General features: G+C 36.5%; 5 protein-coding genes across 8 annotated transcripts; 3 read left to right on the top strand and 2 right to left on the bottom strand.

Annotated features, from left to right (window-relative positions):
* Window positions 1-4,958: 4,958 nt before the first annotated feature.
* On the bottom strand, window positions 4,959-12,168 carry LOC133523247 (uncharacterized). The gene is made up of 4 exons (XM_061858731.1): window positions 11,906-12,168; window positions 11,113-11,254; window positions 6,812-6,970; window positions 4,959-5,543 (listed from the first exon to the last, which is right to left on the bottom strand). Exons 1-4 carry the CDS (start codon window positions 11,964-11,966, stop codon window positions 5,423-5,425), a joined length of 483 nt encoding a protein of 160 aa, XP_061714715.1. The 5' UTR covers window positions 11,967-12,168; the 3' UTR covers window positions 4,959-5,422.
* A 3,260-nt stretch (window positions 12,169-15,428) lies between these two features.
* Window positions 15,429-89,351, bottom strand: LOC133523174 (beta-1,4-glucuronyltransferase 1). 2 transcript variants are annotated; one of them, XM_061858655.1, is made up of 7 exons: window positions 89,129-89,351; window positions 49,488-50,254; window positions 22,978-23,137; window positions 22,086-22,391; window positions 21,665-21,797; window positions 20,502-20,635; window positions 15,429-20,022 (listed from the first exon to the last, which is right to left on the bottom strand). In XM_061858655.1, the coding sequence occupies exons 2-7, from the start codon at window positions 50,066-50,068 to the stop codon at window positions 19,825-19,827; spliced, it is 1,512 nt and encodes a 503-aa protein (XP_061714639.1). In that variant the 5' UTR covers window positions 50,069-50,254; window positions 89,129-89,351; the 3' UTR covers window positions 15,429-19,824. The 2 variants fall into 2 exon arrangements, with proteins under 2 accessions (XP_061714639.1, XP_061714642.1); XM_061858658.1 differs by having other exon boundaries at window positions 49,488-50,272.
* Window positions 89,352-114,724: 25,373 nt separating this feature from the next.
* On the top strand, window positions 114,725-116,596 carry LOC133522998 (histone H1-beta, late embryonic-like). 2 transcript variants are annotated; one of them, XM_061858504.1, is made up of 3 exons: window positions 114,750-114,874; window positions 115,186-115,469; window positions 115,622-116,596. In XM_061858504.1, the coding sequence occupies exon 3, from the start codon at window positions 115,681-115,683 to the stop codon at window positions 116,164-116,166; it is 486 nt and encodes a 161-aa protein (XP_061714488.1). In that variant the 5' UTR covers window positions 114,750-114,874; window positions 115,186-115,469; window positions 115,622-115,680; the 3' UTR covers window positions 116,167-116,596. The 2 variants fall into 2 exon arrangements, with proteins under 2 accessions (XP_061714480.1, XP_061714488.1); XM_061858496.1 differs by lacking the exon at window positions 115,186-115,469 and having other exon boundaries at window positions 114,725-114,874.
* Window positions 116,597-116,924: 328 nt separating this feature from the next.
* LOC133523011 (ATP synthase subunit g, mitochondrial-like) lies at window positions 116,925-120,672 on the top strand. 2 transcript variants are annotated; one of them, XM_061858523.1, is made up of 4 exons: window positions 116,925-117,266; window positions 118,254-118,349; window positions 118,788-118,894; window positions 120,063-120,672. In XM_061858523.1, the coding sequence occupies exons 2-4, from the start codon at window positions 118,262-118,264 to the stop codon at window positions 120,237-120,239; spliced, it is 372 nt and encodes a 123-aa protein (XP_061714507.1). In that variant the 5' UTR covers window positions 116,925-117,266; window positions 118,254-118,261; the 3' UTR covers window positions 120,240-120,672. The 2 variants fall into 2 exon arrangements, with proteins under 2 accessions (XP_061714507.1, XP_061714499.1); XM_061858515.1 differs by having other exon boundaries at window positions 116,926-117,305.
* Window positions 120,673-124,631: 3,959 nt separating this feature from the next.
* On the top strand, window positions 124,632-143,321 carry LOC133523029 (carbohydrate sulfotransferase 4-like). Its single transcript, XM_061858535.1, has 4 exons — window positions 124,632-125,701; window positions 127,671-127,850; window positions 129,838-130,054; window positions 134,201-143,321. Exons 1-4 carry the CDS (start codon window positions 124,977-124,979, stop codon window positions 134,309-134,311), a joined length of 1,233 nt encoding a protein of 410 aa, XP_061714519.1. The 5' UTR covers window positions 124,632-124,976; the 3' UTR covers window positions 134,312-143,321.
* Window positions 143,322-144,179: the final 858 nt, after the last annotated feature.

Here is a 144,179-nt window from a genome sequence, read left to right on the forward strand (position 1 = left end):
TTGGCTGAATGCCGGACCTTCAATGCCTAACCTGTCAAAGAATGACAATATGGGGGACGAATTCAAAGAGCATATAATCACTACGTTCTAGACGAATTTTTGGGTAGTTGCCTTCGGAAGGTATTATTTCGCTTAAAATTTAGTTTTTTCTTCGCAAGTGTGATGAAAAACATAGCGTGGTAACTCCGGGGGTAAGAATATTGCAAACTCGAGTCTTGAGTTTTTAAAATTGGAGTTGACTTTATGAATAAATGAGTATGAGTATGAAAGCGAACGAGTTTGCTAAAAAATGTACCCACTACCATTTCCTACCACTGAAGCACTGTACCCATAGATGGTAGGATTAACTAGATGTGCTATATGCGTGCGCCCGTAAGGAACAGAACATACGCAATGCGCCAAATTAAAACATTAAACATTCCTGCAGTGGCAGCATGGTTCCATTTTTATCACTTGTCACTATGCCCGTCACTTTCGCACTTACAAACTTGTCAGAACGTAACAGACATGGTGACAAATGATAAAGAACCGACCATCTTAACCATGCTGCCACCGCTGACAACATACCAAAAACAACTTACGTAATTTGGTCGGGTTATTTGTTGTCCACTATAAGCCATATTAACATTTAGGATGGAGAAAAAAAAAATTTTTAAGAAAAAAAACCGACTTCAATGAGGGAGACCGGTGAAAGAACGATTATTGTTGATTTTAGATTTCATATGATGAAATTAAAAAGAAAGCGTCCTACGCCTAATTATGTAGAAAAGAAAAGTAACATGTTTTTTTTTGCCACTGCACCCACCTTGAAACATTTCAGATTTGCCCTATGGTTGACTGGTAAGATACCCGCAATAGGGTATTCGACTGTACCATGCATGAAATAAAGCACCAGATAATTATTAAAAAAACTAAATAGGATAGAAATATAAAAATGTGCCTTGAAAACCTAACTGCTTGGCAAAGAGAACAAATTGCAAAACGTGAACTATGCATCATCGAAGAGTTCCGTTCTGTTCATCATCAGCAGTTCCACTTCATCAAATGTCACTTCTACAAATGTAAATGCTTGCTTTGATGATGAAAATACTAATATCACTATAACATTTGAGCCTTTAACATTTGAGGAGTTCCCTCGATGCCTCATGGACCCCATCGTCAGAACTCGAACTTGACAAAAGTTTGTCTTGAAAATCTAATTTACTTAACAAACACAGCGAAGAGGAGAAATCGCTAAACGTATACTATGCGTCGTTGAAGAGTTCCATTCTGATCATCATCAGCAGTTCCACTTCATCTAATGTCACTTTTTTAAATGTCAATGCTTTATTTGTCAAAGAAAATATAAAAATCACTATATGTATGCCTTTCACATTTGAAGAGTTCCCTCGATTCCTCATGGATCCCATCATCAGAACTGAGTTTTGACAAAAACGGGACCAATCTGTATATATATATATATATATAAATTCAAACAAAAAAATAATTTTCAAAATCAGTTCAGAAATGACGGAGTTATGGAGTAACAAACATTAAAAAAAAAACACAACCGAATTGATAACCTCCTCTTTTGAAATCTTGAAGTCGGTTAAAAAGAGAAACTGTGACAAGGAAAAACAATCTGCTACTCCTACTGAAAGTTCCATAAGAGCATATCCAAGTGCCAATCACATCCACACTTTATCAGGCCTGATATCAGACCCGATTTCGGGCACGAACAAGAGTATTTTTCCGTTTCACCAAATAACAGCACATCGTTTACAATATTTGAAATGTAAAATAATGGTTCATATGCAAATATATCAAACATTGAACATTTTCGGCAATTCGATAAAAAGTAGTTTTTACGTTTCAAATATTGTTAACGATATGATGATATTCCGTGAAACGGAAAACGATTATCAGGCCCGAAATCGGGACTAATTTTGGGCCCGATATCGGGAAGTGTGGATGTAATTGGCGCTTTGTTGTACCCCTATGTATGACTGTACCCTTATTTTAGTAATTTTTTCATTGTAAATTTATAATTTTTTGACATAATTAACCTATTATCGTGTGTAATGACTAATTAGTACTTAAGTAATAAAGATAAGGCGGTGAGATTTCGTTCATGTCACTTAATAAAGTACAAAATAATTACAGTTATCGAGTATACTTAAGACCCAGTAAGTTCTTGATCTTCTCTCACTGACTGTAAGCGAGATGGATGTATGAGCCCGGGAGTGCGATTAACTTGCTTGATAATTTTAACTACGTTTAAATAAAAACAGTAATCGATACCTTCCCCCAAACATGATACTCTCGATTTTTGAAGCAATTTACTCATAAGCTTTTGTGCATAATCTGTTAAAAAAATTTAAAGTGCATTTTTGACAGATGTTCTTTTTTTCTCTAATGAGCGAAAGTCAAAAACTCAGAATTTGTACATTATTGATTGCTAATTAAAGTTATGGCAGCCATATTGTGATCCAAAAAGAGCGCTGCGACAAAATTCCTTTTTTAAAATTCAACTGCACCTTAATTACAGTACCGGCCAAAAGTATATCACCTCCATGTTTTTGCGGTAGAACTGTTTTTATATTTGTATGCACTTTCCATCCCACAACTTAAGGTAGTCTACTTCCTATGTGTGAGCGATGAGAAAAATTGTTCTCATGTTATGGTTTTTTCAAAGGTTTTTTTTTAATATATAGCCAATGTAATTTTTTTAATACAGCTTTTTAGGGTTCCGTAGTCAAATGGCAAAAAACGGAACCCTTATAGATTCGTCATGCCCGTCTGTCTGTCCGATTATTAGTACCTATTGTAATTCACAGTATTTAATTGCAATATTCATCACATATTTAAACTACGTAAAACTTGCAATCTACAAACTAAATTTTTACTCTATACATGCTCATACAAAAAAACGCAAAGGTGGTATGTTATCGGCCGTTACTGTACATATTACCTAGCAATCAAAGATTATAAGGAGAATTTACAGGGACATTAAATTAGTTTAGAGATATTCAGTTTATCTTTCTTTAATAAACATACAAAGTATATCCTAGACTAAACTTAATCACTAACCCGGTTATTCATAAAACTTTACGGGCCTGATTTAGTTAAATTATTCTTTATCCCTTTCTTACAAATACATAAGTCAAAATGATAGATAAAGACAAACGATTCACAGCTAATTCAGGCCAGTAACACGTCTATGAATAACGCCATAAACAAAACATATAGAGCAGGGGTCACCAATTAGTTTCTTCAGGGGTCCGGCTATTAAAATAAAATGACCATCGCGGTCCGTTTCTACTTGAGTTTATTAAATACGCAAATGTAATGTACATCACAAAGGAGGTCGGCGGTCCGGATCCGGACATAGAGTCAGACCAAGCTAACTCTGCAGCGATTTTCAATCGCAGACTGTGCGTTATATTGAACGTCAGAGTTCTATGAAATTACAAAGTATAAATAACACTTGCACAGTATGTGCTAAATCGCCGCAGTCTTGGCCTGACTCTATAAATAACTTAGGTACTTACCTATTTAACTCGCCCCGGGCTGCTCCCGATGCAAAGGTGCTCATCACGCTCGCTGCTCGGTTTCCTGTGGCTGGATATATTGTCTCTAAAATTCGCAGGCATTAGGCAAAATCCATGTTATGTTTTCTTTGCTAATATTCTCAACAGAAAGCTGACCAAACTGATTATGTTTTAAAAATGAAAAATAATATTTGTATGTCTGATTTTCGTTGTCATTGTCAGAATAGGCCCAACGGAGGCTATTATTAAGTATCATGTAGTATTACAAGCATAAGGGAACCTTCCCTGCGCTTTGTAGGTGTTTTTTACTTAGAAGAGTAGATTTTTTGCAATAACTGAAAAACGGTTGAACGAATCATGTTCTACCAAGCTCTTACGAAAACTACCATAAGATAACCTGGGAATTGTTATTGACAGTGGTCGGATTCGAAAACTAATTTATGTTTAAAAAAAATTAAACATGTTGCGGGCAGTTCTTTGACTAAACGTGTTTACCAGGCCCTCTGTCAGTCACTTCTCACATATTGCATATCATCTTGAGGAGGCGCGTCTTAGTCTAGTCTTATAAATCTAGAAAGGGCACAGCGAGCAGTGTTGAAAGTCATGCACTTCTTACCATTTTTGACCCCTACTGTAAATGTATACTCTTACTCTACGGCAAAAATCCTGACGGTTAGACAACTTTTTATATTACATTCAGTCCTAAAATATCATTCGACTCTGACTTATAACAATCAACACCTTTCAAGTACCCGGAGACCATATGTAGTCGGAAAAAGGACCACAAAGTTTTATACATCTTTCAGTAGAAAATTCTTTACATTCAATGGTTCATATGTGTACAATAAATTCAATAAGGAATTAAACGTTTATCATATGACTAAAAGGCAATGCAAACATGCTGTAACAGATTGGCTTTTAACAAAAAATTACGAAGAGACAGAGAATATTCTCAACATAATAACATGACACAACTCGGACACACACACACACACACACACACACACACACACACACACACACGCGCGCGCGCACGCACACGCACACGCACACACACACACGCACACGCACACGCACACCCACACGCACACGCACACCCACACGCACACGCACACTACGAAACCCTACACTGAGCATAGCCATGGCTGATTTTTTGGCTGGTTTAGCATGTGCCTACGGGGAGACTACCCAATTTTTTTGAGTTCTAATCTAAGTTTAATTCAAAATATACCTTATATACTGTGTTTGTGATATATGGACAGACAGATGGACAGACATGACGAATTTAGAAGGATTCAGTTTTGCCATTTCCTAAAAAAAGAAAAATGTTGGCGGTAAGGATTTGAAATATAAACAAAAAACTATATACATATCAATTCATTTAATGTCAGGTCCTGCTAACTAAGGATAAATAAATAAAATAAAGGGTAGGTATATGAAATTTTATTATTATATCCCTTTCCGTTACATATGTAAGTATAACTAAACAGTTGTGAGGAAAACCGTATCGTCTTTATTAGTTATTATAAGTATACACATACATACCTTTTAATAGGCAAGTAAGCTACTAAATGTGAACGCGGTCGCGGCCGACAAAACTTCCCACTTTGTTGCTTGCTGTAAGGACGAGATTTGCTTGTATATTTATACGAATAACCAGTTAAAGCGTCCTTATGGCGAGGGACAAGTGTGACGTTTTGCCGACCGCGGTCACAAATATCATTTATTGTGTCGATGTGTGTGTACCATATGGGTACAGTGAAAACATTTAATTTGTGACCCATTTCGTATCTTATTACAGTGACCATGTATGATGTCTCTAGCAACTTTCACGTTAATTATCACTGTGGAAAGGTACGAAATGGGTTACAAATTAAATCTTTTGACAATACCTAACCTTTTACATTTATTAGGTCGTAATCCTTGATATTAGGTATATATTGTAAGTTCCTCCACCACGACTCATCAGAATGAGGAATTAGACCCGAGTACGGTCGGAGGTCTACCGTCGATCTGAAATAAATTAATTTTAAGTTAATACGCCAGTCTCAGTCACCTAAAACATGGATAAAGGAAGGACATTAGGCATCACACAAACTGATTTTTTTAGACGATGCATAAGACAGTGCCAAAGATAGGTCAGTTTTTTTTGCATTTTTTATTGCATGGCTTGCTCCGTTTCTTTACGTCCTTATGCATATCATATATACCACATAGTCCATCTAACCCATTAAGGGGCATATGACATATCAGAGTTTTTTTGAATCATAAATAGATACATAAGTATAAATAATTGACCATACCATACCATACTTTTTTGAAAAAAAGAAATACAATATATTGTCAGGTGACAAGCAAAATTCACTAAATACTAAAAAATTATCACACAAAAATCAACCTTATTTGAGTACTAATATGGTGCATTACGGCTATGAACTTGTGGTGGTAATTAGTGAGTTTTTCTGTCACCTGACGATATCAACATCAGTCAGCCAAAATATATAGAGTCAATTTTTTCACAATTTAGGGTTGGTCCCATTGAGGTGTGCGTGATAGTATAAGATATAGATATAAGTTGACGATAATAAGAGTTACTCAATATGACCTATACAACGCGTACCCACTCCACTTTCAGTGGCTGGTGTAACACTTCTGTCTTCTGTATGTTATGACTTTTGATTCCATTCCATCAGCACCAATGAACGTGAGTAAAGCTTATTGGTGTTTACGGTCAAGGTTGTATATCAAAATATAGGATGAAAACCATATCAAATTGTTCTAACGGAATCGGCGTCAGTTCCACGGTATAACAATTTTGCACATCACCTATTCGGAAAAGGGCTTCTTTTTCTCGGCTAGGAGGGAGCCAAGTTGCACTTTTCTTGCCTGTCGGCCTAGTCAAGGTGACAATCGCTATCGCTACGATAACGAAACGCTTTGTGTCTCTTAACACTCGATCGCTTTCGATCGCTACGTAGCGTAATCGATTTGCATGTTGACTACGCGGCCTGCTTAGAGTAATAAAAGTAGCATTTTTCTGTTTTAAGACACAAGTAGGTATGTACGTAATCGATTATAAAGAAATTGTGTTTTTTAGCTTAAATAATATTATGATACAATAATTTCCTCAAAGGTGATGTGAAAAGCAGTATGTGTAGCATATATAACATATACGATCGGGATTCTATTATAATTATAATCCTTGATCGGGATTCAATGTACGCCTATGCCGTAAATATGTCATTTTGTCCCTTGTGACACAATCTAGTATTGTTTCTTACAGCTGTAATCTGGTCGGAGGGCAGTGGATCCAAGTTGATATGTTTAGCGTGGTGAACTGATTAGGCCCCGTGAACTCATTGCAGTGGAACCGCAAGTCCATGCATATGCTCTCGAGGGCCTGCCTGTATTGTCGGGTATATGTGCAGAAGAGTTCCGGCCTGAGAAAAAGGTAGGAGTGATTAGTATCATAAATATATACTCATATGTCGCACTTACGATACGGGACCGTTTAGCAAAGAGAATTTGAAATAAAGGTGTTTTGTCAAAGAAAACTTTGTGGCGACGTAAATTTGCTGCCATCTTTCGACACATCATTACAAATTTTAGAACGCCATTTGACTTTGATCCTTATTCTTTCACAGATATGTATTAAATTTGTTAAATATCAAAAAGTGTCTGTCTAGGCTGTCAAAATTGCTGGCAACTTATCTTGGCATGACTGCGTGCGCGGAGCTGAAGCCAACTAGTATAGGCCCTACCTTGTTCCTGTAGATACTTCAATGAAATGTAAGGGGTAGGAACACCGAGCGGATACTGCTCTTGCCCGTGTCATGGGTGGGGCACACGCAGAGGTAGCACCCACCAGGGTGTAAGGAATAGTGACTGACTGTACTTTTTTTCCACAGGCAACTAATACTCATCGAGACAATTCTAAAAACCCCAAACACAATTAGGTTGCGTCAGACCTATGGAACTCTACGCGCGGGCTCGGATTTATACCTACGAATCTCGTCCCGTTCACGGTACAAAAGCAAGCAAGTTGGTTGTCACACGCGCTCTCGTACGCACGCCGCGTCGCCGCGCGCTCGAGTATAAATGCCAAAATGTATGCGAAAGAAATATCTATAAAAAATATCGTTTACAGTACATATGGGGCTACTTTATAGCACTAGTGCGAGAAGTAGCATATTATGTTACTGTGTCGAACATTTAAAGGGCCATATGTACTGTAAAACATTGTACGATACATGTGCGAATAGGTAATTCGCAACTCGTGTCGATTTAAAACACTCCCTTCGGTCGTGTTTTAATTTATCGCTACTCGTTTTGAATTTCCTATTTTTCGCACTTGTATCGTAATGTACTATTTTGCTCTTCCGATAGATAGGAAAGTAACACCTATTGTTATTATTTTTAATGACTATATATGATGTATGTCTATTTATGTTTTATATATTTTTCTTTATTGTGTAACATAAATATCTATCAAGTTTTAAACTTTAAACGAAGTTTTACAATTATTTTTTGCTGGGTTCATGGTGCGGCTTATAAAACGGCGTAAACACTGAGGTTACTGCACGGAGATATAGCCTTTTAAAATGTTTCGCAGTGACTCGTCGGAATGAAACGCATAAACGGAATATTATAATTACTTATTGCAACTTATCTCTTGTCTTGGTAGTCTGGAAGAGATCGCTTTTTAGCGATAAGACTGCCTGTTGTTAGGTAAGACTAGGTAGGCTTAAGCTTGTAGTTCGCTTTCGGTGTATTTTTTAACTGTATGGTGCACAATAAAGAACATTTACGTACCTACTTACTTACTTATCTTGCTCATAGTTATTTTACGCTATCATTTCATACAGCTAATAATGGCAAGTTCTAATGCTAGTTCAAACTAGCATTAGAACTTGCCATTAAAACTTTTATTTGTACCTACTTTAGTAGGTAGATATCTTCTATAGAATCTATAGTGAAAGTAGGTACTTATTTAAAAAATACTTTTTAAGCGTCGACAACCCTAGCGTTCCGCTGGTGCGCGCGGTGCGGGGAGCGGCGCGTTGAAGGTCACTCCATTGTATTTTTGTGCAGGTATTAAAACGGTAGGTATTTGCGTTTTCTTTGAGAGATAGTATCTGTTCAGATTTCAGATTTCAGATTTTTATTGCAGAAAAAGGGTTAGTTACAGGTCTTAAAATACGGTTAATAATTGTTCCACCTTTATCCGCTATCTCAAGACAGCATGCAAATTTTAAAATTATTCTTAAAATAATTTACATTACGAGTAATAAACAACATTCATCTATTTACACAACACATTAATTATATACATTTATACACAATTTATTGCTATTTGTGAGCCCTGCAAGTGAAAATTATGCCAAATAATAAGAAAACAAAGAATTAATCATCATTACATTTTTCAAGCCAATGTCATCATGTTTTTATAATTCAAAAATTCTTTTATGCTGTAGAAACAATGATCTTGGAGCCAAATTCTAAGGGTACTATTGAAGTTCGTAAGAAGTATTATATAATCTGTGGTTGCGTTTTTTTATCACAGGGTTCCTATGGCTACCTCCTGTCTCCATCATCAGATCAGCTTGATGGTACTATAATATTGCATTGTCACCCGACTTATATATGTATGCAAATTTTCAGCTTCTTCGGAAACCGGGAAGTGGGTCAAATTTAACTTGCAAGATTTGTCCCATACAGGGCAATTTAAATAAAAGCTTGTAAAATGAACTAGGGCTATGGGGTGAAAGCGATGGACAAAATATTGGATATGTGCCAGGGATCGGAAACCGGTATTTTTTGTATGGGAACGAAAACGGTATTTTTTCGTTCTTTGTTAATTACTTCATTTCTAATCAGGCAATCTAATAATACGAAGTCGTTATCTGAAAACACAACTGAGTCCTACATTTAGAGTATAAAATAAACCGAAATATATGGTTATTTCTATGTTTTTGGGAAAAACCGGTTCCGATCCCTGATATGTGCAAAACTTTTTTTTTTTAAATACTACTTCGGTGGCATACAAGCAAATGGCCCGCCTGATGGTAAGCAGTCTCCGTGCCTATGTACGCCTGCAACTTCAGAGGAGTTACATGCGCGTTGCCGACCCTAAATCCCCCCCTCGTAGAGCTCTGGCAACCTTACTCACCGGCAGGAATGGTGGCTATGGGATAAAAACCGGACCGGACCGGACGCCTGTTTAATTAAACGGTTTACAATTTTATTTCCGTCAGCTGACTCGCTTCTACAAGATGCGACACTTAGGATGGCTCAAGGGCAACACCGGTGTGAGGGGTTGAAGGTAAAGAGGTCACAGGACTTTAAACATATTTTCATCATATGTAGTTAGGTATTATAATTGTATACCTATAGGTATTTACATTTAAGTATATTACACGTTGAATAAAAATTGTTTTAATAGAATCGCACGATTTTTCTAATTAAATAAAACAAAAGCACCTATAATTCTGTATAATTAAGAAGTATGTATATAGGTGTTTATTTAGTCAACTGTAATAATTTACTCGTTGAATATATAAGGTCACACTGAGCAACTTTTACTAGTGGAGCAAACCCCGACCTCGCGAAAAAAAATTATCTCTCCCATAGAAAACTTTTTTTTTTTTTTTTTTAATTTATTTAGAAAACAAACAGCCTTTTACAAATATGTCTAAAGTAAATGAACTAAAAATAGGCCTAAAGTTTCCTACATTACTAAGAAAACTATTACATGGAAATGTAAATTACGCAATTATAAATTACCGGTTTAGTTGTGTGCTACATGCAAGTAAGTTAAGAAAACATACAAAAGTATGAAAAATATGACTGGAACCAAATTGATCAATTTCTAGAAAACAAAATTTGCCGAACTTTGTTCTTGAACACGGACAAACTATGAACAAAAATATCTATATCGTTAAGAGATTCATTATACAAATAACAAGTGCGCCTAAAGAAAGAGTTTTTAGCATACTGTGTGCCACAGGAGGAAATAGAAAATGTGGGTTTAGAACGTGAGTGGAAACGAGAGATTTTGAAGGAAACGCTATCTAATAAAAGGTTAGAATCTATGTGATTTCTAATAATTTTAAATAAAAATAAAACATCTAGATATGCTCTTCTTTTCTCCAATGGAGGGAGACTATGTTTAGCTGCTGACGAAAAATAATCACAGTTATAGCGGCCGGTTCTGTAATCAAGGGACTTACAAAAAATTTTCTGAATCCTTTCAATTCGTGACTTATGAATGCCAAAATGTGGGCTCCAAACAACACTGCCAACTTCAAGGTCAGCGAGCCAAAATGTATAACAGCCAATTTATTAAACAGTCGATTTCGGGGAGAACTATAGTAAAAGTTGCTCAGTGGCTAGGTGGCTAAATAGACACCATGTATAGTTCGTGTCATTCACGATGACGTGACCTGCAGATTTGTCTAATCTAACCTTTAATGATATTACAATACAAGTCAAGCCATGCGTCTTCGTGAATGACACGATCTATAACCTGTTTGTTAGTGTTAATTTAAGGAATACATAAACGAAATAAATAAAAATGCGTTACTTCACAAGTTCCCAGCAATTCAAAAGTTGTTTCATGCAGGGTGGCATGAACAACTGACCGTTATGCCTCACGTCGTAGTCCTCGGTCATTGGTTGGTAGAAGTTGTTGGCATTGTATATGGTCTGCTCTAAAGTCCCTGTAACTGTTCACACTTAAGTTTATATACATGTTTTAAACCATTCATTGGAAAATTTAAAAAGCCGTGTGTTGGTGAATCTTTTGCACCTTTATAGAGTACATACGAGTATACTCGTACTTAAAAGCTAAAGACTGACACACAAATATGCCGCTAAACCTTCCGAACGGCTGCAAGGACCTTGGGAGTGACGTACGATTTCGTAACGGTCGTTGTAGAGATTGCGGGACCCTGGGATAGGCTCTGGAGATTTTTAGCAAGATGGGCAGGCGTTTACGGGAAAAGGGTAATGATCCCCGCTCTGGGTCTTAGCTGGTCAAATAAGTTTACATCGCCATACAGCGTGGGAATGCTGCCGGCAGGGGCGTAGCTACCGCCGTATCAATTATACGGGGCCCTCGGGGGGTTTTGTGAGAAATTTTTACCCTGCCTAAGGGCCTCCAAACAAATTTTTACACGGGATCCCGCCAAGGCACGCTACGCCTCTGGCTGCCGGCATAATGGGAACTTTCGGGCCGGCTGGTTGCAGGGTGGGGATGGGCGTTAGTTTGTAGATGTTTTGACGAAAGTTATGTAATTTATGTATTTGTCAATATCAAATGCAACTTGAACTGTAAATGATTAAAATGCAGTTAATTGGCAAAAAAATATACTTACAGTAGAGCGAAATTAAAAATACTGCGATTCTGGCCCCACGCTTCATAGTGCCAGCGCACATATTTGTGGTGTACTAAATAAAACTAGGCGATGACACTATAATCACTCGATTAAAAAAGTTCGCGCTTATTTGACGATGGATATAGGCATATCTGACTAATGACTAGATTAGGTACAAGTCAGGTAATAATAGCCAATTCACTTATACGTGATAATGTCTTTTTTATGTTTCAAGCACAAAAATGTTGTGTCTCACAGCTACATGTTATTACAATAATTAGCCCGTATAGCCCGTTAGCTTGAACATCTCATGCTCGCTTAAAAGTATTTGCTTACGGTGAAGTCGTTGATCGGGTCGCCACTTTCCCGAATGAAGGTTGAGGGAGGCGATGGTTGAGATACGCGTCATACTCGTGAACGGGTGCTGTTTGCGGAGACTGGTCTGTTTGAGCTAACACGGGCTATTATCTTCAGTAAGTTTATTTTTGAGTAGTATAACTGTGAGACGCTTCATTCATCGTATATTTCTTTATTTTAATGAATGTTTTTGACTCTTGGAGACCCTATACATCTCTAAGGATAATTTGATAGATTATATGTGACATTATCTATGAAAAGGGACCTTATTGTCGGTGACGTTTACGCCATTATCAACGATGCTCCCATATTATAAACAAGCGCCATCGACAATAAGGTCCTTTTTCATAGATAATGTCACATATAATCATTTAGTTCTGACACTTATTAGTGACCCTGCTTATTATAACAGTTTTTTTTTTGTAATTCGACATTAAGAGACTTTATACATCTCTAAGTAATAACAATAATTTAGTTTGAATTGATATTTTCAGTTAATTGTATTTTATAATTGTATGTATGTAATCTAATCTATGTCATTACCACAAGTCAGACGAATTCAACGATACCTCATATGTAAAAACATCCATCCGTTTGGGCTGTAGGGCTTGCCAAAGAAATGGACGTACATACATACATACGTACACTCGAAAAAAGATTAGCCTCCTTCTGACGCAGTTGGATAAAAACAATTTGACAATATCTATGATGCGTGCATGTACATCTTGCTGAGATCGGAAAGGGTGTAGAGTCTGTTCGGAAAGAGAAGGGTTGTGGAATGTCCCCATCCCCATACATTCCACGACTCCTAATCATCATTAGTTAATCAGTAGACAATAAGAATTAATCAAACATAATACACTTACTTTACTCTTTGGATAATACTAATAAAGTCATTTAACTTAAATAAGTCATTTATGAAGGATTGAATTCACTTTATACAAGGTAGCCAAAAAATATGTTCATTCCCGTTGCCAGGGAGGGTTTGGGGATTATACAGAGCAACTTTTACTTTTTTTTTTGTTGCTCAGTATAAGCCCAAAACCACCCTGATAACGGGAATGCACATATTTTTTGGCCACCTAGTATAAAAGTAGCTAAAACTTACAGTGCGCTAGCTGCTGTAGTTCTATAAAGCGCAGTATATCACAAGAGCACACAGTTTTTTTAAAACACATATCCCTCCTCGTACTCATGTCACGCCTTTTTTAAACAATGCGGGTATGTTAAAAATGGCCGCTCGCCAAGAACTCATGTTCGCTTGCCTGCTCTTTGATACTATTCAATCCAAGCAGCCGTCTTATCTCTATAAGAAACTTCTATGGTTTGGAAAAAGTAGCATTCATCACCAAATGAGAGCCTCGCGAGCGATAGTGTTACAGGTCCCCCAGCACCGGTCTGCCGCTTTTAGAGGGAGTTTTCGGTACCGCGCAACAAAATGTTGGAATAATATACCACCTCCAATTCGTCAATCAAATAGCAAAGCGATTTTTAAAGTAAAATATCGACTTCAACTTCTTAATCAACAGAAACAACAATGTAAGCCTTAAACTCCTTTTCGCTTCATCCTCCTATAACTAAATGCTTTGCCAACCGCGTTTTTATCTTTTTATCTTCATTACAATTTACCAAAAGTCCATAAGATAGAAAAAACACGCACACACGCATATATATGTATACACTCACTCACATAAATACTTACAAAGTACACGGCACACACACAAATTGCACAGTAGTTTTTCTTTATTTCTTGTACCAACTTAGTGAGAGTCAGAATGGCGGGTGTACTTAAATAAAATTAAATGAAAACCATACCATATTTTTGTACCTAATTTGTACTATTTAGTACCTCCTTTAAGAAAAATTGTACCTCCTATCCTATATCCTGACAGTCAGAATGGCGGGTGTACTTTATTACGCTATGTTCCCGTGGTTATTGATAAATTCTATAAAAGCCAAATTTTTGTACCTTTTTTGTACCTTCATATTCAATTATAATACGAGTCATTTTATTTTTGGTTACCAAGTTTTACTCATTTTATAATTTTGCAGGCGTTATAATTTTTCAAATTATCGATTTCATTTTTAAGAAAAAACGCTAAGGTACAATTATTTTTATTACGCCAGGATTTAGTATCTTTAATGTTTAATCTGTTAAGTTCAAATAACTCAGTAAATCATGTCTTAAAAAAGGCTAGGCGCCAATTCAAAGAAATCTTCCTTTGAAAAATCATTTTTAAGACATGATTTTCTGAGCTATTAGAACTTAACAGATTAAACATTAAAGGTACTAAATCCTGGCATAATAAAAATAATTGTACCTTAGCGTTAAAAAAGGCTAGGCGCTAATTCAAAGAAATCTTCCTAAGAAAAATCATTTTTAAGACATGATTTTCTGAGTTATTTGAACTTAACAGATTAAACATTAAAGGTACTAAATCCTGGCGTAATAAAAATAATTGTATCTTAGCGTTTTTTCTTAAAAATTAAATCGATAACTTGAAAAATTATAACACTTGCAAAATTGTAATAGCAAGCAAAATATAAAATGAGTAAAACTTGGAAAGCACAAATAAAATGACTCATATTATAATTGAATATGAAGGTACAAAAATTTGGCTTTTATAGAATTTATCAATAACCACGGGAACAGCGTAATAAAGTCCACCCGCCATTCTGACTGTCAGGATGGCGGGTGACCTGTTTTTTGATCATAACTTTACGTACCGTGAGGTACAATTTTTTTTAAACAAGGTACTAAATAGTACAAATTAGGTACAAAAATATGGTATGCTTTTCATTTGATTTTATTTAGGTACACCCGCCATTTTGACTCTCACCCAACTTAGGTGTTTAAAAAGCGTTGCCCATTTTTGTGTAAGGTACTGGCAGAATACCAGCGATGTGGCTTGCTGCATCATTATGCTGAGTCAGCGCCTTTTCTGTGCCACGACACATGGCGTATTAATTAACTAAAAAATGTTTTTATTTAATTAAGTTTGCATGTTTTTATTTTGCACTTTTCTTTTTTGTTTGTTTTGATGCTAATGCCATGTATGTTGTGGGTATGAATAAAGAATGTATCTATCTATCTATCTACATACATAAAACAATCAAAACTAAATATTCTCCCTTCTACTACATACGTATGAAAATAAAAACAACATTCACTGTCAGATTTTTTTATTAAATTTTTTACACCGATTAATTTTACATGTTGATTTCTAAGAAATGGTTTAAAACATTATAAAAGATAAGCAATAAGTTTTTTTATATATTTTGTTAAATATGTATATTCGTAAATGATCACATCGAGAGACTTTTCAATAATATTGCACTTATTATCTACGAGGCACTTCCAGCCTACACAAGTGAAAACTCACCACATGCGTATACCGAAACCAAAACCCAATACGAGTTAACTTACTACTATTAAGATCTAAACGAGAAGAATACTGACTTTACTTAAATAAGCTAGCAAGTCAAACATAAAAATACTTTAAAAATGGGATGCGGCGAACATGGCCAAATAAAAACCTAACTGTCTACCTACATGCTAAGTCCGAACGTGGTGAGCTTAAACACTTATTTTTAATTACGTTACTATTCGTAATTTAATCACCGATACAAAAAGGCCCGTCACATACTCCGAATATGCCCAGAATAACTTGCACACGAATAGTCGATCTATACATACTATTTGCTTATGTATTAAAATACGATTGTGCGCCTGCGATGTCAGGAAGTGAGCTTATGTCTGTGTGTTTTGGGACGTCGCACTAGTGTTGGAAACCAGCCTGTGTACTTGTCAATGGCTTCACCTTGGCAGTTATGGAGCAATTGGTGCCACTAAAGTTGATATTTATGCCACGACAACCGCTGTAAATGCTATTACCAACCATCACAACGCACTTTGCATAATGCTACGAGTAATAGAACAATTTTATTATGTATTATTATGCTGAATAGACGTATTTACCCGTATTTCTATTAAATTATCTCTTGAGACAACAAAATAAATTAAGGCATAAAAATGATAGTATGTAAGTAAAGATAGACTGTAAGTAGGTACCCAGAGGCGGCGCTAGGCGTGGGCGACGTAGGCCACCGCCTACAGCCTCGCGCCTCAACTAAATATAACTGGGACGCAACGTAAAAAAATATTCGTTATATCTTGCGCCACCAGAGGGCCTCGCTAAATGTATCTTGCTCCGCCACTGTAGGTACAGTCAGCGTCAAATAATTTGTAGCAACCAAAGTAGCCAAATAGTTCGGTACACCATATATTTAGTATGGTATACCGAACTATTTGGCCACTTTGACTGCTACAAAGTATTTGACGCTGACTGTACCATACAGAAACAATTGTTTTCAGCGTTATGTTGGCAACTCAACATTTTAAATACTACACGAGTAGCAGGAAGTTCTTAATTCGTTGGAATCTTTGATTTTTGTGGCTTATTTAGGTTAAGCAAGTAAGTAAGTCGTATTAAGGTGGTAATCTCTACTACCACAATACACATTACACAAACATAAGCTCTCTCCTACACTTTCGTAATAGGCCGTGGCGATTCATTTATAAAACTTAATATCTATTACCCTTTTATTCGTTTAGGCAGGTTCAAAGTTTACAAAATATTATAAGTAGTTAGTCGGTATAAAGTATACTCTAAAGATTTTGTGTGGACTCAGGTTCGTAATTTAGCCTACGCTTCGCGTCACAACTATGGCCTACATTTACAGCAATGGTTACAAAACGTGTCTACTTAAAGTAAAGTTACCTACGTATACGATTAATTATTACTAAAGCAAAATGCACTTCAGGAATTTAGCATTTTACTGAATAAATAATCTTATTAAATATATTCGCTATAAAAGAAAGATATGTAGATGACTTGTGCACATTTTCTTGAAATGTATACAATAGCTATAAAACTAATTAAATAATTCTCATAGTAAAGCCGAACATGCGGAAAAGAGAAAAAAATACCCACGAACAATTTGGTTGCTTAAAGCGATTAGCTTACGACGAAAAGGACAAAAAATCCTACGAGAATACGAGTAAAGGGCGACTATTATGAGGCTCCCAATGTCACTGTCAATTATTACCTACTAATATCTAATAAGTAGTAAAAATTGGAGATATATACATTTCCTGATATATCGGATCATTAAACAAAAAAAAAGTATTACGTACCTTTTTCTACAAACCTAACCAAACTCGTGTATGATGCCCGTATGGTTCCGAATTTACACTTGGGCCCATTTCTCGAACGTTATTAGACTAATATTAATTAATAATATTAGTCCACGAACTGTCAAGTCGTATAGGTTACCAATGTTACCATGGCAGCTCACTAGTACTAGTATAATACTCGTAATCAATTACTGAGACAGTTTACAAGGGGTTAGTGCTTCGCACTTTAGTCACGTTATCAACCTTATGTAAATTATTTCTAATCCAAGGGTCGGTAAACTTTTAAAAAGAAGAGCCAACTGTATTAGAAACCACCAGTTTTAGGAAACTCAAAGAGCCCCAAATGTTGTTTACAGTGATGTAAGAATTCTCAGGGCGATTTTTATGGGCAACTTTTACAGCCGCAATTGTACTCCAAACTTTTAATTCGGAAGTACCTACAGTGAATTTCAACTCATACAGGTTAAATATTATACTCAATTTCTACTAACACCATTATTACATACATATAAGCTAAGCTCGTTTATGTTTACCGATAACTCTTGTAAATATTACAACACAGAATAAAAAAATACCAATCAGTCAGTTTTTAGTGGGGCATCAACGATAGAAGCGATAAGGCTATTGAAATTTGTGGTTATATTTATTTCAAACATAAAAATATGGTTCTATTTTCGTATCCGTCGAAATGTTATTCGTAGCGACCTAAGCACGTGTCATATTTTTTGACCGCTTCGTAGTGGAAGATAGATAATAGGTATTGCAGGTAACTGTATCTTATTTTCTACATACAGAACACGACCTAGTTTCCATTAAAAAAATAACCCTTTGTTTATTTACAAAATTAGTTAAATATCCTACACAAGTATAAAACGTGTACAAGTTTAATAATGCACCTAAATTATATATACTCGTAGCGGTCGCAGCTGGGTTCAAATACCAACCAAGTCAATACTACAAGTAATGAAATATTCATAGATTAGTAGATAATACAAGAGCATCATATGAAATTTGATGTCTTAAATAAATACCTAATGCACTTCGGTAGACGGAGATTTCCGCTTGTTTCAGTCGGACTGATGCTGCTTTTGCTTTTTTCTTAGTTACCTACATCTCTACATAAGGACATGTACATAGTTCATGAAGATACAAAGTACAAAATTCGTTTAGAAAAATATCGAGCCTTTATAGTTTTATACCTATTCTGTATAGCTTTATAGGCCATTGAACTAGTTAACGATTCGTCAGCTGGAAATAGTTATTTGTAAAACAAGAGATCAAAGTTTATTGAATATCTCTTCGAGTGCTTATTTGGAGGCTCGGGCAAGGGAAAGACTATAATAGAGTCACGAGCGTAGGGAGTGAATGGAAATTAGGATCTTGAGCGTAGCAAAAGCGCACGAGATATAAATAACTTTGATCTCATGTAGTACCCACGACTTTTCATCATCAGTAAAAACATTAGAAGGAAAAATATATCTTAATAAAATTTAATCCTTCTTCATTACATTTTCACCCATGTTCCCTTAAGTTATTCTAACAATAAACTTTAACTATCGCAATAAAACAAAAGAAGTAAATTTCATTGAGATAAAATGGAAATAACTAACATCGATGGACTGTTTAATCGAGAATTCATTATTACGAATTCATTCTCGTAGACGTTTTGGAACGATGGGTTCTGACTTTTTTCCCGGGGACTATTACAAACCGTCAATATACGGTTAAATGACGTTTGAAAGTTTTCTGCTTCTTTCTCTTTGCTAACGATGGGAAAGGAACAGAGCGACCAGAATCCAAGTGTTTCGAGCTTGTATTAGGCCCCAAATGACATTCGAATAAAAAAGGTCACTTTAGTGTAATTTAGTCGCACTTTTTTTAACGTTAAGGACCACTTTACGCAGAGAAAGGTGGCTTTTCCGAACTTATACTTCTTTTAAATTTTAACTTACATCCTCAAGAGCAGTTGTTGATATGTAATTTCCACTTTCCCTTATGAGCAAACTAAGTTATACATTCTTTCTTTCCCGTACACAGGACGATGAATACGTTTGACAAGTTATTATGTATTAGCAATAATATCGCGGTAGCATACAATTCCAAAAATGTTGTAGTGATGTATTTATTGTACATAACATTTACTTTTAAGTTGAAATCCACCAGAGTTACCTAAGTTGCGCGCGCGTATTTTTTTGGTAGATTGTTTCCCCGCGCAGCATCCTCTCCCGCGCTTAGCTGGCTTCAAGGTTACATGTAAATGAACTAGCATCGTGTCGTTAAATAACGACTGACTGTTGTTATCAAGACACAGAAATTGCGTTTATCATTATTTTCATGTCACAGAGACGTCTTCATATTTTGTTCGTCACATCGCACAGCCATCCCTGGTGCCGAAGAGCCTCTTGAGCTCGGGCGTTATGACCTGCTTCACGAAGTGGTTCTGCCGAGCCACGATGGCGTCTCGCTTGGCGTTCTTCACGTAGTACTTGATCCCGGGCTTGTGGATGAGGAACGCGTTGTTGAGGATCATGAAATCGTAGTCTTTAACACATAAAATGTAACCCTGTAACAAATAATTTTGTACAGTTAATAGGCTTACGGGTCACGAATGAGTTGTGTTATTTTTTCATTTCTTATGCTCTGAAAGTGGGTCATTGTTTATCTATGAAGTGTGCAGAAACTGATACTCTTCTAGGGTATTTTACTATCAAAGTACGTTTATATTCACTTTTTTACGACGAACAATTAAACTTTGGTTTTAAATGGAGATGTTGTTCAGTTTCCATTTTAATATTTAACTTTCCATTCCATATTTTATTCAATAAACTTTTTTGTATTTATTTTTTATTTCTGTTCTTCAAGTTTTTAGTTCAACAAAGGCGTTGCTGAGATATACAAGATTGACATGAAATCAACAGTAGAAAGTTCAATAAAGGCCTCGCTTTACCGCAACTGTTTAGCAATGACCACAACGACTAACCGGGCAAGGTTAACTATGTTCAATTAAGTGTATTTCTATGTAAATATACATAAAATACATACCTGCGTCATTTTGTCCTTTTTGCCCTCCCAGCTCAGCCGCTCATCGTAGTAAGGATCTTGGTGAGTGCCGATGAAGATAGGCTCCCAGATAACAAACTTGCCTTTTCTTTTGCCTACGTGGAACACCTCCATTTCTGAAAATATACAAGTACAAGAGTTATTGTTAAGTCAGACATGTTAAGTGTAGTGAGTAGTGTCCAATCATATCTACCTAACTACCTTGCAGGAAACTTTAGATCTGTAAAGAATGACTCACGCCATACCGGACCGTGCCCGGGCCGAGGTGTCCGACACGTCATTTTCAATGACGGCTGATCGGTGATTACGCGGTGCTTTCCATAGAAAACGAAGCGCCGGAAGCTCCGGCGCGGCCCCGGCTCGGTGTAGCCTGAGTTATCCTTAATTGCTTTTTCCGACAAATTTTTGTTCCGGAACCCAAGCTCGCTTTCTGTGTGTAGATTGGTTGGCAACAAGCTTATACGCTCGCTACAGGTACAAGGTGTAAGAATGGTGAGGATCCGTTTAAGGGCATATTTATTTAAAAAAAACCGTCATTAACTTCGTGATTTTCATCAAAGAATATAATAAGCTAATGGCAGTTTTTATCAGTTTTACTTTACTTATAAGATGATACGGTATCGAAAAAAATCCTACTTGGTTGAATAAATTTGCAATTTTGCAAAATGGCGTAATGTGGAGCCGGCGCTAAGCGGGCAGGGTACGCGGTGGTCATTGACCTATAATACGCAATTAGAATGCTCCATACGACGGGCAAGGCGCTGCAGACACATAAATAGCTCACGGAGCCCTGATTAATTGCAACTAGCGAAGCCACTTCGCCAAATTACATGCACTTGGACTGAAAAATCAAAGGGAATAAATTGCGTAACTGTTAGCCAAGCTCGCATCAGATTCGGACTGTGTATTTTTTAATACTTCCGCTCAACTCATAATATACCTGTTTTTCTGACACTAAAAGAAGAGTTTGAGTTAAAAGTCACTCTGTCAGCATTTTCTGTGCTTGATGTGTATTAAGTCCGGTCCGCAGAGCGAGAGAGCAGATTCTGCTCAATAATTTCATTTGTATTTACTTAATACAGATACAAATGAATTTGCGTTGTAAATACTGAAATAAATTTTGATTTTTTTAATAAATTGCTTACGGGTTGTTTCACTAGCAGACATCCACTGCTGCGCTTGAGGTATGTTGTGGCAGGTCGGGCAAACAAATTTGTGGAAGGGAATGGCTTTCTTCTTCTTCAACATCTCTTGGAGCTCAGTTTTGGTTGATGGCACCTGGAAGTTACCATTCAATTGATTAAAACGTAACTAAGGGATCAAAACGCTTAGATTAGATTAGATTAGATTAGATTAGATGATTTATTTCATGAAAGACAATTACATAATAAATTTGCATTGATGTCAAAAATATAAGAATTTCTACATGATCTTAGATTATACCTAAAAATTCTATGGCACATACAAGTAAGATAAGATAATCCCCCAGTGCCGCTAAAGCTTGGCATCACTGAGCTATGCAACCCCTGTTTGGCCGTAAAATACGCAAAATATTAGTATACTCACTTTGACTTTGGCATCGACTTCAAATATACTGATTGGAAAAACCCTCGGTTTAGTTGAAGTGTTCAGAGGTTTTGCGTTTCTCGCTATCATGTTCAGGAACCGCGGGACCAGATTAGGGCTAGGGTACAACTCAATGTCCGATGGCAGTATGAAGTGTGTGAGCGCAGAGTCTCGCGCGACGTTGCGAGCTACATTCACGGGGTAGAGCAGGCTTTTCTGCTTCATGTACGTCGAGTTGGACACTACATACGGCGGGTTGCTGCTGCAATTGTATGGCGTATTTAGGAAGCTCTCGGGGTCTGGTATCTGCAATTTAATTAAGACAAAGTTGAGTTTATATATATATATATATCCAAACCGTTTCAGACGCACAGAAATAATACGGCAATACAAATCATAAATACGACAATATCTCGATTGAATGCATACGGGTAGGAATTGAATAATTTGGATTAATTTGAATTGCCTTAAGTTTTAGGTCAGGGGCTCGAATTTCATTAAGAGCATTTATTTGTGTTCCTATGACAAATATTTGGAGCTTACTGTAACTTAAGTAATTTAAGTGATTGATCATCATCGTCTTCCTAGAGTTGGCCTTTTGTCACGGTTCGTATGAGCCTGGGGTCCGCATGGCAACTAATCCCTAGAATTGACGAAGGCACAATTTTTTTTTTCTTTAGATTTAAGTGATCTTCTGAATAAATATGGATATAAAACAGTCTGTTTACTATTTATTGACTAACAACGCCCAGCCTTATTCACCGAAGCCACAATACTTGTACCTATTCTTCAAAGGAGGGGCAAAATATAAAATATTTTTTATTAACTCCTAGGTTAGTCGAAAGTTTGTAACGACTAGGTATTAGGCGGAATTTCCAATGCACTAACTCACCGTGCTCGGTATATGCTTGTGTGAGAAGAATACGTGGAAAGTGACGAAGGACCGGACGAGGTCGTTGCCGGTGCAGTCCCGGAGATACCTGATGCTGTTCACCGTGGGCGACAGGTCGGCGCCCGGGGCGTGGATGGCCAGGCTTACAGGCGCCATCCATCTGGAACAAAGAGTTTCAATATTAACTATTAGAAGTATACATAAGTAATAGTAAAATGCAGAGTGCCATACACCTATCTTTGTCAAACCATAGTAAAGAAATATTAAGTAAAACCGACGCGTAATTCTGTGCAAAATGTTGTAGCTTAAAAACTGATAGCTAAAGGTACTGGCGAAGCTGATATACGTTTTGTGGTTACTAATTTATCTAACAACCCATTTACCGAATAATGTACGAGGATGTTGAACGTCATCTATTTAGTTTAGGTATCAAAATGGTGACTTCAATAATACGAGTATAATATTACTTTATTCGTATATCGCATTCAAGTAGGTATAACCTACGTTTGGTTACTGGTTAATTTGAGCCAGTGCCTACGATTGACTGCTTCCCTTCTATTTCAGAACGTTATAAACATTTGAACAGTTAGTAGATACATATCTAGACCGTCTTTAATAATTTAAGAGACGAATGCTTTATTTTGTTTGTATGATGAATTAAAGTTAAAAATGCCACCATTATGTACTTCTGCCTATAGCTCGTTATTAGTACTTTGTGTGTTTTGTTTGTTTGTTAGTGTTTGTTTGTTGTTGTACAAAGTACAAACCACATGCCACCATTATGTACTTCTGCCTATAGCTCGTTATTAGTACTTTGTGTGTTTTGTTTGTTTGTTAGTGTTTGTTTGTTGTTGTACAAAGTACAAACCACATGCCACCATTATGTACTTCTGCCTATAGCTCGTTATTAGTACTTTGTGTGTTTTGTTTGTTTGTTAGTGTTTGTTTGTTGTTGTACAAAGTACAAACCACATGCCACCATTATGTACTTCTGCCTATAGCTCGTTATTAGTACTTTGTGTGTTTTGTTTGTTTGTTAGTGTTTGTTTGTTGTTGTACAAAGTACAAACCACATGCCACCATTATGTACTTCTGCCTATAGCTCGTTATTAGTACTTTGTGTGTTTTGTTTGTTTGTTAGTGTTTGTTTGTTGTTGTACAAAGTACAAACCACATGCCACCATTATGTACTTCTGCCTATAGCTCGTTATTAGTACTTTGTGTGTTTTGTTTGTTTGTTAGTGTTTGTTTGTTGTTGTACAAAGTACAAACCACATGCCACCATTATGTACTTCTGCCTATAGCTCGTTATTAGTACTTTGTGTGTTTTGTTTGTTTGTTAGTGTTTGTTTGTTGTTGTACAAAGTACAAACGAGCTAGGCAGAACGAACTAATAGAGCAGAGTAAATGATCAGAGAGTAACAAATTACCTACATATATACATATTAGGTATAATAACTTGGTATTACACTGACTGTAGTTGCTAGCATTAGTAATTCAGTAGGAGTTAAGCTAATTTCATTTGTTCCATGTCTACGGGGACGGGGGATTGCGTGATCAGCCAGTGTTTACTTAACTCGTCGCTTGATAGGTTGGACTACACTACAGTTTAAGTTGAACTTGTAAAGCTTTGTGATATAAAAAATATGTATTCTTGAATTTTTACAAGTAGTCGATAATATGAACAGTTTACTATCATTTTGTCATTAGTATCAAGACTGAAAACTGACGAAAAAATTTGTTATTGGTGAGAATGGGAACCTTTTAAGACAGCTTAGCCTTCATTCTCCGTTAACCAGTATCTCAGACTTAAATAATTCAAGCCTCCTAAAAAGTATTAATACTTGCAGCACCTAACAGTTGCAGCGTGTGGATTGTATTATTTCGCACAACATTAAGCGATTAAAATAGAAGCACGGCGTCAAACAATGAGCCATAAAACTGCAAAAAAAAAAAGAAATATATTCATTGTTAAACTCGTCATGGAAGGTGAATAGACGACATGGGTATTTGGGTCACGAAATTCACAGCTAGCGTAGTCATAGTCACCCTCTTTGATATTTAAGGAAATCGATAATGCCTGCATAAAAGTGAAACTACCGACACATTTATTACGGGTTGGTGAGTTTGCGTAATTGTAAAGTAAATTACCTAGTGTACAGTATGGTACGTTAGTAAATTTCGCTTCGGTTGACTGCGCTGGGTGGTATGTTATAATAATGATTATAAATATTGACCTTCGACAGACGTTGTTATGAGAGTGATATTGGATGACATTGTATACATAATAACATTACAAGTTTATGTGCTAATCATCAAGTTATAATTAGAACAAAGCAAAAATACAGTAGCAGAAAATAACGGTAACAACATCACAATTTGTTATACATATTAAAAGAAAAAAATGAAAAAATTACCCTTCCGGCAGGACTTGGCCCGCAACCTCTAGCCGCAAGCGTATTTTAATTTATTTTTTCCTTTAAGATAATAATATTTTCTATCGCTCGCAGACGTACTCGTACATATATACTTGTAAAACATTGGGTAACAACGTTATCGCAGTGCGGAAATAATACTTTTATTATTTATTTTAAATTTAGCCAGGAGCTCCAATTATATCGAGGAGTTACAAACAATAAAACATGTTAAATGAATTTAAATGACCGATGTAGAGGAAAACAGTCGGTGAAGACCAACGGTAGTTACATAATAAACTCATGGGATTCTGTAAAATGAGCCTAGTATCGAAGTACCTATAATGTATATCTAAGAACTAAATTACATAGCTAGACTGCAATGTAACCTATTTTTAGTGCTTCCTAACTTGCAAACTAATAGGTTTGATTGTTCATATATTAAAAATAACCAGTACCTGGTAACACTTTTACGAAATCTACGAAGAAGAATGTTTCACAGTCCCAAGCGAAGAGTGTTACAAAATGTGACGACAGTTATAATATCATGATGTGAAATATATGATGCATCCGGCTCTTAAATTTTTTGTAATTTTTGTAATAACTGACAAAAGCGAAAAATGGAAAGAAAGAAAATTCATTTTTCCGCAAAACAAAAAAAAGACTAACTATAAACCGGCATTATTTTGTTAAAAAAAGTACATATATTCTGGTGCCGGCACAGCGAAATGCGTTGCCCAAATATTAAAGTAAAATACCGCTACATAGATAGATCTAGTTATCATATTGATAGATCTAGGTTACTATCGAGGTATAAAAATATTGTTAAGCAATTTGGTTTTATCGGCAGCGCTCTGATCAGCAGAGTTTTGACAATGAACTCGCATTGCAATTGTGATACTCAGTACCTATTATGTGTATATTCACGTAACAATACTATATTGTAATAATACGCTGAGGATGTTGCTCAATGCAATTGCACAAATGTTAGTGGGTAAGTTGCATCTGATCCTTCAAGTCAAGAGGTAACTTTTGACATCGTAACATCTTTATAAGTGATTGTAATTTTATTGTTTTATAACCTAATGTGACATGACAACGTGAAAGTCAAACTATGTTAATTTGTATTTAGTGTAATTTTATGTCGTAAATATAACTGTACAGCATGGTTGGCGAGCAAAGCCGCGGACGGACGGACGGACGGACAGACGGACGGACTCTCAAAATGGTTGCCAAGATATAGCTACGTCTCGGCAACCATTAGTCTGTTTTTAGGGTTCCGTAGTCAAATAGGAAACCTTATAGTTTCGCCTCGTCCGTCTCTCCGTCCGTCCGTCTGTGGCTTTGCTCCGTGATCGTTAGTGCTAGAAAGCTGTAATTAGGCATGGATACATAAATCATGCATAGCGATAGCGACAGAACGGTAAAAATAAAAACTAGAATTTTTTTTTTATGTATTGGGCTAATCTTAGTTGAAAATAAGATGTATTTGATGGCACCAAAACTTTTGTACAAATTTGTTTTTCTTAAAAGTTCAAAGGTCAATTCAAATACCTAACATTATATAAATATTATACTACTGTTGAAAAGTAGGTAGATAAAACTTTTTACCGTTTTCGCTCGGTATCAGTGCAAAGTTTTTGGAAGGTCTGTTTTGGGGGAATTCCACGAACCAGTGGGGCGTATAATTGGAGGGTGCGGTGCAGACTGTTGCTAACTTCACGCCCCAGCCGTGCCTCGTTTGAATACTTTACATATTTAGGCACTGGCATGTTCGGGATGCAGTAATCATTTTTACTAAATTGCGATGACCACTAGATAGTCTAGGAATACCTACGGAATTAGGGATAGGGACCCGTATTCATTTACCTACTGTACCCTTGATTTTTTTGTTAAAACGAATAGTGGTAACATATACATAGCCTAAAAGTCTAGTAGGTGTCAAAAGATAAAGCTGAATAGTGTTAACATTAAAATGTTGGAAATATCTGAACTAGTTTCGAAGCTTTTTCGGTTGAAATTTAATGTATTTTAATGCCAATCATGACATTATTTCATTCACTAACCTAAGTGTAAAACACGCCATATAATTGTTTTAATATGTTATGCTATTATAAAAAGTGTTATCTAATCGTTAGTGTTAATTTTCAGCGATTTCCGTTAAAATAGCCAACCAGCTTTATTTATTACTGCATATTCAGGAGTTTCATTGCCAATTTTTGCCGAATTCGTTACTCGACCGGGGGAGTAGGTAGTTGCGAAGTAACCAAACCTGGTTGAACTTACCTACTACCTAGTAGCAAAGTATATTGTATTCGGCTGTCCTCAATGGGATCGATAATTAATAGACGCATTAGCAACTGAATTAGGAAAAGCGACCCTCCATTTCCGTAATGAGCTTTGGATTTTCACTGTCACGAACGCGTTATAATTGTATTTAAGAAATTATGGAATTATGCTCAGTAAATTTGTAAGTAACACGGCTCTCATCTACCGACGTATGATTTATAGCTTTAAAATCTATATATATTAATAAATAATAAAAGAGTAAGAATACTTGTATACTCCATTTGAAATAGTTGCCATCATACTCGTATAGTATATTTATTTATAGCAGCAGTCTAGGTGCTCACAAACACCTGTGTAAGTTAACTTTATTTCTATGGCGTTAGAGTATAATAACTATTATAAATAAAGATTATTTGAGCTCCTTGCAGAATTTTTAAAACCGTACATTTCTGCAATCTATAATACATATTAATGCATTACGCCGTAGTTTTCCAAAGTGCAGTAGTGACACGATTATTTGATTGATTAACATACGCGGGTGTGATATTGTTTTGTAGTATATGGATGAGGTCAGCTACGTATGTATTTGGAGCCATGCCGTGCCGCACACTCGGTAAACTCATCTCGTACACGTTTCCCGTTTCATGTTCGAGCGTCGTACGGCCAATGAAGGACGTCCTGTAAAAAATAATTTGATAAAATCATGTAACTGCGACTAGAATTCTTTTTAGGTACTACTTAGATGATATTTTGTTTCTTAACCAAATTTTGTTCAAAAACAATGTATTCATTAAATTTTAATTCCAATTGTGAAGACAAGTTGAAAAGTGAAACGTTAACAAATCTATATTTTGCGCGAGGCCATTCGGTAAACATACTTTCGTAGTAAACACCTATTGCTGACAGACGTATTGGTGCAATACTCTTGTGAAATAAAGAGTATTTGCCCTCGGTATTTGCATTGAATTGCGTCCGTAGTAATTACGATTCATTATCTCCTGCTCTTCAATCAATGGAATCATTAGACGATTCTTTAGATGTCTGACGGTCTGGACTAACAAGACGTGAGAGTGCGCGGCTTACGGCGTAGTGCCCTAGTGTGGACAAGCGCTTAAAAAAGCTACGACTAAATTAATACGCACTTTTAAAGAACGCAGTTCATTTCTAGGTTAGTAAGGGGCGAAAAGAAAAAAAAAATTAAAATTTTCTTGCTGAGGACCGGGGATGACGTGCAGTGTATTAACCAATAACCAACGTTAGCAGGTTAATTGGGCATCACGTCTCAGTAGGCATTACATTTTCCAGAAACAAGCTAATTAGACGGAGGATCCAAGGCGGAGGGGGTCTAAATTATTTGGGCACTAAATGTTTTAATACAGCATTGGCGGCGACGTGCCTTGAGCGCAGGAGTGCGAGAGCATGCGGATACAGGAACGTCAGTTTGATTTATGTTTCCATAATTTCTTAAATTAGTTTGTGTTCCATGAAATATTAGGATATCCATATAAAATATTACATCATTGTTCTAACTTACGAACGTCCAACAAATCTATTTACTTATCCCTGATTTGATCGTTAAAATATGGTTGATAAAATTGCTCCCGATGGCGTGGAAAAAAAGCAAGCAATCAAAACAAACGTCAGGCAGTCCCTCTATTTTGGCTTGCTATTTCCTTAAGCCGGTAGGAGTCAAGCTTCGTTATTGCACCCTCCTGATATTAATCCATCTAAGCCTTTGTCGTTAATCACAAAGAACTTGCAAACTAAATGCAAGAAGTACAGGTTAATCTAGTGCCTGAATGATGCAGTTCACTAGTATAATCATAGTATTACAATTTATTTTATGTAATGACTTTTTGGCTCGGGCCCTAATCTGTTAAACAAAAGCCTTTGCTTCTTTCATGCAGAGCGGTCAGCTCCCGTCTTAACGGCATACGTTAAAATTGATGTAACTGCGGCGGTATCATGGTCGCATTTTTATCACTTATCATGCGTCACTTTCGCACTTACCTATTTGTTAGAACGTGACAGACATGATGACAGATGATAAAAAAACGGCCATCTTAGCCTGGCTGTTCGAATTCGAAATCCAATTAGCCTCGCGGGTGGCAAAAACAGAGCATTATTTTTGGAGATACTTGTTATCTCCGTATGGGCTGTTTCATGAATTTGGACCATATAATTAGGACTGTAAAATTGGTTTTGAAACGGCTTGTCCCCGTTTACTTATGACGGCGTTTTTAGCAGTAGCAGAAGTACTCACTGCATAAAGGAAACAATACCTTTTGCTTAACAGATTAGGGTCCAAAACCGAATAAAACGTTTCATTAAATTTACAATATTATAAGGTTGTTAATAGATACTTATTAATTCTGTTTTTTCAGGCGTCCGAAAAAAAATTCCGTCACATGGCTGTCCATTTTTCTATTCGCATTATTAGTACATTACGATACAAGTGCGAAAAATAAGAAATCCGAAACAAGTGGCCATAAATTGAAACACGACTGAAGGGAGTGTTTTAAATCGACACGAGTTGCGAATTACCTGTTCACACATGTATCATACAACGTTTTACAGTACGTATGGTCCTTTAAATTTTCGACATAGTTAAGTAATGTGTTAATTATCGCACTAGTGTGGTAAAGTAGCACCATATGTACTGTAAATGATCTTTAAGTATCTGGAGACTATCAGATTCTGATTGTATCAGCCCTTAAGTCACAAATTAAGCTAATTGATCTTACAACGACGTAATACGGTTAAAATGATCTAATATAAATACGTGTAATAAAATAATTCATTCAAATATCGACCAAATGTGCAAGTAAGAATAATTTGAACAACTGCTTTTGTAAATTATGTTCATTACGAATACTACCTACTATACTTGAACGGCTCAGAGGGCCTACCGCGAAAATAGTAAATCGAAACTTCGTTAACAGCCTCTCTATCGCTCTTGCAAATTAGAATGACAGAGAGGCAAATAGAAGAACGAACGAATGAAGTCCGCGATAAGCCCTCAGTTCATGAACGATAATGAGTAATATAACAGACACATACAGATGCTAACACAGACAGATGTTAACAAACACATGTCAGACAACCGTGTCAGTCGATCATGGGTTTATGCACACATATGATACATTGAAAAAATACGTATTTTCTTTAAATCCTTACGCGATTGACAAATTGCCAAACGTGAAAGTGCACTGCTGACTTAACACTGTTCTTGTACAAACAATTTTAATTGCTGACATGTAAAATTCTTATATTTTACCAATATAAACGAATATGAGTATGAGTATGAAATACGCATCGTTGAAGAGTTGTCATCGTCCTGGATTTCATCAGCAGCATCAAATGGCACGTTATGAACGCAAAAGCTTGATTTGTTGATGATAATATTGATATGTAATTCAAAAATCGCTATATACTGCCTAAAAAATTTAAGGAGTTCCGTGAGTTATTAACCCGTACCTCTCGTGTAAATTTATTCGATAGCGTGACGTGACGTACGGGTTTAAGTTAAGTCTCATTTTGTATGGGATTTGGAGTTTCCAAAACGTCCCGCTTGGCGCGCTGTTTCTAAATCCCATACAAAATGAGACTCAACGCAAACGCGTACGTCACGTTACGCTATCGAATTTTACACAAGGGGTTCAGATAATTAATGAACACATCAACAACCTTCGGTCTTCTAGGAATGTGTATGCGCAATTAAACATCGTCTTCCTTTTATTACTGAGTATTTGAAATACATAGTAGATAATCATAAATAAAATTGTAGCCCCAAAAAAACTCGTCAACTGGTCTTAACACGAGCTTGTCACTGACATGACACTGCTATAATCGTATTCGCTAGCGTGTGCGTAACTTACTTTCTATATATGCTTCTCGCTCGTACTGGCATATTATTGCGAGTGCGAGCGAGATGTCTAGAAAGTAAATTACGCAGACGTTAGGGAATATGTCAGTGTCAGGCCAGTGACAAGCTCGTGGTAGCTGCACTTTTATCATTCTCGTATGAATGCAACGATTAGTTGTATTCTGAATATAATGTGTAAAGGTGTACTTACCGTAATCGTAGAGTCTAAAGACGACCTTAGCGTTTAGTTTTTACGAGCAATTATTGTAACTACGCGAGGAATGAAATCATAATACTTTAAACGAGCACGCAAGGTCGTTTTTTGTATTATCTGCCGTTGCCTATGCCGTGTCGTGTTTTTTATATTAAAATAACGATATTTTGCGAGTGTTACAAATGGAAATAAAAACGTTTTCTTATGTCAGAGGCCAAGATTTGCTTGAGCACTTTACTTACAGCGTTTACAAGAGAAAAATGCGCTATAATTCAAATTTTCTATGGGACTTCACGCCTATATTTTTTAAATTTGTTGCTTTTTCTACTGACGGAAATAGCTCCACCTACTATAGATACACCATTGGCATATTGACATGGACGCCGATTAGGGTTTGCACGACGGATCTGAAATGTATGGGAAGATCCGTGGATCCGGATCCAGATCAGGATAATTTCATTCATTTCGGATCCGGATTGCAAACCGTAACGCCGATGCTTTCCGAGAACAAAGGAATAGTAGGTAGGTTTCATATAAAACTAGTGATCCGCCCCGGCTTCGCACGGCTCACACAAAACCTTAACAAATTATACACGAAAACCTTCCTCAAGAATCATTCTTTTGATAGGTGAAAACCGCATGAAAATCCGTTCAGTAGTTTTTGAGTTTATCGCGAACATACAGACAGACAGACGCAGCGGAAAACTTTGTTTTATAAAATTACACAGAACAGAGAAGTTAGCGCATTCATTATTTGTATAATTTTAGTAGTCAAACTCATATTAAAATTATCAGAAGATCCTGACAAAACTAGTAACTAAATAATAATATAATGCTTCTGTACCCCTAGTGTACATTTATTCGATAGCGAAACGTGACGTACGCGTTTGCGTTAAGTCTCATTTTGTATGGGATTATGAGTTTCCAAAACGTCCCGCTTGGCGCGCTGTTTCTAAATCCTGTACAAAATGAGACTTAACGCAAACGCGTAGGAACGTGAAAATTCTAAAAAATGACACCAAAGCTTGGTTTTATCTATTTTTAAACAAACTTTTCTTAGGCCCTAGTATCTTCAGAATGCTAGTGTTATGTGTAAAAGGACCAATGTCACACTGTTATGTTACTGTTTCTGACTGACGGGACTACTGTCATACGAGTAACCACCTAAATACTGATGTGATGATCGTTTAAGCGTTAATAAAGAAGGAAAATGCGTTAATTAAGTGGACGAGCCGACGTGGGCGTATCTATACACCAATTATTTAAAGCAAGCTTAAATAACTTAAGCAGTTACGTTTGTATTTTTAGTGTCCTTTAGAGCCACTCCACACTAGCGTCTCTCGAGCGTCGGTGTCTCGTCAACTCTATGGCTGCTGCTCAACGCAACGTTGGCGCAACCGCGGAGCGACATCATTTTCCACGGCGCCGACTAGACGCCGACGCTCAAAAGACGCTAGTGTGGGGTGGCCCTTAGAATAGAAACAAGGATGGGAAATGTCGCTTTAGACACAGGCAGATCCATAACAATTCCAGATATAATAAATAACCTGTTATTAAATTAGAATACGCATCCGGTTATTTTGTAATTTTGGTCGATATTATACAATTATTTTTCTATTTCTTATAATAGGTTTTGTATTTGGTAGACTTAATTTCACACGAAGAACTTTTTCGAATACGGTCTTGAATTAATACCTACTAATTCTGTACCCCTAGTGTAACTTTGATCGACATCATAACGTGACGAACGCGTTTGCGTTAAGTCTCATTTTGTATAGGATTTTGAGTTTCCAAAACGTCCCGCTTGGCGCGCTCTTTCGAAATCCAATACAAAATGAGACTAAACGCAAACGCGTACGTCACGTTTGGAAATCGAATTTAGTTACACTAGGGGTACTGTTCTATAAGTATATACGTATAGGTTGCATATCAAGTTAAATTTGCCTACTAGTTTAAGTAGATGTGGGTCAATCAACAAAATTTCAAGATTATAACTAAATCCTATAAAACCCAGATTTAAAAAAATTAAGCAGATGGTAACCATGGCAAACAGTGACAGGAAAATGATAATCCACCCAACTTATCTAAAGCTCCTCGTGACGTGTCCGGATTTTGGAGGATTTAACAAAAGGAGACCTTGCCCGTAATTTTCTGTACAAAACAGTCTGCCGATTTTTCGGGGATAGATAAACTTCAGTCCATACAATAAATATGGCCATTGGCCGATGTTTTCGACAGAGGGGTAGACATTCAAAATTTTAAATTATGAATATACCTAACGTAAGGATTGCACTAGCAAATGGCTGATTTTCAGTTACAATTTAATTAAACTTCGTCGATAAGTATTCCAACGAATTAAGTTATTAGCAGTGTTGTCAAAACGTTAATTAGAATTGACCATTAACCATTACAAATTGAACCGTAAACTGTAACCGTCCGTTTGTACGGTTCAATTCGTAAAGGTTAATCGTTAATTCTAATTAACGTTTGGACAACACTAGTTATTATTAGAATGACACATGCGAATCATCTTATCAATGAAATGAATCCTGTCTTTAACTGGGGACTGAATAATCGGCTCTTGGAAAATAAATCTTGTACACTTATAAAAAATCTTTGAAATAAACAAATATTTGAATTTGAGTATTTGTTTATCGCGTTTTAGTTCGCGCTCACATCCCGCTTGCACTAATATGCCAGTACGAGCGAGATGCATAGATAGTAAGTTACGTAGACAAGAGGGGATATGTCAATGTCAGAACTGATAGTAACCGTACTAGGGGTCTTTACTACCTATTACGCTGTATCTAACTGAAATCATTATGTATCCTCAAGATTAGCCACGGTATCGGTATTGAGTTGCCGCTGCGTCTGGCGTTTAGTTACGCTTACGTTACACGTAACAGAATCACTTCACACCACATTCACTTATTATCCTACATTTCAAACGTAAGGCGAATCGCTGACACTATCGTATTTCACGCGTTTTTCGTCATTTGATACCAGTCTTGTGTAAGTTGTGTCAACACCATCGCTGTTATTTATATTATTGTATTACGGTGTACAATGTAAAGTGCTATGGTTTAAGTCGAAAAGACAAAATCTACGTTAACTAACATAATATATCACTAGACATGCCAAATTAAGTAACTTTTTCTCTGTCTGTTGTGTCCTCGCGCTTAAACTGCTGAACCGATTTAGTTAAAATTTTGTAAGAACGTGTATATTTAGCCCCGAAAAAGGACAAGGATAGTTTTTAAATAAAATAAATAAATATTTGCGGTCAATCTTACACAGATCGACCTAGTCCCAAACTAAGCAAAGCTTGTACTATGTATTGGGCGACGACAAACAAACATAAATATATATCTTAAATACTTCGACACCCATAACTCAGGAACAAATATCTGTGTTCATTACAAAAATGAATAGCCTTACGGCGATTTGAACCCGGGACCATCAGCTTCACAGGCAGGGCACTAACCCACTAGGCCAGACCGGTTGGTCGGTTTCTGTCACACTAATCATCATTCTATGTAGACGAAGTCCCGTGAAAAAGCTAGTATCTAATAATTTACTATACTTGTTAAAGCTCTCAAGTGATAAAATATAATTTCCACCGATCTCTTGAACAGAATGTACGAGTATGTGTGCACCATGTGTTACCTATTCTTCTACTACACAACATACATAGATACACGCCAGGCCAAAAAAATGGAAACGACGTTGTTTTCTTAAGTATCTCAAGTTTTTATTTTTATTATTATATATTGGTAACCATAAACTTCCATTAGCAACCCCAAAAGATTAATAATACACCCTAAGTCCTAATATATTGTAAAAAATATTGAAAAATTACATATCGCTCTTTTTAATTGCCTTTAACTGGCAAGTATCGTAAGATTGTGAGTAATTTACTTTGAAATTTTTCTATTATCATTTTTATTCTAATTGTCATGAAAATCACAGTTTCATATCAGCTTGTTTCCATAATTATGGCCTGGGGTGTAGGTGGATAGAAATAAATTTATTATGTACATAACTAAGAAAATGTTTAACAATTTTATATCTGATGTACAGTCAGCAATATTACGTATTACATTATACTAATTACAGTCGATGTCAAAGATGTTAAATGTTGCTTTTCTTTGATTGATGTCTGACTTAAATATTATGTATATATATATATATGCGTGTAGCATCTTATTTAAAAACTAAAGCCGCCTTATACGCGGACTATAAATCATTTAACTCACTGAAATATGCTTGAAACAATTAAGTCATACTAGTGCTAGTTAATGAATCTAGCAATTTATTGAGCACGACAGGTAGCATCGGTTTAACGGTAAAGTGCTTAGATGAGTAAATTTAGCAGTTATTCATCAGTGGCTCTTAGTGCGGGCATCCCGCCGTAATGCGGCAACATTAGACCCTCGCCGTGTAACCGGTGTAATGCAAAACAACCTTTTTGTGCCTCGCCGTCCGTGGTCGAAAACCGACATGACATTTCTACACACGGCATTCCACGCTGGGCACGTCGCAATTAGCAATGGAATTCTAAAGCCATAAATTTAATTTCACGTTTAAGAGTTCGACCTACATATGTGACCGCAGTCGCTATGCGGATAACTGTACTGAGATGGAGCGGTGCACTTGGCTGCCTCATCTGGGTTGACCGCAACGCAAGGCCTCGGCCACGCGAATCTCCGTACACCTGTTCTAATGCATAATTGACGTCGAAAGTGTACCAACATTTCAAAGAAAGTCCCCGCGCCTAGAGGCAGACCAAGCTAAGTCGGCAACGATTTTGCTTCTATGAAATGATGACGTTTACTTAACTCTTACTTACTTGGTCTGACTCTATTTTTATTGGAGTCATTTCATTTGGTTATACTGCTCCCGATGAGGTGCGTTGCATGCCTGACAACGAGTAAGGAATGACTTTCTTCACGAAGATTTGTACGCGATTCGAGATATCTTCGTTATCAGTAAACCGTTTTACACCAGATCCATACAGATCATAACGCGTACCTAATCGTTTTCCTAATCTTTTCATCCTTGTAACACCAAATATTCGTTGTAAACTTTTAGACACTTATTAGCACCAACGTGCATTATTACGGTGATATTGTTTTACATTTAGGTACTCCTAAAGTTGTTGTACGCACAATAGCTTCGGCTGATCCACATGGAGCTATCGGATGATGGTGCGTTGTCGAAGAGAAGCGAAGTAAGAGAACATAGATAAGACGAACCTCAAAAATGTCCAAGATATTCATGCTATGCAAACATTCTAAACATACTGAAGCAAATTGTAATACAATGAATCATTTAGTAGGAGGAATCATTTCCTACTCTCACGAATAATATACTGTAAAGTTAAAAATGTATTAAAAAGAAATAAATAAAATACTGAAGCAAACTGTAGTATAATGCGAAAGATGGCAAGGACGGTAGGAGGTTCACCGCACTGATATGTTGATGAACACTCTTGAAACAACATCTTAATACTGGGAAGATGATGAGCTTTTTTACTGTGTACCTACGCATGTAGCAATAGCAACACTTAGAAATTCACCAGATAGGGTTAGCAGTTATAAGTTAATGCCGATTGAACGACACAAGACCGTTATAATTTTTATATGACAAGGAGCAGTAGATATGAACTTCTCTAATAGTTTCCTAAGCTCTAAAATCAATCAAATGCCAGTAGAGATACGGTTGCATCAAGCGCCCAACAGGTAATGAGTGTAATCACTGATGGCAAGTACTTATTATAACGTTGGATCTCCGTACCGAATGGTCGAATGACTCGCTGTTATGCATAAAATATACGGCGGATAGGTACTGGCGCTCAAATTACGGTCGACCTGCGTTACACCAAGTTCTTTTTCATTACGTACAATAAAATTTGATTTCGTGTCATCTCGCGACGGCTCATTATTTAATGTCGGAATGTTTCCGTTGTGATTGCTTACTTCTAGCTATTAAAGTCATATATTTTACTGCAATCAAGATTGCAGTAAAATATATGCAACTTGCATTCTCTGTTACTGTACTTACTAAAATTACGATTAGCGGCATGAAGCCTGATTCAAACTGGACTGAGATACAACCAAGGCTAAAAGTACTGCAGGTTGTATTACAATAGAAAAGTATGATTTATTAAACGTTCTTGTCAAAAAATAACGTTTTAAAAGGAAATTAGTCAAATTCTGGCTATGATAGTTGTCAGTTTAACATTTTGTAAGGGGTATAATTATGTAACTTTTTTTCTTTTTGACGTAGTTTTAGGATTTATTGTGTATTTTTAATCTTTTGGGGTTCCCTAATGTAAGTTTTACGTTATTAAATGAAATATACAACAAAGATAGAAACATGAGATAACTATTAAAGAAAACAACGTTGTTTCCATACCTTTGGCCTTGGGTCTATAAATATAAATATTAAGATTTAATGGCTAGTTGCTTAAATCCGAGTGTAGTTACATATAACTAGGTACCTATCGGAATATACTGTAAGTTTGTACGGAAAAGAGAGAATTGCTGCTTAAAAATCACACTTTTTCCTCAATAAAGTTATACATACTCGTAACAGGAAAATATTCAATTTGCCTTTGTTATCGTAAGCATATGATGGTGTACATAGCATTATTATAACATGGGTTATGTGTTTTTTTTCCTTATAAAATATTACATTAGGTTGCGGTCTCCCATTGAGCATTAAATTAAAATTTAACTAACGCAAAATTCTAGTTTTTATATTAAATTTTTACATGTCTTGGCTAGGGCAATTGCCGTTAAATAAATTCACATGAGAAATGCAAACTCTAATCAAAACCATAAAAAGTTAAAGTTGGCTCGATAGAAAAAAAAAAACAAGAAAATATGACAAAATTTCATTTATTACAAGCTTTTATTTAACTTGCACTGTTAGTATAGCATGTATGTTTGTGTGAGTCACATATTGGAAAATAAATTTGACCCACTTCCAGGTTTCCGATTGAGCTGAAATTTTGCATACATTTGTAAGTCGGGTGACAATGCAATATCATGATACCATTGAGATGATCTGATGAAGACAGAAGGTAGCCATAGAAACTTTGAGGTAAATCAAAGCAACCTGTGTTTGGTTTTTTTTTAATTGTCTTGATGAATATTGGTTGCCCGTGGAAAGAAAAGTACAGTCAACGATAAAAGCTTGTACCAAAAATGTAATTTTTGCTAAAAACTTATTTTAAGTTTTAGATCGTTACCTTGCATGCCATGACAGTATAATTTACAGGCAGCTTGCCATATCTTTTGTTTCCTTCTAATTTCCTGGCTTACACCCCTTCTTAAATATATATATTCTACTTAAATAATGATTTTTAAGTGTACGTTCTCCTCGCCTGTTTAGCGAGAAAGAAATAATTGGGCCTTCCAAGTACTAGGAGAACTACCGGCGGCAATCGTTAAGAGATTACAAGTTTTGATAACAAACACTATTTTATTTCTAAAAATGTAGGTAAAACAGCTTTGACCGATTTTTGGAAAACTGTACATTCAACAAAATAAAACTGTTTCTTGTATTTTTTCCTAAAACAAACGATGAAAATTGATGCCATTCGGTCTTAATGACCAAGGATCAATAATATCTTCGAGGCCGCTTAAATTTAGGAGACAAGAAAAGCCACAAATAAATAAGAAAAAAATTAAAATAAAGTGATTTATTCATCCAGACTTTTAAAGCATATGCACAAAGGAGAGGTGCCGTAGGTAGGATCTTCATAATTTCATATAATAATAATTTTCTCGCTGGTAAGACTCGGTTGACTATCTGCAAAAAGTAGCTACCACTCTTAAGATGTATGGAAGAAGGTTTTAAGTCCTTCCCTTAGCATTACTAGGAAGAGATACAAGAACCGCTAAAAACCATCTTAGTGTTATAATAGTAGAGTTTACATTGGATTCGGTATGATCACATCAGATCTAGTGTTTTGTTGAAGCCAACACAGTGATAATGAATTTAATGTCGTGCCAAATGGTGGAAACAGTGAAAGTGTAAGTTGCGCAGATATTGCACAAAACAACCCGACGACGAAGACAGTGCTACTGAGCATTTTGTGTTAATCGCAGGTTGCGAAATGCACTACGTTCCAGAAAAGGACACCAATGGTGAATACAATCACAGTTTATATTGTCAAGTTTAAATGAACATATATATTGGTTATTTAACAAAGGGGCACCCTCAATTTGAATAAAAAATCCTAGGGATTAGACATGTCACGCCATGATGGGAGAAGGACATAAAAAAAATGAAATTATATAGTCTGACAAAACAATATGTGAAATTAAATGCCAGGCATAAGTATGTTTTTACAAACTTCAGCAGTTTATAATGATTTTATTCAAGTAAGGTACTACTGAAAAATAAATGTAGTAATACATATTATTGAAGATTTTTTTTGAAAAACGGGCATAACTCAACTAGGTAAGATCCAGGCATGGTCAGTTGAGTGTGATGCTGTCTCGCAAGATAGATATAAAATACGTATACGTATGTTCCTATTTATACTCCTAATGCTACTTGTTATTCGATTTTTAGTGTACCTATTTAGTTTAAGATTAGTTTAAAGCGCACCACCAACAAACTGCTTCACAGTTTGGCAAAACATTGGATTAAGTGATTAAGATATTTAGAATTTTGTAATTTTTGTTGAAATCAGTAGTTCGGACTAAGGGATATTATCTCCGAAACTATCCGCAATCGCAAAACAGAAACGGGGGTGATGATAAGTGGATATAAGACTAATAAGCAGAGACCGGAATTCTCGTGGCAGTTTTAATTGTCATTAGGGACTTCACATTTATCGACTTTCGATATTCCTATATCGGTACAATATAGAATACAACATATTAAAAATAGAAAAATAAATTAAAAGTAACCACAGGTAAATAAATAACAAGCGATCTTATCGCTAGAGAGCGATCTCTTCCAGATAACTTTTGAGTAATTGAAAATGCGAAATTGATGTGCAATAGAAACAATGAAAATTTAATAGTTTATAGTTTCAAGTTTATTTACATCAGTACCGTGTTTTTTTTTTCAATTTCACGTTCAATGACTGTTTTAGTGCTTACAAATATTCCATTAGTTTCTTTTTAAAATAAGTAGTCATTTTTTTCCTTATTATCTGCTTAAATTACTTCTTTTACGGTCCAATATACACTATTATATGATTTTTAGTATTTTGTGCTCTACATTGTATCGATATATATGTATCAGAAGTTGATAAATGAGAACGCCCTATAACAGTTCAAAAACGCCACAATAATTCCGGTCTCTGCTAATAAAGTGCTTTATCAGTCATCTTCATTTTATTTATTTTTTATTATACTCATTTTCTTTTATTTCGGGCATCAACAGCAATACAAACAGTATGCTAAGCTTAAAGATACAATTCATAAAGCTAATAAAATATGTCTACATAAATACATAAAATTCCGTACTCGGTGGAAGTAAAGATTTAAATAATCAAAAAAGCTTAAAACACTTAAAAATAATCATTTTGTGATTAGTATGCGTGATCACTGTTATAAGAATGTGTGTGTGTGTGTGTGTGTGTAGTTTGTGCATGTTTGGCGTCTCTTTTTGGGAAATCTTCAGTTCGCTGGACGATATCGGCCTATTCGCGATTGTCAGCTTTAGCGAAGAACTGACAGGCCGATATCGTCCGGCGAACTGTTAATCTGTGGGCCCCTTTATATACTTAAACGTATAGTTTGTACTAAACAGTAGAAATCGTACCATTTTGTGGGTTCCGTACCCAAGGAAAAAACAAGACCCTATTACTAAGACTCCACTGTCCGTCCGTCTATTCGTCTGTCACCAGGCTATATCTCGTGAACCGTGATAGCTAGACAGTTGAAATTTTCACAGATGAAGTATTTCTGTTGCCGCTATAACAACAAAGCTGGATGCATAGCATTTAGCACGAATCAATGGCAGAGTAACGACAGGGTAAAACGCAAGTCCGCGTCTTACCCCACGGTGGCAGGACGGAGATGGGGGGATTAGATTATAATTATTCGGTTACGTTGTTATAATTTGTTGTTCAAAAGAAAGCGTTAATGCAAAAATAAAAGGAATTGATACCATAGGGCATTTTCTAGCGGCCGTTTTTTCCAAAGGTCGGATAATGTGAAAGATTGGATAGTGTGAAAACTCCGTTACGCGTGCTACTCAAATCTTATCGATACTAAAAAGTACGGAACCCTCGGTGGGCGAGTCCCACTCGCACTTATCCAGTTTTTTATTGGTCTTGAGTTTATATTAGTAAACAAGGCCAGTGGACATTTGTGAGAGTCATCCGTCTTCATTTGTCGACGACAGCCACTCCCTGCAGCGCCTTTTCACTTTTCCTTGACTCTACCGGTTTGCTAGTTAGTTTACATAATTTTCTTTGCCGAAGTTTACTTAAGTAATATCAAAGGCTACATTTACAATACGTACAGTCGCCATCAGATATACGGCGACTGTACTTTGCCAGTCGAAATATGGGTGGAAGTTATTTTTAGATGACTGAAATGAATTACCAACATAGGGAAGAATAGCTTTTTCACTGCATAAGATCTGAGTTAAAATCTTCCTACCTAATCTACCTATATGTATGTATATACTTTATTGTACATAGAAATAAAAACACGAAAAACACAGTTACAGAGTAAATTAAACATCAAAGGTGAACTTATCCCTGTATGGGATCTCTTCCAGTTAACCTTTGAGGAAATGAGTAGAACAGAAGTAACGATGAATGAATGACAAACACAAACAAAAGTGTACAATCACTAAAATTAATGAAATGCACGTTTTGAATACACGTTGATACAAATATACATATATAGAAAAATAACCATAAAATAATGCATACATAAAATAAATAAATAAATATTCAATATATAATATAAATAGATATGAATTCGAACCAGAAAAGTAAAAGAAATTAAAAAAGTAGAAGTACTCAATGGAACTAGGAAGTCGTAACCAAAGTATCGGAAAGCCACCATTTTTTAAGCCTAATATATTTATTGTTTTTTTTTTTTAATATGTACGTGATTTTACATAAATAACTAAATATTATAGAACATTGTTACACTGACGTTGACTAAGTCCCACAGTAAGGTCAATGAGGCTTGTGTTGTGGGTACTTAAATACATGGAAAACATCCATGACTCAGGAACAAATATTCGTGCTCATCACAGAAATTAATGCCATTATCAGGATTTTATTGAACCCGGAACCTCGGCTTCATAGGCAGGGTCACCAGAGTGGGTACTTTAACTAAAAAAAATAAAAATTTAAGTTTTTTATACTGGAACAGATTTGGTCTAAAGTAGCCTTAACTAATAGATGTCTAGACTGATTTCATTGTGTATTTAGTAAGGTATACGGTGCTTTCTCGGTGAAGGCCAGCCAGCTAAAGCAATTTCATTAATTACTAGGTGGGTCCTGTTTGCTACTATTACTGTCAAGGGAAAACACTACTTCATCGCAATATCTACACGGTATTCAATTTCGATAAGAGGCGGCTAACTGATCTAACGCAATATTGTGGTTTTTACAAGCTTTTATGGCCAATTAGATCCACACGTTGCAACGGGTCCGACGTCAGTCCCGAGCTAGAGTTGTTTTCCGTTTCACGAAATATTAGAACATCTTTAACAATATTTGACATTAAACAAATACTGTCTCTTAATTGCTTAACTATTTTTTCACATTTCAAATATTGTTAACGATGCAATATGGACTGAAATTCGACTCTCATTGACATAGAAACCCAAGTTGTCTTTTTTATTTATTTTTTGATTGAAATAGGTTTTGCCCAGTATTGCTATGGTAACTTTTGAATTTGGGACCATGTGGCATAAAAAGTGTCGAGTTATGATTTTGTTGTGAAAAAAATGTATGAAGTAGGAAAAAAAATGTATTTCAAAAACCGCACACCGTAATATCCTCGCAGATGGCTATACTACGGTTGCGGTTTTTTTTCAATCGTAATAGAAACAATAAATTCTATGGAAATTACATAAAATCCAAAGTTGTCATTTTAAGAGTTTTTGATTGAAATTGGTTTTTACGAGCATTTTTATTCTAACCTATGAATTTCAGAAATAAAAGTATGTATTCATTAAGTATACTCATATATATCGTCGCTTAGTATCCATAGTACAAACTAAACTAGTATAGTTAGTATTAGTGTAAAAATATGGGTGCATAAAACTTACTCAAAAATAAGTCCTATAGTTATTAATTCGCGGACATAAGAGCTATGGGACATTTTTTTTATGATACAGGAGGACATCGAGCAGACGGATCACCTGATGGTAAGCGATTACCGCCGCCTATGGACACCTACAAGACCAAAGGGGTTGCAACTGCGTTGCCGGCCTTTAAAATGGGAATACGCTCTTTTCTTGAAGGTTTGAAGGACGTGTCGGTCCGGAAATACCGCAGGCGACAGTTCATTCCACAGTTTAGCTGTGCGAGGCAGGAAGTTTCTGGAGAAACGCACAGTTGAGGACTGCCAACCATCTAAGTGGTGAGGATGGAAATGTTGTCGCGTAGGGCGACATATTTTGAGTATGATGTATGCGCCCATAATTTTACACTTGACTGTACAAGCTTTGGTTAGTTTGGGGCTAGGTCGGTGTAGATTGTCCCCAAATATTTTATTTATTTTTATTACAAGCACTAATCACATGATATTCCTGCCTAAAAAATAATATAAATATGATTACTTAGCTGATAAATTAAGAAAAACCCCCAATATGGCGTCAAAAGTATTTAACAAACGGCTGTAGTATCAAAGTAAAGAGACTCTTTGTGACATATGTCAATGGTTGGTGTCATCCACGATGACGCGCAGATTTGTCAAATATAACCTTTAATAACATTACAATACAAGTCAAGGCACGCGTCGTTGTAAATGACACGAACTATATGACAAACGTTAATAAACAGGGGGCCTACCGCGAACCACTTTCGTGTCGTGTCGCCTCCCTGTCACACTTACGCATGAATTTACAAGTAAGACAGAGAGGCAACACGTCGAACGTGGTTTGCGGTAGGGCCTCAGAGGTCAGTGAATTCATTGAAGACGACAACATGGTTAGTGTGGTGAGCTCTCCTAAATCTAGGCACAGCTTAACTTTAGGCTACATATTGCTACTTTCGTGAAATTTGGCAGTTTCTAAGTAGTTTTGTAATCGAATCGAATAAGTTAATTTAACAAGGCTTTGATATCGCCACCTATAGAAATAACACATGGTAGCAATAGCCATACAACCTTCTGTTAAGTACTTCCTTCCATGATCTCCAAAAATGGTGTCATTGCATAATGGTCGGTATTGGTATATATTAAAGTTATTAATTAACATTTACTAACATCGCAGGCGCAACAATTTCGCTTAGCACACGCAATATGTAAATCGCATAGCCGCATTAAAAATCGCTTTTAGCAAATAACATGAAAAAATATTATCAAGTATTACTGAGTATCTCCATGTACACATCGGCGTAGTGTCATGGGTGGCACAAGCACACATTGAATGTGTTTTACACTACCCTGTTAAAAATAACGCATCTTTTTATTAAACAGTATAGAATATTGATAGTGCGCGCACACAACCGGCACCGTGTCTCTGTGTAGTCATCCGTGAGTAGTGTGCGTTGCAGCATTCAATGTGGGCCATTGAAAACGCGCCGTAGACTACCACATAAAGATTCCGCTTTATGAAGCAAATACCAAGAGTCGCACTCACCACACAGGTAATACACCATTCAATTGCATCCAGGATCATTTCATACTACAAGTTACCATATTATAATTAATTTATGCGCGTACTAATTCTGAATGTACAGTCACGTCTGAAAACATTGACACGATCGAAGTGCCAAAAATAAATATACACGACTTTATGGCCCATGTATTAGCGTAGTGTATCCGAATTTTTGGCACTTTGTCTGTATCGATATTTTCAGTCGTGACCGTACAGTCGCTGTCCAATATATTGGACTGCCAAGGTGTTCACCAAAATCTTAACTAAGCCTTTATTATCATTCAAGTACAGCCTTTATTATCAGTTCAGATGTTTTTTGAGCATCGGTGATTGTACTACAACTGTAATGTGCGGTCGCGGTCAAACGATTTCAATATGAGGCTAATTTACGCGGTGGGTACTCAATACTCATCACCCACCAGCAAGGTCGCTTTAAACTATGCTGCGGCCCTTGGGCACAAGAACGGGCCCCAAGTTCTTGGATAGTAAAGAAAGAGAATTATACTAAATTATTTCTACTATGATCTTCTATTTATTATGGGTAATCAAATATACTGTAACTGTTGGTCCTTCAGGGCCCCTGGGCACGGGCCCTATGTGCCCTTATGGTAATGAGGGTATTACGCACGAGCCGCGTACCATGGCCAAGCCAATCTGCCGGGCTCGTGGTCTGCACGCGCACGGAAGCGTCCAGTTTCGGTATCGCCGCATGTCCGCCGCCGCGTCAAACGTCCGCTCTGCCTACGCGCACCGCGCACGCCTTGAGCTCTTATCGTATACAAATTGTGGTGGCACTTAACCTTTTTATAAACAACGATCCTATTATACTAGTGGTTTTTAAAGTCTCTTTTGCACGAGGGTAAAATGCACTCAAAGGCAAAGAAAACGGGTCATTTAGTTTAGAATTTCACATACAACGTGAACCGATTTTATTGCAGAATTATTAAACTAAAGCATGAACAGTACCGCTACCACTAGTTTTGACATTGACATATTCGCTCACGTCTACATAACTTACTTTCTTTTCTATGCATCTCGCTCGTACTCGAATAATAGTGCAAGCGAGATGTATAGAAAGTAATTTACGTAGACGTCAGCGAATATGTCAATGTCAAAACTGATGGTAGCCGTACAGGATGATAAACATGAGTAATAAAAAACTAGCATTCATAAGTATATGCTAACATATTGTGTTTTAGAAGACACACGAACCTAGCCGCCACTATACAATCTACTCTTAACATTATTGTAACACATGTAAACATTCCTGTGATTTCATAAATAATTACTTATTATTATAGTGTGGCCCAGGATGGTCTACGACGATACGACGTAAGACAAAGACAGTATGATTCTCTAATCATACTGTCTTTGTCTTACGCTAGTACTTACACCCAAAAAAAGAGATGTGTATAGTTTTCCTGGTTCTTACTTACTTGTGTTTGCCGGATTATAATATTTTCTGTAATTAATAACGTTGCAAAAATTATTGAAGATTGGATTTTGTATTTCGACACTTACCCACATAAATTCATTTATTATCATTTATTTATTTTTATCATTGTATTCATTTATTTGATATACAATATTATAAACTTATATGCATGTAAGTATGTACCATAAATCAAATTATTTAATTTTCTTAACAATATGGCATTAATTAAATTTAGACCTGTACCATCTCACTAACCCGGGGTTAAGCGGTTAAACCGTTAACCCATTGTCAAATTGTACTGGTAAGCATGAAATTAGATTAGATTTAGGATATTTTTTAAAGATATAGATTGTAATGCCTGGAAAAAAGTGATTTGTTAATATATCTTTTTGGAATTACAATAATCTAAGAATCGAAATCGAACGGTTTAATTATTATCTAGATAAAGATAATAGACAAGGTTCTTTATATTTGTTCTCCTTATACAATCCGACGCACCCTCACTATGGAAGTGCTCGTCTAGAATGTCCTCTGGCCTTTGTTTGAGGACATATATTGGTGTCGAGTTCAAAGAGGAGGACAAAACAATTTCACTCAGTTATATGAGTGTGAAATTGCTATTCAATATTATACGAGTCTAAATGTAATTGATTTGAATGCATAACTACGATTTTCAATTTAGTACGTTTTTAGTTTGTTTAACTTATAAGCTATTATACTTTGGGCCTGTTTCACAACTTCCAACTAAAGTTTTGAATAGCTAATTAACAAATAAATTAACTGCCAGATAAAACTTCCTGCTAATCTTTATCTACCAGTTAAGCTTATTTGAAGATTGTGAACCGCCAACAATGACTTTATTAGTCAGATAAGTGGCAAGTAGCTTATTTCTGGACTTTACTTGGAAATTGTGAAATAGGCCCTTAAAAAAAGTTTCTGGTTAAAATTACTATGGCATACAGAGTTACGGAAAGACGTACGTACATGACAAAACTACAAATGGTGACCAAAAATGCAGACTAAGATAACAATAATTATTGCTGAGATCAGTTTACCACGAACGTGACTATTTGCCTATTAACATTTTTTTTCACAATACCAGCCAATGTTGTAATAAAAACAAAGGCTGACGGTATATGATCAGATTTTGCCGGTTTTTTCTTATCCTCACGCGGTCTGTAACCTTCTATTTCTTAATTGTTAAACTGATGAGAACAGCCACATTTAGTTTAAGTATTTTTTTCTTATTATCATCTATCCTTGTGCGGGGCTGAATGGCCTACAGTTTTGTGTTTTACGTAGTATGTACTATGATATATATCATAACTATCATAAGCGTATATTTATGATGCAGGTTATTTTTATCATACCTTAGATTATTTAGGTAGCTACTGGAAGTAAAAGTAGTAGTGAAAATGATACATATGTAAGTCTAGATAACTGAGACGAAAGTTACCTCGTCGCTGCTGTCAGCGGTGGACTTATACAGGCTGGACAAATAAGAATGATACACTTTGTTTTTAAATTATAATTACATTAAGTGGAAATTTTTATAAAAAATTTTTTCATGAATATATTATTCAGGGTTGGCAATTGTATACGGAAGACAATTTCTGCCAAATGTCTACCACTAGCAGCAAGCAATTTTATCTCAACTGTTTCTGTTGGTTAAAACACGTTGTTTGCTCGATTAATTTTGAAAAAAAGTGACAGTGATTGGCACCCAAATTCCCCAAATTTTGCAGCTCTTGACTTATTTCTGTGGGGCTATCTAAAATTACGTGTCTATGCCAACGAGCTGATGAAATTTAAACAGTTAAAAAACCGACTATTCGACACAAATGTACTAAGATAATGCCAAAAATGTGCGAATAGATGCTGAACATTGGGATGATAAGGGCTTACATTTGCCTGCTGTTAGAGATGGACATATGTCAGACATTATGTTTCGCATGAATTTGCCAACCCTGAAGAATATATTTTTAAAACAATATTTAATAATTTTTGAACTTAATACAGTTAAAATTTAAAAACAAAATGTATACTTCTTATTTGGCCACCCTGTACGAGTACATAAGTGGTTTGTCAAGGCAACTGACGAATGAAAGTAGACTGTCGCAAAATTTCAATGACGGCAAATATGTATCACGTATGTAGTTTACTTATCATTCACTTGGATGGAACGGACTACGAGGAATTTTACTGAGCCTTCATTCTGTTTTTAATAGTGACGTCGAGGTTGTATTGTTTTACTTGTAGGGTATTGTTCAGCATGCCGGGCGGCAGCGAGCGTACCTACGTTGCCAAATAAATCGTGAGCAAAGTGACGACACGTTTAATTGTCTATTATGAAACCAAGAAAAGAATTCTATCACTTAAGCTGTCTAACCGGCGGACGTTGAGTTGATTCAATTAACAATCTACAATTGTGAGCCGTGCATTAGCAAATTAAATTTCAAATATTTCGCTCACCTTTCGACGAGTGGCAGGACGTTGTCGAGGAATTCAAAGCCTGCGTGCGTGGTGTAGGTGATGGATTCGTGACAGAGCACGACACCGTGATCAGCGCGCACGTAGTTCTTCAGTACCCAGAACTCCCCTCGCTGGTAGGTCACCGGCAAGAATTCCCTCTCATTACAGTTCAGCAGAGAACGTAGACGCTGCAGTGTAGCCTCGGATAAAGCGTTCTCGTCGACTATGTCGAGACCATCGCTGGTTATTTCCGACTCCGACGGGATCACAATAGATGCCGTGCTCGAAGCAGTCTTGTTGGTAGTGGCCATAGTGGACGGTGTCTTCTGAGAGGTGGATTCATCGTAAGTTTTGAGAAGAGTTTCAGGTCTGGTTTCCGTCTCGTTGCGGGCTTCGGGTCGTCGCTCGTAGAGGTACCGCAACTCGGCGCTGCGCGCGGGCTCCTGCTGGTCCACGGCGACCGGCATCCAGTCCACTCCGTTGCTCGTGGTGCCCGAGAGGTGCATGGCCGCGTACAGCAGCACCGCGATGTTGATCACGATGCTCACTCTAAACACCAAGTTTCTCCGGTTGCCCATCATTTTGGCAACGATACACTTTACACTTAGGAACTATATATTACTTAGTAGACGGCAACGTCCTCCGTCGCCCTCTAGGACGCAGTTTCCTGTAGGGCTCTGTTCGTGTCAGCATCACAGAATCCACAGATTATAATGTACAGGCGCTGGCGGGGGCGCGCGGCGGGGGGCCGCTGTCGGGAGCCAGGTCTGAAACAATTGACACACCTTCGTAAACAAATGCGATACCGTTCTTGTATGTCATCATTAACAAGTAACGATAGCAGTTTCTTACTCATTATGCACAGGTACCTAAGGGAAATGTAGTAGGAAACAAACGTAGGTATTTTAAAAGAGTGAGTTAGTTACGTGGCAACAACATTTACAGGCATAGGTACACATGTGAACATATCTTCGAACACTACCAGTTTTAAAAGGAGCTTAGAGGACTGTATGTATTATATTTACCTACGTACGGATTTGCTTTATGGTTTGTATATAAAATGTAATTTCATTGGCCTTAAGTGTAGTTTCATAATTTTAATATACTTAAGAGGTATTAATAAACGATCGCGCATAATATAGGAATGAATACGCAATTGGTACACCCATTTAGTTCGTAAAAACAGTTGCAATAGTATTGGAGAGCGTTTATCGCCCGAGCCTCGTTACTCAGATGGTTATCGAGTCAGTGAGCTAATAAAATGTATCTAGCAGCGTATGTAGACCCGCTCCCGGCACCGCTACCCACGCGAGCCATAGACTACCTCTACCTCCTCCGGTACGCTGCATTATACGAGGGGTGATTCAAAAGTAATGATGATTAAATACTTTTAGTGGATGAAAACAGTAAAAAGAGGTATGATTTTACAAAGCGATTCCTGCCTAGTAAATTAAAAAAAATATAGACCTGTTAGTGAGATAATTCTATTTATTCGTGAGTTATCGGAAAAATATACTTCCGTGTGAAAAAAATGCATGTGTACTAAAGATATGCACCTTGATTTTGGGGGAACCTTGAGGTACTCTACTTCTCCGTATTCCACAGCGGCCGAACAAAAGGCAGAAATGCTGCAGTGGCAGCCATACGTCATGCAGTGTTTAAATTGCTAGAAAACGAATATGGGGGATTCGGCAGATCTAGCCTCGAGCGTCTCAGAAGCTACAAATTTTTGGATGATAGATCATAGCGAAGTAATGGTCGCTGTGAAGGCATGTTTTAAGGGTTAACAATATATATATACTTATATATATTTTTAATGAACAGAACTAGAAAATCAATGGTCTATGTGAGTAAGCTTACTAAAAGACTAAATTGAAAAATAAAATATGTTTTTATAATGTCTTTTATACTGATTATTATGATTTTGGAGCACCTTTGTAGAATTATCAGATAAACATTAAAATAAAATCTTGGCACTTGATGGCCATCGCACCCTGTCCCCGAAATGAACTACCTATATCAACTATTTACCATTAAATTATAAATAAATTCACTGATTAAACATTTCTGTTTCGTGTTCTGCTCACTGTAGGTACAGATAGGTCACGACAATTTCTAACGCCGAGTAATACAAGTACCCATACGAAGACTTAAGGTTACCTCACATAGGTATATTTGCCAAATGCTACCTCCCAAACCGTACCACTAACGGCTCGATTCGACTTTAAGATACGTGAAAATTTCGGACACTGACATATCCGATCCATATCGTATATTTAGCAAATTTTTTACGAAATTTAAAATTCGGATCGGGCCATAAGTTGCATTCCAAGTCTACCTATGGAACGAAATGGGAATGCCATCGCCAGTGTGCCGTAATACTGGTAATATTACGAGATTTACGACTATTTACATAAGGCTGTTAATTTGAACCATCTAGTGTGTGTTGATCTGAGACGCAAACCAGCACTTCCCTCAAAACAGTGGAAATTAAGTGAACTTGTCCGTTCAATGTGTCTGAAAATATCTGCATCGTCGAGATTGTGGCCCTGAGGCATTCGACTAATTTTTACAATGAGCTTCTAATATAATTTTTTTCAAACTCGGTGGGTAGGGTGAGGTGTCTTCTCCATATAATTTATAACCTAAAAACGCCAAATCTTCGCAATATTGCATTGAATTGATTTCTGTCAGCCTACCCATCGAGGTTGAAAAATACTATAGTCATGTTGTTAATTCTACAAGAACAGCGTGCGTGTTAAACGTACAACAGGGATATTGCCTGTATTTAATAATACATTACGATACAAGTTCGAAAAACAGAAAATTACCTATTCGCACATGTATCGTACAACGTTTATATCTATTTTCGACATAGTTACGTATATGTATATTCCACATGTAATGTAAAAGAAATTGTTTCACACCATGCACGAAATAAGGCACCAGAAATTGTTAAGAAACTTAACAGTTATTTCAAATACATTTAAACTTATTTGTTAAACATCATTTAAATTAATAAACAGATAGACTAAAACTGTGAAATTATTGTTACTTATGTTTTTCATATAAATTCAAAGCTAATCATTTTGACAGTTTGAAAGAAGGAATTTTAAAGTAAGCAAGTGTCTACTTTTACACAAGTTACTTATGTAGTAACTATGAATTGATAATGTTAATAATGTCCAAGTGGTAGTAAACAACAAAACACAAGAATAACTCTATTGATAGGTAGTGTTGGTACTTGAGTAGTAAATAATTACGAGGAATGAACCCTTTAGGTATTCATGCGAAATGTTTGCTTGTTATTAACTGTTTTGATACCGAAACACAAATACGTAGTGTAGCAGATTATCCTTGTAAAGAAAAAGGAAGCCCCCTCACTCACAGCTGGAGCCCCGCAGCGTTTCCAAGCCCAAATAGGTATGAGTACGCCGTAGGTACTTACTGAATGTTAGCGTGAGTTTAACACGACATAGAAATTTTCCATGTTATTCGACGTTCGGTTAATGCGGTGGTTCGTGTTCGGACCTTCCGGCTTTACTTTGTCACGGAGGGCTGGCACAATGGGTCGTAAGTTCCATAACGACCAGGAATTTGCCTACAGTGAATTTAAATATTCAGTTTTCCCAGCAGCGTCTACAAATGCATGCGGTTCAATAAGCACCACTAAAATGATCGGAACGGCCCTTTCATGATCAAGTAACGGTTCACTGCATTCATGTCATTGTGCCAATCATGTCATTGTTTCACCGCAAACTCATCCAGAATGTAACCTGCAGTTTTGGATTTGGTATGTCAGTCGTCCGGGTCACCTGATTGCAGTCATCCCATGCCATTGACACCACGACTATGCGACAACTCGACGCATCGCGTGACCACGAAGTCCACGAAGGGTGGTCGTCGGTATTTTCCACTTGGTTTTGAACGGATGACAAAACGTATATATGGTAAAAATTCCGACACAATAATTTCAATTCATTTCGCTTGACCGTCGTATTTACTTAACGTGAAAATTACAGCTCAAAGATCTTAAGTATTACGTGGTATTAGCTAGAGCTATTTATTTATCTTACTTCAACTTACAGAACTGTTGGTTACCTATCTCAAAAGGGGCAAGTATGTGGGAGTTGAGTGTATTGATACCCTACCATTGGATGTTTAGTTCAGCTACGACAGTGCCTGTACTAGCAGTGTGTTTATGCATCTAATAGAATATCAATGCCGATTTCGACGTTTGTGTCGTAACAGCTGATTAGCGACAGCGAGTGTGCTCATCTCGTTATGAACCTTCGTCATCTTATGTAAGTAAAGTAGTCACAATAAACAGTTACCACATTATGGCACGCGCGGACAGTAGATATTCAAATCGGACTTGCGCACGACCTTCACGGGCGAAAGTGTTTTACTTGGACGCATTCTCTAGTAACACCTTAGCTTTGTGCCACTTAATGGATCGAATATTGAACTTCCTAGGTGTTACGATTTTTGTAAACAAATTCCACACAAAACATTTTAAAAGCACCTAACTCTTATAATGAAATCAAATGAGTACATCAAATTGTGTATAAACACTCTTAATTTTTTTTACAGTATCAGCCCAAAATATTAAAGTATATCACATTTATTTGTATTTACGAAAAGCTAGTAAATGTTCCGTGTTTTAAAAATGATTTTATTAACGAGTGTTCAAATTAACTTTTCAAAGTGCAATTCAATAAGAATGCAAAGGTTAAACCATGTCACCTTTGTTCACGCGCTGTTCGACGCGACGGTGTCCCAAGTCTGTATATACGGTTCCATCCTATTCCATTCCAATGCATTAAGAGTAAATCACAACATAGGTATTCGTATATGTCAAGGCTAGTCAAATTTATGTGTGTTAGGTAAGAGGGTTAGAGTGACAGAATCTGTCGCAATCTAAGAATTCTTGTTGCGTTTGAATCGGTTCCTTTGAAAAGATGAGATAGGCAGTTAAGTCTTTAACTGTTTTTTCTCCGAGCGAAAGCTGCTTCTCAATCGAAATACCTTGATACCGTAATGCTGGTAGCAAAGCAGTCATAAAGAGATCGTTATAGGTAAATGCACTTCGTCGGGTAATTGGAAAGGAAGTCGGTTGGCGTAATATAAATTTATGTTTTTATTTATGTGGAGGTAAGTACATGTAACATCCCGGCAATCTATGGTGCTCGAGCACGGGAAGTCTGACAGTAAAAGTAAATTGCTCGATTCGTTTATTATTCGAGCCTCGAAGACACGAGGGAGGGATATGAATATGAGTTAATAACGTATCAGGTCATTTTCGACCTCATACCCGTAGTTATAACAGTAATGACACCCATGAAAGGACTAATTAAGAAATTGTTCACCTTATTGTAGCAAATTTTTTTGGCACGGAAAGTTCTTCAGTGTGAACATTTAAAAAAAAAGTAGTGTTCATGGGAAGTTGTACGAATACCCACCACTGCATTGCTTTTATCGCTGACTGTACTTTTCTTTCCACAAGCAACTTATACTAATCGAGTCAATTCTAAAAACCCCAAATACAATTAGGTTACGTTGTTTTAACACAGAGTTCCTATGGCCACCTCCTGTTTCCATCATGAGATCATCTTGATGGTACCATAATATTGCATTGTCACCCGACTTATTTACTGTATGCAAATTTTCAGCTTCATCGGAAACCGGGAAGTGGGTCAAATTTAATTTGCATGATTTGATTACAGGCAAGGGGACAGATGAAACTAAATAAAAGCTTGTAAAAACATGTATCAACTAAGAAAAATCAATGCAAACAGCCAATTATTAAAACCGCGCCTACACCACTTAGTACAGCGATAATTTTAAATTAATGGATAGAGTGAGATAAGGAGATCAATTACCTTATTTGTATCGCTCGTGAATTTCCGTTGTGTATGGCCGTGCGAACACCGCTTAGTAAAATCAAATACCAATTATATATATATATATATATATTTTTTTTTTTTTTTAATCTCAGGTGTGTAAAAACAGTGAAATAGTTTATATTGCACATTTTGAATGAACAATGGCAGTATGCGTTATTGTTCTTTTTTTTTAAACCGGACTAGTGCGAGTCGGACTGAGGGTTCCGTACAAATTATATTTTTATTTCTTTTATTTTTGACACATTTATAGTTTTCAGATTATTCTCTGCATTTGTAGTGTCAGACGATATTATTTGCCAAAATTCATAGTTCTAGGCCAACGTGAAGTACCCTATAAATTTAAAGCGAAGTATACGTTTTCTTGCGGAATTAACGGCCATAAGAATCTTTTAAATTTTACGTAACTTAGAACTTTTTTTTTCACAGCTTCAAGGGACTGAAGACCTGAGTATATGGTTTTAATTTAAATTCCATACCTCCACGCGTTCACGAGATAAACTGTCTTAACAGACAGATGGACGAATGGACGGTCGGACGGACAAAAAAGTGATCCTATAAGGGATCCGTTTTTCCTTTAGAGGTACGGAACCCTTAAAAACGGACTTACTAGTCGGGAGCAAATTTTTGTCGGTCCGTTAACAAAAATATTTTTTTGATTAAGTGAGAGTAGGTGGACAGCAGATAAAACAATATTCTAATTAGTTACCTAATCAGCATGTTTATGTATTCCAGATAAGAGGCGAAACTACGCTACGTTATACTGGCTTCAGTCATTGGCGAAAAACGTATCAATATTGAAAAATAACGATCATAGGTAGAATGAGTGTTTAGTAAATTCTCAAACCGTGGAGAACATTCAACATTTTTAAACCCAACGGAAAGGAGACGGTACTTACAATTATGCATTTAGATATATCTCTACATATTAAATATATATAACAGTAATAATAATGTTGTCAGGAATTTCAATATTTTAAATTCAGTGTGGCCCTATATTAAGGCGCTGATACGAATCATCTGCTTATAGGTATAATCTAGACACATATTGGACGCATGTGTCTGGATTATACCCAATCAAATTCAAAGAAAAAAGATGTGTGACATTACAGTGTGTAGGTATTGTTGCAAAACTATATTATTTAATTTAATCATGCCTTCCATTGTTTTATACACCGTGTTTTTTCCGTGTTTCCTGAGCTTAAATTAAGTAACTTTCTCAAAGACACCGGTATAACTCCATTTCGGAGATAATAAATAATTTATTTTTAAATTATAAGGCGCCTACGAGCGTGTACACTTACCTTAGGGCCTATTTCCAAATAGATTAGTGTTTAGTACGAGTTAATACATATGCTACTAAAAGTAAGTACTATCTCTGACGCTCGATGTTCGAAATTACATTGATGTCACAGTTTTCAATTGTTTAGTTGAGTTAAATGTAATGCACGTGTTACAACAACACTATATGCAACATTTTAATACTTTTTATATATTTTTTTTTATTACCTATGCCATCTAGTTTCTTTAAACGTACTTACTCATGCCCTGAAGTTGACGTAATTCACTAAAAACACCTTCATAGAGTTAATAAAATTATCTTATCTTTGCGCAAGTAAGGGTGTAAATAGTCACATTAAATACTAACGCAATGCGCATTTACTAAATATAAAACTACGATAGTATCCGAAGAAATAAAGCAGTATGTACGTATAAGGCCCGTAGACACTTAGTACGTTTTCGCGTCCACCCGGACGGATGACGGTAGACCGACCGGCTTCATTGCTGAACTGTTCCGATCATCATATAGACCGCCAACTAGTTAGTTTCGGGCAACCAGCATAACTTTGAACTTTGATTAAGTACATGTAGACACACATCACATTTATACTTGCTAGTCTTAGTCTTACGTTCGCCTGCAAGGAGAATAAGGGCCAGGAAACGTAGAACGTGGTCTGCATCAGAAATTGCTTTTAGACTTCGGCTCAGTCACGCTACGCCTCGAGACATGGGAAAAGCTGCTCTAGAACTATAATCAAAAAGTTAGAATTTGCGAAGATCAACATCCAATATTTCAAGGGGATTTTGGTTGCCTGTGATGAGCTGTTAGAGCTGTAATTAGTACCTATATTACGATATCGTGCTTAATGCACTTCAGGCATGTTTCGTAGCATCAAATTTACGTCGGCTTTAATAACTTGCTGTTCACAAGGTTTACCTAATATTATATTGCTATTTAGGTGCTAAGCGAATACTCGTACATTTCATTAGGCAAGTGAGTGGTAAGTAGGTAGTAATAGTAGTAGTAGTAGTAGTAGTAGTAAAACACACTTAGAAGTTGATTTCTATGTACATATATATTATATAATTGATAGGGGTTCGAGGACGGAGAACGAGCGTGTTCTTCAAAGCTAATAAGTAGCAGAAAGTGTCCAAATTTTCCCATACAATTTCGTACCTCCGTTATCGCCATAGAAATGGATAATGATATCTATCGAAATTGGCGTTGCATCTTCGTAATAATTATCAAGCATTACAAACATTAAATTTTCCAGTGCACGTCGAGCCTTGGGTAGCAGAATTAACGGATGACAAGAAACGTGACACGCGGCGTCGAGGACGGCTCTATTGTGCGCGGAAGAATCATATATTATTCGTACACAGCGAGCATGCTGGCTTGTGTACCCGAGCACATAAAAGTTAGCACTGGAGCAGATTCATTGCACTCATACTTAGGTACCTCTCATCTGCATCCCGCACACCTTCGAAATCGCACTGACATTTTTTTGGTTATTGATTTCGATGGCTGCCCATGAAGTAAAAGAATATATACAAATAATAACATTACTATGAACATGCTTTCATTAATTCTCTTTTATATTATTATTATTATTGTCTGTCTTTTACAAATTCTCGGGACCATGGGTTCCCGGACATTTGGAAGGCGTGCGTGGGGCCGAAGCCAACACGTAGAGGCCCCTTGTAATAAGACAATTTACTCTAAATGTAATGTGACACCAACCGACGATTATCCCTGTTCACACTATAGCAGTGCACCCAAGGACAAGCCCCGGTTAGTGTAGGACTATTGTAAAAAAAAGGGTACCAAAATAAACCGGGCTATTGGGTTGAGTTGCAAGTGGACTGGTAACCGAGACTATGGAGAATACTATGGCACCTGCCCTGATCATATGTTTTTAAAAACACGACAAAATGGGCAGGTGGTGACTTGCCAACTCACAATATGGGTCCCCGAAAACGGCCGCTCGCACGGAGCGACAAGGGGACAACATTGCGTGAGCGGCTCAGGGTGTGGAGAGGTGTGCGCCGCTTTCTACCCAGTGGCTGTAAGCAGCCACTGTGCCAACTCGCGTCTTATGCAAATTTCACTTCCACCCTGCGAGCATATAGCTCTGACACCCCACTCTGGACGGCCGGTAAAGGCAAGCCAGAGGTGAGAATCCTGCGGCCCCTGTTCAGTGTTCACTCCAGCCGGCCAATCAAGGCAAGCCGGAGAGAGGGACCTGGCCGACTCTCGGGGGTATGGGACCCAAGGGACGTCACTTCCCATTCAGCTCGCCACAAGCTGCCCTGGGGGCTTATTATTATTTCCTTTATTTATTTTTGGTCTTAGGCTAGGTCATTTATAATATGAATATAAAAGTAAAATATAAAAACACTCACAAAACAATACAAAATATATATAAACACATTATAAAAAACCTAACCTAGGGTGCCGCCAGCAGCGGGGCAGGGCCCAAGCTGCCGGTGGTCAGGGCCGCAGAGAGAGGAACCGGCGGACTATCCGCGCCGTGTCCAAGATCACCGCCTTCTGCATCTGACAAGGCGTTATCTGTATTCTGATTATTATTATTATTGTCATTAATACCTAGTACCAGTTTTATTAATTTATTACAGTATTTATTTTTATTTTAGATTCATTATTTATTTTATTTAATGACATTGTTTATTCTGATTTGTACTTTCTAGTACCAAAATTGTTAGACATTTTGACATTTTTTTAAATTTTTATTGTACAAATTAATGATCACTATAAGAATAGTAGTGTAAGCTCAAATGTGTATTTACACTGTAAAACTTGTGTAAATGAGATGAACAAAAATAAGCTAAAGTAGACTGAACTAAGATATGTATCAAAAGTAAATTATAGTAAACCTAAAATACAAACTACCAATTTAAAACTAAAATATTATTATAAGTATGACAAAAGCCAAAAAGTTTCCTTTACTATGAAAATCACAGTCAATATAAAATTATTGTTTACATAATAAATTACATTGTTTTACAATATTGTGTACATAAATAAAGTTTCAAGAGCTAAGTCTCAGCTGAGCTGCTCTCATATGCATCAAACCTTCTAAAAATAGTGAATGTGCCTGACTCTTCGTTATGCAATGCCTTGTTTTAAAATAGAAGTGCTCAGTAAAGTCGTTCCGTATTTGTTTCGTTCTCTGTAAAATTACTCTGCAGATACTCTAAACATGTTTTATAAATTTTATGATAAACAGCTTAAAAAAAACATAAAATAAAAGCTTTTAATAATAATAAAAACACATATAACTTAAAAACGGGAAGGTTTAAAATGCTATAAAGGACAGCAAAGGACTAGAGCTCGTAACCTTACGGAGTATCGTAGTACCATTAACCATTACAAATTGAACTATATCCGTCCGTTACGATTTACGGTTCAATTTGTAATGTGTAATGGTCAATTCTAATTAACGTTCCGCCAACACTGAGTAGCACGGCCGTACAGTACAGCACCTTATGTAGGTACGCACATTTCCCCGCAGTTGCGTTGCCAATCGGTGCTATTTATAGGCCGTCTAACTTATTTAATCTCAGCAGGGGAGTAGACCTACATTAAAAAGTCCATAAGAAAAAATAAATATAGCATCAAGCACCGAAATCAATCATGTTGCCGTGAGCTATCCATCATTATGAACTGTACCATTAGATGCCGACCGACTTCCGAGACCCGATGATGTTGTAAGTAGGTAATTCAAATGTCGTAAGGCAAGATAGGCATCAAGCGACCTGAAACTCTTGCAAGGGGCACCTTCAGAAACCTGTTATCTGGCTGCATGCCTTAGATGCTCCCGAAGAGTTACTTGAGTTGTTATGTACAACGATTTTTTGCATCACGTCGTTATGGTTTTGTTCACGTGCAAATCCTAGTACTCCTATGTTGTGAAATGCGCGTAACAAAATAATATGTGACCGCGGCGGTTGGCAAAACGTTCCACTTTGTCGCTTGTCATAAGGACGCCTTGTCAGGTTATTCGTATAAAGATACAAGCAAATATCGTCCTTCGATCACATATGTGGATTTCCAGTTTGACAGGTTACTCGTCAGCAACACAATTTATCCTGTGGAGCTCTAACAATCTTACTCACCATGGACCACAAGGCTGAAGGCAGAGGTCTTCTGAAAGGCGCCCCCGCCTTTACTTCCCCAGTAGCTCCTTTCAACGTCCGAGCGAAATGTAGATGTAAATACCTCGACATCGATTGTTAATATTTTGAGCGCGTTATGTACCTAGATAGTTAGCTAGGCTCACCCACAAAGCCTGACAGAAGACTGCGATGGTCGGCACGTCGCGGCTAATTTGCCAGGCACGCGTACTCAATTGCCTCATAACTTGGAGGTTTGTCATTTCATTTTATTTCTAACCGTAATTCCCGTGGCACCTCACTGCTCACTCTGTGTGTAATAAGGTATTTTACGACTAATTTTATGAATAAAAAATATAACCACGATTTTATGACGCTCTCTGATCTATAAGATTATTACTGGTATTTAAAGGGCGTAGATTATGAGTTTATAAAAAGCTTTTAAAAAATGTTAATGTTATATATTCGAACAAAATGGCTTACCTTGGTATGTAGGTATCGTAAGTTCGAATAATTTATATAATTTGATTTGTATTTTGAATTAAATTATTTGTACAATTTGTATGGGTAACCAAGTCAGCCTGGCTAGAGTATTTAAGACGATCTAATGTTTAAGACGAGGTATGCCCAGGCCGATCTAAAGTATAATTCGATTCTATTGTATCTAAGTACCAACTCTTAAACAAAGACGCGTAGTTATCTTGCTTCGTAGTCGTGCATAGATAACGAAGGTGAATTAGTTTAAGAAAAACAATGTCCAGCTAATTTCCAAAGCGAAAAGCACAAAGAAAGCCTTTTATAAACTCAGTGCCAGTAAGTGTCTGTTTAAACCATTCAATTCAATATTTAAGTGATGGTGAATGCGGTTAATTTACTCACTAACCGCACTAATGTTGTTGTAATTCGAATCGTGACGCTGGGTACCTAAAACGGTTTTTTGTAAGTTATTGTGCGCGATGCTTCCTTTGGGAGGCAGTGGCAATGTTCGCCACAGTCTTAAAACAGGTAGGCCGACGACCTTCGGCTACAGTGACTCATTATTACAACGATTATCTCAAGATTCTCAGAAATTCAGAGGTTGTTGAACAATTAGCTCGAGATCTGCCGGATCTGGCGTTTAAGTTGTTCGGATAAATTTGAAAAAACATAAAACATTAAGGGTACCTATTTATTTTTAAAAGATAACCTGCTACTAGTGGGAAATACTATTCAGTTTTTTGAAGGCGGATATTAAACTTACAAAACCAAGATTGTGACCACCCAGTGGCTAGAAATATTATGATCAGTGATCGGTTTTTTGGATTCGACATGGGGTGAACGACCTCAATCATTATGTTAGTATGGATATGCCCCGGGAATCCGGGCTTTATGTTGTTAGAAAAGGCAAAAAAATACAATGTGTTTATTTTATTACACTTTAAAACATCTAAGTAGCTGATAGACGAGTACTTACTCACCGTTCTTTTGTCTAAATAGAACAAATGTGCACAAGTGTTTACACTGACACCTCATTTGCTGCCTCCAAAGCGGCACATTTTGTACCGTTTGGATAAAAGTTCGGCGAGTAAGTACGCGTGTCTATCAGCTAATATATGGTTACTACGGGTTAATTGTTTGAATAAATGAATTCGTTATCAAACAGTCAATTACACTTCTTTCAACTGAGAGGTAGTTTGAGAAAAACAATGTCCACAATGTCAAATGGTTTTATTGCTCACCAAAAATAATTAGAACTGAAATCCAGAGAAAATAATGAAATGTCAATGTCAAGATTTTGAAGTATTTTTTCCATCATGACAGATATATAAGCTAATACTTTGTGGAGGTTTTAATATATTTTGCTTTAAATAAAATGTTGAGATTAGGAAAAGAATAAAAGTTTTTGTCTCAACTGGTTGCCATGTAAGAGTAAAAAATTCCTTAGAGATAATTTAAATTGTTTTATGTTTGTTCGGTATCGTGGGAAACTGTCGTATCTATATTAACTTTTCTACTTGATATCCCGCGAGGGAGAATCCAAATAACCGATCACTGATTATGATTTATCTTAGTAAACATGGGTTAGAGTGTGCAATAAACGAACATAAAACGTTTATCATCCGTTCAGTGGCAGACGATTCACGATTCATTAAGTAATCTAACATAACTATACAATTAGACTCGGATCCAAGTAGCCTTACCACTACTGCCTTATTAGTGTCAAACTGATATATTCGCTAATGTCTGCGTAACTTACTGTCTATAAGTACATCTCACTCGCAGCGAGTAAGTTACGCTCACGCTATAAACTGAAATAAATGTCATATACTAAGAAAAAGTGACCAAGGCCTCCAGTGCCCCAGGCTGGAATCGAACCAGCGTCCTCTGCTATCGCGGCAGGTGCCTGAGCGACTCGGCTACCGGGGTCATGCGGCATTGGTCGAATTTTCCAAGTACATATAGTACATTTCTTACTGAAGGCTTGCGGCGTCTCCTAGCCATCCCTAAGGTAGAACAGTATGGTTCGACCTGAGTTGATCCAGTTAGAAGGTTGAGGTGGTTTATATAGTAGAGTTTCTACTTGAAATAAAAACAAAATAAAATATTTTCTGAAAATAATTTAATTTGTTCTAATACTTCTAATAGTACGCTCATGCTAGCGAATATGTCAGTGTGAAACTGGTGGTAACTTGGTAAGGCTAAAGGACACGGCAACAGTTGTTGTCAAACTCATTATAATCTCGGTACTATTCGTTAGCAGTTCCTTGAACCATTCGTGGACCTTATTGCAACGTTATAAGGTCTAGCAATGGTAAATTAAGCGTGTTTTATTACTTACTACAAAATCTATAAATGCGTTCGTCTCTAACAAAATTTGTGGGACTGAGCTCGGTGCTCACGTAAGACTGGGTATGGGTATGGGTTTTTAAACAGCGCGCCAAGCGGGACGTTTTGGAAAGTCAAAAATCTCATACAAAATGACACTTAACGCAAACGCGTACGTCACGTTTCGCTGTCGAAAATATTTACACTAGGGGTACTGTACCCCTAGTGTAAATAAATTCGATTTCCAAACGTGACGTACGCGTTTGCGTTTAGTCTCATTTTGTATTGGATTTAGAAAGAGCGCGCCAAGCGGGACGTTTTGGAAACTCAAAATCCTATACAAAATGAGACTTAACGCAAACGCGTTCGTCACGTTATGATGTCGATCAAAGTTACACTAGGGGTACTGGTTGCAAATATTTAACACGTGAATGATATGATAAAAATAGGTATAGTCTAAATATTGACCTTGAACTGTAAGCAAGAAGTTTCAAATTGTTACGATATGTTATGTAGATTTAGTTTAATAATTTTAACACGTGACTATGTGTTTGGTACAGTTTGTCCTTTTCTGTCGGTGGTAACTGATAAGGATGCGTGTAGCACGAATGTTTGCAATGGGCTGTAGTGAACCAACAACTGCACCGTCGAAATATTCAAGTGTTATTTCTAGTAATTATTTATTATTATTATTATTATTGTAGTTTGTGGGCCTTTGAATGCCACGTCGACCAGGCATTGGTCTATTGTGACAGCCCTTTAAAGTTCATTACTGATGCCCGTTGAATCCAGGAAATTCCAGATTCTTTGGGCCGTAATGTTCTGTACCTCATAGGGTTGCAATACGTGCCGCCCTAGGTGGGTACTTATTTTTGACATTAGTGGTCCACAGGAGCAGAGAATGTGCATTGCAGTCTCCTCTGACTCATGGCAGAACCTGCATGTCGCGTCTTGTTTCTTTCCGATTTGAAACATGTGTTTGTTCAATTTACAGTGTCCAGTCAAAATTCTAGTCACCGCGCAGGCTTTGTGTCTTTTGAGCCCTAGAAGCTCCCTAGCAGTTTTGCTGTTGAACCCTTTGATTAGAGCTTTCGAGTGTTCTTGTCCTTTTACGAACTTCCACCAATCGTTTGCCCTTATTTTTTCTAAATTGCTGAGCAGTGAATATGCATCCCGTTTTGTGATTCCACAGAACGGTTCTATATTTCTAGTATATTGTGCTCCCTAATTTCAAAGAGTTTTACTGTGGCCATTTCACGAACGGCATTAAACTAATATTAATAATCCACTAATTGTCTCAGGCCATAATTGTAAAAAAAAAACACTAACTGTCAAATCGTCTGGGTTTCCATGACAACACACTAATAATATCAGCCTAATATGGTTCGAGAAATGGACTCTTGGTGCAGTAGTTTCGGAAAATGGATATTTAAAAAGTCATAGTGCTTTTTTGGATCACAGTACGACTGCCAAAAATTTAATCAGCAAACTCGAGTCCTTTTACGAGGGCTTGTATCGATTCGAATTCTGAGTTTTCGACTTACGCTCGATAGAAAAATATATTTTTGGTACAGAAACCTAAAAAATCACGAACTAGGACTAAAATGCATTTAAAAATGTGTTACAAATTATGAATAAAAGCTAAAAATATACAAATTGCTTCTAAAATCGGTAATATCATGATAATTTTATCATTTTGAGGGAACGTATCGATTACCTTTTTATCTAAGTATATCAACGTACAAAAAATAGAAATGAAAAAAACATGACATCCGTGCTTCCGGTGATATTGTGCGCGCGAGCTGCAAGCGAGCGCGCAATAAGAAACTCGATGTGTGTAATGATCATAGCACACGCGTTTCATACGACGTTTTTCAACACACTTGCGAGGAAATAAGTATTAAGTTAGTATGCAGTGTTGCATCTGTCATACCGCCTACCCCCCCCCCCCCCCCCGTGTGTTGAAAAGTAAGGTACGCTCACGCTATCGAATACATAATAATTATGTATTCGATATGTCAGTGTCAAACTAGTGGTAAGACTACAGTTACAATGGTTAGCCTGTAATGTACATTTAACGTAAAGGCGATGGGAATGCACGTTAAGGCTCGCGTGAGGCTTATAATCTTTGATCGAGTCGAGGTCACTTATCACACCGAAACAACTAACTTGTTTTCGGTATGCACACTATAGTTCGTGTCATCCACGATAACGCGCAGATTTGTCAAATCTAACTTTTAATAACATGACAATATGAGTCAAGGCACGCGTCTTCGTGAATGACACGATCTACATATATAATTTAAAATAAGTACAGTAGGTTAAATATATGAAATAAATAGGTACGAGTAACTGTATGAAACCTACCACATATAACCATGGATTTATCTGAAATATTAAGACATTAATGATACACATATCCGACAAAAAGATATTTAAGTTAAAAGATATGTGGTTATGATACTCATACTATTTATTGCATTCATGTATAACATACAAAATAATATATATATGAAACATGAACCCTGTCAGGGTGTAGCAAATTAGTTATTTATATATATCTTAATACTAAATACATGCAGTTTTAAATATATCAAAATAACAATAACAAGGAATGGAATCAAATGAACATAAAACAAAGGCAACTCTAATTATATCTATAATCTACTCCTAAAAATATAATAATCGTAAAGATTATGAAAGATCGATGGGCATGGATACAAACAGGAAACATTTTGAGCTAAGACTTTTTTTCTTCTTAAAATTCATCTATTGAGTAGTAGGCTTTATTTATTAGTAGTTGTTTTTTATTTACAAATATGTGGTATTTTATTTTACTTCTGATTTAATGTTATTGGGATGATACATGGTTAAATAAAACTCACAAACTTTAAATTTTAAATACACAGGAAATGTTCACTTGTAATTTTCAAGCCATTTAATTATACATATTATAAAATTCAACATCAGTCAACGACCCAATTCTCATAGTTTGTATAGCCCCAGGGGTGCCAAAAGGCCGCACGCGACGGTATTCTTCTGTAACGGTGTCAGCGTGGTATCGCCACCCGAACGTATACAAAAAGGCAGTCTTTGTAGACATTTTTTCAATATGTTTTAAATAAGAGTCGTTTTAATTCTCTGTGTACATATACCTGATACCCATATGAGAGAGGAGATAATACCTAGTCTAGCCTTAAATTCTGTTACATAGCTAATTGTCTTTAGACACTAGGGTATGGAGCTATTATTTTATAAAGTTTTATATACTTAATAAAATAACAGATAACGATTAAAAAGTCCTCAATAATTATTTAATGTTGCCAGCCCTTACCTTCATACATACCTTTTAAGGAATAAGCAAAGAAGACCTAACTTACGCACCGTTTTTTGTGGAAATATGACATTCTGGTTCTGAAAAATGTTATTCAGTACCCCTAGTGTAAATATTTTCGACAGCGAAACGTGACGTACGCGTTTGCGTTAAATGTCATTTTGTATGAGATTTTTGACTTTCCAAAACGTCCCGCTTGGCGCGCTGTTCAAAAACCCATACAAAATGAGACTTAACGCAAACGCGTACGTCACGTTTCGCTATCGACTAAATTTACACTAGGGGTACAGATGACCAATTTTTTTTACGATACACGACAGGCGATCATTGAGTCCAATTTTGAAAAAGTGCCTTATTTTAGTGAATATGCTTGCCCGAGTGTAATAAAAAACCGTGTGAGGCTTAAATTTAACCTATTTGCAACACGATATTCCAGGATAAAAGATTGATCTTTTGTTAATGTCCATACCTAGAAAACGTAACTCCTACTCCCCAAATCTGGACATGAATTATTTTTATTTTTATTCTAGGCAAGTCAATGTTTGATCCTCTGGGTAAAAAAAAGTTATGTATCTTAGATAACAAGGCCTGCTCTACGCGACACATAAAAATAGTTTGTTACAGAAAATTATAAATGTTTTGGGGTTGAAATTCCTGACAGATGTGGTGATAAAGTCCTGCTAATTTTTGAGGCACGTCGCTGCTTCATTAAAAATCACGTATTTACTCAAGAGATGACAAAATCGATTAATCATTAAGTATTTTAAATTCCTGATTAATTTGTCTATATAATATATAAAAATTGTTTAAATATTTTTTAATGTATATTTGTTATGTATAAATAATTTTCTAACAGAACATATGAATAGACAGGTATATTTGTAAAATTTTAAATGTTCTGTATAAACTTTAGGCTAATTACTTACATTATTGCCGAGAATAGAAAGAAAGGGATTGCCTGACAAAATATAGTTTGGCCCAGAACTGCCTAATTTCAAACATAAACAGAGAGAAAATCATACTGTCTTTATCTTACGCAAGTACTAGCACCCATAAGAAAGGGATGAGTAGTATAATTTGACTTCTCTGATTGACTGACAAGTTGTGTTTGCCAGACTATAGTTCTGCAAGCCCTGCTGCTCATGTTTTCCTGTTAAAAATAAGGCGGTACAAAATAAAAAGAACTTACCAGAACTTGTAAATTGCTTGGTAAATTGTATTTTTCATCGATTTGTTGATTGATTAAACTTGAAATTTATCATAATGCCTGAATAGGTTTAAATAATTAAAACTACGTGAATTTTGCAAGCATGTGCACCAAAGAACATTTATAATTGCTACGTTCTAATGCGCTACATGCGAATTGAAACCGAAACTGATCAAAGAGCATAATCATTACGAAACTGACATGAGGTTATGTCAAAATTGTTAAGTACTTCCAGATATGGAAGGTGGAGGTAAAAATGAAATCTCCATGTACCAAAAAGTGTCATCAAAAAACCTTAAATAGGTGGTGCTAAAATACCTAGAATACTTGAAAAAAAAAAACAAATCCTAGACAGCGCAATTCACTCTGTCAATAACGCCTGGGTTCTTAGCTACTCTAGCGCTACTCTGGAGAGATTTGGGACTATTATTTATAGCTGACAGCTGGACACTTTTGCAACAGATCTACCAAAAGAGATTTCACTCCTTTTAATTCCACACTCCATACTTCCAGATTTAACATCTACGTAAAGGTTCATTTTGTCTAACAAACTCGTTGAAAAAATATACGACTTGAGCTCTCTTTCTCGGTTGCGTTACGTGTGCTCTTAAGGCCCCGTAGCCGTAGGTTAGTGTTCGTCTCTCAGTCTCAACGTGAATTAGATGGATGTGGGTTCTCGGGACCGCGGACATCATGTTTTTGAATTTTAATTGGTTGTAAATTATAATTTATAAAAAAGAAAAAGTAATCGATTAGTTCCCCCAAAAATGAAGTTGCGCATTTATAGAAGCAATTTTCATATTTTTAGCTTTTGTGCATAAATTGTTACAATTCACAAATTTTTAAAGAGCGTTTTAAGACCTAAGTTGTTAAAATCCTCCTTTTAGAAGGTTAAAAACAAACGGATATTGCTGTCACACCCTCTCGAAGACTATCTTTTTTGGGCTAACGACGATAGTAGGATAAAATACAATCAAGATCCTCTTATAATTATGTCTTGAGGCTTTTAGATGTGTTTTAAAAGATTAGATAGGTCGGTACATAAATATAAATATAATATGACATGATTGCTCCGCTTATCATGAAACTGAGTGCTTACAAAATATTTACAGACGTCGTCAAACATATTAAGTTAGAACAGTCAATATACTAAGGTATTTATGATTTAAAAAGCGAAGAAAAGCTAACGAAATATATGCGGCACCTAATAGAGGCTTCCCAAAAGTAGGTAGACACACAAGATACACAAGATAAGTCTGCAACAATTTCGATAGCACACGCAGTGCAAGTGTTATTTATACGTCATAATTTCATAGAAGTTTGACGTTTAAAATAACACTTGCACTGCGTATGCTATCAAAATCGTTGCAGACTTATCTTAGTCTGACTCTAGGTAAGTTCGCACTCCGGCTACCAATGAGTTTCTTTGAACTTGTGTATGGGATTTTATATAATAAGATCACTTATAGAACACTCGAAACGGGAAAGGTAGAAATCTGTCCTGAAATTAGATACCTATGGTAATAAAAAGGTCCCGTTTTCATTTCCAGACCATATGACGTTTGGGGACATGTAGGAATAACCTCAATTTTGGAAAGCGTGTTTCATCATGGTTTCATCCTTCGGAAATTCGTCTTATCATTTGCTCTTTGGTGAAGGAGAACAGCGGGGAAACCGGCTCCTTTCAGGGCTCTATGGTTATTTTGTTTGCTGATTTTTGGGATGAGATACCTATATAGATATATGGGAGAGAACCGAAGTCTGGGCGTTTAGGACGCAACGGGAATGCGCTTAAATGAAATAGAGATTCAAGTCAGGTAAACAAAGCAAAAAGCAATTTGGAGCAAAAAATTGGCTGTTTTATACTAATCATACTTAAACATTTTGGCTGTCTGACCTTGACATTTTCTATGGGCGAGTAAATTAGTTGATGTTGATGTTGTATAAGTTACATTTCAGCCCATAAATTATTGCAGATGACTAAATACACTGTATTTTTTATTACTTATTAAATCATTACGAACCAATAACATCCGCAGTTTTTTTGGATAAACTCATAATCCGACATTATCATATACAATGGCAATTCCAGAGCCTGTCACGATGCAATTTGGCCCTGAAATAGTGTCGCTACAAGCAGCATTCATATGGCAATAATGTGCGTTGTATAGTCAAATAAAATGTCATTAACGGCTATGTCGACGACTAATTACCAAACATTATTTAAGCCTTTAAAACAACATTGTTTATTGGCATGCTACGCAATCCTTCGTCCTTTTATTGATGTGTTTTATTATAGGTAGTATTCAAAATATTTCTTCAACGACCTTGCTAGTAAAATAAATTAGTATGTACCATTGTAAGTCAGCAACATGGCGGAGGGCAAATAAAATCTTGTCAGGATTATAGATATACATTCTGACGTACATATAAATATTTTCTCTGTAGAACGACTGTTGCACTATTATTGGTTCATTAAATGGGTAGATTGATTACGCAATTCACTAAACGGGGTCAAGGCAATATGAACCGTGGCTGATAATGACTTAGATTCTGACCCAGAACTGTCGCACTGAAAAAGAAAAGTAAATTTGTTAAAACGGAATTAAAAATATTGTTTTATCGTTCGTATAAACAGCTGATATTTGTAGATTGTTTAGTGTTGAAAAGCACAAGCCGACCCACACTTCGTACGTGCTAAACTGCGTTGGCGCCGAGCCAACGTGCTTTACGAGCTAGTACCTACAGTCACGTCAAAGCATGACTTTTTTGCCATTTCGTTGATAACGCATGTTTTACAAGCTTTTACCTATATTTAGTTTTACCTGTCCCGTTGTTTGTAATCAAATCTTGCAAGTTAAATTTGATCCACTTCCCTGTTTCCGATTGAGCTAAAATTTTGCATGCATGTATAAATCGGATGACAATGCAATATTATTAGGACATAGAGCTGATCTGATGATGGAACTGGAAGGTGGCTATAGGAACTCTGTGATAAAACAATGCAACCTTATTGTGTTTGGGGTTTTTAGAATTGTCATTGGTATTAGTTGCTTATAGAAAAAAAAAGCGGCCAAGTGCGAGTCGGACTCGCCCATGAAGGGTTCCGTACCATTTATGACGTATTAAAAAAAACTACTTACTAAACCAATTTTCGGTGGAAGTTTGCATGGTAATGTATATCATATATATTTTTTTGATTTTTCATTATGTTATTTTAGAAGTTACAGGGGCGGGGGGGGGGGGACACATTTTTCCACTTTGGAAGTATCTCTCGCGCAAACTATTCAGTTTAGAAAAAAATTATATTAGAAACCTAAATATCATTTTTGAAGACCTATCCATAGATACCCCACACGTATCGGTTTGATGAAAAAAGATTTTTTGAGTTTCAGTTCTAAGTATGGGGAACCCCCAAAATTTATTGTATTTTTTCTATTTTTGTGTAAAAAACTTAATGCGGTTCATAGAATACATCCACTTACTAAGTTTGAACAGTATAGCTCTTATAGTTTCGGAAAAAAGTGGCTGTGACATAATCGGACAGACAGACGGACATGACGAATCTATAAGGGTTCCGTTTTTTGCCATTTGGCTACGGAACCCTAAAAAGTACAGTCCGCGATAAAAGCTTGCACCAAAAATGAAATTTTTGCCAGAAACTTTTTGTCCCTGAATTTACATATCTGCTCCGCTGCTGTTCTTTTTGGAAACCTCAAAATGTATTAACAGTGACATGATAAAGTAATCATAGTAAACGCGAAAATACCTAGCTACTATTTATTTCATGCACACTTTTGCTTAAGTGCAGATCAGTTTCACCGTAGAGATTACAGTAATTTAATTATGCATATTTAAATAATACCGTTAACGTTACGTACGCACACGGATTGGTCAATGTGGACAGTATAATAATAACCATTGCCTCAATTTTACATCTTGGACCGGCATTAAGTTGTAAATTTACATTTCGAAGAAGCAGGTGATTTTTTTTAACCAAAATCAAAAGGTTCAATGTTCTGTTAGTACTGAACTATTTTTTTCCGTTGTATGTTATTTAGTAACTTACGTTGGACGAGCTACGTGCAGAAGTAATTATAGATTATTACTTGTAACATTTTTAGGGTTCCGGATCTCAAAAGGAAAACCGGAACCCTTATATCAGGGGTCACCAATAAATTCCTTAAGGGGTCCGATTTTTAAAATAATAATGAATTAATGACCATCGCGGTCCGTTTCTACTTTAGTTTATAAAACAATAAAAAAATATATATAGGTCGGCGGTCCGGAACCAGACGGAGTATTATGCAGTTTGCAAACAGTTGAAAATGACTTCCAGTTGTAAAATCTCAACTAGTAGGGCTGCGGACTGGACGCAAGCGGCGCGCTACGCGGCGAGTCGTAAATCATGGCCGTTCATACATTTGGTCGAGCGCAATGTATGATGTAGGGCTTCCAATCTCGGTATACCGAGATCTCGAAATACCGAGATCCCGCACGATTTTTCACTCCCGCTTACTGCGGGATTCGACATGCGGGATCCGCGGGATTTGCGGGATTGAAAAGTATAACGGGGACACATGCTTTTGCGAGCGCTGTCGAACGTTAGCTCACAACGCTCTTAAGTCAATAGTGCCTACAAGCGTAGAAGCAGAGCGAGCGTTCTCTGCTGCCGGTTATCTTGCCAACAAGATACGAAGCAGTTTGGGTGACGAAACGTTAGGGATGTTGTGTTTTCTGCGAAAACATTTCCAAAACGCAAAGTGATTGCAGTACTTTTAACATTTTTGTACTTTTTTTAATAAATGCTATTTCATGCTATGCTTTGTTTCACTAGGTCACCTACCATGCTTTGTTTCACTTTTAACCTTTTTTTATCAACAAACGCGGGATCCCTTTATACCGGGATCCCGCACCAGAAAAAAATCTTGGTCCCGCCGATACCGAGATCCCGCAAGGGCATGCGGGATTGGAAGCCCTAGTATGATGGCCTGGATTTGCCGCTTGCCGCGCCGCGCGCCGGTGCCGCTTGCGTTCATTCCGCGGCCTAAGACGCAAGTGATCAATAAAACATAGTGTCAATTTGTACGCTTGACTCGGCTCATTGAATGTCATTCTTTAATTAAATGATTGAATCGTATCATGCGCTGTAACCAGATGCGTGCGACTGCTACGGTTGCCATTGTGGTAAATTAAAATACAAACAGGAGGAACATCTTATAACTATTGCAAAGATATTTGAAATATTCGGTAAAGGTTCTATAAACACATTCGTAAACATCTATTATATAAACAGTAAATGTTTACTGTACTTGTGTAACAGAAACAAAGGAAAATGATATCAGACTACTTATAACCAAATAGGTAAGAATAGGAATTCTAAACGCTAAACAATCAAATACTGTGAGATGCTATGCTACAAGATGTTGTTCTTCCGAAAGATAGTATGCGAAGGCTATTTTAAGACGTGTGAGAATGTGTGTTCTTGATGAATTCTGTAAAAACCTTGAAAGTGAACACGGCGGACTAAGACGTTAATAAAAACTGAATCTTTCTACTTACCTATCTATTGCGCGCGTCATATGATTTTTTTGATTTGCAGATGTAATGTGCACATCTGCGTTATTTGATATACACACGTAACTATCATTTAAGTAGACTAAGTAGTCGCTGTATCTTGTAGTGTCTTAATATACCAAAGAGCTGGCGGCTTCCTCGCACAACATAATAATCAGTATTGCGGTACAACGAGGAAATGCCACCAGCATCCTTGGTACACTGCCTCAAGGGCCTATTTTAGATACCTCTGTATATATCCCTATTATTGTAAATAAAATGTATTGTACCTATAAATAGTAATTCACATAACTACCTAAGAAAATGAAAAATTCGTGAGCAGACAAAAAAAGAAAAAAATCAGGTTTAATAAAAAAATATTGACGTTGTTGCCTCAAGGGCTTCCGAATAATATTGTTTCCTGGATATCCAATCGATTATAACGGGGCCGTCCTAATTACCAGCAACGCTAATTGATTACTTAAATACACCACCTACCACCTCAACGAAAATGATAAGTACCCACTTAGGTGTTCAAATAAATTAAATGCTTATTTACAATTTGTTTTCCTATCCAGACATTCTTTCCGTTCTTAAGGATGACTAGACCGGGCCGGGGTCGGGCCGGAGCTTCCGGCGCTTCGTTTTCTATGGAAACCACCATGTGATCACCGATCAGCCGTCATAGAAAAAGACGTGTCGGACGCCTTGGCCCGGGCCGGGCCCGGTGTAGCGTGAGTCATCCTTTAACCGTAAGTACACCAATACATGGTATGTATTCATTCGATCTGTTGATGTTATCCTTCCCATAATCAATAGTCGCAAGTGGAACAGTGTTATCATAAAAGGCTGGACGCTTAATCTTGAGTATGCTTTCGCTAGAATAATGGCGCCGCGTGCATGAGTCACGGGTTTTTTGTTCGGACATTAAAATATCCATGACAGCATTAATAGCTCGGCCGCCGTCAAAGGTACCTGATAATGATTTTGATGCTTATTAGGGTTCCGTAGTCAAATAGAAACCCTTATAGTTTCACCATGTCCGTCTATCTGTCCGGTCGAGATGGCTGAACAACTGTCCGTGACTATACAAAGCTCATGACCCGATATGCTCTTGGCCGGTATTTAAAATTAGAACGGTGCTCGAAGACCATTTTATAAGTGAATGCGTTTGATTTGTCCTTTACGTTAATGCATGACGGCAAGTGACTGAGATATCACACGGACCAGCGCGCAAACAAAAATCGAACCAAGTACCTAATGGATGTCTCAAGAACACATTTTGTTTAAATAATCGTAGCTGAATTATCAATGCCTAATATTACAAAGGTAAAAGTAACTTATTATTTCTGCCAGTTACCCCTTGAACCGAATTTAATAAAATTCTGTATGATGATATATTACGGGCACTTTCGTAACGTGCCAAGGACAAAGGATATTCACGGAAAAAGACACAAGCTACCTCAAAATAATAAGGACACAGTCATCAAAGTACTCTGTTTGTTACATCCAATGACTCATATTCAAAAATGTTTTCCTGTTCATTGATCACCGTTCCATGATAATCGTGATCGTAAAATTACGGGCCTCATTTTAAGAGTCAGGAGAATCGTTGAATATTATGTATAAATATATGCATAAAATGTTGTCAAGGAAATAGAATTAATAAATAATTACCATAAACATTAAACAGTACTTTTCTGTCAACAGTCATATCCTCTTTTAGATAAATTATAAGCTGAGAAGTAGGTCAAACTTGAATAAAGACAAACAGTCAGACACCGATATAGATAAAACTATAGGTCCATAGTAAGGCCGAACAGAAGAGAAATATAATTTTCTTACAGTGACTCGTTTTCATATATTTTGACTGTCACTGACTGAATAACTGGAGAGTAAGAAAGGTCTGACAAATCTACGTCTTCGAGGCTTCCTTTTTCCTTTATTTATTAACCATCTCTCAGCGTATCAAGTTGTCCAAAACAATGAAGATAAATAATATATAAAAATAACAAACACACTCGCCCTACCCCAGCCTTATTATAATTAAAAACAAAATAATTTATTCTGAATTTGTCGTCGATTATTATTGAAATTAAAAGGTGAAGTATCGCTGGAGATCGTTAACCGCACTCGCTAAGTGGGTAACCCTTTAGGGAGGAATGACTCAGGATAAAAACGCGTTGTAACAATAACAAACTTCCAACCAAACATTTACATTTACCATATAAATGGGATGGTGGAGATTGCTGGTGTGCAAGCAAAAAGTTTTCCCGTTGGCCGAGTAGGAATCTCACCGAGTCACCGTGTAGGTATTGGGTATTGAGGCAGTATTAGTGAAGTCGCCTGGGACGTCGGCTGCCCAACCGGGCGCCAGGCGCGGAATGCCGCCGGCAACGTGCCCATACCGTTACTGCCTACTTTTATATTTATATATCGGACCTGAAAATGAAATATCAGTAGCCTTTCCTTTTTATACCACGTCGATGATGGCAAACATGAAAGGCCCGACTGATGGTAGGCGGCTTGTGGAGCTTAGCTTATGGACGCTTACAACACTGGCACTGTCACTTGCGCGTTCCGCCTGAACCTTTAAACCCCTGTAGGTACGATGCTTTAGTCCTGTTAAAAAACCTCTGGGTTACGAAACCCATAAGGTTCTTAGGAGACAATTCTTTTGAAACAGCACGCTTCGTTACTGTTTTGTGAGGACTTTAATCGACATAAAAAATCATTTTTATCGAATGGTTCTAAAACATTGTTTTTTTTTGTTTATTATTACCTCAGAACTCCGTCATTTCCTTTTGTTTGAAAGTACATCTAGTATCCAAGTTAGTCCCGTTTAGTTTTTGTCCAATCCTAAACATGTAACGATTTTTGTGTTTTCATCAACAAACACAACAGTGCTATTTGATGAAGTAGAATTGCTGATGATAACCAGAACGGAACTTTTTAAGGAAGCATATTTCACGTGTGGTGATTTGTCTTCTTCGTTATGTTTGTAAGTTTTGAAGGAACATTTGTGTCAAGGTAGTTCTGATGATGGGTTCCATGAGGTCCAACTCCTCAAATCTTGATGGCTCCAAACCTTGAAATTTGAAACGTACCTAAAGCGCAAAATTGTTTCGTGACATGACTATTTAGTCTGATAAAATAGGAACGAGTAATGTAGGATGATGCATCACTTATAATAACAAAATCTTAAACTAAAAATTAAAAAAAATTATTAAAACCTTACACAAAGGATAATTAAAATAAATAAAATACTATCCGGTTTCATTGGCGCTAGCAACTTATATGTTTGAAGTCGGTGCCAAGCCAAATAGTTACTACACAAGGGTTGGGTTCGATAGTGTGTTAACGCTTTTAAGATTTGTTTTCGCGCCGACTTCAAACATATCAATTGCTAGCGCCTATAAAACAGGATAACATTTTATTGAAATTTATCCCTTTTGAAGTCGGTTTTACTTTTTTTTAAATATTTGTTTATAGTCACAGGTCACAGAATATATTCATATTCAATAACATTTCAACATTAAGCCAAACTAGTCAATTTAAATTACTTACTTCAAAGGAAGTGAATCCCGCTGTTCTAAGTCTGCAGTCTAATTAATAGGTTCCCAGAGCTTATACGCATTGGTAATTGTCAATGCGTGGATGCAAGTACTCATTTACGGCATACGGCATTTAGTATAATGACAAGGAACAGCACACAGCTCACGTTACCGTCTTGTTTACCTGTATAGCCGTGTAAGACGAGTAGGGTGGACAAGGCATTGGGACTTGTTGCAAGCCGTAGCGTTCTTCATTAGCATTTTAGTTAGACCGGGAGGAGGTGGAGGGTGGAGGGGAAGATGGGATCTTCTTCGATTCCTTGGCGCTCATGCACCAACATAATCCAGCAAAGGTAAGTTGGTTTTATCCGATTAAATTAGATACTAAAGTTTGAACGCGATTTAACCTTAATATGAATATTATTTATTTCATGACCTTTTCGAATTTCGATATAAGCTACTTAACTTGAAAAAGTCATCGTCTAAGAAATAAAATGTATTGTATTATATACTCGTTTCTGGCCAATGAACTACTTTCTTGTATCAAATAACGAACGATCAAATAAAAAAGGTCAGTTTTGATTTAATACTTTTGTTCAATATTTAATTATCAACTATACATTTAAATAAAAACAAACTTAGAATAAAAAGTAACCTAAAATTAAAACTACCTACAAAAATAAAATTAAAACCTAAAAAAAAAACCATAACATGAGTGACCTAGCCCAATATGTTTATATTAAGCTAGATCACCCAGGTCAGAGCCCTGTGGAATGGTTCCCATAAGGCTGGCTGCATTCCCCCTTTCGATCGCTATGCCGATCCGTTGGGCGAGGAAGGAGCCAGCCCTACGGTCCTAATTTAGGTATGTATATCTTTTCGACATTTAATTTAATTTATTTTATTTATATTGTTTTACCATATTCCTGATTTTATTTTATTTTTTTCTTCGTGTAAGTGAAATGACAATTTGAATTAGTTTTGACATTTTTATGCGCATGATTTTTATATTTTTGTATGTCTTTGATTCAGCATTATTAATTTATTATTCTTGATAATTTATGTTTTCCTAGCATGTAAGTGAATTGGTCTGACACTGTAAACTTGCATTGTGTTCAATAAAATAAAAAATCTTGACCCAAGTAGTCAAAATCTTGTCAGAAGACTTTCAATCAATTTTGAGAATTTAACATCCTTGAACCGTTAGTGAGATTATCTTAGTGCAAGGTAGGTATATAGTTATATCTGAGGCCAACATAGATCACTTGAGATATATCGGGTTCTTGTTTCAAAAAAGGTTTTTTTTGTTCTGTGTACAAAGACACGAATTTAATATTAAATAAAACATTGTTTTTGCCTTTGACGAGATAAGTCTCGTTAGTCTGACGGCAAAAATATAAGTTAGTACTTGTTGAAACATTTGTCCGTCCTCAACATCAAAATATCATCGAAGGATTTTTTTAGGCTCTGAAATTAAGTTCGGAATAAGCACTTAATTATCAGTATAGAACTTTACTTCCGGTAATTTATACCGTATAAATCTCCTCTCCTCCTCCTCTAAGATATGTATTGTATATGGTAAGTCACCATTTTACAATGTGTTTCAGTTTATCCGCATTGCGTATGTCTCTGTTCCTTGTGGTGGTTACGAAAACACAGCCCCTCGATCCACTCTAATACTTTGCCTATTACCTATATCTATATACTCTGCTTGGTTCAGTTTTCTGTTGGTAAATAATGAAACGGAAATGTTAACATGGCCAATTGATCGCTGTTAGCCTATCGATGCAAAAATATGAGTGTTGTTGAAACATCCGATATTTTGTTTTGATTAGATACGTTACGTGTGTTGAGAGATCATAGGCGGACATGAGAGTTAGTCATGAGTCATGAAGGCAGGCTTTGAATTTGATGAAGTCAGTTGTAGGAGACTGCCCTTGAAGACTTCTAGTTTGTCCAGTCGTGAGAGTTTTTTTAGCTGTATTATCTAGTACTGATATTCCAAAACATATATAATTAAAATTAATATCCGCGTGAAACCCTAATTTGGTGAATGAATATGCAGATTTTTTTACCATTGCGTGTCGAGTAGGTTAAATTTACATTTTGCTTATATTTTTGTTTCAAATATTAATAACTAGAATAGTAAAGTAAAACAAATTGATCTAAGATAGAAAAACTTTGAAACTACTGAGGTTTTTTGGATATACCTCCAAAAATGCTGTACCCAGAAGTTTACTTTGGCGCATGAGGTCAAACAGCCCTTTTAAATCGAGTGTCTACTACACTTAACCACTTATCAACCTTGGGTCGATGTCGATATCGTTTTGGATAGTGTTGAGGTCAAATGAGCAATTTAAGTTTAATTACCGGAATTTTTGTGAATAACTCCTTTGGCGGTAACTTAAAGCAGGTACTTAAAAAACTTTGTAAAATGTTACTTTGTTATGTGGAATGTTAAAATACATACATTAAAATTAGCGGCCCCATTCGAACAATGCTTATATGATGTCACAGCGATACGATTACCGATCTGTCAGTGTCCAAAGTGACATATCTAGACATATACGTGCAAACTATTTGTAGAGTCTGTTTGGAGGCTGTGTTAGACGGACTGTCGGATCTAACGAACGTTTTTGGACGTATTTTATTGATTTACAAGACGGCAAAGTTATTGTGTAACATCTCGTGCTAATATTGATACCCGAGCAAGCGAATGATTCCAGAATTGAACCACGAGGGTTTCAAGGCACGAGGGTTAACCAAAAAAGCTACCGAGTATATAAAACACAAAATTGTTCAGTACATAAACGCGAGGAAAATACATACTAACTGTAAAACAAAAAAAAATCATTCAAAATCGTAAAAGTTAATTCTCCCAGTCAACTTGAAGAAGCAACTCAAAATATGCATCAACTTTGCCCAACTATTGTGGATAAAATGCTGCTTCCTCATCAGTTTATAAATAATAAACTGAAACTTTACGAGCTGGTGTGGTAAACACCCTACTTCTTAGTACTTAATAATGAACTACACTAACGGCAGTTATTATAAACGGATTTGTTTCGTAAAACATTAGTCGCGGCTGAAAATGTTGTTAATTAATTACCTATTCATCATTGTGAGCAATTATTATACTGAAATAGCAGCAATGCCTTCCCATTGTCACGCGACGATCATTATAGAATCATTTTGCACCATATACCTTTCGGATAGGAAGAAATGCGAAGGCCAACTGAGCAATGGGAATAAAGATACATTGCTGCAAGAAATACTAGAAATTAAATAAAATGGAACGAAAGCCGAAACATAGTGGCAAAGCCCATTTACTTGTCTCAATAACCATATTTTCATAAGTTTTGTAAGCGTTTTTTTTAATATGTTTGCGTTAAAGTAGTTTTATTCGAAGAAAATAAATAGTACGCATCAAAATGAATAAAAAAGTAGGTTTTGAAGATAACTAACATACAACATGTTTTAAGGAATAGAGATACAGTCGAGTTCATAAATATGTATACATTTGTTAACCTTAATCAATTGCAATAAGGTGAAAATATGTATACATATTTATGAACTCGACTGTACATATAATAGTGTAGAGATGACCGAACGAGATGGCACTTTCTGTAGTTGGTAGCTAAAATTCACTTCGCAAAAATCAAGTGATATCAAAAATATTAACTCAGCATTTTCAAATGTAAAAAAATCTTGAAAATGATGGGGTCAATATGGGTACCAGGGTCAATGTAAGAAGGCTTTCCCTTCCGTTTTCCAGTAGCAGTAGCCGTATGCCGAGACGGCCGCCAGTGCCGGTCCGCCCCGCGACCTCGCGGTGAAGGGTAATGTCAACGCTTGCGCATGTCACACCTCAAGGGGGCAGCGCAAAAATAACGCAAGTACATCTCTTCCTGTGATCTATATTATGGTGCTAAGGACATTATGTATAACATTGTGAGACAGAAACAGTATAATAAAACACTATCAATACTATCATGTTGTTCCTGTCACACAATGTTATATAACATTTATAACAGCCAATATGGGGGCACCAGTTGTTATAATTCTTCAAAATTCTTATTGAACGGTTATGTTTTAATACATTTCATACTTTGATGTCTATTTCATACTTTGGCACGGGCACACTGCCCCATATTTGGAAACGTTAACCGGTTCTATGTTATGCCCCAGGCATTGGACCATTGAACAATACATATTCTTTTGTTTAGCTTTTATGGAATAAAGAAATGGTAATCATATAATTACATCGACCGTATTGCACAGAGTTCCCCTGTTAAAAACACGTGCATCATTCCAACTAATATTCTACAATTATATTCGCAATCATTTTCTCCCGTTATGTACATGCCAGTAATTTAAAAGCAAGGAAATTATATTTCCTGATCCGTTTACGATATGCATTAGTCCAACGTATTTACAGCAGGACGCTCGGCCAGTTCGAAAATAATAAGTTACAGGTAATTTGTTAGTCAGCTTCAAGGCGGAGGAATGCAGGCTCAGGGAGGTATTGTGCAGTTAACTAAACAACGTGAACTCGTCTCGGGAACCAGAATGCTTATATAAACGCACTCGCTTACTTGATTAGCGTGCGGGTAAGTGAAAAGTACTGGTTTGTCCCTGATCTATCTATTGGTCCATTTGGGAAGGCTACAGGAACAGGAACAGGATTAATACATCAACAAAAATAGAACTCCTGATTATTAGCTTGGTTCCGTTTATGTCCGATGTACGTTGATAGTGGGCCAAAAAGCAATCGTGCCCATTCGCATGTAGTACTGAAAACAAGTCTAAAAGAAAAAAATACAATTAAAGCGATGGGTCAAGGTTGACAGACAAAAATGGCACACGTGACGTTTCGATTTTATTGCATTTCTCGTGTTCAAAAACTGACAAAATACTGTTTCAGTGATCCCAACAACCATGGGCAAAAAGATAAAGCATGCCAGCAATGTCGCAACAATGACGAAGTCACCTTAATGGAGCTGCAATCTCAGCTTGGAAGAGCCTTACTACAATTATTATAACAACATTCTTTAAATTATTACTTTTATTACGATGAATGGCATTTGTTTCTTTTGCCTACAATTTTTATTGCGTATTAGTCAACTGCTTGTTTTACCACCTTACTTTACACCCAGCCATACTACATATACGAATGGGATGCATATTATGGAAGTTATGTATATTGAACTTCTTTTACTATGAGTACGAGACCAATGTCGAAATTGCGAAAGAAATGTCAGCTGTCCCATAAAACTCTGAAAATAAGAAAGCGTTTTTACGATTTCGGAGTTAATAAAAGTCGCATATGATTAATTGTGATTGTGACCTATGAATATATTGTATATGTTACACTCGCCTTGTGGCGAATGGTTAGGAATAAATAATCCCTGTACTTATTATAATTTGTAAGATTTTATGTGGCTTGAACAAAGCGCTTTTGAAGATAGCTTAAAAACGCGCTTAATTAAGCTTGATAATGCCAACATAAAGGAAATGCCTTCATAAAGCGTGACAAAAAACCCCCCTTTAAAATAAAATCGGGGGAATGTCATAGGAGGGATGTGCGGCCAAGTGTGTCGCGTCACGTGCTAGTAGCTCCATAGTTATATCATACTCGATGGGGGAATTGACCACTGTAACATGACCTCATAAAATCATCGGATTCAAATCGCATAATGCCGGGATTTGTATTCGAGGGGTCAGGTACAGCTGGTCTCTGTATATGAATAGAGTTTCTCACCAATCCAGCAAAACCGACACTGTGTGTACGGTCGTGGACACTCGCCTTTTCATATTGACTTAAAAATTCATCCGCTTTAGTAGTATAGACAATTGAACATTTTAGTATTAATATGTGTGTATTCTGTGTGCATAGTGATTCAATATTACTTATGCTTGCTTCATTATATAATAACAAGCGGCTCAACTATAGTATCAATTTCGATGTGATGACTTATAGTTTTTTTTAGTAAAGCTATAGTCCATCCGTCGGCGATATGGTTAAATATTATGCGGAGTAGCCATTTTGCAATTTAGTTAGCTTTCTGAAATGGAGACTTTCTGCTAGTGTAGGGTTATTGTATTATAAAATTGTGGACTCTCGCGGAATATGTGCCAGAAGTATCTTTATCTGATAGCTTAACAAACAAGTTGAACAAAAATCATGTCTTCTACTCATTTTTTCATACTCTTCTATCGATGCTGACTGTATGTAGATATAATCTGATTAAGTATAACCTCAATTACCTGCCTATACTGAATAGTTACATACTTATAAGAAAAAGTGTACAGATGTTTGTATTGTCATATCATATATTTACAGTAATACAACTATATATGTTTTCCTGAAATATGCTTCGCCAACTACTTTGTAGGAATATGATTCATGCATACTCATAATCGAATCTGAAGAGTGAAATTTCAATTACTTTTAACACATTGCGATTTAAGTGCCTACTAGTAAGACCATTGATTTTATGGTTTAGGTGTACCTACCATTCTAATAAATAATTTATAGCGGTAATGTTAGTATTCGTTCTAACCGACCCCACATCGAAATCTGTATACTTAAGACGGCTAAATGAATAGTCCCTACTATGAATAGGGCTACGTACTTCTAACTTTTGCTTTTAATATATATGACTATGTCTATGGTTCTATTTACAAAAAAAAACGGAGAGGCCGCTTTTATACCTATATATACCTACATAGCCATAACCCCGGTGTACATAAATGAAGGAATGCAACCTTGCCCTTTGCTTAGAAACACTTCCTTCTTATTAAACATTTTTTAACCGATCAAATGGTTTTTTAAGAATAGTGAATAATTTTGTAAATTTTCCCGAACATCAGTAGATTTACCCTAATCTAAAATTTATTTTTAAATTGTTCAATGTTCCCGGCAACTATACCTACATCACTAATAGTACCCATTACGTCGTAGGAAATTGTAAGTCACTTAACTCGTCTAATGCTTATTACTTCCTGCACAAAATAATAGTTGTCCAAGGAACTACTATTTTTATAGATTTTGACCACCACTCCAAGGTAATTACGCATTGAATTGTAATAGCGAAGTCAAATTTTTTTTCGTTGTCTTATTTTTTTGTCCCCAAAAAAGTGACGGAACTTTTACTATGAGATGAAATTTTGTTTTTGTCATGTTAAATATAATCTACAGCTAGAAAAAAATACAATAGCACTCGATTTTTTTATTTGCTAGAAGATACATACATGCGTGACAGAGTGGTTAGAAACAAGACAACGAAAACAATTTTGACCGGTACCTAAATACCATTTTCCTTTCTGGATATTGACATTATATGAAATTAAAAAAATTTACGTTTATTAACTATATTAACTCGGATCCCTTTGTTTGACATAATTATTGAAAGTCATAATGTAATGATAGTCATATTATCATTAGTCATAACTCTGAAACCGTTAACTTTTCAGGAATTTCCTTAGATTATCCTATAGATAGGTTAGGTTAGGTTAGGTTTGTTTTATGGCAATCCTGAAAAGTTACGCGTTTCTGAGAAAAACCAAATTATGACTAACGAAAATGCGGACAAACAATACATTATGACTTAAAACTTTATGGGAAACAATAGAGACCCATATTAACTATATGCCTTTTTTCGATTTTATGACTAGTACTCGGAACTCTCGGAAGATATTATTCTCAACAACGAAACCAGGAGATATAACTCCTTTTAAGTATTACAACAACTAGTAATCATTATATGTAGCAGTCCACATCAAAAAATACCTTATGGCGGTCGGCGCTTACGCTTAGCGGCGCCCAATGCGCGGCACTAATGCGGCACTACGCGACCGACGTAAGCGCCGACCGCCATAAGGTCCCTTTTGATATGGACTGTCACTGTCCCATATACTTACATATTAATTTCAATATTAAGGTCGATCTAGGTGTAAGTATCTTTTGTAGCTAATTTTACGTTAGGAAGTTTAAATGCGTAAGATATCAGTACCCCTAGTGTAAATAAATTCGATTTCCAAACGTGACGTACGCGTTTGCGTTTAGTCTCATTTTGTATTGGATTTAGAAAGAGCGCGCCAAGCGGGACGTTTTGGAACCTCAAAATCCTATACAAAGTTACACTAGGGGTACAGTACCCCTAGTGTAAGTTTTATCGACATCATAACGTGACGAACGCGTTTGCGTTAAGTGTCATTTTGTATAGGATTTTGAGGTTCCAAAACGTCCCGCTTGGCGCGCTCTTTCTAAATCCAATACAAAATGAGACTAAACGCAAACGCGTACGTCACGTTTCGAAATCGAATTTATTTACACTAGGGGTACAGATCGCGGATGACATCATGTTTACGAGGGGTCACGTCATATCTCTGGCATTCGTTGGATAGAGTTAGAGCAAGATAACTGGGTTATTCCCACTAGTTAGTTGTTACAAATCCGCAACACTAATCAACTTATATACTAAATTACTCTTTATTTATACTCTACTATTTCTAATATTTTTATTAGTATTGCACTGTAACAAAATTTTGGTGGTAACTACTAAGTACCCCTACTGGGAAAAAGATTACTAGTAGTTAGGTACCATGGTGGAATTGAAGGAACTCTTCAAATGTGAAAGGCATACATATATTGATTTTTGTAATTTCATCACAAACCAAAATTTTTAATTAAAAAAAAAGTGACATTTGATGAAGTTGAACTGTTGATGCTGATCTGAATGGAATTCTTCAACGACGCATAGTTCCCGCTTGGCGATTTGTCGTCCTTGTTATGTTTGTTAGACAAACTTTTGTCAAGCTCGAGATGTGATGGTAGGATCTATGAGGAATTGAGGAAACTCCTCAAATATTAAAGGCATGCATATAGTGATTTTTGTATTTTCTTTCATTTATATTTCTATCCTATTTATTAAATAGAACTTGTGTTTAAAAATAACTGCTATCTATATTTTTCTAATAATTACCTGGTGCTTTATTTCATGCATGGTGTGAAATAGTTTATTTTAAATACAGTCGAATGCCCTATTGCGGGTATCTTACCAGTCAACCATAGGGCAAATCTGAAATGTGTCAAGGTGGGTGCAGTGACAAAAAACATTTTACCACGTTTTCTATTTCATTAGGCACAGGAGGCTGTCTTTTTAATTTCATTGTAATAATCTTTGTTTCATCGGTCTCCCTCATTGAAAGCGGTTTTTTTCTTAAAAAATATTTCTGAACAGCTTGGTAGATAGTTACCTACTTAGTTACCTAGGTACTATAAAACTTCTCCCTTCATCTTCATGCAGAAAGTTTTCTAGTTTATTCGAGGCAGGTGTATGTACGAGGATATTACCCAGTTAACACTTGCTTAAAGTATTCATGAACTTCACCTTCATCCTTCACTCGTCATCTTCCTGTGTAAAGTTTTCTAGTTTATCCGAGGCCAGTAGGATATTACCCTAACACTTGCTTTATATTCATCCGCAGTAACTAAATTTATTTTTAACCGACCTTAAAGAAACAGAGTTGTTTGTTGACTAACGAATAAAAAGACTTTAAAGTTGAACTTCCTAACGGTTTCCTCAAAGTCAGTAACCATGCATTGAGGATAAATGCACAAAGCTTAAGAGCGTCACAGACGGGGCGATAAGATATATTAATAAAAACCGGTCAAATGCGAGTTCGTTTTACTCGCGCACCGAGGGTTCCGTACAAACTTTGCATTATCTCGTGTAACTATTAAGGGGAAAGACTTTTGATCAGAACTACGTATATTGTGTACAGCATCATCTGTCGGCAAATTTTGTAAGTGTAATTTTTTTTAAGTTAAATATTTATTTACAATAACAATATACATAATGGATATATACAGATGATTACTATAACTTATTTTATTTTCTAAGTTATTTGCGCGATGTACCTAATGCACGTATGTTGGTTTTCGAGGATAATTCTCTATCATGTGAACCGATTTCAAAAATTGACCGTTTTCCCCTCTTCATATTGGGCATTTCCCATAGTTAATAAAAAGGGTGTCTTTAATGTAATAGCAATTTCCAGTGTAATACGAGTAAACACTCTTATAGTTGGTTCAATTACAAACTGAATTCGGAAATGTTTTTTGTTAAGTAATTTAAAAAAGTTACCAAGAGGCCTGTTTATATTTTTCCTGAATAATTTATAGTAATATTAATATTATGTAAAAATTTCATAATTGATCTTCGGTAAACTTCGGAGATAAGGGGGGGGGGGGGGGTTCCCATTTTTCTCCATAAATATTATTTGCTTGATACACGTACGCAGTAGCGGCCTCTACGTGTTGGCTTCCCCCACGCACCGCTTCCAAATGCCCGGGACCCCGTGGTCCCGAGAATTTGTAAGAGACATAATAATAATAAGGGTTCCTTTTGTACCTTTTTGGTATGGAACGCTAATACCGTAAGATACCGATAGACGATAGAAATCTTACAGTATAGCTAAGCAAGTAACGATAACAAAATATATATCGCTGTCTGCCTGTACTTGCCGCAAAACTAAGTGGCGGGTCAGGTCATAATGCCATCTCTTTCACTTTTGGTTAATCTTAACAAGGGTAAAGGAGATAGCATTATGATCTCAGTCGCCAGTCCTCAAGATTGCTTAAAAAAAATGACAACCGTACTATGATCTAAAAAAGCGCTACGACTTAACTTATCAAAAACTCCGTTCTTAACGCAGAACGCAGCGCAGCTGGCGCTGCAGTCGTTTAATAACAAAACATTTCATTAGAATACCTTACCAAAACAACATAAACTACAAATTTGTCATTTTTGGTTACAAACATCATTATTCGAGTTTAATAATGATATTAGTCGGTAAGTACATATACTATATTTCATAAAGTAGAATTAGATAAGCGGGTCGAAACAGATACAGTACTTACGGTCAAGGATATTAAAATATTATCCATACATATTTCCTGTTAAGAATCTTGTCATATTGTTGGGTTACGTAGATAGTCAATATCAAATATGTAGACGACGGTCAATGAAGTGCCAAATATACTGGTATCCCCAGCGTTGCCAATGTTGCCATAATTATTCGGAAGTGATACGGGAAAATAGATATATTATACCTTGGCTCTGTTACTTCCCTTTCTTTACTTACATAGGTTTACACAGAGATGATTGTGACCATAGGCATTCTACAGCGGTATCTATATACGGGACAAAAACGGAACAGGTACGAATACGGGACGCGACCCTTCAATACGGTGACAGTCCGCGGGACGTATGGCAACCCTAGGTATACCTATCCTTATTTATATGGTAACAAAAGTGTTATGATACATATATTTGTCCAGTAAGTAGGTAACTACTAGGTAGAAATTGGATGTAAATTCTCGTGAATGCCAATCATCTATGCACCAAACGGAATGTTTGTAAAACTGCAATCGAGTGACCGGAATGCATATTCCCAGCGCTAGCGCATTCCTAGGCTAGAACGGTTATGGGTAATCATTAATTATGTGGACGCTAATTGCTCGAGCGTCTCTTCACTATCGGAAACAGTTCAAAATCACTGCACATCTCAGGTTCGAAAAAAATTCGCTTTCGCTATAAATATCGGTTAAATGTGTGGGATGATGATTATTTATACAGTATAAAATCATCAGTAGCGCAACTAAATTAGCATAACTTGTTTAAAAGTTCCTACTTAGAAGTATCCACACCATGCTCTCAAAGTAAATACTTATACAAGTGCTTTAAAGTAGATTTTTTAATCCCTTTCGATCCCCAGCATCCTAAGGGCCGACTTACAGTGTATCACATGCGATAGAAAGTAAAGATTTAAAGTATTAAGCGACCAATAAATAAACTTACCGAAGTGCTATGTTTATTTTTCTCCTCGCAGACGGGAACGAGCATTTACGTGGGGGCACAGGAACGCCAGCAATGTTTCACTTTCAGGTTAGCAAATTGCGATTGTTGTCGTAAATGCAAAATGCAGTAGTTGCGCGTTAGTGTGTTACTGTGAGCATTCGAAAAGCGACACGCGCACCTCGAGTGCCGCCGCGCGGAGTACTGGTGGGTCTGTGTACGTATAGTATACTTGTGTGGTTCTGACGCGACGTCGGTCGCACGCCGCGCGGCCGACGGCCCGTCGGCCGACACGGGGGACCGTGTAAGAAGGGCCACAACCCGACGGTTTTTTGTCCCTTCTGAGATTAGCACAAAGACCCGTCTGGCCTGACTGAATTTGTTGAAGGACTCTGGCTCGGCTAAGGTTTCGTCAAACTCGGTCGCCCTCTCCGCCTTTGAACTTTTAAAGTTGCACTGCTAGATAGGTCTTCGGTGCCAACACATGTACGCACGGTTCAAACTGTATGAATTGCTTAGAATGCTTAAATAAGTTCATGCCAATTATATCTACCACTAGTTACTTCGATCTATCTATCTAAGTATACCTGGTTACGTCAGAAATAAGAGGTTGTATTCTCAAACATGAGCAAATGCTAATGTTTTACAGCGACATGAGTTGGGTATTGTCTCTCCCACGTCTCTCCTAATGTGTTAAATGTGTATCAACTGTAATACGTAACATTTTCAATTCATTCATTAACGATGCAATTCAATCAAACTTACAAATCTTAACAAATATAAAATATAGTAAATTAAATTATCATCACATTACTTCATATTTGTAAATTCATACTATTATAATTTTATAAACTTAATAAAGTAATACTGTTATATTCCGAAAAATATACTCTTCTATAATTAACTGTCATATCCCAAACCACACCGACGGACATATGGCCGCCCGTATCTCTGCGGGGACCATATGTCCACAAGCACAAGTACAACCACAAAATCAAAATCGGATTTTTATATCGAGCATCGCCGTTTCTTTAAACAGCGATGACAAATCTGATAATTGTTAACCACAAAAACCTATCGCATATGTCACCGCGGACACAGGGTCGCCCGTATCAATAGCGAGGGCCTTGTGTCTTCACTAGACACTAGAAAACCCTTTAAAAAAAAAAAAAAACATAAATCCAAAAATCGGCCAAGTATGAATAGAGCTCGCGCTCCATGGGTTCCGTACTTCGCATATTTTAAATATAATTTTTTTTATTTCTTGTCCGACTCACGCTTGACCGCAGACTTATAAGTTTTCCTGTTTAATCTATAGATAAAGAGCCATTTTATGTATTGTTTCAAAAATGAGTCCTCGTAGTTTTGGACATAAACGAAATGGTATTTTTTCGTAAATAACTTCTAAACTACCTTAAAACGAATACAAAAAATATATTACAGATTGTCACAATGACTTGTATGTCACACGATATAGTCTGCAATACTTTTTTTATTTGCCCCCCAAAAGTTAGTCTTATGTTTAAAATCCATTTACCTATTTACGTTGCATATCACTGACTTACAAATGTGTGGCAAGTATCAACTGGGTCCAGTAGTTTCGGAGCAAATAGGATGGGACAGACGACCAGATAGACTCACGTGTGATCCTATGAACTATCCTATCCTGTACGGAAGCCTAAAAATACAGATAATGTACGTCGGTACCACAGTATGTGTAAGAGCGCGATGCACTGATTGATACCAAATAATTGAAAACAATAATAATGGAGTCATTATCTACTGACAGGGACCTTATTGTCGATATGGGTGGAGTTCCCATAATGGTGGTTGTTGGTGTTCCCATTATCCACAATCAATAAGCTAACGATCTATGTAAAAATTATGTATGTAGGTCTCAAGAAAAGTATGTTATTGGTGGAATGCATTTGACAACAATTTAAAAAAACCGGCCAAGTGCGAGTTCGTGTTACTCGCGCACCGAGGGTTCCGTACAAACTTTGAATTATCTCGTGTGTAACTATAAAAGCTAAAGACTGTTGATCAGAAGTGTCTATACTAATTATAATCTAACTAATTTGCGCCATGTTGTTGGTTTTTCGAGAATAATTCTCTATCACGTGAACCGATTTCCAACCATTGATGTTTTATTTTAAGGTGTATTTAATGTAATCTCATAGAAATTTCAGGTGTAATAAACACACGTGAAGTTGGTTAAATTGCAAACTGAATTCGGAAAGGTGTTTTGTTAGTAAAAATAAAAGTTACCAAGATAGGTCTGATTATATTTTCCTGTAAAATGTATAGTAATGTTAATGTAATGTAAAAAATCTAATAATTCGGAAAGGTGTTTTTTTAGTTTAAAAAAATTGGGTTGCAGTCCAGGAGTGCCGGCAGAAGTGAAAACTTGAATATTAACGTTGTGCATTTTTGATATTTTGGAGAAATGGAGTAGCAGATTTATAAAAAGAGAAAATTCTCTATTATACCTACGTAAATAAATTTAAGTGTGGATATTTTGAAATGCGAATGTTAGTGTTAATATATAACATATACAGAGAAATTCATGAGACGTGAGCAGGACTACAGCCTACACAATCAGTAAATGTTAATGAATCGTTCACCATAATATTAAGTAAAACAATCACGATTCTTTTCTGATATTTATCTTTTTGTACGGAAAAATTTGAGTATCTACAATGATGGACACCCAACAACACAAAGATACAATATTTTTACACAAATTACGAAAAAAAAAACATGTTTTAGAATGTACAATTTGAGCTCTTAAATGCTACCCCACTTGACCTAGTCACTAGACTTTAAAATTTTGCCTCCTCTTTATATTAGACATTTTCCATAGTTAATAAAAAAAAATACTTTCTATGTGTCTGGGTAAGCGTTGTTCATAACTATTCCAAATTTCAAATCGATAGCTTAAATGGTTCTCGAGATATTTAGCGATGTGACAGGCAGACAGAGTCGCACCATAAGGGTTCCTTGGGTAACTTTTTGGTACGGAACCCTAAAAACACTACCGGATTCCCATAATACACCTAGTCAAAGTATACTTTAAATGAAAAATATTTTAACAAGATCGGTTGAGTCATAGAGCTTTTTTACTACATATAGATGATGATGATTAAATACGATTTTCCGCGTAATTAGTCATGTCCTATGTTTTCGCGACACACAGCATAGTTAATTTGTTTTAAAAAGAAAAACATCGTCAAAAATGTGCGAAGTACGGAGCCCTTGGGGCGCGAGTTCGACTCTCACTTGGCCGGTTTCGATTGAATTTGCTTTCTAGTGGGTCCCATTGTCATCAAATCAGGATAAGAAGGGATTCTTATCGAGAATTTGCCGTCGGAAAGTTTAATTTTGTATTAAATACATTTTACTCTATTTTATGAAGTCTTTTCTTTTTTTGTTAAATGTTATTCTTGTTAGGGTCGTCAATATGACGAATGCTCAGATTGTTCTCGTTAGGACACAAGTACCCGACCCAACTCTATACATTACCTTTTGTGAATTTAGCCTAGCACAAATTTAATACGTTATCTACAGTTCAAGTCCAACGACCTAATCCTTACAGTCCTTACTACAGTATAGCGTCTGTTAGTAAGCCGAGATTATTGCTTGCTTATTGTTTAAGTGCACTGAGTTATACAGATAAGCTAGCTAGTGGGAATACAATTCTATGGAGGCTTTGGTTTGAATACCTACCAAGTCTCAAGGAGTGTACTACGAGGCATATTTAGTTTGTAATAGTTAGTACCTAATAATATCGGAGCGGACAATATGTCTGATTTTTTTAAGAGTACTTTTGGTCGCTCCGATATATCTGATCTCAACTGTATTTACATATCCTCGTAAGGCCCAAGGTCCTACCTATAGGACTTATTCAGTTCGATGAAATTTAAATCATGTTCAATTAGGACAGAGTTGCATTTGTTTTGTTTCGTGCAATTTTCAAACAAAATAAAATCTACTGTATTCCGTGCACTATAGGTTCAAATTACAGTGGCAAATTTTGGATTTTTCATTTCTATGGCTGGGCCTTAAGAGGCTATATTAAATAAAATAAAAATATAATAAATATTATATGACAATTTTACACTGATGGCCCTAGTCCCACTGTAAGCTTACTAAGGCTTAATTGTGTTGTAGGTACGGTCACGTCTGAAAATATCCATACGTATAAAGTGCCAAAAATTTGTATACACGACTTTATTGCCCATATATTAAGGTAGTATAGACATAATTTTGGCACATCTTTCGTATCGATATTTTCAGACGTGACTATACTAGACGACGAGATATATGTTGACTGTTGAAGTGTAGTCGAAAGGCCCACTTTGTCGCTTACCATAAGGACGAGATTTGCTTGTATCTTTATACAAATAACCTGTCAAAGCCTCCTTATGGCAAGCGACAAAGTGTGACTTCAGGCTTGAAAACGACACATATAATACATTGGTATATAAATACTTATATACCGACATAGAAAACATCCATAACTCGGGAACTAAATATTTGTGATATGCACACAAATAAATGCCCTTACTAGGATTCGAACCTGTTTCGTAGGCAGGGTCACTAGGTCACTACCCACTATGCCAGGAGGCCGTTCCATTTGTATTACATTTGTTTTAAGTTTCATAGAGTGCTATCAAAACTAACATAAAACTCAAACGCTCGAGATATTAAATCGTCGTAAAATTAACGTCTCCCATAGAACACTATTGTTCCGTGTACGAGGTTATTAACATAGAAAATGTAAATAAAATTTACGGTAACATAAATAACATAAATAACATAATAACTACTTAGATCTAATAACTAAGCTTAGTTTTCCTTAAACTAACAAAAAAGAAACACTTAAGAAAGGGAACTTAAAACCTACTATTTCAAGGTCTCCCAATATGTATATAATCAAATTTCTATGTATAAGCTATAATACTATCTATAAATTACACATTACGCATTTATGACTATGTTCACATATTATTATAAGACTACTGTCTAGCCGTTTTATCAATGAAAATTTAAAACTGTTCCGTTGTATTACTATCTTTAATTAATAACATAGGTAAGCATTGCACTTTTTTATTACCATGTTCATATTACGAGCATACATTTCCGCGGCAGACCGGTCGCCCTAGCAACTCAGGCGTCACAAAATGACGGATGCACACAATTGGTGAAACCTCGATAAAACGAATATTAAATGACGCATAAACATCGTTTGGATTACGTATGCATGTTTTCAATTTAGCGAGGTATACTTAGGTGTGTTATGAATTACGGTTCATGTACGACACAAATCGGATATTTTTTTTTATAAATACTTAAGGGGCTACCAGGCCAAATTCGCTGTTTTTACGTCGCTACAGCATGCTTGAACGTTGTATTGTATAAACAATAAAGATATGTAGACAATATTTTAACTTCGTAATTTTCTTCTTCTTCCTCGCGTTGTCCCGGCATTTTGCCACGGCTCATGGGAGCCTGGGGTCCGCTTGACAACTAATCCCAAGATTTGGCGTAGGCACTAGTTTTTACGAAAGCGACTGCCATCTGACCTTCCAACCCAGAGGGGTAAACTAGGCCTTGTTGGGATTAGTCCGGATTCCTCACGATGTTTTCCTTCACCGAAAAGCGACTGGTAAATATTAAATGATATTTCGTACGTAAGTTCCGAAAAACTCATTGGTACGAGCCAGGGTTTGAACCCGCGACCTCCGGATTGCAAGTCGCACGCTCTTACCGCTAGGCCACCAGCGCTTCGTAATTTTATTGTTCTTTAATTAGGCCTGCTGATATTTCAATAAACATATCGTATCACAAGTAAATAATTTTTCAAAGAACCCTTTTTGTCGAGTTAAAATCCGTATAAACTCCCTTATTGTGCAACGCTCAGATACAAAACTGTAACCAATAGTGAATCATGATGTACACTTCAATAACGTCTGCCAATTTTTCTATTATATAAATAGTTTTTGAGAAATCGACACTATTCAACTTCCTGCGTTGCCCCGGCGCGCGGGTGTCTGCGCGGGCAACGAGGGGCAGTCGCCGCTTGGCCGTCGGACGTGGAGCCTGTGTCATTCGACGTGACGCACGCGCAATTATTCTCTGCGAAATGATCCTAAAATTTTAACTTTTGAGTGATAGGACACTGTTTATTTAAGTTTAAAGCGATTGACTGAGTGTTAAAAGAGCAATCGGACGCAATAATTGGCTTGCTTGTGTAAATTTAAGTTGTACAGGTGAAGAACAAGGAAAAGTATTGAGGGAGTTGGAACGCGCGAGGTCATTCAGATAGGGGACGGCCTTAATATTTAACAATAAAGCTGATGTCACATAATACTTTTAAACTCTACTAAAGTCAGTTATAGCCCTCCTGCACCTCATAATAATCATAGTTAGTCCACTCACAGCTAGGACACAAAGGACCTACAGGAACTTCAAGAAAAGGTTAACGTTAATTTGTTGTTATATTGAACTCTTACGTGTATTATGTGAACAAGGGCAAAAGCCATGAAAAAATTCACACCTCCAGCCAAAACATTACTAGATTAAAATTGGCTTGATAGAAAAATAAAACTAAAACACCTTTCATACCTTAGCAGTATTATTTTAGTACAATATAGTTGTAATAAAAATATAATTATTTTTAGATAAATTGAGACAAAATGTTTAGTTAAACCCGCGCGATATCCTTATCTTCTCCGTTGCAAGTTTCGTGCGACATGTCAAAATCTTTTGTACCCTTCTGATTTTCTGGCTATACACTTAACAAAGAAAAGGAACAGCCAAACAGTTCCACCAGGGAGTTCCGTTCTGTACGGATATGTTGGTCAGATTTATCTACGCAGGCTGTAAAAGTATGAGACTATGACCGTCTCATGAGATCGTGTGGTGTTAAACAGTGCAACTTATTTTATCACGTTTATCACGTGGATAAAGTTACCTTTTCATATGTACGTCTGCTGATCTATATTCAGTACCACTTGACTGCCATTTGTAAATAAAAAAATAATAAAATTCCTAAATTGATATTAGGTGTGCTATGCTATGTGTCTTAAATAGGGCCAAGCTCCAAGGCTTAAATAAGGCCGACGGTAAAAGACTAGATGGTTTGACGCTGGTCCCATGGGCGTGACGGTGCAGCCTCATTTGGGATTCGACGTGCGTAAGCACATTCGCCCCTTCGTATCTCAGTCACACGGTGCACAAACCCGGAGCTGCTGCCGAAAACGCCGCCAAACGTATCCGGACTAAATATTCGAATCTGGAACCGGCCTACGAATTTATATAACAGAAACCAGCACCCCTTGGTGCGCTGATGCAAAAAAAAAAACACCAGATAGTTGGGTCAGCGCCTCGTGGAGAAAAGCGTCCCCAGGTCCAGCGCATATTTAGTTTAGCATTATTTCGCTGGCCATTAAGCGAGGCAAGGCCAACAGCGTGCTGGGCACATTTAAGGCGAGTACCTGTCGGTCCTAATATTTAGTTAATTAAGTTTTAAGTGCTTTTATGTAAACAAAAACCGCTTTTAAGATTTGTCTTATTTATTTAGATTTTGTTTTTAACTGGTGTACATTAATTCGTTTCAGTTTATACTTGTTTAATAAAATTTGATGACCTGTCTGGCCTAGTGGGTAGTGACCCTGCCTATGAAGCCTATGGTTCCGGGTTCAAATCCTGGTAAGGGCATGAGTATAGCACGGATATTTGTTCCTGAGTCATGGGTATTTTTTATGTACTTAAGTATTTATAATAAAAATATTTATATATATATATCGTTGTCTAAGTACCCACAACACAAGCCTTATCGAGCTTACTGTGGGGCTTTTGTCAATTTGTGTAATAATGTCCTAATATATTTAAATAATATATATAATTTGTAAATATTGGCATGATTATTAGTAATATGATTAGTTTAAGGAATTATCTCAATATCTCATAAGTTCCATTACCGGAACTGAATACTGTCAATAATGAAAAAGAAACAGTAATTTGCCGTGAATTATACAATCTTATACCTTTAAACGAGCAATTCTTGTATATATATATAAATATATATATTTCTGTGATCTCGGAAACGGCTCTAACGATTTTGCTGAAATTTGGTATATGGGGGTTTTTGGGGGTATACAATCGATCTAGATTAGTCTTATGTTTGGGAAAACGCGTGTTTTCGAGTTTTCATGCGTTTTTCTTTCGACGCAGAATATGGTCGCTAATTTCGTGTTGCCGGCCGCTGTCCGTCTGGTCCAGCGGGTTAAGACGCGGACTGCTAAACGAGTGTTACGGGTTCGAATCTCGCCCGGTGACTAACTTTTGTTTTTTTTTATATGTTCAAGTTTATAAATAATTTTTTAATTTTTATTGTTTTAGACAAGTTTAATTTAGTAAAAAAACGTAGTTAAGATTATCACCTGTAGACCACCATATGACAATAAATAGTTATAACCGAGCAAAGCTCGGTCGCCCAGGTACTAATTATTTAATTAATATTTATAAAAGTCTAGTGTTTTTTAATTGCTCTAAAAATAATTGTTTTCGTTTACTTATGTCAATTATCTCGAGTAAAGAGGTTTTTTTTTTTGTTACACAAAGATTATTTCTTATCGAGGTTTCACTGTATTTTATCCCGAGGTGCTGGAAACTGCTCGTTAGCAAAATTATTGAAAATAATTCTGTCATTAAATCCACACTTTACTACATTACTAGTTCTAAGGATTGAATAAGTGGTACAAAAAGGCGAACTGGAAAGGTTTCCATTAATATATTCCAAGTGTTTTTCAACGGCAACCTACCTGAGCGTCCTGCGGTTTGTGCACGAGTTATGATCATGTAAATTAATCCTCACTCTATATAAGCCACGTTTTATGTTAAAGTGCTACGATTTGGTTACTTATCGATATAAATAAGATTTTATTGTAGACTGTATTTTTCTTGGAAGGGTCAATAACAGAAGAATGGGTGCAAGTTTTCCAAATGAGTCCTTAATTGCGAAAATCTTTCACCTAGCTGAATACAATTAGGATAATTGAAAACTAGTTACCTACTATATGCATGGAAATTCAATCATAAAATTCTACTCTTAGGTATGTTTTTACATTACCTAACATTTTATATCTCAATCCGAAGACAATGCCACTTATATATTATTAGTTTATAAATCTTAGTGGGAATTGTCTCAGGATGTAGGTTGCACCTATAATGTATAAACCAATATCCTCTTTTCTGTATCATCTGCCTATGTCTGTTTTTTTCCCCAATAAAGAAAATAAAATAAAATAAAAACATAGTGGGTATTTTATGTATAACCAATAATAATAAAATTTTCACGAGATATATTGGTCGTTTTTTAGTTGTGAATCCTAAGAAAAATGGATTTTTTCTTGCTTAAATATCTTTATAATAGTTTAGTTAGGTATATCATACCTATACGAGTATATTGCCTGATAGGCCTTTACCTCCTTATTTGAATTATTCCCCTGTAGGTACACCCGATACTTAATAGAACCATTGGTGCAGTCACGTCTGAAAACATCGACACGATCGAAGTGCCAAATATATGTATTATACACGACCTTATGGCCCATATATTAGAGTATACATAATTTTGGCACTTTGTCCGTATCGATATTTTCAGACGTGACCGTACTTGGTACCATCCCGCCCGTCCCAGAAAATAAATAGAATAGCATAAGCGAAAATGCCGTTCGTAGTCAGACTCGAAATCATAACATGCGACGTCACGCCATGATGTTAACGCGACAACACGTCGTCTGCAGTTGTCATCTGCGGTCGGGCTCCAACTTGCACCTTAGAATATTCTCCGGTTTACATGTATTATAATTTCATAGGTACAGTCACCTGCAATCATATCCGCAAGGCCGCAAAAATATATGTTGGTAGAGCCATAAAAGCCTGTCATATATTTTTGCGGTCTTCGAAGAGTATAATATTATTGCAGGTAGCTGTCCTAGAGATTACTCAACAACATTAAGTATAAAATTAAATTTACCGTCACGATTTTTTAAAACCTAATAATTAGGCTCTCTTCTGCTTTAGGCCAGCAATAAAGCCAATAAATAATGTAAGTGTCCTTATAGATTTATCACCCGTGGAGTTTTACGTTCATTCATGGCATCGGCAATGAGATGAGCGAATCTCACGGAGAAGTGACGTAACCGAAACACCTTCCCCGACACGATTACGGTTCGTGAACAATTTGATTTGTTTCCGCCAATTAAAGGAATAGCTTACGTATCAAGTTTTTTTTTAATACCACGTCGGTGGCAAACATGCGTACGGCCCGCCTAATGGTAAGCAGTCACCGTAGCCTGCAACACCAGAGATATGACATGCGCGTTATCGCCCGTTAAGACCGAGTTTAGTTAAGACTTAAACATGCTGGTGTCGTTTTGAAGAAATATTTTTCACTTCGTCTAAGTATTATTTGTGTCCATTTTGCCCTGGAAAACAATACACAATTGTGGCAATCGGCACATATGTTGACAGTTCACGTCCGCGACATTGCCATCGGAAAGCAATGTTAGTTAGGCAATTTGAACCTGAGGCTCTAAAAATAAAGGATTGGAAATACATATTTCACATCGTAGGGCTTTCCCGCTTGTATCCTACTATTTCCAGTTTATTCACGATGTTTTCAATGTCAAATATTTCGTATACAAGTTCCAAGAAACTTATTGGTGCGAGCCGGGGTTGAGCCCACGACCTCTGAACTATAACCGCAAAAAGTTCGTCAGTTGCGGGCATTTTTCTCTGTCACTCTAATTACGCCTTAGGGAGAGTAAAAGAGAAAGATCCGCGCAAGTTGCGAATTTGGGTGTTCGCGGTAGGCCCCCTGGTTTAGAAGCACCACGCCTCGCTGCGTATGTTCATAATTTGAGAAATAGGTACACCGTACACCGTCCTTACCAAATTGATATTATGATACTGACTCGTAATTGTAGGTATCATCATTTAGTTTACTACACTACGATAATCTCAAGGACAATGCTATTTACAAAATGATGAGCTAATATTTATTGAATGATTGCTTAGGTACTATAGGTATATGATATCCGCGGTTATTAATTGGATTTAATTAAGCATACGTGTTTTATTTCTGACTACGCGTGACTTTTTAGGCTTCCGCTGGATTTTAAGATGTTCACGAAAATATACTGACACACGACCTTGTGAGTATGCAAATAAAATGACGTAAGCATACGAGTAAGTACAGCCTTTGCACGAGCTCGTAGGGGAGTGTGGGGTACAGAGCAGAGTTGTGCCATTTTCAATTAAAATTGGCAAGATGACAGTAACAATGAATCATGAAAATAACGGTTTTTAAGAAACATATATGTTAATATGATTGTTTAAAATGGCCCACTTTCAATATAAACATTTGGATTAATAATATTTTCAATAAAGTAAAAGTACAAAATACTCTAATCGGCCATTTTGACTGAAACTGCAATCATAAGCGAGCCAAACCTTGACGTCATCACTCCATGACATATTTCTTTGAGCAAAATAGACAGACAACCTCATATACCGTAATCTAATCCATACGTACGCACTAAAGAATCTGATGTAAAAAAAATACTTATTTATTTTATTTTATCATAAAACATTTATTACTTATACATAAAATATTATTACACGATATAAAGTAAATATTTATTTGTTATTATGAAATACTAATACTAATATAAATAATACGATATATTACTAAAAAAACTAAAAAATAAAAATTTGGCTGAATGGAACTATCACTATCATTGCCATGATGCCTATCGTAAAATAAAAAAATAAAAATTAAAACCGGTTCCAGATATTTTCACTCAATATTAACTTCAAGAATTCATCATAAATTGCAACCGTGAGAGTGTTTTTGTATAAAAAGAGTTATTGTGATCAATTTTGTAATTGTCATCTTTAATCGTAATAACAATATCATTCTGGTTCAAGGAAAATTCGTAACTAAGTATATAAAGTAATATATTCATGTATAAAGTACAGTAAACAATATCTACCACCCTACCACCAACTAAACCGTGACGTTACCAATGGGCGCGAGGCGAATATATGAGTTTTAACATAAATATTTATTATTAGTTATTAATTTTATAAATAATTTTTATTTTCTATTTTATAACCAATACGTGTACCGACAATATTAAAAGGGATTTTAAAATTAGTCATCATGCCAATTGTATCGTTTTCTTATCTTAACAAAGAGTACCTAACTAAATCTTAAACCAGCATTTTTTATACTAATAAAAAATGCTGTAAGGAAGCTTAGAAATAAAATACGATGGAGATAAGAAAAAGTGGAGAAAGATCCACTGGTACCCATGTGTGGAAACACTGGAAACGGTAACGTCGTGAGGACTTACAAGTAATACTTGTATTAGCAGTTATTGAAAAAGACCCTCTGATACATTTGATAAATTGTATCCACTCTACTCTTAAACGGTTTTGTAATATTTTGAATACTAAATCCATGCCATACCTATTTACCCTTTTCGGTTTGGAAGATGAAAAGGAAGGCGCTCACTCATCATCATACACCTTTTGCCACAAATTGTGGAGTTTTTTTTTTATATATATATATATATATATATATATACTACGTCGGAGGCAAACAAGCATACGGCCCGCCTGATGGTAAGCAGTCTCCGTAGCCTATGTACGCCTGCAACTCCAGAGGAGTTACATGCGCGTTGCCGACCCTAAACCCGCCCCTCGTTGAGCTCTGGCAACGTTACTCACCGGCAGGAACACAACACTATGAGTAGGGTCTAGTGTTATTTGACTGCTGTTTTCTGTAAGGTGGAGGTACTTCCCTAGTTGGGCTCTGCTCTAGATCTGGAATGACATCCACTGGCTGTGCCCTACCACACAAAGTGAGATGACATTCACAATGCTCATACCTCTCTTTTTTAGCATCCATAGTTTTACAACTTTAGAGCTGGCCTTCAAGAACTATTGATATATTATATTTCTTAATAGTTGGCAAGGGGTCCTTTTAAATATGTATCTTAAATTCTTAGGCGTGGGCAATACTGGAAATTCGTATAATGAGCCACTTAGAGATGAAAAACTTTATTGGTTGAAAGTCTTATAGTTTTTAGAACTAGTATTTATTTGGGAATGATGAGTATTTTACTAAATTTTGGCAGTTTAAAAAATTGTATGTCGAGTATTTTTATTTATAATTTTACAGTTTTTATACATTATATACATAGTTGCTTTCATATTAATCTTGCAGAAGATAATCGAGAAGAAAGTTTTTCAATAGCGACTCTATGTTCAATAATAATAATTTACACAAAAAATGCATGTCTGCAGATTCGGAAAACGGTATACAAATGAGTCAAGTTAAACCAATATATACACGTATATGTCAGAAAAAATGAATTTAAATATATTCCCCACAAACGCCATACAAAATCACTGAGGGCCCAAATTTTCATACAAAAGTACCTGAGGAAAAATGGGCCGTGTACTTTTCGGGATGATCCTATCCTAAAGAAACTTTGTACCTATGCATTGTCAGCAAGAGTTAAGAAAACAAATTATATAAAAGAAAATGTTACATATCTACTACAGTTTATGAGATTATTCGAACTTTCAGTATGACCCTTTGTATTTAATCCGAGATAGTATTGGATTACGATGATGACCAAAAGGAATCAAACCGGGTCTTATCATATTTTTTAGTTTGCTTATCTATCTCATTATTATGTGTATTGTAGGACCTCGAAATCTTATTAGCGTCAACACCCACGCGACGCTAGGCAAAAAAATGGGAAAAAAATTATAGCGCCGCACCCGCTATGTCATATCGAGTGGTTGTCGAGATCTCGGTTAAAAAAGTGTCCAGTTAGACGCCGGAGGCAATGAACCTACGAACGAGGACAAGGCGCAAAAACATTCTGGACTAAAGGAGAGTCGATGACAGTTCGGGTTCATTTCGGCGGTGTAAAAGTATTTTAATATCATGTTACTTTCACTAATTAGATGCTGGTTTAAGTTACAGTGACACAGCACTTTTAATACATAGTTGGCTGTATCATGGTATACGTATCACGTAACAAACCGAAATCCTTGCTGGCACTTCATTTAAAAGTTCCCTCATAGTATTTATCAAACTCGAAGGGTAGGCTGACACATGTCAAAAAGGAGTTAGTGTTGTGACAATGCAAATTAGAAACGATTTTTTACGATTCTCGATTAAACCTGCAATCTAATCGATTCTATTGGTGATGATTAATATTTTTAAGTAAACATACCTTCACAATTGGACGCGACTGAAACGATTTGACACGAGCGGAATCGATTCGGTCGATAAGTAGAGTCGTACTCTATTGCAATTGACTTCCGTTTTACATAGTAAAACTCAACGATGTTAAAATTTATCTTTTTATTTTTATAACATAATTAGTACATTGTGCAACGAGGGGAGTAAGTGAAACTTTGGATACGAGGGTGGTAATTCCCGACAACCTCCTTGCTTGGTTTGGCATGAAGTACCAAGTGAAGGTTTATGTTTAAGGAAACCGAGAAAAAGTATGTAGTAGATATTTTATCTTAGTTTCGTTCACTATAAAAAAATACACGTGAGGTTTCCTTATAGTAAAGAAAAAAAAGGGGTGATACGATAAGTATTAGGTACTCGTAGTAGGTAAGTAGTTTTATTGCAAAATTTAAATCCTTTAATGTTCTTATTGAATACTTGTTATATCATATTCTGATGTGTAGGAATTATGTAGATGCAAAGCAAGGGGAAAAATTGACTTTTCTTTGTTTTAAACTCGACCGTTTTATTTTCGTATTATACATGTAAATATTGGATTATTAAATGAAAATTGCTTATTTGCATTAAATATCAATAAAAACTCACAATCTTTAACTTATTAACATGAATATAAAACTAAAAGGAACTACTAATAAAAAATACCTATCAAAATGTTGTGCCCTTCGTTTAATTTGTAAATAATTGTAATAAAGTAACATTCATATTTAGTTTAACTATTCGCGCATTTTCTTATTACTCCCAACAAAAGCTAAAATTAAAAAAGAAAGCATTCAAACCTGGCAGTCACCGTTCTCCGGTAAATTGGCATGAAATTCTCGGTATGAGTAGCATTGTGAGTGACTAGCACTGCAGCCTTCCCTTGCAGCCTTCGCGGGTTATTAACCAGACTAATAGTAATAATGGTATTCGCCCAATAACATCCAATTAGTCTTTCTACGAGTATTTATGTCAATTTTATTTTCGAGCTGTATACTATGTATTTGTTTGATTTAAAGTACATACAAGTACATATTCAGAATTAGCAAATTTAAACTGATAACAATTTTACATTTACATATTTATTTAGGTTTAAGTTGCGTTACCACTAGAGATATACGATATGCCTAGAGAGGATGAGGGACGTGTGTGTTAAGCACCAATAAAAATAAATCGGGTTGCACTCTTGGAGTGCCGGCAGAAGTGAAAACTTGAATATTAACGTTGTGCATTTTTTAAATTTTGGAAAAATTGAGTAGCAGTTTTATAAAAAGAGATAATTCTCTATTATACCTATGTATATAAAGAGTGTGAAAGATTTTAGTGTTAATGTATAACATATACAGAGTAATTCATGAGACGTGAGCAGGACTACAACCTACAAAATCAGTAAATGTTAAGGAATTGTTCATCATCATATTGAGTAAAACAATCACGCTTCTTTTCTGTTATTTAAAAATCTGAGTATCTACAATCATGGACACCCAACAACACAAAGATACAATACAACAAAATTAACAAAGATTAAACCTCTTTAACCGTTATGACAACACTTTGATTATGAAGAAAATGAAATGTCACACTTGAATAAGATACGATTTTTCAAAAGTAACCAGACTCAATGACATCCGATTTGCACGTCACCATTATATCACGTGTCCGTCTTACGAATCTTCAATCTGACGGTCACGTGACCCTACACGGAAAAAACAGTTATGTTAAATTTACAGATAATTTGTAAAATTTACAGGGATATGTGTTAAATTTACAGATTTCTCTGTAAATTTTACAAATTATCTGTATATTTTACATAACTATTTTTTCCGTGTAGACGCGAGATTAACATTTTTTCCCCATCACAAAAAGTGCACAGCGCCGCTAAAGAAGTTTTCACTTCAAAAATCCAGTAGAGCTGCGCTGAGCGAGACTAGGTCAATGAAGTGATTCTATTCGTTGTTAATATTAACAAACACATCCCTCGCTAGCTCGCTACGCATCCTCGCACATCTCCGCTCATGGAACCGCAGCCTTACTCCATTTATTTATGGGTATTTATTTCTATCGAATCTTACAAATTGAATTTGAGTCACTTTCCAGTGTCTGCTTGAGCTGATATTTGGAATAAATACTTATAATTTCGTAATTTAGGTTTTGAGGAATAGATGTTTAAATTACAAGAGGTTTCGTCAGCCGGGGGTTTGGAGATAAGGTGAGGTAGAGTTGTGTAGTGTAGTACTCGAGAATATTATTCAGTTTTCTATACGTAATATTCTCGAGCGAGAACCTTCTCCGTACAAAACAGAGAACGTTCTTGAAAATGCACAACTACAAGTGAGGAGAATGACAAATGTTTGCCTATTTTTTAAATAATTTCAAACCTTAAAATACATATACTTAATACATATAGGTATATGAAAATTATGAAATGCTCACAGCGCGGCCTTTCATTTGATATGACACACCGATATAGATGTCAAAGCTTTTATTTTTTAAATTCAAATTTGAAGTTCTCAGTTGAATATTTTAATGTTATCACCAAAATATTTTAATGTTCAATATTGACCAACAAAATACCCACATAAATATATAGAATGGGTTATTTTTTAAATATTTTTAAATAAGTTTATTGGTACCGCCAAGTGGGTTGACTAGAGACAGGTGGGATAACATTAGACAAAGGACATATTCCAGTAAATTTACCAGTCTTAGGGTAGGGTAGTCTAAAGTTACACCTCTGTCCCCAGTCACCCCACTCGACGTATGAAATAATTCTTTAGAAATTTGTTTATCAGATAGCCACGAACGGCGAATAAATAAAGAGATATTTTTACACGCACGTTTTACTAAATCATCTGTCAACGTAAAACTAAATAAATATCAAGTGGAAACACTCCACGGTAGGCTTGTGTTGTGGGTACTGTAGACGCCGAAATATATAAGAGATACTTAGATTGAAATACATATTTGTAGCTGATTTTGAATACCTACCTAAACTTTAACAACTACATACGTCATCATGTCGGTGCTTTTATTAGGTATTTTACAATCTTGCGTTATCATTTGACAAACACAGTTAGGTAGGTAACATGTTATCAACGTCTTGTACAAATGTTTTTTATGTAACATCTGCATTACAGCACCTACTTTTATGGCAATCATTAAATATATAAGCACCTTCTTCCTTTGATTACCTCATTAAATACATAAGTACACTTACTCAAATGGAAAATTAGCATAAAACTTAGTAGGCGAGACGAATCGTAATATCGTAATTTTTAATTGAGAATAAGTACCTATAGAACAATAATAAACGGTAGGTAGTTGCAAAGAACCTTACCACGACTGTCTTAGCAATTTCAAACAGACATATTCGCTAACGTCTGCGTAACTTACTTTTTATACATCTCACTTGCACTAAAATATGGGAGTACGAGCGAGATGCATAGGAAGGAAGTTAAGCTCACGCTAGCGAATGTATCAGCGTCAAACTGGCGGTAGCCGTACAAGAAGCCCACGAAGACAGTCAGTGGCGGATTTACAAACTTTCAAGGTATAGGCTGAATAGTTTTTGCCGCCCTTGCCTCAACAATTGTCATATCATACATTATTTTTACAATGCAACAATTTCGTTGAAATTGCACGTAAAATAATTTTTCGTTTTCAATGTTGTAATGTTAAAAGCATAAGAAAATTCAAAATGATTAGAATTTGACGAAATTTGGTGAGTTCGTGAGCATACTCTGCATACTCTTTAGTATTAAATATGAATATACAATTTTTTGAAAGATTTTTCTTCTACATAGTTTTCGAGTAATTCACCACTACAGTTTACATGCATAAGCATAGGTGATAGGATTCAGATATATATAGGCATATCTTTTGCATATTGTAAACTCAAATTATTCGACAACTATGTAGACGAAAAATTGAAAAAAAAATCTGTCATCGTATTTGATGCTAAAGAATATTATCACGATCACCAAATTTATTAAATTTTTATCGTATGTAGCCAACCTTCATAACGTAAAAACGTAATTTTTTTCTATGCTATCACGAAAAAATCAGACCTTTGCACAGTTTCCGATGAATTGTTTATTCTTAATTATTATTTCTATTTTTTAATGTTTGCTTAATTGAAAAAGACAAAATCACAATATAGCCATGAGCAATCTTTTAAAATACTATTTATAGTTAATATGAAAATGTTCAAAAATTTAACGTGACCATGTTCCAAGTTTCGGAATGAAAAATATTTTTGCAGGGCTCTTTCAATAAATTGATTCGTTACAAATGATTTATTATAATTTATTATGATTATAAAAAGTTTTTACTTACCGGTGCTGTGAAAATATTCATAAAATTCAGGAAACACTTCGAAAAATAACAGCACACACCCAAATAAGTCGCTTGAATCACGAGACAGTATTTTTTGTAAGGGTAAAACTCGTGGTTCCGTAGTTTCGTGCTTTAATTTCCTTTGATCCGATTTTGTTTTCGTTTTTCGCCTCGATTTGTTCGGGTAACCCACACGGTTATTGGAATAGAGAATGAAGCTCGCCACGTGCACGTGCAACTTTGACGTCATTGATAACATTGTAGCATTAAAAAAATACCGCGTTCGGGGAAAAAATATTTTTTTGATTTAAGACTATCTCGCTATTACTGTTCAAGATTTCTTTTAAATTCCAATCGAATTTTCTGAAGCTACTAGTGCATGTGAAACACATAATAGTCGATACATAAGATTGAAATCGGTAAAATTATTCACTAAATTATTCATTATATTCGAATAAAAATCGAAAAATTATACCCAAACCATCCAGTTCGTAGCCTCCAACCAGTAGTAAGACTGGCATGTATGGGTTGTTAGTGGGAAGAGGGGCATATTTTTTACAATTGCGCTCTTTTCACTCATAAGAAGTGTGGGCAAAGGGCGCAGAGGCGAGAGGCCGATTACTGCTTGAGGGGCGGCGAACTAGCTGTTTTACTCTAGAATATGGAAGTTTGCTACTCTCGGAATGTGCAATGACAAGTGAGAGAGAAAAGTCATCGACAAAATTTGTTGCAGACTTCTATCTGTAAGACATCAGGAAACCGTCATAGAAAAATCTTTTTGATTTCTATGAGGTAAAAAAAAAAATCGTTTCCCCAAATTTGCCGCCCCCAAAATCTGCCGCCCTAGGCTCGAGCCTACTCAGCCTGCTGGTAAATCCGCCACTGAAGACAGTTGAGAGACAGAACCTACTTACTTAAAACTTTATATCGATAATCAAAGAAAGTCAAAAATAATTAAATTACTATGTGTAGTTAATCATCGAAACGTTACAAGAATACAAGTAAATACATATCGACATATTCTGTTCCTCACTATATACCTAGTACCTACCGGAATATAAAAAGCGATACTATAATATATATTTTTACGAAATTTCTATGTTCAAGATCGTCTCATTTGCTTACTAATTGACCAATAAGAACTATTAATGTTTTTTCTCTTAAATAATTTAATAAAATATAGTTTTTATGAATAATAAAACGTAATTTAATTTCGCTTTTTGAAATATTTCGTTAAATATAATGAAAGGGCCTTTTTGCCAGTAATCAGCCCCTTGTGTACCAATAGACAGCCTTTAAGTACCCAGTGTCCAGCCATCCCATTTTAACGGCTGAATATTGGGTACTGAGTTCCGTGATCTTAGTTTCCACTGGTCAGCCACAGGTTGACTACTGGGTATTTGATGTATTTCAATCAAATCATGTAAATATTTAAAGGTGCTTGATTTAACGACTTACATTACATTTGAAAATAAAAAAAATCTTGAAACCTATGGTCAGCCTCCCTCGGCTGACTTCTGGGTTTACGACCTTTTTAAAATTACTGCCTCAAACCCAGGCCAGGGGAGGCTGACTATTGGATTTTGTACAAAGAAGTAGTTCCCAATAGGCAGCCCCCTTAAAAATGTTACTTTAATATGGATTTATATTTATTTCATACGTTTTCCAGATAGATTAAGTATTAATTATGTGAAGCAGTGCACATTCTTTTAACAAAATATCATAATTCGGCTGTTAACGTCTGATCAAAATATCATGTGACGCTCCAAAAAAAATGGCGCATGTCACATATCCCTTCATGTCAGAAGACAGCACTTCTTTGAAGTAGTGTTGTGGTTCATGCTAGACAATTCTTTTAAAATTGAGTTATTTTTCAATTCATAGTTTATCAATCTATAATATTCACCTACTTTTGGCATGAAAATCTGGAAAACTTTGATAATTACAACCAAAAATAAGTAAGAAAGGCTGATCACTAGTGCATGGCTGAGCACTGGTGCCTTTACCCTAGATATAGTGCCCTTAAATACAAAAAAATGCTAATAATATATTAAAGAAGATAGGCTACATTGTTTCATATTCCTCGTTCTTACTAGAAAAAGTTCTAGGAATGCTAAAGACATCCTTAGCTGCTACGAAGGAACTTACCAAGTAATTGAAATCCTAAAAAGCGCTCTGTTGAAAATATGTTATTAGAAGCATAGGAAAAAGAATCAACGAATTTCATCAAGGTACAGTCACCATCAGATATGTCGGAGCGGCGAAGGTGTTCACAAATAGCTGAACACGCCTCTATTGTCAAGGCGTTAGAGTCCGTGCTCAGATTTTTTTAGCACCTCGGCCGCTCCGATATATCTGATGGCGACTGTACTAGCAAGACACTACATCATTTGTTTATAAATGCCAGACCTTCAAAAATGACATTACACACAATGTAGATGGCCAGGTAGATGGCATTGTTTTCCCAACCAACAAGCAACAACCGACGTTTCGTGAACGCCACAAGGTCTACAATGTTAAATATTTACACTCTCATTTTACCACACTCTCATTGTCGCCATATTAACACCTAACCGGCTAGGTCACAGTCAAATATGATAATAGTGCTAATTGTAGAATGTGGCGTAACAAGAGAAATAAAGGTTACATCAGACGGGGAAAGTGTCAATTTTGAGTAAGTCCTGTTAGCAGTACCTAATAGGGTATTTACACTGACCAACCACTCGCATTCTATGTCCACCAAGTACAGAACAGTCAATGAAATCAAACCCTGGAGTCTCTCGACCCTAATTGAATTTGACACCAGGATATGGCACAAGGTGATTTATCGGTACGTAACTTTCACGAAGGGTTAAGGACTAAGCAGAAGCTTAATACTGTTATTTTTATCAAATATTTACGCATTTCATTATATTTATTATTTTAATAGCTAAAAATAAATAATAAAAATTAACTTTAAAGAATTATAGACAAATGTATACCGACAATTCAAGTACCTAGGGGTCACTTTCGACCAAAAGTTAACTTGGAATTCCACCCGAGAAATATTATCCAAAAAGCGAAAATGGCCATGAGGTTATGCTGTCGAATGGCAGGAGCAAGATGGGGCATAAGACCCATACTTGCTATGTGGTTATCCACAGCGGTAGTGGGGCCCATTATTACCTACGCCAATCTGGTATATAACAAAACCAGCCAAAAGACGGGAATAGAAACTCTAAACAGCCTGCAATGCACTGCTTGTTTAGCAGCAACAGGTGCCTTCTCTTCGACACCGGGGGCGGCCCTAGACGCACTGCTGGACATTATACCTATACCACTCCACTTGCAATCGCAGGCCAAGCAGTGCCTCTACAGAATATGCACGCTAAACAGGCCAAAATGGCGCTCTCAAGCATTAACCAAACTAAAGGCCTGGATTTTTGCAAATAGAACCCTTAGCATGCCCACTGATGACATGCACACTGAATGTCATTTTACTAAACTGTACACAGTAGATATTCCTCCTAGAGACAAATGGACCAAAGACCAAATTTATGTCGAGGATGTGGGATCTATGGTGAGATCGTCAGCATGGGCACACAGGCCTCAATCATCCAGGCAGAAGTCTACGCCATCAACAAATGCGCGGAGATTAACCTGGATAGAAACCTAAGACACCAACATATCTACATCAACTCAGACAGCCATGCTGCTCTGCTGGGACTAGAATCCCATGATTCAAACTCAAAACTAGATCAGAACTGTAAAATAAACTTAAATGCACTGGCTAACTCCAACAAAGTCATACTTAGATGGGTACCAGGGCACTCCAACATTAACGGAAACGAAGAAGTGGACGAACTTACTAAAACGGCGCAGACACACCTGTTCGGCCCAGAACCGTTCTGTAGAATCACAAAACGAGATGCATATTCTCTGCTCAGCAACTTAGAAAACACAAGAGCAATCGATTGGTGGAAGTTCGTCAAAGGACAAGAACACTCGAAAGCTCTAATCAAAGGGTTCAACAGAAAATTTGCTAAGGAGCTTCTAGGGCTTAAACGACACAAAACCAGCGCGGTGACCAGAATATTGACTGGACACTATAATTTGAACAAACACATGTTTCAAATTGGAAAGAAACAAGATGCGACATGCAGACTCTGCCAGGAGTTAGAGGAGACTGCAATGCACATTTTCTGTTCCTGTGGACCACTAATGTCAAAAAGAAGTACCCATTTAGGGCGGGACGTATTGCAACCCTATGAGGTACAGAACATTACGGCCCAAAGAATCTGGAATTTCCTGGATTCAACGGGCATTAGTATAGTACATTACGATACAAGTGCGAAAAATAGGAAATTCGAAACGAGTGGCGATAAATTAAAACACGACCGAAGGGAGTGTTTTAAATCGACACGAGTTGCGAATTACCTATTCGCACATGTATCGTACAACGTTTTACAGTACATATGGCCCTTTAAATGTTCGACACAGTAACGTAATATGCTACTTCTCGCACTAGTGCTATAAAGTAGCCCCAAATGTACTGTAAATGGACTTTAAAGGGCTGTCACAATAGATCACTGCCTGGTCGACGTGGCACTCAAAGGCCCACAAACTCCAATAATCATAAATAATAGGTACCAACAATTATTCACGTTAAAATCGCCTAGAAAAAAAGAGAGCGACATGGGTAATTAATTGGGCATACTTTTTTATCACCAGCTAGTGCGCACGGTAGCTGCGCAGCACCGTACAAGGTTTGCCATGCTAATACATATATTTCATACCAGCCGGAGTACGTTAATTGTAATCTTGGAAAATTTAACAACTGGAGACGCATTGTCCTTAATTTTCTGTACAAAACAGTTTGCCGATTTTTGCGGTAGCCATGTGAGATAAACGTCAGTCCATACAATACCATTGGCCGAGGTTTTCGACAGAGGGTTAAGCTCTTTAAGGCGACTCCAGTTGTTAAATCCTCCAAGGTTGTAATAGATAAGGTGTATAATTTTACATATTTACCGGTACAAAATACCCGCATAACCCAGTTTTTTCCAAAGCCCCTAAGGTACATAATTTCAAGCTGATAATTATGTTTACGTAACTATTAACCATATTAAGTTACCTACGATTGAATCTAACCACTTCCCCGCGATTGTAAATTGAAACCCGTTGAACGTTGTCAACATAGAACTGACACGTGTCGGCAATGTGTAGGTATGACAACAATAATATTATAAAGATTTGTCAGTCTCATCAAACTGCAGGCGTATTAGACCACCATAGAAATGATTATATCTTATGGGATTCTATTTGAAACATAGATGGAAGGATCCTATAGATGTGCCATACGGCGTGCGCCCGTGAGGGACAGAATATACGTAATGGGACAAAATTAAAAATATTTTTTAACATTCCTGACAATATACGGCATATTTCTTGGTATATATTTCGCTGCCGAATTTGAAGCACAAACTTATGTGTCATTTTACACATCTTCTGATATAACTTAAGTATACACCCGTAAGTTTATTAATCAAGCATCCGAAAGCTTTGTCGCTACAAATTATATTAAAAATTACGACCTACATTCTTATTGGTTTCGTATAATAATCGTTTCGTCAGTACAGGCGCGCATTTGGCGAGCACACAAGACAATTGATTTAGGTCAACGATTCGTTCAGCAGATTCGCAAATCATCATTGCTTAATGTGTTTGATAGAACTACACATTAGGTAGGACCTAGGTAATTTGATCGTTTGTGATATACGTAATTAAGTAGCTGGTTAGTCATTATTTAAACGTCAAATTAGTTTTATATGTTCCATATTCTAATTGTAATAGTAATGAATAAAACAACCATTTAATTGTTAGAAAGTGGAGTATTGTGCGTAACACAAAGGAGTTTTGCTCCGTTCATCTCAAAGGGCCTACCTGAGTACCTCCAACATAGAATAATCTTCCATATTCGAGCGTTAGAGAGGTAAGCACACAAACACACCTAAAATACCCCAATTCCACCTGACTGCTACTCTAACGTAGACTTACCGATATTGGAACAGCTTCGCCGCACTTCGGTAAGAGCGTGCACAAGCTAAGCAGTGCGTTGCGTAGGCAACTAGCAGTAACCGCGAGTACTATATCGCTGACACCGCGCTTTAACGTCTGGCGTGAAATTTACTTGTAAGTAGCTTTAAGTAGTGCTGTAAATTCACAAGCGATTCCATTTTTATGAGTGAGTTCCCTATTGTCAAAAATATTATCACAAGTACGGAAGGTGGAGATAAGGAACGAAATCTCCATGTACCAAAAAGTGTCATGAAAAGACTTTAAATACGTGGCGCTACAATACCTAGAGTACTTGAACAAAAAAATCAAATCATAGACAGCAATTCACTCCGTCAATAACGCCTAGGTTCTTAGCTACTCTAGCGCTACTCTGGAGAGATTTGGAACTATTATTTATAGCTGACAGCTGGACACTTTTGCAACAGTTCTACCATAAGAGATGCCACTTCTCTTAATTCCACACTCCATAATCACAAGGATAGCGGATGGAAATAGGACGCTCAGTAAAGCTGGCCATACACACTAGGGTATGCCTGCGCAGTTTTATCAACTGCATAGGTAAAACGGAGCGTAGCATTCGACTGTGTAGTTTCCTACATAGCTTTACCAGGGTCAAGTTACATGCATCAGTTACTCGCGTGTAGTATATGCTCGTACATCTACTGGCACCGGCTACTTGCACAAGAAGAATATTAGGTGCATTATCTGGGCTGCATGGCATGCTATAGTAGCAGGATCCATACCGTTAACACATGTTACATGCGCCGTGTGCAATTAATGATCAAGGTACCTATAGTTATAATTAAATAAGCTAACCTTTGCACATTCCATTAAAAAAACTTTGATAGTTATTGCCTTTCAAAAGTAAAAAATAATAATATAAGTGTAACGTCACCTTTGTCACTGTCAATAAAAATACACCAATCACACACCAATGGCAGTCCCATAGTTTTTATCAAAATCTGGAACGCCTCACAACTAAATTGTTATGGCCAGACCAATGCGAATCGCCCTGGATTTAGCTCTAAGTATGTTGAATTTACTTATTTCACAGAAAACCCGACTTGCTAGCTGCTCCACTACAGAAACTGTGGCAAAACAAAGATTTAAGTCTTTGACGATTTCCTCGGTATATTTTATGTAACAGTATCATTCGGAATCTCTTGGAAACAAATTTTAATAACAGAGTGAATCAGGGTCTCCGAAATACTTGAGCACGACTCAAATTATTGGAATTAGAAAGTATGGTCAGATGTAAATTTTTGAGCATCCTGCATCGTGCAGATATGTGTGATGGCGCCTGCAGTCAGAAAATAAACCAGAATTTGTTTTGTTGCAGTTTCTCTAAAGACCGTGAAAGGACCTTTTTCAAATTTGTGGTATTTCGCTAAAAGCCGGCTCGCCGGCACTGCCGCTCGTCCTATAGTTGATAATAAAGTGATAGACAAATTAGAAGATGGCATGTCCAGAACTACAGAATTTGTAATTTCTAAACTGGGAGTATTACGAGATCAACAGTTAGAAGGAGAAAAAGTCTACCTTGAAAAGGAATTAGAAAAGATAAATCAAAAATTAGGAAAACACTCAAGCTCTAAATCTTCATCGTCTTCTTCTAACTGCTAGGTATCATAAAATTGTGGACCTATACTGTCGAAACAAATATTGTTCCTTAGGTAGAAGAGACATAAAAAATCGAAAATACTATGTAACACAATAATGTTAAATCTAACATAGAATTATACTTTTGTACTAAAATAATGTCTTTTCTTTTCAAGATGTATGCGAATCCGCAAAACCATGTGTCTCCCAAGCATGGCAATACGCCAAAATAGAAATGGTACCACCAATGACACAAGCTTTTTTTCAAGGAATCGGCGGAAAAACTATAGAAAGTTTTGCAGCTGCTATCGGTAATGGTATGATTTCATTTCTGCGATCAACCGTAACCGCTATTGACGCTGCTGCTGCTCTAAAGAAAAAAGCTTTAGAAGATGCACTTAAAGCCAAGCAAGAAAAAGCTGCGGCTGAAGCTAAACTAGCGACAGAAGAAAAGGCCAAAGCTTTAGCTGCTGCAAAAGAAAAAGAAGCAGCAAAAGCTCAAGCAGTAAAAGCAAAACCTGCCGAAGAAAAGGCCAAGCCTAAATCAGCTGAGCCTGCAAAAGCTGATTCGAAAACAGCACCCGCAGCTAAAGCTGCTCCAAAACCAGATCCAAAAAAACCTGAGGACAAAAAACCTGAGGCCAAAAAACCTGAGGCTAAAAAACCTGAAGCCAAAAAACCTGAGGCTAAGAAGCCAGATCCACCGAAGGCAAAAAAATAAGCTGCAAGAGATTGACAGATTTGGAAAATTGTTGTAAATGTTTATTTTAAAGTATTAAAGAGTTCTGAAAATAAAGCAACTTACTGGCCTTGTATTTAATGTTAAGAAGTCAATTTTGACACCTCTTTATTGACCCTTATATTTACGAATCCAACCTACTGTTTAACTGATTCATAAATGTTAAAATTTACTTCTTAACTTACACCGACTTATAGTGCATCTGGTCCTGTGACATTAAGGCTGACTGTACTTAGAGAGAGAGAGAGAGAGAGATATGAGGGATGAACGTCGACAATCGATATGCTTGCTCTTGTGTATCGTTTGTGTGTACTTAAGAATGTGTTTTAATATCGGAAATATTGTATGAATTAACTTGCAATGTTTTTACTGATGGTTTTCTGTTGTATGTCAAATAAACAAAATTCTATGACGTATTTGTATTTAAGTCTAGCCTATTTACCTTTGTTTAATTTTATTTTATTCAATTTTGTAACAGGCGTTTTAAGATATAACCACCCATCATATGTGTTAATGCACTTTTTCGTATTTTCCAATCCGCTAACCTTGCATTTTGGGACACAAGAGGCCGCTAACGGCCCCTATCAAACGAAAGTGGTAATGTTTTTCCATTTGGTCCTGACTCTCGCACTCATGTAATTCAATTGTATTATCATTAAGCGTAAGTCTCATTATAGATCTGTTTAAATAATTAATAATAAGAATAAACTTAAAATAATAATAAAAAAATTATGGATTTACAATACTACAGAGGTGACAAGGGGATGGAGGAGGTGACCGAACGAACGAGATGGTCTTGAGCTTGGTGGGCTACAATGGACCCGACTAAATTACGCAGATTGTTTTTACTTGCGTCGCATTGCGTATGTTCTGTCTGTCCCTTTTTTGTGCACGCATGTAGAAACTATAAAGATGACCTATACTTGCTTTGAAACTGACAATGAGATTGAAAAAGAAACTGACATATAAAATGACATATTGTCACATATTGTCTCACTGAGCTTTGTCGTGCGGTTTCAAGATTAAGATAATTATATTTTAAAAACGGTTTAAAATAATTAAATCTGTCTCCGTTTCATTAGGTATGTCTGCACAAGCGAAATCTATAGCCGGATCATTTCGTAAGTGTTAATTATTTCAACGTTTTGTCCTTCAACCTCAACACTATTATGAAATGATAAAAGTGATTAACCCTTTTCCAGCTGGGCTAAGATGGTCGGCTCTTTATCATTTGTCACCATGCCTGTCACGTTCTAACAAATATGTAAGCGCGAAAGTGACGGACATAGTGAAGTGATAAAAATGGAACCATGATACCGCCGCAGGCATAGTACGATTTATCGATCACATACGCGCCAATAGAATTTCAACCTTAGCCATCCGATTTAAAGTTCAAATTTGATTGCACTTTCGGAAAATCAAAGCGTGATTTATTTGAATAAATTTGAATTTTTGGAAAAACCTTGTAGGTTGGTGCGGCCTGGAAAAGGGTTAAGATGATAATACCCACCAAGTTTTCCCATGGGACTCATAAACCGATGGCCCCGTACGTTTCGTCCACTCTTGACTTTAATATGGCTGATCGCACGAGAAAATTGTTAACCATATACCTATTAAATAATCACATTAAAGCTACAACAGTTTTATATCTACCATGCAGTTGGTAGTGCAAGTACACAGTATCTTTATTTCTTTGAATGAATTAACTGCCATGAGCATCACCGGTGGGATCACGTAATCTTCTCTGTGTGGCCATGAGAATCACCGTTAGAATCACGTAGTCTTCTCTGTGTGGCCATGAGAATCACCGTTAGGATCACGTAATCTTCTCCGTGTGGCCATGAACATCACTGGTGCTGCAAAAGCTCATTAGGTACCTCTTTATTAAACCTCAGTGATAGTCCGATGCTATGGGCATCACCGGTGGGATCACTAAATTTGTATGGGGCGTGGGAACAACACTTTAGGTGAAGTATGGTGGGCAGCCAATGGGTTAATAAGCGGAACAAATAAAGCCTGTGGTGATTATATTAATATACTGATTGAATCGGTTTCGCCTTTTGTTCAAGGAAACCGCATGCAAGTCTTTTATGAACTAGCAGAAGTGTACAAGGGTGAAGCCTTAAGAAACAGAAAACTAAATCAACTTATGGAGCTTATCAAAGGTAACGCAGCCACAAAACCGTGAGTTTAATTTTAGCTCAATTTGATACATATCAGTCAAAATTTCCTTTTGCTCCTCTTACCAGCAATGTACAAGAAAAATACCCACAAACTTTAGTTTATTGTACATGATTAGTATCTAGAGCTTATTCAAAATCTGAAAGTTCTGTATCTTCATTTTTGTCTCTTTAATTTTATTTAGAAAAAGCAATTGAGATAGAGACAGTCGAGCATCCACTTTTAATGTTCGCGATAGTCCCCATGTCCAGTACATAGTATATATAAGTACTTCGTACTAACTTACATTATAACATCTTTTATTCCCAGAGATTTCCAGGAATGCAAAAAATAAATTCAGAGAAAAACAAACTCTTGGCCTTGATAGTGAACTTTCCACACATACTGGTAATAGGTATTACCAATTTTTTTGTACATTACAGAGAAGGCGGAGCGTGCGGCGAAGTCAGAGCTGGCAGCGAAGATGCGGGTTGCCAAAGGATATTACACATTAGAAATGGCACCTCCGGCATCTATGGGTGAAATGAAGGTATGAATAACTTGCTTACAACTGTTTTTAGATTGATACATACAAAACGACCACAGATTATTTTTAGGTAACTATGTATCACTTAAAATATTAAGTTTGTAACTCACATTTGGTACCATTTTTTAACCTCTACTCTTTTTTTATAAGTTCTCCCGCATAGTTACTACTTATAATGTTCTGATGAGAACAAATCTTAGGATCCTGCGAAAACGGGAATATATAATTATATTCCCGTACACAAGGTGATCCGTAAATAAGTCAACATTTCAATCGGCCATTATATCTGTTTAAGTGGGAAGGGGAAAATGCAGACGTATGTCAAAAGAAAGAGTACCTAGCCATTGGGGATTTAGTAACATGATCTCATTTCCCAGAGACCAATTAGCATTTGGCTAAAATATTACTTACAGCCCAATAAACCAAGAATAATAACGTGGCCCTGAAAACATGGGCGAATTCAAGGTCAACCTGGTTTATCTACGATAAAAACGTTCTACTCTCTTAAATTAAATCGCTTGATGAGTAAAAGTAACTTTTAATGTTGTATTTGCACAGTAATCAATATGTTATAGCTATAAAACCATGTTAATGCGCACCGCCAACAAACTGTTATGCAGTTTGGCGAAATTTTGATTGTTGTTCATGTAGGTATGTGTTTTTTTTATAAACAATAAATAAATAAATAAAATGGTACCCGGGAAGCGGCACCTATGTAAAACTATTATTGTTTTTTCTGGCCGTCAAGAGGAAGGGGCAAGTTGTCACCCCCTTCAACGACGCTATTCCAGCACTTTGGAAAAAGTTCGACAGAAAACTTATTTTTTGAAGAGACAACTTTATACAAACTGGCCACCTCACGACCCAGATGTATTTCCAACTCCAATTGTAATCAATTCTTAACGGGGATATCCTAAGAGTATATTTTTTATCAGCTATCTTAAGCTCTATCGAGGTATTTAAAATATATATAGGTATGGGGAAATGAAAGCCATTTTCCAACACACTTTTCAGGTAGTACGTAATTAAAAATTTCAGGTGCTAGTTTTTCCATATTTAAATGGTTTGTTATTCAAAATAAGATTTTTAATGTCGACTTATTTATAGACCAGCCTGTATTTGCTTCCGCCCGATGGCCGATTCTAACTTGGTCGTTGGTTACGTTTTGCAGAAACTCAAAGAAGAGATCAATATGGTTAGAGAGTTTATAAGTTCCAAAGGACACAACAACCTCACTGTGAAGCAAGCTTGGCTTTTGTTCCTCGTCGGAATCGAAGTTGGATTGTGGTTCTTCCTGGGCGAAACTATTGGAAAGTTCCACATCGTTGGTTATAAAGTGTGCCCTTAGGTAACTCAGTAGGTGCTGAGATGGCTATTTTCTTCAAAATTCAGTCCAAAAGGTACAAGTTACGGTTACAATTTTTGACGCCACACTGCACCAACATCTTTAGTATTATGACTAGCAGCACACATGCTAGCCATCCTAGAGGGAGGGTTACATATTTTGTAACGTGCCTTTGTCCAGAACGATATTCTCATTTACTTTAACAGGTCCTAATCAGATTATAGTGTAGATAATGTATGTATGTGTATGTGTATGTGTGTGTTGTGTATGTATGTGTAGGTAATGTATGTCATATGAGTTAATGTATGTCTGTTTGAGCCTCTATAAATTGATTTAAACGTTTATACCCTTTAAATTTATGGATTTGACTTGTTGACAATGTCTTGTTTCTCTCAATGTTTAAATGTTTTAATAAATTTGCTAAAGTATATTGCAATCGCTAGATTTTTTTTAGTTAGTTGTTGTACCTATGTATTCCTATCCTATATCATGACACGGATCAGCTTCTATATAAATAAGACGGAGAGTTATCCCAACAAAATGGTTACCAATTTTAAGAACAATGAAATCTGTTTAGTGGGTTTGGTATATACTATCCTTGTTAGATTCGCGCGTCTGGCAGCTAATTTTGAAATTGTTAACCGTTTTTCTGGGCTTGCTCTAACGTCTATAATAAGTTTGCATCTTGATTCCTTTGTAACATAAAATATGTTTAGTTCATTTATCAATAAAAAGTCCTTGCCTTGCTCAGCTATTACATATCTCAAGGGGAGGATTTAAAAGGTAGCTACTTTGATACTTATGAGAAAAGTATTATTGAGAATATTAGTTAGGATATTTATAATATGAATATAAAGGTATAATATAAAAAGACAAAAGAATACAAAATATAAACACATTATAAAAAATCCCAACCTAGGATGCCACCAGAGCCCTCGGCCCAAGCTGCCGGTGCCGCCTTCTGCATCTAACCCTTGATCGGACCACCTAGCGAGAGTCTCTCAAGATGTTGTACTATTACTATTGTTCTAATATCATTTAGTTGACAATAATAAAGCGAAATCAATATTATAACCATATAAGCACGTAGCTAGACAACCTACAAATTATTATAACTTTAGGTACTTACTTATTTATGTAGGTATGGTAAGTATTCAGTAGGATTTAGCATATTATTTAAATATATAAGTGGTCGACATGCTTATATTTAAATATATAAGTGCTCGAATCTCATGTTTATTGTTAGGGAAATGACATTTGATAAATTCAAATCTGTCGAATAAGTATATGGGAAAAATTGGATTTAAAAATGTATAGGGACCGTGCGCGTTGGAGGGTCTGCCATCTTGTGGCCTGAATCGGAACCATAAACATGCACATGTACACGTCAGGTGTTTTGTTGTGCATAGTAGGTTCTGCCATCTTGTGGGCTACATCGGAACAAAAAACATCACATTTACGCCTCGCGCCAAAAATCTGACGGCTCATGTGCTGCCTCCTACAGTTCATGCACGCTCCCTATAAGTAGTTGAAAAAGATTTGTTAGGAAATGAAATTTCTTTAAAAATATACTTACTGCTAAAATAGCAATATCCCGAAATTCTTCCAATAATTTGTTCGAAACGATGTTCGGCGAAACGTGAAATGGTCTGCGAATCGATAATCTACTAAAATTTGGTCGTGGAATCATTAGGTACCTCCATAGACGTTACACTTTCACGATTTATTAAGATCGATAGAGTGATGATTGTTCATGAGTCATGATGGTTCAAGAGCGAGTTCATACTCCAACTCGCACTTGGTCGATTTTCGGGTGGCTGTGACCACAACCACCTTTTTGAGGGCTGGATCCGCGCCTGGCAAAGCCGCGGACGGACAGGCAGACGGGCATGGCGAAACTATAAAGGTTCCTGGTTGACTACAAAACCCTAAAAAGATAAAATAAAATACTATCCCTTTTATATGCGCTAGTAACTAATATATCTGAAGTCAGTGCCAAGCCAAATAATCACAAGCAATTAATAGATCTATCTTTCTTATCGAAACGCACCAGGGTTAACATTCGGTTCGACTTCGACACACGCTTGATGCCTTTAAGATTTAACTTGGCACCGACTTCACACTGATATGTGTTTGCACTTGCTATCACGTATTATAACAGGGTTTTTTTTTATTCTATCTTTTTGAAGTCAGTTTATTGTTTGTTTTTAAAGTTAATTTTTATTATGACAGAATCCGCAGAATTAAATCGGAACATATGTTTCCGATAACATATCGATGGTTTTGTTCACGCACCGCCGTAGAACACAAGTGAAGTGTAGGGTTTTGTAAAGTGAACCGGTTTCATTAATTCGTCTTAAACCATAAAAAATCCAGTAAATGGTCATCATTACCTCCCGAAGGTTACGGCCATGACCATTAATGAATAAGCGATGATCAAGCGAGCTCAATCACGATAAAAGGTTGCATTAGGTAAACAGCTTTGTAAATTTACAAAGATTTTCCTTGAATTAAAATCATGGATTAATAAATCGTAAGCTTGCTCTGTTGTCAATACAATTAGGTTGTAATTAATAAAACCGTGAAAAGTACTTAAATACACTTAGTTTAATAAAGTTGAAGTCTTCAGTCAAAGTCAAGCGAAAATTGGCAGTGAAACATGACAACTTAGAACAACGTATTTGTTTTAAATAAGACATTTCTTGGTCAGAGTTAGTAACGCTAACGAAGGGCCGACATTTTAATGTTCGAGTAAGGTAGAGACAGACCAAGCCAAGTTTGCAGCGATTTTTATAAGCCAGCCTGTGCAAGCGTTAAGTATTTCATTCGTTTAAAATAACACTTGCACTGTCTGCGCTGTCAAAATCGCTGCCGACTTATCTTGGTCTGACTATACATTTCGGAAGCTTCTCATATTTTTGTATGAGAACTAAAATTTTCCATTTTCAAAAAGAAAGTTTCCTTTGTTTTCTGTGGAATAAACCGTTTGTATAAAAAATGCCGTTTTCAAAAAAATACCGTTCAGTGGTCTCGGCATCAGCACCATTTCCCAAAAGAAGCGTTCCAAGGCAATATCTGAGGGCCTACCCTACCGTTAACATCGAAACATTGGAAATCGTTATCTGCCTTTCTTCTTGCAATTCGAGCGGCAGAGAGGCAGACAAAGTTTTTAGGGTTTCATAGTCACCTAAAACCCTTATAGTTTCGCCATGTCCGTCTGTCCGTCCGTCCGCAGCTTTGCTCCGTGATCGTTAGTGTTAGAAAGCTGCAATTTGGTATGGACATTTTTTTAGGGTACCTCCCAATTCTCCTCCTATACTTACAAAACTATTTTTTTTTCTTTGACCCAATAGTGTGGGGTATCGTTGGATAGATCTTTTAAAACGAATAAGGGTCTCCATAAATGTTTTTTTGATAAGTTAATATTTTCTGAAAAAGTCGCTCTGATAGAAAAAAATTGTGTCTATCATGGCTCCGCTTGTTATCAGGCCGTCAGCCCGTCACCAACTTCAGAGTATGATATCATACAGGAAGGTTGTGCACTCTGCGATCTCACAGTGTATGTAATACTCAGTTATAGGAATCAGCTCTAGCAATGCCGTAATGCCGAGGTTTTTAGGCAGAAGTAGCCAAACAGGCGAGAGCAGGTTTTAAAATTAGCGTGAGAGGAGTCAAGGAGTGTGTGTAGATCATTTTAAAACCTTGCCCGCTTCGCAACTTCTGCTTCTGACTTTGCGTAACTACTTAAGTATGTACTTATAGTATCAGGGAATAATTACGAATAAAACGTAGGTACGTTGGAAAACTTGAAATAGTGAATTAACTAATATTCGGTTCATCTCGTTTGCATTAAAAATATTTTATACTTACCTATTATATACCTATGTTTTGGCACGGTACTACCTATTAGGCATTTTGTAAGCGCATGGCAGCAAATATTAATAGGTAATAGGTAGGTACTATCTTATATCTAATCGCCATAATAGGTATATGAAGGCTTTATTCCATGTCATTTCTACTACAGCTCGGTTGTCTACTTAAGTATATCAATTACAGCAATTACTTTAATGCACTTTCTTGTTTGTGTCATGTAAGTCATACATGTTACATGTTCACGTGATACTAATAAGTAATAAGTTCATCAATGCTTGTAAAGTGTTTCTGTTTTGTTTTTAACTTAGGTGCTAACACTGCACTATTGTAGGCACGGCAATGTACGTACCAACGTAGTAGTTACCTAGGTTAATAATAATCGAATAAAAAGTTCGCGTCTATTGCACAAGACATTCACGTAGTTGATTCATAGAAGTGTAGACGTTAAAAGTGTTAGTAAAGGTAAAATTTTACTAAGCTAAAGCCACTGTGTGTTGATATTAGTTGTAAATTTACTACATATATTAAAAAGTGTCAAATCACCTAAAAATATTAATTTTTAGTTTATGAAATTATAGTTTTTACGTTTTGGCTCTTCGGCGTTTGTCAGTGTGCATATTTTCAGATTGATTAAAAAAAAACTTGACATTTGGACTTGATCTATCCACGCTACGTCACTTTATTCAAAATGGCGTTGGGGGTGCAATGCGGTGTTTCCGCAGAAACAAGTAGGCAAGAATTATGATTATAATGCACTCAAAGACTTCAAAACAATGATAGTGAGTGCGTCTTGGTAGTGCTCGTGTTCTAAACATATACCTGCCCTTACAGTTAGTCAGTGTTCTCTTTACACGTGTTTACATCGTAATGCTGCGGAGAGTTAACTTTTATTCGATATGTTTCGCATTCGGCCTCAGTGTATTGTTAATTCTTGCTGGAAGTCGATATACAGATAACACAAATAACCGTCCATACCCAGAGAGTCGCAGGAATATTAGGAACTTCCTGAGGATTGAGGATGGAGAAGAACTATTCCCGCAGCCCATTCCGACAAACCCTTACGACGGGTCACCGAACATTGACAAAATACTGGAGAAGACTAGAGGAAAAATCAAACTTGAGTTATCAAATTACAATTTCACACATTCAGGGGCAAAAAATTTGCAGGACTTACTCTTAGAATCCGGGGGTAAGCCTTTGAGGAGCCTCATTATATCGACATGGAGATCTGGCACAACGTTTTTGGGTGATATTTTGAATGCAGTGCCTGGAAATTTCTATCACTATGAGCCACTTTTGAGCTACGAGATAATTCAGATCAGAGGCCCTCCTCAGGCAGACAAAGCATTAAGCACTATCAAGGGCATGCTCAACTGTGACTTTAAAAACATGGAAGACTATTTTAGATACGGGATGGGTCATTTGCACCAGTTCAGCCACAACACGAGATTATGGGACCACTGTAAACATAAGAAAGAACTGTGTTATGATGCTGAATTCACTTCTAGATTTTGTAGGTTGTTCCCGTTCCAAAGTATGAAGATTGTGCGGCTTCGGCTACGATTAGTGCGGGACATTCTGGAAGACCATGAGTAAGTTTCAGTTTTATGCATTGTCAAATAGCCGTGTCCACACAGAGCGAGCATGTACGCGCGAGGCAATGTCCTCACGCACAAACCGTCCGAGGCATGTCTACACTGGGCGGTTTGTGCGTGAGGAAATTGCCTCGCGCTTACATGCTCGCTCGCTCACTCTGTGTGGACCCGCCTAATAACTACCACAACACAAACACAATTTTAAATATAAAATCTGTATTTCAAAATAACACATCTAACCGAATTATTAAGTAATTACTCTTTGCTTGCTCCTATTAATTATGTCAACAAAACTAAACATTTTTTGTTTTGTGTGATTATGAAGAGTTTACTCTGCCGTAATAAAATGTGACCATGCTACCATATTGTTGGTTGTTGATGATAATTGATTTCAAATTGAAGCTAGTTGAAAATAATATACTATTCTATGGTATATTTCCTTAATCTCCAAAATAAAATACTTTGTTCCCCAAACAAAGTAACCATTGTAGAAGGCAAACTCATTGTGAAAATAACTGTACACTTGAGTTATGCTAATGCAGTCTCCTCTTTTCATTATCATGTATGCAAACAATAGATATTACAATAACCCACATGTTGAGCCATAACTAAATTGTTTTGCTAATCCTTTCAAATTATTCTTGTCACAGTAATAATGTATGATAACAAAATTAAATTAAAATAAATAAACCATCTGTCTTAAAATTATTATATAAATTAGACATACTCAATTACTTTAAGAAAAATTACCATAATACAATGCAATACTCTTTATTGCACTCCTCATATGATCTACAATACATGTACAGGATTAAATAAAGACAATAAACTATAATACACATAGAAGTTTTGTAACCTTACACCTATCAAACATATTGGAGTGGCCAAGGTGCTCACTAATATTTGAACACACCTCCATTGTCAAGGTGTTAGAGTGTAAATTCAGATATTTTTGAGCACCTCGGCAGCTCAGATATACTTGGGTAATACTGAAAGTTTCTAGAATGAGCTATTTAGAGGTCATGCAACGAAAATGTTTATTTCTTGAAAATATAACTTATTGTCCATTTTTAGATACAAAATTGTTCGGTGATGATTTGTATTTTAGGAATGCTGTTTGAAAATTATATGTCAGGGATTTTTTAAGGTTTTTAATAAATTTTAAGATTCCAGGAACTTTCAGTATGCTTTTGGCGTGTCCACTGCCACTCTTAACTTAGTACCCCTAGTATCAAAGTATAATTAAAAAAACCTTACCTACACCTAACCTTACAGAAAACAGCAGCCAAATAACACTAGACCATAGTGTTCATAGTGTTCCTGCCGGTGAGTAAGGTTGCCAGAGCTCAACGAGGGAGGGGCGGGTTTAGGGTCGGCAACGCGCATGTAACTTCTCTGGAGTTTCTGGCGTACATAGGCTACGGAGACTGCTTACCATCAGGCGGGCCGTATGCTTGTTTGCCACTGACGTTGTATTAAAAAATATATATAGCCTTTATTACTGAGATAGGGTAGACTTATTTTTTGTGGTTCCTGTCCATAGCCACTCATCTCCAAAACGGTCCAGCTGTTAACGTTATTTCGTCTTCCCACCTGCAGAATTGTTGGCCTTTCTTGCGACTATATTCTTTAGGGTAACAGTTTGTTATTTCTTTGCTCCACTTTCCTTCTTTGGAGCGCATCATATGTCCTGTCCATTTCCATTTTAATTGATCTATTCTATGTAAAATATATTTCTCACTCTGTCCCTTCTTCTAAGTCCTAAAACGCTTTTCTCCATTCCTTGCTGACATGACGCAAGTTTCGCTCTGTGTGCTTCTGTGAGAGCCCATGTCTCACATGCATACGTTAGACATGGAAGTATGCAGGTGTTAAATATCAAAGTATAGACATGTTTTTAACTGGGTCTCTTCAGAATCTTCTTAAGTAGGTTTGACTATAAATATATTTGTTGGTCTTGTTCCAGGCTTAACGTAAAAGTGGTGCTGTTGATCCGCGACCCACGTGGCGTCATGCAGTCACGGCAGCACCGCGGCTTCTGTCAACCAGCTCCGGACTGTTGGCAGCCTGAATTGCTCTGTGCTGACATGATAAGCGACTATGTAGCTGCGGGAAGGCTGCAGCAGCAATACCCAAACAGGCTCATGTAAGTGTTATCACTGTGTAGAAGGACACTACATATATCAATGTCCTTCTACCATAAGATGGATGGGGCTACAGTCTTTATACCAGCTAGCTAGTAAATACATTTTTACATCAACTCACAAACAACAACAGTAACAAAATGCAATAGTAGATTGTACAACAAGGGCATAAAGCAATCCATTTTTATCCGAGGCAATTTATTGGTCCGAGCACAGCAAGGACCAATATAGCCGAGGATAAAAATGGACATTTATGCCTGAGTTATACACTCTGCTTCTCACTTCCATTGCGAAGATTTAGATTATTTTACCGTATTTGTTTAAGACTAAAGAAAATCTTACTCGGGCCGGCCGAGGGAGTTTAATGGCTGGTCGCAAAAATCAAATGTACTTTTTATTTATTTAAAATAGCTTAATGACCATAAAGGATTAATAATACTATGATATCTCTGGTTGGGCATGTCCTTTTCACTTCGTTTGCCTCCGCGTGGGAATGACTGCAGGTGGTTCGTGTGTGTGAGTTACAGAGTGGTTCACGTATGAAATGATATTGTAACATAACATTAATAGCGCTTAGCAGCGTTTATATTTACGAACGCCAGGTTGAAACAATTTGCTTTTACCATACCTAATCAGGTTCAGAGAGTTTAAATATTGATTTTGCAAGCTTCAATTTCAGACCTGCATTTCCGGTCGGCCTCGAATCTCGTATTTTTATTTTATCTATTTTAAGCCAAGTCCAGCAAAACAAATAGACACAGCTGTACCATCCTTTTCTCGAAGCCATCCGATTTCCATTGACTTACCTACTTTGGAAATTAATAATAATATTAATAAATAATAATAATCTCGAAGAACCGGCGGGCCATATTAAATCCTTTCCCGGCCCGGACTTGTCCCCGGGCCGTACTTTGCACACCGCTGGTGTAGACGTAAGAACAACGAACCTCTCGCTATTTAGCTGAAATTCCACTGAGCCGATGATAAGAGTAGTGCGGGAATCAACCAATAGCGTTGGTTATCTTCTCCGCTCCGCTGGATTGCAACCAACGATATTAGTTGATTCCTGCACGTCTCCCCTTATCTCCGCTGATCTCCGTCTCGGAGGCCCCGTCACTCGCACGCGTATTTAACTCCAGAGTTAGAGTAGTAGTATGAATATTATAATAACTGCATGCTTATATAACAGATAACAACGGTCGCCCTAAACACCTAATGTTACTATTAAACCATTCAACACTGGAGAACTCAAATAACAGGTTTGCAGGTTTGTTAGGCTTTTCCATATATGGAAATGTAGCATATTTCCATGGTATATATAAATATATATATACCATGGGGAAATGTAGCACAGGGTAGTGCAGACCCTGCAGACGCGGAGTAGGCGCCCTCGCCCTTGCACATCCTCACAGATTGTCCTGCCCGTCGCTCCGTGATAGAGAATTAGGAGCCTTAAAAATTGGGTTGTTTCATACATTCCGGCTGATGTGATGCCGCTGATTTCTATGGGACAGATAATTTTTTTTCGTGATTTCGGCTTTAGTCCCTTTATAAAAGTTGTTCAGTATGGTCCGGTCCTTATTCAGTATGGACCATTTTAAATGATAAACGAGTGAACCACTGAAAACACTACTACTTCGTACGAGTAGATACCGAATCGATGAAATTTTATGAACATTGTAACTGTGTTTTGTTCGACAAATAATGACTAATGATATATTAGTATGAAGGCCATGGCGCCTCGGCTTTTTAACTTCAACATCTATAATTAACATCGTAATAATCGATAAAACTTTGTAAACCAAATGCGGTTAACTCGTGTTTAGTATAGATTTAATATAGATTTCTTTATGTGGGGACTAAAAATAGTCATACAATATGAGTGACTTTATTGCTTGACGGCTAACAAATTGTAGACGGTTTTTTTAAGTATTTTTTCTTTGTATTAATTGCGATTCTGTCCTAAAAGATAAGTCGTTCAATTTACAGGGTACTGCGCTACGAAGAGTTGGCCCTGGAGCCCACTACCACGACGCTCCGGCTGTTCAAGTTCTTAGGGCTAAGCCTGACGCCCGCCGTCGACGAGTTCCTTCACTCGCACACCAACATCGAGGTGGCCGGCGTCAGCTCCACTTTCAGAGTGTCCCGTGACGTGCCGTTCCGGTGGAAAAATGCTCTGGACTACGAATACGTTGAGGAGATCCAGGTAATCCCACTGTTCACGTCCTTAGGGCTCAGCCTGACGCCCGCCGTCGACGAGTTCCCACACTGGCACACTAGGGCTGACTTTACACTAAGGCAGAGATGAGAGGAATCAACCAATTGCATTGGTTATAATCTAGCGGAGCAGATAAGAGATGTGGATTACAACCAATGATATTGGTTGTTTCCTCTCATCATCGCTCATCCTGGCCCAGTGTAAAGGAAGCCTTACATCGGGGGGACCGGAGTCAACTACACCTTCAGATTGTCTCGCGACATGTCGTTCCGGTGACAGAGCTTTCTGGACGTGTACAATAACTACTATAAAATGTTTTTGAATAAAGGTCTTTTCTAAGTGTAGATCTTTAGCTGAGTTATGTAATGCTTAAATTACGTATTGCATTGTTTCTATCCATTAAGTTTATTTGACATAGGTAGAGTCCGCCCAAGCTAAGATGGGAGTGATTTTGATAGCCCAGCCCCTGCAAGTGTTAAGGAAACGTCAAAATTTCTATCAAAATCGCTGCTTATCTTATCTTGGTTGGACACTATTATGATTTTTATGCATATTTTACGGAAATTAAATTGCACGATGCGATTGTTTTATACCCTAATGTATGATTCCCACTGACTGGCTGGAGTCGGGCCGCGCCTAAACTCATATCCGTTCGGTGGGAATCGTACTTTTATCTGTGTTATGATTTGGGGATGTAGGTGGAATGGTTTACATCTCGAGTGACGAATAAAGTGTACAGTTCATGATGCTGTGTAATCGCAAGCATTGTAAAAGTCCTGATTTTTTACAATCACATATTTTAAACATAAAGCTTGAACACAGTAAAACATGGGCACATAAAGTAACAAAAACAAAAATGTCATGGAACATATTTTAAGGAAATTTTTATTGCATTTATATACTAGACTAATAACCATTTTTACAAATTTACACAATTATTAAATTTGCTTTCTATATGCCATACTGCGTGCTTTGCGTCGATTTCGGCTCATTAAGTCTTGCACAGCACTGTCAGGATATCTTTTGCAAGCTCATTTCCATTTTTTTGCAATTCAGCTGCAGATTTAACTTCTCCGCCTCCTTTTTTTAAAATTCCTTTCATAATTGCCCAATATTCTTGAATCGGCCTCAGTTCAGGACAATTTGGAGGATTGCACTCTTTAGGTACCACTGCGACATCGTTATGTTTATACCACTCAACTACTGCTTTAGAGTAGTGACAGCTCGCAAGGTCTGGCCAAAATAATGGCTACGTAAAAAGGGCAGTAAACGCTTTTACTTTACTGTGCCTGTTGTTACGAATGAACGACTTCTTTTACCACAACTACAAATAGCTTGCCATAAAAGGATTTTTTTTGGAAACTTCGATCTCTTTTTTATCTTGCAATCTTCTGGGGCATCCTTACGATTCTTAGAAGTATAAAATTCTTGCCCCGGTATCTGCTTGAAGTCTGCTTTGATGTATGTTTCATCATCCAATACAACGCATCCAAATTTTGTCAAGTAATTGTCGTACAACTTTCGTGATCTCTGTTTTGCAGACAGATTTTGCTTAGCGTCGCGATTGGGTGCAGCTTGTGCTTTGAAAGACTTTAATCCAGCTCTAGACTTAGTTTTCTGTACATATGACTGCGACATTTTGACCTTTTTTGCGACATCACGGGACGATAACTTCGGATTCGCTGTAAAAAGCCGCAATACATGGGCTTCTTTTTTTTTATCCTTTGCGCCTTGCTAACCTGCACTTCCCGGCTTGCGATCTACTGTCAATCGTTCTCGGAACCTTTTTAAAACTAAACATACGGAAGATTGCGGTAATTTTAAAAGTTTTGCTAATGCCCTATAACTTGAATGGGGATTTTCAGTAGGTTTGCGCAAAATAATTTCACGTTTCTTGTGTTCATAGCTCGCCATCGTGAAAACAAATGATCAAAGTGGAACGCTGTCATAATAGTTTTTATTCATGATATCAAATAGTTTTTATTTATAATACTAAGAAGTTTCCATATTGTATAAATAAAAATATATAAGCATTTACTTGTGCCCACATTTTGCCGTGTTGCTTTACCGTATGTGTGTGTTTTATTTATTGGGATAGCATGGGGAAATTTGAAACGATTAAATATAGAAGAAAACTGTATTAGGAACCACAAGTTCTTTTTTTTTTGTGAAAACAAGTTGGGCAATAGTCAACATTTTGGTCAAGTGTAAGTTATCCCTTAAATCTCATAGTGGGTAATATATTTTTTTGCGTATTGACTCTGTTTTATGCAACGATCATTTCATTATGTCGGAAGAAAAAAACTTAAACAGTAAAAGTCAGTAAAATTAAGTAATATCATTCCTTTCCTACACATTTTGTATGAATAAATATATATATATTATAGGCCACCCATCCCCAACTTCGCTTTATAATTAATTTACTATGAACATTATACTAAAACGTATTCCAAGTCGTAAATGTTAAATACGCCCATGAATCTCATCAATCATTATGATTTGATGCTAGTTAAGGCGAAGTTATGAACTAAAGACGAATTTATTATTATTTTCAATAAACCGCAATATAATTACATGTACAGTAATACAAGCTCCTTCCTCTTGACTCCATCCAACGGCGGGAAATTCGTACCGTCGGCGATCCCGAACCTGTTAGTGTTCGGAGACACGTTGGCTCTCTTTGCATGTTCTGCCGTCTGTACAATGGGGAATGCTCCGAAGAACTTTTTGAATTGGTGCCATCGTTGAGTTTTTATCACCGCACCTCCCGCCAAAGAAGCAAAGCTCATCCTCACTTCTTAGATACATGGCACACCAATAATAAGCAGGCAACTCGCCCGTTTATTCCTAGAACGTGCGGGCGGAATGTGGAATGACTTGCCTCCTGAGGCATTTCTTTTGCTGTACGACATGGGATTCTTCAAGAAGGGGGTATTTAGGGTTCTCAAGGGTCGGCAACGCTTAAGTTGCTCCTATGATGTTGCTTATGTCCATGGGCGACGATGACCGCTTCCCATCAGGCGGTTCGTCTGCTCGTTTGCTGACTATACCATAACATTAAAAAAAAACATGCAGATTCAATCTGAGCAATCCTCAGTGAATTTAATTAGTGGTCACTAAGGTGCATAATCCCACTAAATTGCTTGCTTATGCCATCTGTGAACTAGAACGGGAGTAGGGTTAGCGTTTGTAATTGTACACTCATCTAGTAGCCACGACATTGAAGCCACTCTGACCAAGTGCAGTGCATACATAATTTATTATTATTTGTATACATTCTATGTGACATCTTCACTGCTAATGCATAAAGTGATAATACTAATATTCTTCAACCTAGCGTTTTCCCGGCCTAGCGCCTGGGTCCGCTTTCCTACTCAATCTTCTCCACTTTGCCACACACAAAGAGATTTGCTTTTTAAGGTTTCGTACCCAAGGGTAAATACGGGACCCTATTATTAAGACTCCACTGACCGTCTGTCTGTCACCAGGCTGTATATCAGGAGCCGTGATAGCTAGACAGTTGAAATTTTCACAGATTATATATTTCTGTTGCTGCTATAACAAAATACTAAAAAGTACGGAACCCTCGGTGGGCGAGTCCGACTAGCACTTGTCCGGTTTTTTTTAGTGACAATACTAATACTAATATTATAAATGCGAAAGTAACTGTCTGTCTGTTACCTTTTCACGCTAAACCGCCAAACCGATTTAGATGAAATTTGTCATGAAGATAGTTTGAGGCCCGTGAAAGGACATAGGATAATTTTTATTAACATTGATATTATGATCATCCATTCCACGCAGACGAAGTCGTTGTCAGAAGTTACGTATTATGTAATGTATATAAGCTATTGAATTTTATGAGAATTGTTTCGCTTGTAACTATCTGCCTAGGAATTCTTAGAGATAATTATGTGAGCATTACCATTGACCACGATAGGCAGCTGCGATTATGTAAACATGGAATGCTTGTATTGGACCCAAGGCTACATATAATACTGCAGTTAACGCATTAACTGCCGGTACGTTTCAGGGTTCCGTATCCGAAGGGGGACCATCGGAAATAAAAGCATTCAGATAGTACTATTAGTACGAGGAGTTTGATGACAATATAACGTGTGTATTTACTTTCAGATGGCATGCAAGGAGGCTATGGAGCTGTGGGGATACCGCATGGCCTACAACGTGACCCACTTGGCTAGCAAAGAGTTTTACCCCTTAGAAACATACTCAATTACACAATGATATTACGTAACACATGAACAAAGGGAAGAATAATGCTAGTTATTTCACGTTGTTAATATACAAATTGGTAATGTATAATTTTATTTATTTAGCTAGTAATGAACTGTGCAGCGCCGGCCTAGTCAAGCGCGTCGTGTTAAAGCAAATCTGTCAGGTGTCTTCCCCAAATATCTCTAAAGCAAGTACTAGTTTTCTAAAGGCACATGTGTTCGTGCTAAAAGTAATTGAGTTATAATTTTGTGGTTAACTTACATGTTGTAGTTATCGTTTGATTTGTAAATTCTAGTATATTTAATGAAATTCTCTTAGTGAAGGCGATTTAAACCCACGAAATTTTGGAACATTCCAGATTGTTGCTATTGCAAATATGGTCAGCTAGAAAATGAAGTAACGAAAATAGTAGTTCTCAATACTGAACCAGTATTATTAAACTGTCTAGAATAATATTTTTTTAGAGGACACTTTAGTTTGTGCCCGATACATACCAGTAACTAACCGAATAAAGTGATGTCTTGATGGAAACAGAACATGAGTAAAAAACGGTGAGATGTGAATGTAGCGGTTATGTAGTATTGGAAAGTAATTTAGTTTTCCATTAGTTATCTGCAAATTATTGGGACAGGATTAAACATGTCGAACATTTTCGGTTGGTTCAATGAATCTAACGTATGGAACGGGCACTCAACGCCATTCATACTTATATTTTGTGAAGACTGAATGCATTTCCAGCGTTAGTCCTTACTCTTCCAGATATTATACTAACAAATGAATTAGCTCAGTAGAATGTTTGCGCTTTAATATCGACTCCAGTAATGTCATGAAGTAATGTTAGATGTAATTAGTGAGCTCAGGTTGTGTACAACACCGCGGTGTGTCGTTATATCCAAATGTAAAAGATGGACCATTTAAATTACGAGAGGTCAAAATTGCTTGATTAATCAATATGGTAATATAGTTAAAAGCAATGTATACAAGTACATGTGTACGAGCAATTTTTGTCTCTTCTACTTAATGCATTTTAATTACGAATAAGCTTAGGCATTAGCACTCACGGAATTGACGAATTGTTAATGCTTCCAGTTTAGACACTGTATTGTAGTTTAGAGAGCGTTATTGTACGAACAAGTGGCTGCGATCGGCCAGTAACGTTAGACAGGGGACGGGCGGGCGCGTTTTGCGCTCGCCTGGTGTGATACCTTTACATTTGTATTGTGGCTTTTCAAACTAGAGAATATTCGGTTACGCTGCTCGAAACACCAACTCACTAAGTGCTTACTTTACCAAACACTTGGTAAAATAACAAGTAATTACTACTTTGTCCGGCACACGCTTGTCCGCGTCGGATGAGATAAAGAAAACTGAATAATCTCCGTCCATGAGATAAATACGATCGTCGATATCAAACCCCGAAGCTTAGAACTGACGATTCCGGGCCGTCGTAATATATGTAATATTACAAGATAATTCACATTGACTCAAAAATACACGTTTTGAAGAATTACTTGCACAGTAGGTACCTAATAAAAAGCGGCGGTGCGCCAATAGTATTCGTAGGGAAGCGGGAGCTAATTTGACTTCACTTGTCTTCATGGGGTGAAGTAAAAATACTCAACTAGGAGCGTTCCATGAATTTGTCCACCGTTGTCTCGTACAAACGCGAGTTTTCTGAATATTTCTAGGTACCAGCGTTTCCTTTTGTGTGACTAATAGCCAAAAATATACACAAAAATAATCACCTGCTTTAAACGCAGATAAAATAGTCACAACACAGGAAATAAAATGCGTCCGTACGGAACATCCCGTGGAATGCTCCACCAGCTGAAAATTAAGCAAGCCAGCAAGTAGGAATCGAGTGCTATGAGCGCTCCGCTTCTGGTACCTTTAACATTCACGATTTGGATGAGTGTTATTTGTAAACCGCAATCGTGTTGCTTTTGAATTTTATTCGCTTAGTTTACAAAGGTGTTTAAGTAATAGTTAAGTAGTAAAATAATTGGATTTACAGTAAAATATAACATGGTGTCATATCGTTTTTCGGGACGCCAGCGACCACGTACTAAGTCCGTGTCCGCGACTTGTCTCGCGCGTCAATAACGCAACAAATTGAACTAAACGTAGTGAGATTCATTAAGTGCACTTGTTTGTAAGGTAGCTACCTATAGGTTTAACGATTGAAATGTTGATGCTAAATTTGAATGTATTACTTTCGCGTGTCTTTGGTATTTGAGGTAGATTATAGAATTACTTTATTGTTTATCTTTAATACTATACTTACATTGAAAATAAATGCAAGTAATAGATTAGTTATAAATAATAATAATCCTAACCATGAACGCACGCGCAACATTACATTAGTATAAAGATGAAATACCTAGGTACTGAAGTAAGTATTTAAAAGTATTGGCTACGAACATTCTGCAAAGACTCGTCTTTACGTAATTATATAAAATAGCATAAAAATTTAAGAGTATAGGTATTTTGAAGTCCCGTTGATTACAAGGCCTTATGTTCACTTATTAGAAGTGCTTATATTAGGCTTAGGCAGTCTATTTTCAAGAATAAGGAAAACATTCATATGTTTGTATAAAATTCACATTGTTAAACCGTTGTGGTACGACTTGGTCGACTTAGAATAAGCAGCCGATCTAATAAATATAACTTACACGCAGTGCAAGGGGTGTACCGAAAAGAAAACTGTAAATTTCAAAGAGCTATAATATTGTTTATATAATATATAGAATATTCTAAGCCAAGTCGAAAATCATACATTTTCTTTCGTAAAAAAATGTCACACTTGAATGAGATACGATTTTTCAAAAGTAACCAGGCTTCGATGACATTCAATTTGCACGTCACTATGATGTCACATGTCCGTATTACGAATTTTCAATCTGACGGTCACGTGACACCTGACGCCCTGACGCGAGTTTAACACTTTTTCCCCATCACAAAAAGTGCACAGCGCCGCTAAAGAAGTTTTCACTTAAAAAATCGCATTTGGTAATTGACAAAGAGCAAAGTAAGAGCACCAACTGTCCTGCAGTTCTCTCGACTATTGTTGGGGTCTAACCAAGAGTGTATTATAAGGGAAGGATAAAACAGACAAAAAATATCAACAACTCTGTGTTGGGCTGGTGCAGGCAAATATGAAAAACAGATCCGTAAAAAGCTGCCACTGAATGCGCTAGAAAGAAACTGCCTATCACTTCTACATAAAAATAATTAATTGAAAAAAAAATCTGGTAATTATCCAAATTAAAAGCGGTTTTTTATAGTGGCTATCCTAAAATAGATAGTTTCTAATTAATTGCAGCAGTTTATTTTTCATTTAAAGTTACAGTTTTTTTTTCGGTACAGCCGTTTAAGGCCACCCAGGATCAGTTTTCAACTGACACATTCCACTGACGAGTATTCGTTGAAATTACAGATGCTTAAACTGTTCAGTGAAAACTGTCACGTAAACCAGATTTTCTGAGTTGCTGATTTAATTGATTTGGTTGGTTTTTAAGTCTGCCAAAGCACCTTTGGCCCAATGGCGACACAGCAGATTAATGTACCTAAATTATTTTTCAGTTTTAACAAGTTTAACATTCTAAGTTCTAACTGAAGCGTTATCTATGATTAATTGATTAAACTTGTTAAATTATCAACTAAACACTTCTTGGGTAGCTTGCCCTAATACCTAAGTATAATAACTTATAGGCGGGGGTCCACACAGAGTGAGCAGCCTCGCGAAGAATATTCGCGTGAAGCAGCCAGTGTAGACGTGTTTCAGCCGAGGCGGCGCGCGCGTTTGCCTCAGCCGAGCCGATCGGTGTCGGTATTTCGGCATGCTCAGAGGCGCAACAGGTAGTAGGTGGGTATGTGCCGGCGCCATTTTGAACAGATGACTGAGGGACGCCATCTTGAAACATCGCCATAAAATTTAAAGGAACACGCTGCCACGCCAGGTTGGGCTTTGTTTCGTCCCTCAATTTCCTAGCGAGGCTTCTCTCTCTGTGTGGATCCGCCTAATGGACTATAGTGATAATAGATTTAGTGCATTTTACACACGTAAATGGAAAGGCCGGCTTAAATTATTCCCAATGATCGGCGCCCGGTAGCAATTTTTCGACGAAAGTATTATATGGATATGATTCCATTTAAATTTCATGCAAACATTATATAAAAATGTAAGCAGTTTTTTAAAGTATTTTTGTTTTATTACGAATTTGATAAAAGCGATAAAATATCGGTTTACAATCTGTTGATGTAGAAAGGTTGAAAGGATTATTTTATATAAATGGATCCTCAATTTTAAAAGGAATCGATTGACTATATCTAACATAGAAAAAAATATATATATACTTAGATTTTCAGGGAGTTTTTAACAATATATAATATGTATATGGTTTAATTTTAACAACACAAACTTATCCATATTCGTCATTACGTTTGACGTTAAAGATACACAAAAAGGCTATCGGTCGCTGATCACTGATTTCCTTAGCTTAATTATTCGTAATTAAATATAATTCATAAAATACAATAACTCTATACTCGAACAATTAAGATACTGATTAGGAATAAGATTAATAAGCATGCTTTTCGAAATCTTCGTATATAGTAAGAATAGGTTCCGGACAGGCCTACTGACTTTAAACATATTTGTGCTTGGCTCTATAAAGTTCAGAAGTTGAACAAAACTAAGTTTAGTCTGGACCGATAGAAATCGAAAACTGTCAACAAACCTATTTATTTTATTAGTTTTATTACCTGCTCCGTGAGCTCTCACCTTGTAAGGACAATATTTATCCTATCAATAATTAATACAACAAACATAGGTCTATAGTAAATGATAGGTTAAGATTATTTTACCTATATTTACTATTAATTAAACCTGTTAATTATTCACAATTCAATAAAAGAAGACTTTGCAATAATATTACATTATTTGTCAAATGTGAGCCAATTCAGGTTCTCCGTCACTCAAATATGCAAGAGCGTTTAAGAGGCGATAACTGTCTATTTTCGTGGTGACTGTCTTTTTTCTATGGGTCCTGGCTATGAATGGGTGAATCAACTTTTTCTTGTCACTCGTTGCCATGGTACTCTTTAAATTAAACCATGGGGCTTTATGGCATTTAAATTAAGTAAACACACATTTTTGTGGTACTTATAAGCCCACATAATGGGTCATCTACCAAGCATGTTCAAGTGTTTTTCAAACTCGATGTACGTATGCTGACAGAAGTTATTTCAATATTATTTTGCGAGATTTGACGTTTTAAGGTTATATATTTTAACGTCTTAAGCTTCGCAGTCCTACCTACAGAACTTATTAAGTTCAAAGAAATTTATATCACCGTCCTACTTTGCTCCAATATTTGCTCCGCTTTAAGAAAATTATTTTTTAAGTATTAATTATTTAGATGAATTAAATTAATTAATAATATGATATGAAAAAAAAAAACATGTTATCTAATATCAGTAAATCAACATTATGAAATGTTTTTTTTTATATATTTGAAGCACATTGAACCCATTGTTTGGGGTATCTTTGCTCCTAGTCTCCTACCAACAGTTTACTTAGAGGCGCATTGTTACCCCATTGTGCACCAAATTAATAGATGCACGCCAAAAAGGGATTAGTTTATGACCACCGTAGCAGTTCAAAATATATATTCCTTTTCATCTGAGTATATAAACAATATGTTACCTGTATAAATATAATTCTTATACATATTAGACGTCAAGTCATTTTAGATTTTTTGAATTGGAGCATAACTACCCACAGGGATTTTACGGCATTTTCAATTGGAACTATTTAAACAAAACAAAATCAACTCTGTTTCTTACACTATAGTTTCAAATTTCTCTGACAAATTTTGGATTTTTTCCTTGTATGGCTGGGTCTTAGGAGGATACGGAGATGATACCTGTCACTGCTTATCGAGTTTGAAAAATAATATAGTAGAACGTGCTTTTCTAACAAACTTTGCCACTCTTAATTGTCTCTTGGCTGACGAGGGGGAATAATAGCAAGAAATTGTTGATCCACGCATTCATCAAATACATTAATACGGCAACTCAGTATACCTAGCTTTTTACGGATTTGAGATTTGGAACAGACCTTCGATAGGCATGTTTGTCATAGTTTAATCTCTTATGCGTATATTTTGTGCAATATTTATCTAAATCTAGGTTCTAAAATAATATTGGTATTGCTATACCTATAAAACGTGCCCCTAATCTCTGGACGTACATTAAACGTACATATAAATTAAGGTCTTTCTAACTTTGTATACTAAGTATTATAAAATTCTGTTCAGTATTTAAGGAGAAATTAACGATTTACGTTAGTTTGCCCTTGAGCAGATGTGTTGTGACATAGGAAACGTCTGATGCTGATTAGTTGGAAATTAATTTCGTTAATAAATTAAGCCTTTTTCCTTTAATCTCATGAACATAATCGATTTTAATATATTTCTATGTAGGGACGAGATTTTGGCTTGTGTCCAGAGGCTCATTTGTGCATTCAGTGAGAAGTAAAGTCACTAAAGGCAATGACGCAAGGCGTCCATGCCTGCGAAAATATCCCGAAAGTTAGGCATACATATACAATAATTATAAATATATAAGATAACAGTAACTGATTCGGAGAAAGGCCGTTTATAGCCCTGCTTACTTCGTACGGGAAAGTTTATTTAGCGATTAGGTACTACTTATTAGCCTAAAGTACTCGGCGCTTTGGCTTAAATCGATTTTGAACAAGATTTTATTATAATGTTTATAAATAGAGAAGCAAAATCTACAATTTAATTATTGATTTGAATGTAGTTACAATTCCACTCCGTATAGGAATCTGGGTAAAACATACTTATCAGGCAGCTGTATTAGTAACCTGCATCTATTATGTGTATTTTAAGTGATAGTTAACAACAGTTACATGACTTACATGTAGATTGGTAATAATCCATCCATGTTTTTGATTTAACATATTCACTGTCCCAATCTGAAATGTCAATCTTATGGCTTTGTAATTGAGACTTGCCATGACCCATATACGGGGCACGGACAGTGAACCTGTTAAAAGGCCATAATCGAGGGAAAAGATTTTTTGATCGAATTTCAAGCATAGGGATAAGCTTATTCACTTTGTGGTGAGCGCCACTGGGTGTTAAAGTGTAAATTATCTATTAGAATACTCAGTTTAAACCTATTATTTCGAGATGAATAGTAGTTAGGGCGTGGACTGGACGCACGCGACCGGCGGAGCGACGAGCGCCGTTCATACGTTTGGTCGAGCGCAAAGGCCTTGATCTGCCGTTCGTCACTCCGCCGGTGGCGTGCGTCCAGTCCGCGACCTTACATTTGGTCATTAATACCGGGCTACGTAATATCTTAACAGCTCGAGTGCTCAAATAGAAAAAAAAACTTATACAGGGCGAGTTTTGAATGTATTTAATATGTAATCAGTATTTCCAGCTGTGTTCATTTCTGCCTCCAGTCAGAAACGCAACCAACTTGAAAACTTTAAATATAGTTATACAGGGTGGGCAAATAACACAAAATTGTGAAGAAAAAGTGCAAAATTTACTTAATATTTTTTCATAAATATATTATTCAGCGTTGCCAATTGTATACGGAAGGTGGTTTCTACCAAATGTCTACCTCTAGTAGCAAGCATTTTTTTTTTCAAATGTATGTGTTGATTAAAACACGTTGTTTACTCGATTAATTTCGAGGAACAGGGACAGTGATTAGCACCCAAATTCTTCAGATTTTGCAGCTCTTGACTTATTTCTGTGGAGCCATGTAAAATTGCGTGTCTATGCTATTCATGCATTAACTGATGAAATTCAATCAGTTAAAACCGACCATCCGGCACAAATTTACCAAGATAACGCCGAAAATGTGCGAAAATATGCTGAAGATTGCCATGATAAGAGCTCACATTTGCCTGCTGTTAGTGGTGGACATAATAATGTTATGACATTAGACATTATGTTCCGCATGTATTTGACAATCCTGAGCGATATATTTTTAAAACAATATTTAATAATCTTTGGACTTAATATAGTTAAAATTTGAAAAGAAAGTCTATACTTCTTATTTGCCCATCCTGAATGAAATTGTGTTTCAGGACTATTTAGTATTTGGCGATATTTTAGTTGACTCTAAAAGCTAATAATACTTCCATTATTTGCTGTTAGTGTCGCCAACGAGACAACATTTCGCTTAATGCATTGCCATTTAAGTAATGTGTATGCGTTTACGAAGTAATACAACAAAGTCAATAAAAAGCCATCAATTACTAATTAAGACAACATGCTTCCTAATAGATCTGACAATATAATAAAATATTATGTTATGCCTTAACGAAATACTGGTAGTGATATAGTTAAGATTTTTTTTATTGAATTGCATGTTAGAAACTATATTAGACTCATAATTATTTAGTAACGCCGATCTGGGAGCTGGCTGGAACCAGTGTAGATTTTTTATCATATCATTAGCATATCATAAGGTACTGATTATACACGAAGTGAGTGACCCGATCACGATAAACTTTCGCTTGCGCCTATTATGAGGAATTTATTCGGTAAGCTGATGTACGCTTATATTGGCTATTTATTACGTTACGTGTTCTTATAATGCTCCTATGTTTATAATTAAAGTTTGTTATGTTTTAAGATTTTAATAGGCTAAAGTAAATTAATTTACTTAATAATAGCAGATACTTACCTACTCGAAATTTAGATCAAACACTATTGTTCAAAATTGCTTATTAATTTAAGATTATCTTTAGAGGACATTGTAAGCAATAAAGTTCAGCCCATTTGATTGGAAGCGGTAGAATTTAAGGGTAGCCTTATTAGTGTAAGAGTTAATCGAGTGATTTAAATGTTAAAAGTTATACTCAGTAGGTAGGTAGGTATAGCACGGCAGCATACTCATTGCAAACATTGTATTCATTATCTTTTGTCTTAAGTTTTTAAGTTACAATAAAATGGATGAGCCGTTCCAATTTTTGTTTTAGTGAACGTACCCATCTCCTCTCCATACTAAATAAAAAGCGACATACATTTTGAGAACCATTGACAATCGTAAAAAACCCGATAGGTATTAACCACAATATGTGTATTCCATAATGTTACTTACAACATAATCACAATATATGTATTCCACAGCGTTACTTACAAGGTAATTTTTAATAATGTTGAATTTGCTTAAAGTATTTTGCAAATACGATGGGTGACATTGTTTTTTTTTCATTCCATGCCATTGACAAACATAAAAAAAATGATTTGAGTCTTAAACGGACAAAAAATACATATTTTCGTAGCTTAGAATATTTCATAATAAAAATAATACACACGAATCACAAAAAAAAAAAACAATTAATTATGTTATAAAAAAAGATACATTTTAATCTCGTTGAGTCTCATTATGTTAAACGGAACTCAATTTGCACTCGAGTTTGACTCTACTTATCAACCAAGTCGATTCCGCCATCGTGTCAAATCGTTTCAGTTGCGTCCAATTGTGAATTAAGGTGTGTATAATTATAATTACAAATATAAATGATCACCAATAGAATTGATTTTATTCCCTTTGCAGATTTAATCGAGAATCGTAAAAATTCGTTTCAAATGTGCATTACTATAATTATTTAATGGCATGTGTCACCGTACTACCCATTGTTTGAATATTATTATACCTAAACGGTTTTCGCATATGCATATCATATGTATACCCGGTCAAACAAGTTCGTCAGTAGAAAAAGGCGCGAAATTCTACGGGACGATAACCCTCCGCGCACAGACTATCTACCTTTTTATTTCAATTAAAGAATTGGAGTCTATGGTTAATATTCAGGTCCAAC

This window comes from Cydia pomonella, chromosome 1 (assembly GCF_033807575.1).
Source record: "Cydia pomonella isolate Wapato2018A chromosome 1, ilCydPomo1, whole genome shotgun sequence".
NCBI lineage: Eukaryota > Metazoa > Arthropoda > Insecta > Lepidoptera > Tortricidae > Cydia > Cydia pomonella.

Excerpts from the sequence above, each read along its gene's own strand:
- LOC133523247 (XM_061858731.1), bottom strand. The coding sequence starts at position 11,966 with ATGTGCGCTGGCACTATGAAGCGTGGGGCCAGAATCGCAGTATTTTTA. Across the intron at positions 11,255-11,905 it reads ATTTTTAATTTCGCTCTACT|TTACAGGGACTTTAGAGCAG; the intron begins GTAAGTATATTT and ends AAGTGTGAACAG. Across the intron at positions 5,544-6,811 it reads CCTCCGACCAGATTACAGCT|ATCGACGGTAGACCTCCGAC; the intron begins GTAAGAAACAAT and ends AATTTATTTCAG.
- LOC133523174 (XM_061858655.1), bottom strand. The coding sequence starts at position 50,068 with ATGATGGGCAACCGGAGAAACTTGGTGTTTAGAGTGAGCATCGTGATC. Across the intron at positions 22,392-22,977 it reads ACAAGCATATACCGAGCACG|ATACCAGACCCCGAGAGCTT; the intron begins GTGAGTTAGTGC and ends ATTAAATTGCAG. Across the intron at positions 20,636-21,664 it reads GTCTGCTAGTGAAACAACCC|AAATGGAGGTGTTCCACGTA; the intron begins GTAAGCAATTTA and ends GTATATTTTCAG.
- LOC133522998 (XM_061858496.1), top strand. The coding sequence starts at position 114,835 with ATGGCCAGACCAATGCGAATCGCCCTGGATTTAGCTCTAA. Across the intron at positions 114,875-115,621 it reads CGCCCTGGATTTAGCTCTAA|ATGTATGCGAATCCGCAAAA; the intron begins GTATGTTGAATT and ends TTTCTTTTCAAG.
- LOC133523011 (XM_061858515.1), top strand. The coding sequence starts at position 117,269 with ATGTCTGCACAAGCGAAATCTATAGCCGGATCATTTC. Across the intron at positions 118,350-118,787 it reads ACTTATGGAGCTTATCAAAG|AGAAGGCGGAGCGTGCGGCG; the intron begins GTAACGCAGCCA and ends TGTACATTACAG. Across the intron at positions 118,895-120,062 it reads CATCTATGGGTGAAATGAAG|AAACTCAAAGAAGAGATCAA; the intron begins GTATGAATAACT and ends TACGTTTTGCAG.
- LOC133523029 (XM_061858535.1), top strand. The coding sequence starts at position 124,977 with ATGCTGCGGAGAGTTAACTTTTATTCGATATGTTTCGCATTCGGCCTC. Across the intron at positions 125,702-127,670 it reads GACATTCTGGAAGACCATGA|GCTTAACGTAAAAGTGGTGC; the intron begins GTAAGTTTCAGT and ends GTCTTGTTCCAG. Across the intron at positions 127,851-129,837 it reads CAATACCCAAACAGGCTCAT|GGTACTGCGCTACGAAGAGT; the intron begins GTAAGTGTTATC and ends TTCAATTTACAG.